Source organism: Aethalodelphis obliquidens, unplaced genomic scaffold, assembly GCF_003676395.1.
Source record: "Aethalodelphis obliquidens isolate GAN/ISIS:26980383/991018 unplaced genomic scaffold, ASM367639v1 scaffold80, whole genome shotgun sequence".
In the NCBI taxonomy this organism is placed as follows: domain Eukaryota; kingdom Metazoa; phylum Chordata; class Mammalia; order Artiodactyla; family Delphinidae; genus Aethalodelphis; species Aethalodelphis obliquidens.
Genome location: NW_020838024.1, coordinates 2,228,789 through 2,372,967, shown reverse-complemented (window position 1 = coordinate 2,372,967; position 144,179 = coordinate 2,228,789). Strand labels below are relative to the sequence as shown.

General features: G+C 40.6%; 1 protein-coding gene across 4 annotated transcripts; it reads left to right on the top strand.

Moving 5' to 3' along the window:
- Positions 1-68,766: 68,766 nt before the first annotated feature.
- On the top strand, positions 68,767-143,848 carry SLC1A3 (solute carrier family 1 member 3). 4 transcript variants are annotated; one of them, XM_027092626.1, is made up of 10 exons: positions 68,767-68,894; positions 70,498-70,769; positions 89,363-89,500; positions 126,359-126,563; positions 129,899-129,941; positions 132,723-133,015; positions 135,495-135,728; positions 136,280-136,474; positions 139,552-139,686; positions 141,514-143,848. In XM_027092626.1, exons 2-10 carry the CDS (start codon positions 70,589-70,591, stop codon positions 141,716-141,718), a joined length of 1,629 nt encoding a protein of 542 aa, XP_026948427.1. In that variant the 5' UTR covers positions 68,767-68,894; positions 70,498-70,588; the 3' UTR covers positions 141,719-143,848. The 4 variants fall into 4 exon arrangements, with proteins under 4 accessions (XP_026948427.1, XP_026948429.1, XP_026948430.1 ...); XM_027092628.1 differs by lacking the exons at positions 126,359-126,563; positions 132,723-133,015 and having other exon boundaries at positions 68,791-68,894; XM_027092627.1 differs by lacking the exons at positions 68,767-68,894; positions 70,498-70,769; positions 89,363-89,500 and adding an exon at positions 89,844-89,947.
- Positions 143,849-144,179: the final 331 nt, after the last annotated feature.

Genomic DNA, 144,179 nt, shown 5'->3' with positions numbered 1-144,179 from the left:
ATAGCAAGACGTCACTTATCCAGTGTCATGGAGGTTCTATCAGTCAACGTTCTTAGTTGTACATCACAGAAGCCACTCTAGCTTGTTTGAGCTGAAGAGGAATATCTTTCTTTAAGGATATCACTGTGGGAGGGATTTTTCACCTGTGACCTTGTGATCAGGGACAGTATCCAAATCAAACCACTACACTTTTGCTGCTGCTACCTGGGTAAACTAAGTCAGAGGAACATCAGCTAACCTTTTCTTTAATTTAAAATTTCCATTTTATTAAGCTGTAACTGACATATAACATTAAGTTTAAGGGTTCAACATAATTTGATATATGTGTCTATAGTGAAATGATTATCACAATAATCTCAGTTAATTCATCATCTCACATAGTTACAGTTTTTTTTCTTATTATAAAAAGATTTAAGATCTACTCTCTTAACCACATTCAAATAAACAATATAGTATTGTTAACTATAGTCATCATGCTGTATCTTACCTTCTCAGAATTAATTAATTTTATTACTGGAAGTCTGTACATTTTGACCACCTTCACCCAGTACTTATTGAAAATAGAGGACTGTCTCCCATAGGCCAACATGACCTCAACTCTCAGGAACCTGCCTGGGGAGGCAGGAAGCTAGTCCAGGGCAAGGAAGGCAGATTATGGGACAGAAATATAAAACAGTGTCCTAGGCTTGGAACACTTTGTGGAAAGTATCAAATGCATAGGGAGCCAATAGCGAGATAAAAGGCTAGCAACTGAGCTGCAACAATCCCAAGAAAACTCTAGAAGACAAATTTGAGACAAGTATAGAGAGTCAAGGAGACATGCACAAGTGCTATATAAATGCAGAAACAAGATGCCAACACATACTATTTTTGCCACTTGCTAGTGGCCAAGTGTTTCCTATTGTTTTCTTCTTTTCTGAAGGTTATTTCTTAGAAAAATGTCAGACACTATCACCATAAAGGAGAGGGGGAATGGAGATATTTAGAAGCAGAGCTTCTGTATGGTATTGAAGCTAAGTTGGTATCAATTCAAAGTAGACTGTTATAAATTTAAGCTATTAAATGTAATCACCATGGTAATCATAAAGAAAATATCTAGAAAGAGATACACAAAAAGAAATGAGAAGGAATCGAAGCAGTTCACTACAAAAAAAATCAACTTAACATAAAAGTAGGCAGCAATGGAGGAAATGAAAGACAAAAAAAAAGGTGTAAAACACATAGAAAATAAATAGTAAGATGGCAGAAGTAAATCCTTCCTTATCAGTAATTACATTACTGTAAATGGATTAAACTCTCTAATCAAAAGGCAGAGATTGGGGGCTTCCCTGCTGGGAATTAAATTAATTAATTTTTTTAAAAGGCAGAGATTGGAAGAATGGACAGAATAACATGAAAACCATATGCTGTCTACAAGAGACTCATTTTCAATGGAAAGGCACAAAAAGTTTGAAAAAGAAAGGATGAAAACAGATATTTCATGCAAACAGTACCCAAAGGAGAGCTGGGGAGGCTACTCTAACATCAGACATAGTAGACTTTAAGTCAAAACTCTTGCAAGAGACAAAGACAGACATTATATACTGATGAAAGAGTCAATCCATCAAGAAGTTATAATAAGGGAATTCCCTGGTTGTCCAGTGGTTAGGACTCTGGCATTTTCAACACCAGGGTCAGGGTTCAATCCCTGGTCAGGAAACTAAGATCCCACAAACCGCATGGCATGGCCAAAAAGAAAAAAAGTTATAATAATTATATACATCAAACAACAGAACCAAAAAATATATGAAGCAAACACTGACAGAATCAGAGGAAGAAATAGACAGTTCTACAATAATAGTTGGAGACTTCAATACATGACTTTCAATAATAGAACATCTAGACAGAAGATCACCAAGGAAATAGAGGACTTGAACAACTCTACAAACCAACTAGACATAAATATCTTTGTAACACTCTACCCAACAACAGGAGAATATAAATTTTTCTCAAGTGCTCACGGAACATTCTTAAGGACAGACAATGACTGGGTCACAAAAAAAGACTCAGAACATTTTTTAAAAGATTGGAATACTTTAAAATTAAAGTATCCTCTCCCACCACAATGGAATGAAGCTAGAAACCAATAGTAGAAGAAAAACTGGAAAATTCAAAAATACGTGGAAATTAAGTGATGCACTCTTAAACAACAAATGTGTCAAAAAAGAAATCACAAAGAAAATTTTGAAATACCTTAAGATGAATGAAAACAAAAACATAACATACTAAAACTTACAGAATGCAGTGAAAACAGTACTCAGAGGGAAATTTATACCTATAAATACCTACATTAAAAAATAAGAAAAATCTCAAATCAATAACTTAAATTTGCACCTTGAGGGCTAGCAGGGAGAAAAAGGAACAAAAGAGCATATTAAACCCAAAACTAATCAAGGAAGGAAATAATAAAGACTACAGTAGAAATAAGTGAAATGGATAACAGGGAAAACAATAGAGAAAATCAGTGAAAGCAAAAGTTGCTTCTTTGAAAAGATCCACAAAATTGACAAACTGTTAGCTAGACTGATCAATAAAAAAGAGAGAAGACTCATGCCCTTCCTTTCAGAGCCAACAGAAGTGTGGATTAAAAATAATACCAAAGAATCAAAGTGTAGTTTAGAGGGAAACCACAAACTTGTCTCAGATAAGAGATGTGTTAGTTTGGGTTTTCCCCCAAAGTAGACCTTTTAGTGAGATAAGCACTTTTATGCAAGTGGCTTATATAGAAAGTGATTCTAGGAAGCACAAGTACGGAAATGAGGAATTGAGAAGAAGGAAGTAAGAAAGGCCAATAAAGGAGGAGCAGTGGTATTGATCAGGTTACTGCTATGGGCAACTGAGGCTCAGTATTCTGGGACCTCTGAGAAATCGTGTGGAATGCACCTCAGAATTGTCCCACTGGAGAACAGAGATACTAGGGCATTGAGGGTATCAACTCCCCCACACAGTGGTAGGTAAACTCAGGAAGGCCAAAGGGATATAGGGGATGCTATCAGCAGCATCTGCTACCATCACCCTAAGTGGTTCCCAGATCTGCTCATGCCCCACTCTGATTCCATGCTTTTAATGATGCTTAAAGGTGAAAGTTGAAGTCTTTAGCTAAAAGGACTAATGGAGGGAAGCAGAAGTCCCTTTGGCTTCAGCTAAACTCAAGTAACTGATTTTATTTTCTCCTTCCCTTCTCATTCCTTCTGGTTTTGTCTCACACTCAGCCAGAACTTTTGCTACCTAGGTTGCTCTCCTGTGAGGCCATCTCTGAGGTGTCTGAATCCCTGGTTGCCTTGACATCGTCAGTTCTTAGCTGCAGAAATTGCCTTTCTATCAGGTGCAGAATTATCAGAGGCTCCCCAGTGGATCCACTGAGTTCCAAACTATGCCCATTGTTGTAAGAAAAGTGTTAGATTCTCATATTATCAGGGTTTATTACCTCCACAAGTATATGAACTTTTTCTAGCCTGATAGTCTATTGACATGAGATTCCAGAAATGGTCCAGCAACAGTCATAACTTTAGGTGCAATGGAACCCTAATTGTATCCCTTAGTAGAAATGTCCCCCCAGGGACCAGGATCTTTAATTCTAAAGATCCTAAAGTTTTAGGAATAGAAAACAAAAATTCCCTAATTGCAACAGTGAGGGGGAGGGGGAGAAGAGTCAGCTCAACTTCTACACATTGGTTCCACCCCTGTGTTTTCACTAACAAAGACAAAGCACTGTATTATAGTCTATTGGAGACACAGCACTATGTAAAATACCTTTACCTTTAAATGTGTTATTCTCCAAGCAAGAACTTTATCTGTATCTTTAAGATGGCATTCCAACTTCTTATCATGCTAGCAGCTTCCAAGTGATGCAATATTTGTCAGGAACAATGGATTCTATGGTCATTGCCCATCGTTACACCTCCTTATGGTAAAGTAAATACCTGGGTCCCTTGATCCAAGGCAACATAAAGCAGGATCTTATAACAGCAAATCGGAAATTCTACCTTCAGTTAGTGGTGCTGGCCAAGACTTTGTGGCAGAGATGGCAAACTCCTACTTGGAATACTTACCAATATCAGCAAGGAAGAATTAATTTTCTTCCAGCATAGAAGGGGTCCAATGTAATCAACTTGCCACCAGATAACTGGTTAGTCTTCTTGAATGATTATATCAAACCAAGTGCTCAACACCGTTTTCTGTGCCAACACGTTGGACATTGAGTAATGGCAATGACTAGATCAGCCTTGGTGAGAAACAGCTCATTTTGTTGGACTCCATAGAGAGTCTCCATGCTTGACACCATTGCTACACTGTTCATGGACCCATTGTGCAAGCACAATGAAGGCTGAGCACAGAAACAAGCTGATCTCTAATGGCTGAGTTATCATGTTCACCTGCCCAGTATATTCTCTGTAGTTGATACTCTCTAATGAGCATTTAGTCACTGACTCTCATCCCCTGTCAGTTAAGGGTTTCCCCCAGGAGCATAATTCCACTCATACTTCTGGAGTGTGCTTGCACACAACCAAGTAAACTCCCATAATACCAAAGAAGGGCTTCAGGCAGTAAAGAGGAGAAATGCAGGTGCTTGAGAAGTTGTCAGCATGCCAGGAACTGTCTGCAGCTTCAGGTATACTCAGGTGAGTAAAGGTAATAGGGGCCAGGGTATTAAAAGCATCTGCTGTAAGTGGCAAATGTGTCAAGGCTCATGATATATTACAGAAAATAAAAGTTTGGATAAAAGATTCCCAAGCATAAGCAAGATTAAAAGAAATTAAATAGAAAGTATACATAGTTTTGAGGAAAAGAAGATATAGGAATATAGCATGCAAAAAATATGAAGGACTCGGAGTGGAATAGAACTCAAGAAACAGAAGCAAATTCTCTTAGAATGTATACTATAAAAGAACTTTAATAAGAATATTACTTCAATAACTTAAGAGTGCAAAAGCGAGGTGATATAACAACATGGCAATGGAAAAGGAGATGGAGAATGAAAAAAAATATTAAGAATACAAAAAACCCTCACCATTTATACTGATAAATAATCTAGGTCCAACAAGGAATAAAAAAGATATGGTCAAATTTTAAATTAATGGTATGGAGGGACATCTTGAAATAAAAGGAGTAAATACATAAGAAAAATAAAAGAAATGAAATGAATGAAGCCAATATAATAGACATAGGGGACAAAGACAGTTCAACCTAAATATATTTATTTCCTTGAAGAAAAAAATGATATTCAGAGATATATAATCAGATAAAATTCCCCTGAAATAAAGAAGGATCAGAGTCTGTAAACTTGAAGGAGCATAGTACATACCAGGTAAAATTGATACAACATAACATTGTGACATAGTTTGGTTAAACTATTAAACTTCAAGAATAAAGGTATTTATATATGTACTATATTTCATATCAAAATATGTAAGTTTAAAAATAAATAAAGGGGGCTTCCCTGGTGGTGCAGTGGTTGAGAGTCCACCTGCCGATGCAGGGGACACGGGTTCGTGCCCTGGTCTGGGAAGATCCCACATGCCGTGGAGCGGCTAGGCCCGTGAGCCATGGCCCCTGAGCCTGCACATCCGGAGACTGTGCTCTGCAATGGGAGAGGCCACAACAGTGAGAGGCCCGTGTACTGCAAAAAAATAAATAAATAAAAATAAATAAAGGAAGGAAGACATCCAGACAGGAAAGAAAGTTATAAATAAGGGCAAAAATTGAAGATGATCTCAGACTTGTCCACAGAAAATTTAATTCTGGAAGACATTGGAATAATATGCAACAACATGTGAAGAAATGAAATGGTCCAAAGATAGACAAGTTGTTAAATATAAAAACCACAGGTAGAAAATTAAAAACATGAAAAATCTCAGGCTCCTGTAAGTCACATTTTCAAAGAAACTATTGATACTTGATGGTGAAATCCAGTCATGAAAGCAAGGAATCAAAACAAAGAGTTAGCGAATTTGAAATGGCATAATCAATGTGAAAGAATTAGTGATGAGCCCCAAATCTATTTAAAGCAGCTCTAAGCAACCAGATAAATACATTTTGTCTCAGAGTAAAATAGAAATATTGGTTGAATAATTAAACAAAAATCAGTAAGGATATAATGAGCTGAAAACAATACAAACCCACTTGACCTAACTAATATCTATAGAACACTATATCCAACAATTGCTGAATACATACTCTTTTCAGTGCATGTGGAATGTTTATGAAGAAACACCGTACACTAGGCCATAAAATAAATCTCAATAAAATGAACTGTACTAAAATCATACAGAATAATATCTGTGACTATAATAGAAATGATTAGAAACCAATAAAGGAAGATATTATATCTGAAAAATACCCAAATGTTTGGAATTAACATTATATTTCTAAGTCCATGGGTAAAACAATAAATCACAATAGAAATTAGAAAATATTTTTAACTGAATGAAAATGAAAAAACATCAAAAAAAATTTTTTTGTAATAGTCTCATTTTTTAGTTGAGCTTTAAGTTCTCTTTATATATTAAGAAAGATAACTCTACATCTGTCACTTTATCACACATTCTGTCACTCACCTTTTAAATATATATATATATTTAAATATATATGTATATATTTGAAATTAAAATATACTTTCTCCCTACATAGATTGTTTTAATTTCAAACCTTTCCTCTATGATTTGTGCTTTGGGGCCTTCCTCACCTCAAGATTATATATTTTTACTTATATTTCTCTTTATATTTTATTAATGTTCTCTTTTACTGTTAAGACTTTAATCCTGAAGGAATATATTTTATTGTAAGGTATGGACTAGTAGTCTAACTTTTTTTTTCAAATGCTTATCTAGTCCTTTTTTATCATATATTAAGTTCAAATATATATACTTGGGTCCATTTCTATTATGTTTCCATTTATCTGTTTTGTCTATTTCTGGACCAGTTCCATACAGTTTTATTTATTATAGTATTATATCTTAATTTTCTGATACAACAGAGCCTTTTTATTCCCTTCCTTTTCATCATTTTCTTCAATTTTCACCTATGTTAATTGTTCCATGTGAACTTTAGAAGCATTTTGCCTAATTCAAAGAGAAATCCTATTGGCATTTCGATTAAATATGTTAGTGCTATAGATATTTGGGGGAAGTTGACAACTTTACTATATTAAGCCTTCTATCCACTAACATGACCTGGTTTTGTATTTATTCAAATCTTCCTTTAGTTCCCTCAACACAGTTTTTAGTTTTCTTCATATAGGACCTATACATTTTATTTCTAAGTATTTTGTATTTGGACTTTTTCCCAGTGGTATGATTTACTTTTTATTAAAGTAAAGTTGATTTGCAATATTATATTAGTTTCAGGTATACAGCATAGCTATTCAGTATTTTTGCAGATTATAGTCCCTTATAAGTTATTACAAGATAATCGCTATAACTCCCTGTAGTATATAATATATCCTTGTTGCTTATCTATTTTACATATAGAATTTGTATCTGTTAATCCCATACCCCTAATTTGTCCCTCTCCCCTTTCTCTCTCGCCTTTGGTAACCACAAGTTTGTTTTTTATATCTGTGAGTCTGTTCCTCTTTTGCATATACATTCATTTGTATTATTTTTTAGATTCCACATATAAGTGATATCATACAGTATTTGTCTTTCTCTGTCTGACTTATTTTACTAAGCATAATATTCTCTAGGTCCATCCATGTTGCTGCAAATGGCAGAATTTCATTCTTTTTTATGGCTGAGTAATATTCTATTGTGTTTATACCACATCTTCTTTATCCATTTGTCTGTTGATGGGCATTTGGGTTGCTTCCGTGTCTTGGCTGTTGTAAATAGGGCTATGAACATTAGGGTGTATGTATATTTTCAAATTAGTGTTTTGTATCATTTACTTTTTATTCCATTTTATTTTCTAACAGAAGTTTCACTTTTGCATTTTACTGTCTAGTCAATCTGCAAATTAAATGAGCTTATGGAGTGAGATGAACTAATTCTTTTTTTCCCCAATACAGTAAGCAGTTTTTTTCCAGTAGTAGCTTCCATGGAATACTTAGTCATAAAAAAAATGAATACAAATACACATACACTATGGTTCTAATTATGTAAAACATGCATTCCAGTTGACAAAGATTAGAAAACAATATGGAAAAATTGTTTTTCTTTATAACCTTTTCACCGTCAATATAAGCTGAGTGTTGAAGAGTTCATCTCTCCTTTTTCATTCATTTCACCTTTTCCTTTAAGTTGTTTACCAATCATAGTTTGAGTGTAACCATTTCTTGTTATTTCACATTACATATTTAGTGCTTAGCATATGTTCCCTTCAGGTGTTAATTAAGTGGCATCTCACACAGTAGACAACCTGGTGCCTGCTTAGAATTAGCACAGAGGAGGAGACACCCAATATTTGTCCCTCAAATATTAAATTCTGGAATTGGGACTTTTTTTTTATGGCCTGAGTCATATAATGTTTTTCTCCTTACCTAGAAATCTGAATCAAATATTGTTCAGTGTGGTATGAACATAAAAATGTGTTCAGAAGAATCACATGTTCTGTTGACAAAAACCTTCCCCTCCATTGCCTTAAGAAAACATCCTTGGCTTCTCCCCAGTTGCGTGTCTCTATTTTTCTCTCCTGTGAAATCTATTCTATTCCTTCATTAGGTGTGTAAAAATCAGAATTGTGCTTTTTAGCATCACTGTACCTTCAGCATCACTTCTTGTCATTGCTTTCTTCTCTCGACTTTTCCTTTATCTGTTTTTTGTTTGTTTGTTTTTGATTGGGGGAAATTTCCAATACAGATGTGCATAAAGGCTCTATGAGTTAGAATTAGTAGAAGATTCTCCTCCTGCTCAGAAGGAAACTATGGAGATGGAGGCATATCTTGTGAAGCAGAAACAGAAAAGGATATGATTATTACTATGCATGTCAAAGATAAGTGGTGGATATTCTAAAGGATTAAAAGAAACAATTGACATACCAAGACATGCTAATACCTCCGTGGCCCAGCGTTATTTGGAAACAAACCAGTTCACACCGTAAACTTTCCAGATAACTGAAAATTCTCACTGCCAACCCAATGGTTACATTTCAGTATAATAGAGGGGTGAACTCAGTGCTTGTGAGCTTGTAGGTGACTTGCCCCTGAATTCAGTAGCCTTATGCTCCTACACTTCACTAAAGTTAAGCCTGCCTTTTGTCACACTTTACGTTGTTTCTCTTTTTTCTATCCGAGTCACCTTTCTCCAGCAGCAGCCCACCTCTGTGTCTCCAATTTACTTGTACTGGACTGTAGCATAGAAACCAGATGACCATGCTTGTTGAATTGTGCCCCAAATAAAAACCTAGAGAAATTCTGGGTCATGTTACTTAATTGTCCACCTGCTATGGCTTTAAGAGGTCTGATGCCTCTTAAAAACCATTCTTGCTTGGTAGGGCTACAGTGGAAAAGCACATCATTCATTCATTCATTCAACAAATTATCATGTGCCTCCAGGCTCCGTTTAGCATTCCAGACACTGGACATACAGTCGTGAATAGAGTAGACACCAATTCCTTTGCATGCATAGAGATTAAAATCTAGCTGAGTAAAGGGATATTGTGAAGAAAGCTTCAAAAATACCATGAGAGCAGGAAGCAGGGGAATTAATCTATATAGATGACTCAGAATTCGAATTGCAAAAAGAAAAAAAACCCTACATTTCAAAAGGACAACTTTGCAGCCAAGAAACCATAATAGTTCTATTAGAGGCATGAGTCAGAGGCCCTTCAGGGAATGAGTTGTTTCAGGCAGCGGGGGCCTGTTCTGGAAGCAGGTCCGGTCCTGCGCACAGCCTCACTTCCTGGGGATGCAACAAAAGACCTGCCCCCAGTCCCTTCACACTGCTCCCATCCATCCATCGGCTCAGCTGCTCTTCAAGCTGAATCTGCCCCAGCCCTTGTGCTCCAGGAGAAGGATGTGAATTCAGCAGTGGAGGGGACTGAATTTGCATCCACTTCTGGCTGCACCGGGCAACAGAAATGTGCCATGACACGTGGCTTCTCCTCCAAGGGGTTTCGGGAGTCTGCCAGGGAGCCTCGCTCACAAGAATGAATAAAATAAAGGAATACAGAGGTGCTCCAACAGTTTCGAATTTGAAAAGACAGCTAAGAAAGAGAAGTGTGAACATTTCTGTGAGATGAGTATTATGGTCACTGGTAGAAACATCAAGTTCTCAATTTAGTTTAGGAAAATTTGAATGAGTATTTCTATTCTTTCCTTACACTTCCAGCTCTTGTGCCAGCAAAGTGAAAAGCCCTACTCTCCCCACCCCTGCACCTCCCCAAACCTCCCACTTTGTGTTTGTTTGTGAAAAGAATATGAGCTGTTGGCTGTCTCTACCAGCTCTTGACAATAAGCAGGACAATGGGCTAAATTATTTAAAAATAAAAAAACATTTTTTTGGAAAAACACTTGACAAGCTAATGGTGGTTTCTGACATGTTCCAAAATGAGAAGCATGAAAAAGAATGGCCTCTCTGCTTCCCTATTCAAGCAGGAACTCAAGATATCAAGTCCCAAACCAGGGCCCCTGGAGCAGTAAGATGAGGTCACAGCTGACCACATGAGTGGACTTTATCCAAGAAAACTCTTTGAAGGTATCCCTTTTGGTGACTGAACAGATTGTCCCCTGAGATTGAAGCAAACACAGATTAAAAAATACTCGGGTAAAACCACTGCACATGGCACAGGGATGATAAAATACCTGCGGATTTCAGCTACTGACTGCATGCAGGCTTCAGACAATTTTTCCTTAACTCATTCCTATGCTTACCCTAAACTCCAGAACCTTCAGTCATGAAGAAGAGGTTGATGGGTTTCAAATGAATTTGCTTGGCATGAAAACGATACAAAGGCTCCACTTCATAAGAACCCAGGAGTTGAGAATACTTATATAATGAGAGGCTCCAAGCTTCCCATTCATCAAAATAATCTTCCTAAAACGTCACTTTCCCTATCCAGTGCTCAGAAGCTTGCAGTGTCCTTCCACATGGGATATAAATGCTTTATAAAGAGCCTTGCTGACATGAGCCTTGTCCTGAACGTAAGTGCTCTGTTCATTGGAAGCCAGTTGTCACAATTTCCCACCAACATGTGTCTCATTAATTTCCATACCTGCGCCTGAGCACAGACTATCTTCTCTGCCAGGTGGACCTGCTCATCCTGACTACACCTCAAGGTGAATTGAGTCCTGTCTTTTTCATGCAGCCCTCTCTCTCACAGTTGACAAACACTTGACTTCTACCCAATTTTTCATGAATATCTTTACTGCAAAGAGCTGGGACCCTCCAAGCCACAAGAAACACCAAGGTCACAGTGCCTGTGACCTAACAACCTGTAGAAAATGAGTTGCCTGAAAACTTGTCCAGACTCCTAGGTAAGGAGGAAGGGAGGGGGTTCAGTTGTATTCAATCTTCTCACTCCTCCTACGATCTGTGGACATAGAGATCATTGAAGAGCCATGGGCTGCTCAGGGGTCAGAAACCCAGGTGATTCTACCACTGAAAGAGGTGGTCTGAGTTCCCCGTCTCACCCATCCTCCCAGGCATGCCTTTGAAAAGTTTCCATAGAGACGGTGATAAGATGTCCACCTTTCCACCTGCATCTCCTTCCTTGAGGGGGTCTAGTCTTGGTAGTATGTTTTACACCAACTTATATCCACTCCATACACATCTATACTTCCAAGCTTTCGCCTTTGTTCTTCCCAGCACTTGGAACATCCTTGCCCTCCTTTCCTACCTGGTAAATATCTCCCCAGCCTTTTCAAGTTTCAGCTCAAATTAACTCCTTTCTTCTCCTTCTCTTTGCTGAACTCTTAGACAATATTAGCTACTCTCTTCCCTATTCCCAAAGTATATTATTCTTCACTTTATTTTAGAACTTAATGGTTGTATATAGTCTCTTGTTTATACATATGTCACTCCCAGCCCTGGGGGGAGAAGGACTCTCTTATTTAATCTTTATATCCCCAGTTCCTAACCTTGTGCCAACGACATACTAGAAGTTCTGTTAATACGTGGGATTGAATGTGAATAGCCTAGAGGTTCTTGAAACGGACCCAGGTGCACACCGTCCCACACAGGTAGAAGTCAAGCCCGGGGCAATATTCTGCTACTCCTGACGCTTGCTAGGGAACCCCTTCAACTCTCCCACATCAACTTCCTATCCCAGCTTCTTCTTCTTATCTCAGCTCTGACACTTTCTTCTGGTTATGCTTACTCTGCAGGCCCCATTGCAGGCCCACTTTCTCTAGCTTTATTTTTTTTTTGGAACTCTCTCTGCACAAGCCTAAGTACTTGCCTGGTACCTCTAAGCCTCAGTTTCCTCATCTGATAAAACCTACTTGTATCAGGGTTGTATATAAAAATATGAGATATGTATGTAAAAAATGTTTTGCACTGAAATGTCAAACAATAATGCAAATAAAATAAACTTTAATTGCATATTTCAAGGTAAAATGTATTTCTAATCAAAAATAGTGATGATACAAAAATAACTCAGCATATAAATGCAAATGAGTCAGAAATATATCTATGAGTGGCCAAATATCAAGAAAGAAGAAAATTATAACAGTGGGAATATGATTGAAAAAATATACTGGACTGAAAATTACTGAATATTACCAGTTGTAAAAAGAAAAAAAAACAAAAATCTTTCTTCTTATTCCATGCTTACACATGTAATATTATCTCCCCATAGACCCCTCAAATCCAATATGTTCAAAACTAAACTCAGAATCTCTTACCCACTCCCCCCAACTAACTTGCTTCTCTTCTTATACTCCTTCTTTTGACCAGTGATACTACTATCCATCACCCCTAAAACCCCAATCCCTATTTCATCTGCCCATCCTATTCCAAGCCAACCCAAGTCCTGTGGAGTCTAAGTCCTGAAATGTCTCTTGCCTCTGTCTCCTCTTATGCAAATTCATTGCCCCCACTTCCAGGCCCTTACAATTTCTCACCCTTTCTGCTTCCATTGTGTCCCATTAGATCTTCTATCTACAGTTTATTTTCCATAACACTACTAGAGAGAGCTTTCAAAGACATAGACCTTAACACGCCACTTAAAAATATTCTATGGTTCCCCATAATTCAGATTAAAAACTGAATTCCTTAATATGTCATTCAATTATTTCATGATTTAGGCCCTGTTTATCTTTCAGCTCATGCTTCTGTACTTCTTTACATATCTTCTTCTCTTTTTAAAAAAAAATATATATATATATTTTTTAATTTCTTTATTTTTGGCTGCACCAGGTCTTAGTTGCAACATGTGGGATCTTCTTTTTTTTTTTTTTTTAGTTGCATCATGCAGACTTCTTAGTTGTGGCATTCATGCGGGATCTAGTTCTCTGACCAGGGATCGAAACCGGGCCCCCTGCATTTGAAGCATGGAGTCTTACCCACTGGACCACCAGGGAAATCCCTATATATCTTCTAATATAGAAAACTTTCTCTGGGAATTCCCTAGCAGTCCAGTGGTTAGGACTCTGCCTTCTCACTGCCAAGGGCCCGGGTTCAATCCCTGGTCAGGGAACTAGATCCCACAAGCTGCACCTCGGGCCAGAAATAAAAGAAAGAAAACTTTCTAAGATCTTCTCAAGATGACCTTTCTCCCATACGCACCATAACACTGTGTGCTCACCTTAATTTGAGCATCCGTCTCAAACATGATCACCTCTAATTAGGTATCTTCCCTGCCAGACTTTGCTCTTCGCTTGTCACGTAAAATTTTCACATAAAGACATTAAGTGGCATTCTTCCATTGCCTCCTCACCCAGGCAGGCAGTGCATGAGTAAAGTGTTAGGAAATAGAAAAGAAGAACAATAGGAATGAAGGAAAAAAGACAAGGTTAGTCCTGACATTGGACAGAGAAAAGTCCAGGGCCTTGTAGCCTCTGATGGTGGGTGAAGAAAGAAAAATACTTAACCCAGCATAAGCTTGACCATATGACCCCAGCAAGGATCACAGAATTTAACCCTTGATATGAATCATAGTAAAAGAATACATACAGGGCTTCCCTGGTGGCACAGTGGTCAAGAATCTGCCTGCCAATGCAGGGGACATGGGTTAGAGCCCTGGTCCAGGAAGATCCCACATGCCGCAGAGCAACTACGCCTGTGCTCCACAACTACTGAGCCTGCGCTCTAGAGCCTGTGAGCCACAACTACTGAGCCCACGTGCCACAACTACTGAAGCCCGTGTGCCTAGAGCCCGTGCTCTGCAACAAGAGAAACCACGACGATGAGAAGCCCGTGCACTGCAACGAAGAATAGCCCCCGCTCGCCGCAACTAGAGCAAGCCCACGCACAGCAACGAAGACCAAACACAGCCAAAAATAAAAACAAATAAATTAAAAAAAAAAAGAATACATACAGCAAGTCTCCCTAACAGGACCTCTGGAAAAGGCAACTGACTACTAGACAAGCTTTTGCTTGATGGATATGGACTAATCCCAAACAACAAATGTTTCATTATGAATTATGTCTTGACCACTTGCCAACAGGTGATTGCATTTAAAGAGCTATTGAGGGTGGGTTTTTTAAAGAGTTCTTAAAATGTGCTCATCATTGAAATCTCCAAGGGCAGATAAAGACTTCAAAATCAACACACTGGCCCCAACAGAATAAAAACAGATCACAAAAACAATAACTTCTGGTAAATTTAACCAGTTAAATTTGGTTCTCTGTGTTCCTCTCTCCCCGCAAACATCCTCATCATTGGTCTCATCATCTAACCAAGCTCAAGTTGATACCATAAAAAATAAGACATTCTAAAATTCTACCTTCTTTAGGAAGAAGACTTATACAAATGAAATGAGGATTTTATCCACTTCATAAATGTGTTCTCGAACAAATTTTCTGCCCTAAAACACCAATACTTATAGAGAACATAACACGGACATAACATAGAGAACATAACATAGTTCTAGTGCTATTGTTCTCTGCAGCCTGCAGTTTTAAATATGTCTCTTAGCTATTCTTGTGATTGATATGCCCCTCTTTACCAACATGCAATATAAAATAAGATATCTCTTAAAAATATTCAAATAAAGTAACTATGCATCTTACTCCTCTATTGTGAAAAAGTATTGCCTCTCTCTTCAGGGTTGTCTCACCTCCAATGTCAAGGGAAAAAAACCCAAGGAGTCTTAGCCCAAGGGGTCAGTCCTGTTTTTACCATCCTCATGATGGAAGAAAACTGGAAACTATGACGAGTCCATCCACTGATGGATGTCAGGATTTGCAGCAGTTGCTGCTGAGGGAGTATCTATGAAAAGCGGTGGTTTGATAGTGCAATACAATTCTTCCTCATTGCTGTGAGAACCGTGGTGTCTCATGATATCTGTGCTGGCCACCAATCCCTTGAAGAAGGGGACCTGAATACCAATCCATGGCTATGCCACTGGTCTGGCAGGTGTTTCTCAAGGTAGAGTATGGAAAAATAGAAAGACATGTTAAGATCAGCAATACTCACTACACAACACGACTAGTTACCTGGCTTGTTCTAAATAGACATGGCTGTTGTTCAGAGGTATGTCCACAGTGCCAGGGAGGTTGCATCAGGGGGAACCTGCCGCCTTGGCCACGTGCTATGCTGCATGCCAGCCCTTTTCTTGTCCTTGGTTCCCTCCCTCATACTGAATGTCCCTAACCACCAGCTGACCCTCAGTCTAAGCTGTCTCAATTCATCAGAGATGGTCTATTAACATTATCCATAAAACAGAGGGTATTTGAGTCCTAGATCTTTGCAAATTGCTTACTACTGCAACCCACACACATCTTACCTGAGGGGGTGTTAGTCAGAGTCCTGACAGCAAAGGGGTGGCACACACATCATTTGAGGATAGTCAACAAAGTTGTGTGGGCAGGAAAATGCAATATCATGCTAATAACAAAGGCCTGGAGGACAAGGGAACAGAGTAGATACCAGAACCGAAAGAAGGTAACCGTAATGAGATGGCTACCTGACTGGATCTGTGGCCTTTAGTAGAGGGACAGAAACACAACCAATCTCCAGTGACCCATTAAGAAAGGGCTACAGGATTAAACACATCAACCTGACTATTCTGCCCTTCCATCTCCTTCTGGTTGTCTCCATTGGTCAGATGCAACAGGAAGCCAGAAGGCAAGAGATACATGTCAGCCTCCTGAGGACAGAGCAGAGCAGAAAGGGTGAAAAATAAAACTGGAAGTGAGGCAGGGGAGAAATCCCGCCCAGAGAGCTGGGGGAGGTTTTGTGTATCAGTACTCTGCGTAGTACATTTCGTGGACTGGTGCCAGTCTGTAAGATGTTTGTGGCTGAACTGCCATGAGATAAGTACAAAAATGGAGGGCATGCCTTTAGAAACCTTGATAGCACAATTTGAGGCTGCCACAACGCTCAAATACCCAACCACACACCCCACTCATTAAATAGCAAATAGAGCCACTCAGGGGCTGTTGACTCAGGAGGTGAACTACACGTGGCTTGTGCTACATTCTAGTGATGCACAAATAGGCTCGTGTTAACACATGGAATATTTTAAGGTAAGTTTGTCAGCTGTAACCCAATTTTTTTTTTTCTTCTTTTTTTTTGGCTGTGCCGTGTGGCTTGCAGGATCTTAATTCCCCAACCAGGGATTGAACCCAGGGCCACAGCAGTGAAAGCACCAAGTCCTAACTACTGGACTGCCAGGGAACTCCCCCAAATATTTACTAAAATTTTTTAAATTTATTTATTTTTACAACTTTCTATTCTACTGTTTTGCAGTTATATGTATATTTATATCTATGACATATTTTTCCTTTTTTAGGTAAATTTGGGAATAATATTTGTATTACTGTTTCCATATCTGATATTGACAAAGTAGCTTGTATTTTCTGCAGATAATGCTGCAAAAAATAGTTTAAAATAGCCGTTTGAAGGCTCTGGAAATCAATCAAAAGCAGTAGAAACTGGACAGTCTTTGAAAGAGAACTAAGTTGGATAAAATTTGTGTTTATATAGCTTTTTTTTTTTTTAACATCTTTATTGGGGTATAATTGCTTTACAATGGTGTGTTAGTGTCTGCTTTATAACAAAGTGAATCAGTTATACATATACATATGTTCCCATATGTCTTCCCTCTTGCGTCTCCCTCCCTCCCACCCTCCCTATCCCACCCCTCCAGGCTGTCACAAAGCACCGAGCCAATATCCCTGTGCCTTGTGGCTGCTTCCCACTAGCTATTATATAGCTTTTTTGCCTGAGGGTATTTCCTAGTCCACACAGACAGAAGTTAGCTAGAACTTAAGCAGAAAGTCCCAGTCTTATTGGTTTGAAGAATCACAGTATGGAGTTTGAAGTAAGGGTCAATGAATTTGGAAATAGGTCCATAGGAAGTATCCAATATAAAAAGAAAAAAAAGGGGAATTCCCTGGCGGCCCAGTGGTTAGGACTTGCTGCTTTCACTGTCGGGGCCCAGGTTCAATCCCTGGTCAGGGAACTAAGATCCCACAAGCCACACAGCATGGTCAAAAAAAAAAAGAGAGAGAGAGAGAGAGAAAGACTGAAAAAAGATGAACAAAACCTCAGAAATGTATAAGACAATGTCAACAAGACCAACATACTTACAATTAGATCCCAGAAGAAGGGAATATAAAGAACAGGAAGAAAAATGACTTAGAAATAATGGCCAAAGGTTACCAAATTTTATGGAAAACAGCACACAGATCCCAAAAGCTCAGCAAACTCCCAGCAGGATGAACACAAAGAAAAATACACTTAGGCACATCATAATCAAACAGCTGAAAATCAAAGATAAAATAAATCTTAAAAGCATTAAGAAAAAAGAGATCTATTACTAAAAAGAGAAAAATTATATGAATGATGGTAGACTACTCATCAGAAACAATGGAGGTAATAATATCAATTTTACACAAGTTCTACCAAAAAACTATATACTCTAAATGGACTAACTTGAACCTGTGAACTTGAGAAACCATCTGGACTTATTCCTTCTCTAACTATTATTTAGGCTAGGCTGCTGAAATAAAGAGAATGAACAATAATTGAGTAGTTTTAAGAAGACAAAAGTGTATTTCTCTCATCTGATAGTCTGAAAGGAACAGTCCAGGTCAAAAGGCTGCTTTCCTCCATATGGTCATTCAGAAACCCAGGATACTTCCTTCATGTTCCTCCACCATTCCTTAGTGCCTGGTCTTGAGCCTGGGAGGGAGACGAGATGGCAGAGTAGGAGGACCTTGAACTCACCTCCTCTCACGAGCACACCAAAATCACAACTAACTGCTGAACAACAATGGGTTAAAAAAAGACTGGAATCTACCAAAAAAAGATATTCTACATCCAAAGACATAAAGAAGAAACCGTAGTGTCTGGTCTTTATCATATGATTAAAGTCAGGTCACTGTCACATTAAGATTGCATCTGGCTAACAGGCAGAAGAAACTGTAGTGGGACATACCCTAGACTAGGTCAAGAAGTGGCACACATCACTTCCATTCACATATTTTTAGAGAAAATTTAGTCACGTGACCATACTTAACTTGGAAATAGAACTAGTTGTGGGGTTGGGGGGGTTAGGGGAGTGGAGAATGGAATCTGCCTCAATATCAAGGCAGCAAAATCATGCTAAAATAACTAAAAAGAAAGATAAATGAGAACTAAAGATGTGTATCTATCTAACTTGGATTTTTTAAATTGTTGGTGTCTTTTTCTCACTGAATAAAAGTAGGTATAATATAAAAATATATACCAATAGCTAATTCACATAAAGATTCTCAGAATTCTCTAAAAACAGTATAAATCATATTCAAATTCTTTAGGGGAAAATGTGTAATAAAGTGTAAATCATCAAAAAAAAAAAAAAACCAAACTATATACTCATCCAGCCACTGCAATAAGCCAAGTAAGTGAAATAAAAGGCAAAAAGATTTGAAAAGAAGAAAAAAAAACTAAAACTGTCTTCAGTCACAGACATCATAAATGTTAAGTTGGAAATCCTTAAGAATCTAACAAAACTATAATAGAACTAATAAGTGATTTCATCAAAATCATAGGATTAAAAAAAAACAACTTTAAAAATATCTATAATGTAGCATTTCCACACACTAGCAGCAAACAATTGAAAATGAAGTGTAAAAGCAATTCAATTTACAACTGCATCCAAAAACATAAAATATTTAGAAACACATTTAGCAAAAACATGCAAGACCTCTATACTCAAAACTACAAAATATGCTGAGATAAAAATTAAAGACCTAAATAAGTGGAAGAATATGTCATGTTCATGAACTGGAAAAATTAATATTGTTAAAAATGTTAATTCTCCACAAATGGATCTATAGATTCACAATAATCTGAGTTATAATTCCTACAGGTATTTTTATGGACTCTGATAATTCTAAATGTATATGGAAAATGAAAAAGGAACTAGTATAACCAAAACAATCTTTTCTTTTTTCCTGTTTTGTTTTTGTTTGGCCACACCTTGTGGGATCTTAGTTCCCCAGCCAAGAATTGAACCCAGGCCCTCAGAAGTGAAAGGGCTGAATCTTAATCACTGGACCACCAGGGAATTCTCCCAAAACAATCTTTAAAAAGATGATAAAGTTGGAGGACCTACACTACCTCATATCAAGACTTACTGTAAAGCTACAATAATCAAGACAGTGGGATAATAGCATAAAGCTAGAGAAATATCAATGGAAAAAATAGAGTCCATAAATGTACTTACAAATTAATATTCAGCATGGGCACCAAACAATAAAATGAGAACAAATGGAATGTCTTTTCAACATATGGTACTGAAACAACTATATGTATGAGGGAGAAATGACCCTTGACTCCTATCTCACCATTCACAAAAATTAATTTGTTACAGATCATAGACCTAGCAATAAACCCTAAAACTGCAAAACTTCTAGAAGGATCTACAAGAATATCTTCATGACCTGTGTATGAAGTTCTAAGACAGGTAAATTCCAAGGTAAAACTGGAAATTCCCTGGCAGTCCAGTGGTTAGGACTCCATGCTTTCACTGCGGTGGGCAAGGGTTCAATCCTGAAAGCTGCATGGCTCAGGCAAATCAATCAATAGATAAATTAAATAAAACTAAGATGGTTTTTAAAAATCAGAAAGAAAAAATCAACCTTTGAGTATGCATGCTGCAGGAGGGACTTAAAGGGGCAAGAAGGAATTCACTGGAATAATAGAAATGCTCTTTATCTTGATAAGGGTATGATACACTGGTATATCCATTTGAAAAATCCCATCTCATTGTACACTTAAGATTCTATACTTCACTGTATGTAATTTTTACCTTGTAAAACTGTTAATATATATTAAACTCTAGTAAATTTGCTTTTCATAGTGGTATGGCTGAGCAATTCTGAAGTTATTTTTTGTGTAGGCTAAGCATGGGCAAGTGAGTAATTACATATTGTAGATATGGTGAGGGAGAAGACTAGAATGTATCTGTGGGATTGGATTGAACTGGAAGTATCAGCATAAATTCATGGTTCTGTATACATACATACAGAGAGAGAGAGACATTTGTATATGTCCATGTTTGTGTGTGTGTGTGTGTGTGTGTGTGTGTGTGTGTGTGTGTGTGTGTTAGCACTACCACTGAGAAGGCCTCTAAGCAATGACACACATGTATTATAACATTCAGCACACCTCATTCTCAGATCTTGGTTTATAAATACTATTCTTTACTAAAAAGCCAGGGCTGCTTGGAGAAAAGGCTGATTCCAGGCTTGGAGCAGTAAGAGCACAAGATGCTCCTATAATACCTTGTGCTGAAAAAGAAATACATAAAGAATAAGAGATCATATCAAAAGAACACGGAGCCAGCTTGAAGGAGTTCCCATTGGTCATATCTAGGACAATTGATAAAATCAACTGATGTTAAATATAGTGGGTAAAAATTACATGATGTCCAAGTAATTCTCACAAAATGTATCTCCACATTTCAAGGGAGAGAGCTGGTGGACACCACTTCATCCAACTGATCTATGTCAACATCATTAACATTGGGGCAAATTGACACCGTGTGCCTCCAGATGTGATGCACTGAGAAAGACATATCACTTTATCCCTGCCAAAAATGCATGGCCTAAAATTAATCACACCCAGATTGAGAAGCATTCTACAAAACAACTGGCTTGTTCTCTTAAGAAATGTCAAGGTTAAGTAAGACAAAGTAAAACTGAAGAACTCTTTCAGTTTAAAGGATGCCAAAAAAACCTGACAACTACTGCTACAATGATAACTGGATTGGATCCTGGACCAGAAAAAAGTAGCTATGAGAGATATTATTGATCCAAGAGATGAAATTTGAATGTGAACTGTGGGTTAGATAATAGTGCTATAGTAATGTTAATTTTCCTAAATTCAATATCCTTATTTTCAGAAAATTCACATGAAGTGATTTAGTAAAAAAGGGACATGATGTCTTGAACTTACACTGAAATGGTTCAGAAAAAAAGATTTTATAAACAGGTTGATATGAGAGAGAGTAAGAGAGAAGGGAAAATGCTAAAGTAAATGGAGCAAGGGACTTCCCTGGTGGTCCAGTGGGTAAGAGTCCACACTCCCAATGCAGGGGGCCTGGGTTCAAACCCCGGTTGGGGGAACTAGATCCCACATGCATGCCTCAACTAAGAAGTCCACATGCCACAACTAAAGATCCTGCATGCCACAAAGAAGACCCCGCGTGCCACAACTAAGACCCGTGCAACCAAAATGAATAAATAAATAAAATAAAGTAATTGGAGCAAAATGGAAACTGGTGAAGGAATACTGGAGACCCTTGTAATAGGCTTGCAACTTTCCTATAAGTTTGAAATTGCATCAAAATAAAAACTTAAGACAAGAGCTTAAAATTACATAATATTTTGAAACATTGATTAAGTGACCAACAAAACTGTGTTATATTATTGGAGAATTTATACATTACTTCACTAAAAATTAATTTCAAAAATAAAATTCTTTCTTAAAATGTTAAAATAATGTATCTGAGTATATTAAGACAAAACTTTTCAAGTCCTTATAATAATCATCTAAACATTAAAAATAATAAAGGTGAAATAATTACCCTTGGTACATATTTATGTATTTAATCAATTTCTTAGCTTTATCTGTCTATAATACCATGTCACGGGTGTTTTTGTAAAGAATTTTAAAATAAGGATTTATTATTTTTACTTTTCTTATAAAATTGCCTGCAGCATTCTTCATAGTTGAATTTTATGGTTAATAAATTTGAAATTCATGACAGCTTCATTGATCTCTTTGTAGTATTTTTAAAAATATTTATTTATTTGGCTTCATCAGGTCTTAGTTGCGGCGCGTGGGCTCTTCGTTGTGGCACGTGGGCTTCTCTCTAGTTGTGGTGCTCGGGCTCTAGAGTGCACTGGCTCAGTAGTTGTGACACGCAGGCTTAGGTGTCCCGTGGCATGTGGGATCTTAGTTCCTTGACCAGGGATCGAGCCTGCGTCCCCTACAATGGAAGGCAGGTTCTCAACCACTGGACCACCAGAGAAATCCCTGACTGTAGTATTTTTATTAAAGAAACTACACTCTCTACTGGTGCTGAGCACTCCACAGGCAGCTCTGAGCAAAGTCTGCCAAACAGAGCTTATTTTCAAATTTTAATTTTTAAATTGAAATCTGTAAATATTTCAACCCAAATATTTCACGGGTATTTTTTTTTTTAATCCCAGAGTACTTTCTTCAGCAAATATATTTTACAAAATAAATTCCTTTTAAAGGGTGTTCTTGGGCTTTCCTGATGGCGCAGTGGTTGGGGGTCCGCCTGCCGAGGCAGGGGACGTGGGTTCGTGCCCCGGTACGGGAGGATCCCGCATGCCGCGGAGTGGCTAGGCCTGTGAGCCATGGCCGCTGAGCCTGCGCGTCCGGAGCCTGCGCTCCGCGGCGGGAGAGGCCACAGTGGTGAGAGGCCCGCGTACCGCAAAAAAAAAAAAAAAAGGTGTTCTTTTTATAATTCTTCTAAATACTTAATCTAATTTAGATTATGAAAATCACATGTCTTCTTAATTTCAATGCATTCCAGAATAGAATAAAAACTTATCAAACTGAAAATAAAATCTTTTCAAAAGATTTTTTTCCACATGTTGAGCTATTCCACTGTTTGAGCACTTATTAACTAATTTGTTCACTTCTTTCCTTGCTTTTGTAAGGATAAGTATTAATATCTCCCTGTTTACAAACTTTGTTTTCAATCATTGCAGTTTACTATAAACTTTAAAAGCTAAAAGTGTGGTTGTTCCCTTTATTGAATAATTTGATTAAATATTTCCAGATGATTTTGAACAAAACGCAATCAAAATTTGGAGGATTTCTTCCCCATGGTTGACATTTAAGTTGATTTTCCAAGCAATTCTTCAAAAAGCTCAAACATTTATAAGATTCAAATGATGATGCATGACAAAGAGAAAGTACATACTGTCATGTTGCAGTTTTTGTTTGCTTTTCAAGGTCAGCTTCATCACACATACACACACAAAAAAATTGTAATTCAGTTACTCTGTGTTCAAATTTAACCACTGTCAGCTTCTATTTCAATTACTAAAATATTGAAATTTGTTTAGATGCAATTAGGAGTTGTGTGCGCACCAAAATCAATTCCAAGTACATTTCTGCTCCATAGAGAACATGAGTAGAGCACAGTTTTTACCATGGTGCTATGCTCTGCTAAAATTTATATTCATAATATCACCACAGCAACAGATAATTTCATCTTCAATGTTGGATTTTTAACTGAATTTATTACAATACTCACAATGATATCAAGTGTTTCGCCTTCAACAGATGAACCTCTGGAAGTTTTACTTTGATTTCATGAATTGTCAGATGGAAAAAGAATTGAATCATTAACCAGAATTAGCTGATTTCCTGTTTGAAATATCTGATGATCCTGACGTAAAACTGGAATTATTTAACTGTTCACCAAATTCTTATTGCTAATGGAGCCAACACTCTAACATTGCTTTGTAAGTGCACAAGAAATCTTGAAACTGATTGAAATTAATTTAGAAGAACAGATATCTGATCTAAATGAAAAGTCACACTTCAAAGAGTGATGTGTAAACATACCTTTCCACAGCTGCACATGTTTAATTGTTTGCTTTGGGCATAATCCAGTTAAAATAACATCTAACATTGAAGTAGGTGCTCTGCTTCTTCAGCAGATGTGTGTCTTTGCTTTTTATACGTTTAGGGATATCACTAAAACCCCTGATGTCAATGAACATTTTATGCAAATTTTGGCTTGGTTTTGTGGTGGTGTTGTTTTTGTTTTTTAGCTTGTTATGCTGAAAGTACAAATTGCAAAATTTTTAAATAGAAATGCCAAGTAACAACTGACAAAAACCATCACAGCTAAAGAGTTCATACTATTTTCTGTATATCTACCTGTGTCTGGACTGTTCAGCCTTTAAATCCAGCGCATAATTCGTATACACCTAACCTGCAATTTCCTGTGTTTCCCACTGATGGACAATCTCATGGCTTTGTGAGCCTCCCTGGCTATGGCGCATATCTGGGCACAACTGGCTGGTAGACCAAAGAGCCGTCAGAGGCATCCACTTGTCAAAGAAAAAAAGGAGTTAGCTCAAGTGTGGATGCACTCCTTTTCAACAACTAACGCTCTACATACAATTCTTTTTTTTTTTAAAGGTAAACTATTTTTAAAAATTTATTTCATTGAAATATAGTTGATTTACAGTGTTGTATTAATTTCTACTGTACAGCAAAGTGATTCAGTTATGCATATATATACATTCTTTCTCATATTCTTTTCCATTATGGTTTATCATGAGATATTGAATATAGTTCTCTGGGCTATACAGTAGAATGTTTATCCATTCTATATATAACAGTTAGCATCTGTTAATCCCCAACTCCCAATCCATCCCTCCTCTACTTCCCCTCCCCTCTGGCAACCACAAGTCTGTTCTCTATGCTTGTGAGTCTGTTACTGTTTTGTAGATAAGTTCATCTGGGTCATTTTTTTAAATATTTATTTATTTATTTGGCTGAGTTGGGTCTTAGTTGTGACACGCAGGATCTTCGTTGTAGTGCGTGGGCTTAGTTGCCTGCAGCATGTGGGATCTTAGTTCCCTGACCAGGGATCGAACTCGTGTCCCCTGCATTGCAAGGGAGGCACCAGGGAAGTCCCTCATGGCATGTTTTAGATTCCACATGTAAGTGATATCATATGGTATTTGTCTTTCTCTGTCTGGCTTACTTCACTTAGTATGATAATTTCTAGGTCTATCCATGTTGCTACAAATGGCATTATTTCATTATTTTTTATGGCTGAGTAGTATGCCATTGTATATACATGCTATTCTTGAAAAGGAGGGGTTAATTATATTGCATCCAGAAAGGGTTGGGAAAAGAGATATGACTTATCTATCCTTAGTCCTCTTTCAGATTTAACCATATGTTAAAGTAAAAACTCTGTTCACTGCACATGCGTCCTTCACATGACTGTGGCAGAAGCTAAAAGCACAAGGTAGAGGGCTACTATTAGTTTTCTATGCTGCTAACAGATTTTCCTCATCCATAAAATGGGAATAATAATAAGACTACTTACGAAGTTGTTGTAAGGAGTAAAAGAGTTAATATGTATAAATATGCCTGGGTCAAAGGAACTGTTTTATCAGAGTTAGGTATTATTGGGACTTGCCTGGTGGTCCAATGGCTAAGACTCCACGCTGCCAATGCAGGGCGTCTGGGTTCGATCCCTGGTCAAGGAACTAGATCCCGCATGCTGCAACTAAGAGCCCACATGCCGCAACTAACAGCCTGCATGCCGCAACTAAAGATCCTGCATGCTGTAAGGAAGATCCCACATGCTGCAACTAAGACCCGGCACAGCCAAATAAATAAATAAATAAATAAATAAATAAATATATATATATATATATATATATATAAAGAATTTAAAAAGAATTAGGTATTATTATTATAATTATTACTGCTTTCTAGAAAAAAAAATTATGATTCTTCATTGTTGAGATTTTTAGAAACCAATATATTTTCCAGACCCTTCACTGTCATGAATGCTCTCTTAGTGTTCTATTTACTAATTCCTATATGGTTGTATTTCGGCAGATATTACTTCTGTTGCTGCAACCACAGCAATTAGCTTTCATTGGCAGCCATGTTACAATTTGTTGGCTCATATGAAACTCAAATTAAAAAAAAAAAAGTAAACCTAAGTGTATTCCACATAAACTGTTAGTAAGCCATAGTTTCTCCAATTCAGACTCAAATAGCTAGTTTTATGAAGGTACATTCAGAAATTTCCATCTCTCCCCATTTTATTTAGTCATGTTTAGTTTCAGTCCATAGCTCTCTTTCCTTTGAGATCTTTCTGATTATCCAAATTATTAGCTTTGAATTACCTGTCATTAAGAATAAGTTTGGATTCAAATAGTCCTAGGTTTAAATACAAGCTCTACAGTTTATTAACTGTGTGGACTTGGGCAATTTCAATCTATGTCTCACTTTTCTAACCTGTTAAATGGGATAACAAATATTTTGTAACACAGGATTCTTGGGATGATGGAATGACATAATAACGGGTATATCTCTCAATACCTTATTATAGAAATAAAACATTGTTATAAATATATTTATTAAAACAGCATACATTACATATTTTAATTATTTATCATGATAATAAAAATTATTACATAAAACTATTCACCAAGATAACATGAAATATTTATTATTTATTATAATGATTAATAAAATATTATTATGGAAAATGTTCCCCAGGATGAGAATGATCCTGTGATAGTCCAACAGAGACTTCCTTCCAAGTAGGTACATGACAGCTTAACAGCTACAAATTGACCTATTAACCAACTTTAAAACCCTACCGGTAAGAAATGAGATTACTACTTTGTTAAAACAGTCAGCACAAATTTGGGTTGACTTCTTATGCTCAGTTGTTTCTTTTCTGATGCACTATTTTTTCGTGCCTTGCTCCCATTTTATTCTTCAGTTCTTTGTGTATGTCTAAATCAGTGTGTCCACCGGGGAAAGTAAGTTCCTGGGCAGAAAACATATACTCAATCCAGCACCAAAAATAAGCATAGAGCATAGCATCATGGACACTTGAGGGCTCAGGAAGCATTTGATATTTTGATCTTTCTGACAGCAGTTAACATTTAGAGAATATCTTCTAAACACAGATATTTAATTACAACAACAATGAAAGCCAACACTGCAGAGCTCTTACCAGGTGCCAGGCAGTCTTCTCAGTGCTTCCCATGTATAAACCGATCTAAGAACAATCCTACAGTTGATACTACTATTATCCCATTTTACAAATGAGGAAACTGAGTCCCAGTGGCAGAGCCAGGTTACAAAACCAGAGAGTGTGGCGTTAGAGTCCACATTTTGAACCTGTAGCTATGCTGCCTCTCTGCCACCTACCCCAGTGACCTAACCAGGCATCCACACTACCCTGGAGGGAGCGGACTGGCACGGAAATCTGCTGCCGTGGAGAGCATGCACAGGAAGAACACTCCAAGATGACACGCCCCAAGATGCTGCAAATTTGTTTCTCTTCCTTTTAAAAAGGCCGCCTATTTCAGCTCCACACACAGAGTGGGCCTTCCCCATGCCGGGGGTGGCGCGGGGGGGGGGGGGGATAATATTCATTGCGCTGTTTTGTTTGCAGTATCCCCCTCCAGTCCTGGAGCCTCGCGAAGGTACCCGAGGCTATAATCCCGCCTTTTTCCGCTCTGAGCCCACTTTCTCTCCCTTCTGCGTTTTTTTTCAATGCACACTATACCCCTACACCCTCCTCTCTCCTCTCTGTCTGCGTGGACTCGGGGAGGCAGGGAGGAGGGCTGGCAGGGCGGGTCCCGCTGGACCTGGAGCATCCTGTTTGAAGGCGAAACAAAGCGCAGCGCTTCTCGGGGCACTTCTCCCTCCTGCCCAGGCCGGACACTCAACCCAGCTGTCCGTTCACCAGTGACCGGGCAACCCCTGCTTGGGTCATCTTCCCTCTGCCCTACTTTTCTTAAAGGCCTTTCATCACAGCTTTTCCCTTTGGAATAGAACAAGGAGGGGCAGAGGTGGAGCAGTGATGGCCGCTCCTTGTCCTGTCTCCGTGGTGCTAGGTGGCCGGCCCTTCCTGAGCAGCCACCCATCCCCACCCCTGCCCTGACCCAGCGACCCTTCCCTGCTGGCACTTGGGCCAGTCAGACTGAGGTGTGGTCAGCTGCCCTGCCCTCCCCGCCCCCGGCTCCCCGTCCCCTTTGCTCCATTTCCGTTTCCTCTGAGTGCTTTCGCCACCACCACCGCTGCATCAGGCCCAGTTCCAGCAACTGCTGCTGCGCGATGCCCTCTGCCAGAGAGCCACAGCTGCCTGGTGAATGCCAGAACCTTCTTGAAAAAGCCTACTGGAGACGTCCACTCTTTCAGATCCCAGCTCACATCCTCCTTCTTCCTGAACTATGGTAATGCTCTGGCATGTGCCGAATGCCTCCATACTCAGTACTTCATCTATATTGCTTCAGGGAGAAGCACCTTCACACCTTTAGGGTGTGTAAACTGGAGGAAGGGAGAAAGGGCCATACTCCAGCTCTGCATGCATTTATCTCCAAGTGTTCCTGGGGCTGTTTACTGATACGCACAGCTATCAGGCAGCCCATCCTAGACTCTGGAGCTGAACCTGCCCCTTCCAGCTCCAAACTCAGAGTTCTTTCCACCAAGCCAGAAAAAACACTTTCTCCAGATCTCTCAGGAGTTAAATCCCTCCCTTCCCAGCTCTCCCATAGAAGACTGCAGAAATCACTCCCACCTCCTACAGCCTCAGTTACTTCTAGGCTGCCCTTCCCCATCCGTGTCTGGGAGGATGAGGTCAACGTCTTGTTCACCCTTATGGACAGCACCTTCTCTCCCATCTTGGAAGTTCTCAGCAATATTTGCTTTATGGAGATATTTTAAGACAGACAAGGGTCTCGTGGAGAGAGAGATTTCATTAATCCTCAGGATCAGGGGGTTGAGGAGAGCTAGCCTTTCTTCCTAGGTGACGTGCTTCTAATCTGACCCGCTCACCCAGCACCATAAAAATTTAACGGGTATCTCCTTCTCCTGTCTTCCCATGGGATTTAGTAATAGCCTCTATTATGGCACTTATCAGAGTGTATCAATATAATTTTTTCCTTGTTCTGCTTATCCACTAGACTGGGAGTTCTCAAGGACAGGGGACCATGTAATTCACCTCTGTGATAAATGACTGGTAGGTGCTGTAAAAATGCTTCTTGAATGAATGAATGAATTGGAGATTTCATGAACTAGAGTCTCCACTTGAAATAGGAAGGGGGGTAGGTTGATACTGGATATGAACTTGTCAGAGTTTTTGGTCTGTAGAATGCAAGCTTTGATGCAAAACCCAACTCCTCATTTTACCTAAGGAGAAGTCCAGGGAAATTGAGCAACTTGCCCAAACTCACAGTCAGCCATTTAGCTGGAATTAGACCTCAGGTCTTCCCAGTTCAGTGAGTCCCAACCCTTTGAGAATCTGAAACAAAAGGAGGGAAGACAGAAATCTCCCAAAGTGTCATCCTTTCTCCTTCGGCCCAGGCTCCCTTAGAAGCTGCTGTGCTTTCTCAAAGGACTTGTATCAGAGGCGGTCACAAGAGGTTATGAAGCATGTGAGATGGATGAGGAAAACTCTCCCTCCACTCATGTTCTCCTTTCCCCCAATGATTCCTTCCCCTTCCAGGAGTTTACCTTCTTATGGAAGGTGGACGAAGTTATATATTCAGGCACTTTTCATTACGAATTATTTATAACAGCAAAAATTTTACCCAATATAAATGTCCAAAATAGGGGAATAGTTAAATAAATTATGATACAGATATACAATGCCAGCATATGCACTCATTGAAAAATCATACGTTGATGATGCATAACTTGAAAAATATTCATATTACCAACAGTTAATGAGTGCTTACCACATGCCAGGCACTAGCTAAGAGTTTTTCATATATTATCTTATTTAGTCCTGGCAGCAATCTGGTGAAGGAGGTACTGTTATTGATCTCCATTTTACAGATGAAGATACTGAGGTTTATAGAGGTTAAGTGACTCACCCAAGCTAACACAACAAGTAAAAGCAGAGCTAGAAATTTCAGAAAAATGTTTTCCTTATAACGTTAGGTTTTAAAAAGCAGATGCACAACTTCATGGATTATTCCAACTACCTAACCTTTTTCTTAAAGGGAAATACCAGCTAGGGTAGTTGTCCACAGCCAGTGGAAGTAGGCATAGCTTTTATTTCCTAAGGATGCTCGATATTTTTCAAGCGTTCCACAATGAATAACAATTTCTCTTATTTGTTTGTTTAGTTTATTTATTTAAAGATGCAATAAAAGCTCTCGTAGGGCTTCCCTGGTGGCACAGTGGTTAAGAATCCACCTGCCAATGCAAGGGACACGGGTTCAAGCCCTGGTCCGGGAAGATCCCACAGGCCGTGGAGCAACTAAGCTCATGGGCCACAACTACTGAAGCCTGCGCCTAAAGCCTGTGCTCTGCAACAAGAGAAGCCACCGTGATGAAAAGCCCACGCACCACAACGAAGTGTAGCCCCGATCACCGCAACTAGAGAGAGCCCGCGTGCAGCATCGAAGACCCAATGCAGCCAAAAAATAAAATAAATAAATTTATTTAAGAAAAAAAAAGCTCTTGTAAAAGTATTGCTCCCAGGGAAATGGCAGCTACATCACCAGAATTTCCAAAGGAGGAAAAGAGAGGATACCTCAGAAAAAGCTCATGGGCAAATGAGAGGCTGAGTCATCCGGCTGCCTGCACCCCATTCCCAATTCCTCCAAGCCTCCTCCCCAAGATCTAGCTCAGGTCCTGCTTTCACCCATAAGAACTGTCCCAACTCAGGACCTGGAGCAGGGAGACAGGAGCCGCTTGCCTCGTAGTACCAACTACCCAAACTCCTACCTTGGCCATCGCCCAAAAACTTTCCCTCAGAAGGGAAGTCCCCTGCTCTGAGCTGTATTTTCCATTAGAAAGTAAAAACCCACCTCAGACTTCTTAACTCAGTGAAATCATCCAGTCCCTGTGCTCAGCATTTCACATGATAGCACAAGGGATATTATGGAGGAGGCCAGGAAGGTCAGAGGTGGACCCCAGAGTCCCTTGCCCATCTCCTTCTCTGGGTCAGCTCTGCCCAGTTTTCCAAGAATGATCTGGAGTTTGGGGAATGGCATAAAAAGGGCCGATTTGAAAGGTACCTCTCTCTGACTTCCCCCAGTTTGCAGCTTGGACAGCCACACGGTTCTTTCTGAAGCACTAGAATTATGCTGCTCGCTTTCTTTCAGAACATGCACTTCTGATGTCCACCCCTTGCAGGAACATGCTTGTGCACACACTCACAGACACACGGAGGTGCACTGGCAGAGCCACAGCCACAATCACTGGCGCATATCCCCAGGGCAGGGCACCCCAGAGATATTCATAAAATCCTGTACATGGAGGAAGGCAGGCAGATAGGCAAGCTTCTGAGAAGCATTGGTCCAAGTTGGCAGCTGGCGCTCCAGCCATCAAGTGCACATTCCAGCCTGACATCAGAAGGAAGCAGGGCAAAGCTATAGGGTCACCTTCTCCTTCCTTTTAAAAATTTCAAAAAGTGTCCTACAGCCCTTCCATTTAGATTTCTTTAAACGAAACTTTATCACATAGCCAAACCAAGCCATAGGAAAGGGTGGAAACAGTCTATGTTCTAAGTGTCCAGTTCCCACTTAAAAATTATAGCTCCATTAATAAGAAGGGGAGAATAGATATTGGAAGGCAATCTGTAATCTGCCACCTAATTGTATTCAACTGAGGACTAAGAAAATTTTGGCCTCCTATTTTAAAAGCCCCTAATCCAAAACTTACCTCTCCTCCCACTCCCCGACCCCTACTCCTACCTTCAAAGCACCTACTGTGCATTTATCCATCAACTTTGGCACAATTTAGGAGAAGATAAAATTACCTTAAATACATTAAAGCTTAACACCATCTGGCTTCTTGTCAAATTTTACTTTTTAACATATTTTGTTGCCACTGTGTAGCCTTTCTTATCCTTTCATGAGAGTGTTTGATATTATACTACATGTTACAGCCAAAACAAAAACAAAAACCCCATAATTATCAATCACCGCAACTAGAAAATAAGGCCTATGCAACAGGACTGTGTTTGTGACAGGGAATGTTGTTTCCCACTCCCATCTATGACTTCAAATGCATAGCTGTGGACCACTGACTTGATAGCTCCTCTAAATCACTCTGCAGTCATCAGAAAACCTGAGTGTACTCCATTCCTCAGGGTATGCGGTGCTAGTGTACGCGTGCTACTTGTGTATAAATGTGCCTAAGCCTACATGGTGCCCAGGTGGCCTCTGCTTCTGTGTATACTCAGGACTTGGTATGTGGTGTTCCCACTGGACCTGGTATTCTGGACCTGCCTAATTCTAAGTGTATTATTACATAGGTTTGTGTCTGCACACTTAACATTCCTCCACATCATGTGCCCACTTACATAGTATTTCTACCTAAAGAATATTCAGTTCTTGTTTCCTACTTAGGTTAAGATGACCTCAGACAATCTGAATTGCAGCATTATTTACAATAGCCAGGACATGGAAACAACCTAAATGTCCATTGACAGATGAATGGATAAAGAAGATGTGGCATATATATATATATATATATATATAATGAAATATTACTCAGCCATAAAAAGAAATGAAATTGGGTCATTTGTAGGGATGTGGGTGGACACAGAATCTGTCCTACAGAGTGAAGTAAGGCAGAAAGAGAAAAACAAATATTGTATATTAACGCATATATGTGGAATGTAGAAAAATGGTACAGATGAACCTATTTGCAGGGCAGGAATAGAAAGGCAGACGTAGAGAAGAGACATGTGGACACAGCGGGGAAGGGAGGGTGGGATGAACTGGGAGATTAGGTTTGACATAAATACACTACCAAGTGTAAAACAGATAGCTAGTGAGAACCTGCTGTGTAGCACAGGGAGCTCAGCCCAGTGCTCTGTCATGGCCTAGTTGGGTGGGATGGGGGGAGGGGAGGGAGGTCCAAGAGGGAGGGGATGTGTGTATGCGTATGGCTGATTCATTTCAACGTGCGACAGAAACTAACACAACATGGTAAAGCAATTATACTCCAATAAAAAGAATAATAATAATCTGAAAAATAAAGAATGAATTATAAAAGAAGAAATGCAGCAGTTCTAAGATGATTCCAGAGTTATACACTTATACCTAGGTGACATTTTTTATTTCCAATCTAACAAATTTTTCAGTCTATGACAATATTATATGCCACCATGAAGGGAAGAAGTTCTGTGCTATCATTGAATATCTAAGGCTCTTTATTTTCTCTGAGATCATTTAATCACCTAGAAACCTCAGAGTTATCTTCAACTGCTCTTTCCTATGCACATTTTACAACCTTGTTCAGGCTTTGTGTTCTACTTGGATTATTGCAGAATAAAATGTCTAAAATGTCCAAAATGTCTCTCTGCTCCAGTTTCATTCTCTTCCAATCCAACCCCCAGTAACACCACACAAGTCTGAATATGCCTTTGTCTTTATCAAATAACTTCCCATAGGATTTCTAGTTGACATAATAGAAGAAGCACAGGCCTAATTCTACTCCATCACATCAAAAGGAAATAATAGATAAATACTATTTAAAATATTTTTTAATGTGGTCATTCTACCACTGACAATGACAGATTAAGTAGTACCAGACCAATGCTCAGGCCTCAAATAACCAAGAAAAGAAAACAATATGTGTGAAACAATTATTTTTAGATGCTGGACAACCAGCACCAGAGAACTGTAACCCCTGAGAGAAGAGAAATAAATGAAATGATTCCTATTATGACCCCGTATTTCTCTCTGAAGATATTTGCCAGACTCCAGACCACAGAAGTGGAAAGTAAAGTAAGTACAGCACAGTTGTCTCACTGAGTGCAAGAGACATTAGTTGAAGTTTAAGTGAGCTGAGGTGAGTGAAATTTGCAGGGCAGAGAGGAGGGAAGCTATGCAGGGATGTAGCTTTAGGAATCTGCATAGATATCTCCTTGAGTCTTTGACTGGATATCAGTCCGTGAAGGCATAGGGTAATACAAAACGAGTCCAATCAAAGAAAAAGAGAAACTCCACCAAATACTCTGGATATTTTTTTTCACTGAAGACACCCATAGCATTAAGGCCAAACTAACCCTAGAGTAAAATCTACTCCAGACTTACTTTAATAAAGCTTAAAAACAAGCCTCAAAATGATGAAGATAATTTGCCAGTAAATTAATTACATGACAGAACAAATCTATCCACTCTTCCATTAAAGGAAGATGAAAAGATACAGCCAGGATGAAATAGACCAACATTTTTTCAAGTTTAAAGGGTTAAAAAAAAAATTCAACCTAGAATTCTATATTAAAAAAAAAAAACTTTCAAAAGTGAAGTTGAAATAAAGACATTTTCAGGCAAACAGAAGCTGAGAAAATTCATTGCCATTGTTGAAGAAGTGCTTCAGGCTAAAAGGCAATAGTTTCTGATGGGAATTTAAACCTCTGGAGATAAATATAAAAGATATTTATTTCTCATTTTTAAAGTCTTTTAAGTAATAATTGACTTTAAAAACAAACCAAAAAAAACATGCTGTGAGATTTATAACATATGAAGAAGGAAAGTCTATCACAATAATAGAACAAAGAAAGAGAGGGGGGAAAAGAAGTATATTGCTATAAAGTTTAAAATTCTATGGGAAGTAGCATAAAACCAACTTTTTACCTAACTCTCTTACACTTACACTTTCTTATTCCATCAAATCCTAAAGAACCCAATCTTTGTCCTCATGACTTTCAGTTCCTACTCTTCAATGCTACTAGAATCATTCCCTTGCCTTCCAACTCAGCAGGACCCTGCGGCCACAACATAGAATCATAGATGCTACAGTGCTAAAGGTCAGCCATTATCCATTGCACCCTCACTTTATAGATAAAGAAAGAGAATTCAGACCTCCAGCTCCTTTCCCTTTAATGATGCTCTTACCATGATCCTTTGCTTCTTTGACCAGTGCTCTGCTTGTCTTGCTAATTCCCGTGCTGTGCAAACGCCTCCCTTTAATTTCTCCAACTTCATCTTTTTTTTTTTTTTTTTTTTTTTGCGGTACACGGGCCTCTCACTGTTGTCCACCTTCATCTTTTTACACTCACTGCTGCAGTTAATTGCTTAAGAAATCATTAATTGTATCAAGAGCTTCTATTGCCATTTTCTGCATCTAATTTCAGCCAGGCTTTCAGTACTGGTCCACATTCTTTTCGTCCATCTCTATTTAGTTCCCTAGTAGAATTTATAATTTCAATTTTAGAAACTTACCTTCTTCCTTTTTTTTTTGTTTTTTTTTGGCCACGTCACGCAGCTTGTGGGATCTTAGTTCACTGACCAGAATCGAACCCGGGCCCTGGGCAGTGAGAGTGCAGAGTCCTAACCACTGGACCGCCAGGGAATTCCCCTCAGATGCTTACCATTTAGTTTTCCTATGTCTGCATTTGTCTTCTTTCTTCCTGCGGTGGACACTGTAAGGTTTTGTGTTTCCCAACATTTGAATCACCCATACACCTTCCTATATTTGGGGAATTTCCCATTGTGGGAGGCAGATTTCTAAAATAGCCTCCAAGATTGCTAGCCCCGGTGTACCTGCACCTTCTCCCTGTTATTCAGACACTACTGCTGTGAACTCCCAGTTATTCAAACATGATTTTCAGACGTAATCAAGTTCCCAGATCAACTGGCCTTAAAATACAGAGATTAGCCAAATGAGTCTGACCTAATCACAGTAGCCCTTTAAATCTGGGTCTGGTGGTCAGGGACAGAGAGAGTCAGAGAGATGTGAAGCATAAGAGAGGGATTCAATGAGGGAGAAACTCTCTGTTGCTGGCTTTGAAGATGGAGGGGCCACTTGACAAGAAATGTAGGCAGCCTCTAGCCTCTGACAGTGACCCCTGGACAGCCAGCAAGGAAACCACATTACATAGCCAGCATTATAACCACAAGGAACTGCACATTCTACAACCACATGAGTTTGGAAGAGGACCCCGAGCTCTAACTGAGAATGCAGTCTGACCAACACCTTGATTTGAGTCTTGTAAGACCCTGAGCAGAGATCCCAAGATTTCTGACCTACAGAACAATGAGCAAATGAGCTAAGAGTGTTGTTTTAAGCCACTAAGTATGTGGTAATTTGTTCCAAAGCAGAAAGAAACTACTACACCCTCCTTTTACCTCTGGGTAAAAGCAGAAATCAATCCCTTGCAGGATGAAGACATATGGTTTAGGATTACCTCTATTAAAAATAAGACAACAGGCCCAAAATGGAGTCACTTATGCTAAGCCCCATGTAACCAGACTAAGACTTAATTTTAATTATAGTCTCGGCTATCCCAGAAATGGAATCTTAAACCAGTCAATCAAGAATCATGATCTGCATTAGTTAGACAACCTGCCTGATAGACACCTGCCATCTCCTAAAGGAAACTTTGCAATAACCAACCTGCTTTTTTTCTTTATACAACTTCCTTCTTCCTGCTCCCTTCTGCCTATAAAGTCTTTCATTTTGTACAACTCCTTGGAGCTCCTTTCTACCTGCTAGATTGCATGCTGCCTGATTCAAATCAATTTTTGTTCAAATAATCTCTTAAAATTTTTAATATGCCTCAGTTTATCTTTTAACCACTCTGGTATCAGAAGAGGGAATCAAAGGAGATCCCCCCCCATGAAGAGCCCCCCCAGGAGCAAAGAGCAACCAGACATAGGTACCCATGGAACCCCTTGACCTTGCTGCTTTCTTGCAGCCCCTGGAGGTTGTAGGCAAGTCCCTCTCGGGTCCTACCTCCCCAGCTTCTGAATTATGAGTTTTCAGACTTTATTTAAGCTTTCTTTTTTTTATTGTCTGAGCCCAAAAAGTGACAGGAGTTCAACACAGAAACCTGTCTGGGTTGGACTAAGACTGACTTAGTAATGGGACTGCGTTTAGGTTCAAACTGGGGTCCAACTTAGAAACTGGACTGGGTCCAGTGTGAGGTCTCAGGTGAGTAAAATTTTGTTTTAAAGTTGAACAAGCAGGTTAAACTTACCAAAGATAATCTTGAATTACAGTGGCCAAAGTGGAGAACTTTTAATCTAGATAAGCTTAGCCATTCATGAGGTGTCCCTAGAGAGAAAGGGGTCTCAGCCAAGCACTGACCACAAAGGGTAGAAGGAAAATGATTTTTCCTCCTCTATAGTTTCTGGTGACCAGGATGAGACCCACTGGGACAGCCCACCTGCTCCAGAACGTGCAGAGGGGGTGAACTAGCAGAAGTCTTCAAAGGGGGAGAATTCTTACCCAAGTCATCTCTCCCCTCTCCCAGATCTCTATCTGTGGTGCCACGTCGAGAGAAAAGGTAAAATTTCACGTTTTAGGCCATCCTAAAAGGCTGCCCCTTCCTCTTAGATTGGCAGGCCAAAAAAAAAAAAAAAAAGAAAAGTAAGAATTAGATCTTTAAATTGTGACTGGTGAATTTGCTTTCAGGTACCCATTGGTTGTTAATGCTTTCCCAGAGACATTTATTGACTTCCTATTTGTATCATTTTGTGTCCTGAGAACTTGACTTGAAAACCTCAGGTTAGGGGTCTCAAAAATATGGCTGGACAGAAATGTGGGTTGCAATTCATTTGGGGTTTTATGAACTGTTGCCAACTCTCAGGGGAATTATCTGAGTCTCTTTTTTGATTATCTGGGAGTGGCTCTGTAAACAAGCAGGACCCCATGGGGTCTTCCTGGGACAGGCCTTCCCCCATATCCTATGCTTTAGCTCCTCTGAAGTACTTAGATAATAGTATATGATACACATTTCCTGACTTGTTTTGCAGATGTGAAACTCCCCGCTCCCCAACAAATGGAAAATGCTAACTACTTGATGACGATGAGCACATGGCCCCAGGCCTCCTGGAGCCTAAGGGCTAATAGTGTTAAACCCTGTGACACCACCCTGCTACCTCACTATCAGCCAATCAGAGAACTGTGCACAAGCTGATCACATACCCTGCGACACCCTGTCCCTCACCTGGCTTTTAAAAGTGCTTTGCCAAAACCCTCTAGGGAGTTCGGGGCTTTTAGCATGAGCCACCCATCTCCTTGCATGGCCTTGCAATAAACCTTTCTCTATTCCAAACTCCAACGTTTCAGTTTGTTTGGCCTCACTGTGTGTCAGGCACATTGTGTTAACAATTTTGGCGAGCCAGACAGGAGTCCATGCCAGTGGCAGGTCAAGCCCAGCCTGGGGCAGCCTGAGCTCCCAGCAGCTCCCAGCAGCTGCCGGAGCCCATTTCGCTCTGGGGATCTCAGAGGGACTGTCCCCATCAGGCACCGGCCATCCATGGCATGAGGCTGTTTGGAGCCAAGAAACACCTGGAGCTGTGGTCCACATTTGGTGTTATTGGGTGAGTTGCTCCAGCTTACACAGCCTGGGAATTCCCTCCACTCCATATGGGCTGCTTCCCTTGTGGGAAGTGAGCCACTCTCTTTGCTTGAGGGTACGTCGCTCCAGTGTGTACAACTGGGAATAATTACCCCCCTCAATTTGGGCTTTCCCTCTAAGGGAAATCTTGTTTGATTGGGGTACCCTGCTGGAGAGGGGAATTGTTGCTGGACTTCACCTGATTTGGGAACAGGTTCATTTTGAGAGCCAGGCCAATTTGTTTGGAGGCCTCCATTTGGGAGTAGAAGTGGAATTTTAGACTACACCTCCTCTGATTTTCTGTCTGTGTGACCATAGCTTAGTTGTTGTTTGTGTTTTTGTGTGTATCATTTTGGGGTGAGCCACTCGTGGTCCATTCTTTTTTGGGAGCCAGGACACTCTGGAGCCTCCATCTGTGAATGGAGGTGGAATTTCTGGGCTACGCCTCATCTGATTATTTGCTTTGGGAATTGTATGTGTGTTAGTATTTGCATTGGCCAATTGAGACATCTTTGGTGAATAATGGGACTCATGTGTGACAATAACAGGGTATCCTTCCCTATTGCACTGGTTTTGCCTGTGGCAGAGCATTGTTTGGGATTTGTTTCCTTTTTGGGACTAGGGAACCATGACCCTGAGGGACCAATTTGAATTGCTGTTTGCTTGATATTTGATAATATCTGCTGTGAATAATTAAGTATGTATGATCAGAGTTCTGTTCCATCTTACTTGGTACTTTTGCAAAACTAAGAGGTCTTTAGCTATGCTTCCTAAATGAAAGGAAATGCCTCAATACTTCCTGAGATCTGGAGGGCAAAGGCCCTAATGGCTCGGCTGTTATGTCAAAATGGGTCTTTTGCAATTGCTTTTATATTGGGAGTGTATGTGTATGTATGTGAATGAGTGTCTCAGTAACCTAAGTCCAAATCCCTTTTTCTCTTCCTGGTTTTGCTGAAAAAGGGACCTACGAATGTGAGCAGATGATATGTATTATTTATTGTATTTATTTATTACTGTCATTTGTTTGTTTAAACTGCAGTGGATATTTGGGAACTGGAAAAAAGGAAGTTCCCTGAAAATAGCCTAAGATGGCTGGGTTTTGTATAAGTAGTTAGAGGAGGAATTCACATTTCTCTTCCTGTGCCTTTGAGATGTAAATGATCTATCTGGCCTCTCTGCAGCTTATCTAATCAATCTGTGTTGCTTAGAACTGAAGAAAAAAAAGGATGCAGAAATACCATTTTTAAAAAAACCTCAAAACTTCTGGGAACGCTCCCTCAGCCAAACTTTAATTCATAAGCTTCATAAGGGATATCAAGAACAAATAGTAAAGACTTAGTTATCTGAGCAAACAATTTTAATATATTCCAACTGTTCTTTGTAAGCTAGTAAGTTTATATTGTAATACCTGATTCATAACTGAGTTGTTGTTTTTTTTAAGTGCAGCTATGAGATCTCTAGTACTGTTTGTTTATATGTCTGTGTACACATTATACATATGAGATATCTCTACCTCTGGAAAGTATTATCAAAATTAAATTTATAGGGACCTCCCTGGTGGTCCAGGGGTTAAGAATCCACCTTCCAATGCAGGGGATGTGGGTTGTAAGATCTAACTAAGATGCCACATGCCACAGGGCAACTAAGCCTGTGCGCCACAACTAGAGACCCCATGTGCCAAAACTAGAGAGAAGCCCACTCACTGCAATGAAAGATCCCACATGCCACAACTAAGAACTGCTGAAGCCAAAGATAAATAAACAAATATTTTTAAAAATTGAATTTATAAAGACCTCTATTTAATTGACTTTAAGCACGAACTAATTAAATATAAAAGAAGCTAGAGGGCTTCCCTGGTGGTGCAGTGGTTGAGAGTCCGCCTGCCGATGTAGGGGATACGGGTTCGTGCCCCGGTCTGGGAAGATCCCACATGCTGCGGAGCGGCTGGGCCCGTGAACCATGGCCGCTGGGCCTGCGCGTCCGGAGCCTGTGCTCCGTGACGGGAGAGGCCACAACAGTGAGAGGCCCGCGTACCGCAAAAACAAAAACAAAAAAAAAAGAAGCTAGACAAAATGAGTTTCAAGGGACTTCCCTGGTGGTCTGTTGGCTAAGACTCCACACTCCCAATACAGGGGGTTCGATCCCTGGTCAGGGAACTAGATCCCACATACTGCAGCTAAAGACCCCACGTGCCACAACCAAGACCCAGAGCAGCCAAATAAATAAATAAATAATCTTTTAAAAATGAGTTTTAAGTTCATGTGAAAGGGGAAATACTCTATTAATACCTGGTATTAAGGTTAGTTTGTTTGTTGATCTAATTAACATAGATCTGTCTTTAGAGTCGTCAACGTTAAGTATAATACTTTCACTGCACCTAGGTTTAATAGAAGTTAAATGAAATCTTGTTTCAAGATTCATTCAAATCTTGTTATATCTGTTGAAAATTTGTCAGCAAGAAAAATAACTTGGTATGATGAAGTTTTTATGAGTGAATTAAATGCAAATGAGATAAGAGCTTTTAGGTAAACTCTATAGGAATAATTACATTCTGAAAAATATCTAAAATAGTCTCTCCAGATTTTGGTAACTTACTTACCTCTTGATTTTCACTAGAAATTAAGGGTTGGGGATTCTAATTTAAATATGTAATGAAAGCTACTAAAAATAATAAAACTTTTCACTATACAGTAGGAAAGTGGGATATACATTTTGAGTAAAAAAGGAGTTTTATGCATGGTCAGGCTGAGATTAGATTAAACTTAATTGGGTAAATGAATTTTGTTATTAAAAGTAGACAGGTGCAGGACTAGATTTGGTTCCTCTCTGCTAAGAGAACAAGTTTACTTAGAATGCTGCTTTTGAGGACAGATTGTGTGAACTTCCTTGCCTTTCATTGATCTGTATTTGTTTTTAAATATTCACAGTGACCTATGTATGATTCTATATGACCAAATGTTTAAAAAAAATTTTTTTTGATAGTTTTGATGAACTTCCTATCAAATTCTAATTAAAGTTCTTTTGACTTCAGCTAGCTTTGAGATGCTTCAGAGGGCTCCTGAGGCACCTCAGAATAATATATTAATATTAATTAATAATAATAGTATATATATATTAAACTGACTAGAATTAGTTGGTATGCTAAATTACACAGAAGGCATTGTCAAGTGAGTGATTATACGTTATGAATAAATGTTATTAATATAGACATTCTAGAAATTATGCAAAATTTCTGAAATTTGTATACATCCTGGTATAATGTTATAATTTTGGTTGTTATTGTAAAATGTTGTATGTCACAACAACTTGGATAAGCTTCTTTGCCAAGAAGAATTGTAATCAGATCTTTAACCTTGCCTTTTTAAGACCTTTATCATTCATAGACAGCGAAGCTGATGCTTTGCAAAATTGCCACATCTTCAAGAAGAGTCATAGAAAGGATGTTTTGATGAAAACAGGTTTCTGATAATTTTTAAATCATACTGCTAAACTAGGTAAGATATTTTAAAAGTCTAATGGAAACTCTGATTCCATAAAACTGTTAGTAAAAAGGATTAAGTATATAGGACTGTGTAAACTGGTGAATATGGTTATAATTTTTTGGTTTTGCCTGAAATATTACTGGCTTTTAATCTGTGTTTCTCCAAATGTAAGGAAGTCTTTCCCCCTAAGTATAGTTATGACACAGTCAGAAAGTTAAATTTAATAGATAAGTATGGGAACTGGAACCAAAAGCCTAAGTCCAATTACAAGTTAGATACCAACAGGGCTAAGGAGTTTCATCAGATTTGAATAATTATAGATAAAGAAAGGAAGAGAATTATTCTATTTACTAAAGATTCTAAAGAATATTCCATGCCTAAGGCTGATCAATTCCATTCCACAATCACCCTTCATCACCCCTGTACAGCAGGAAGTAGCCAAGAGTGGTTGTTGCCCCTTTCCCCACAAGACTGTGGAATGGGCATTGACCATTAGGAATTGTAGTAGGGAAGAACAAATCTGACTCCATATTACATCTGTTTCTTTTACTTTAACCTTTGTATTCTATTGCTTTTCTACAAGTTAATCACTAAAGGGGTGTTGCCTATAGCTTAAAGTATATGTAATGGCCCATCTCAGGAACCCTGCCCTGATGCTCTAATGTTAAACTAAAATACCTTTGTTCAGCTCACAGGGAACATCCTGACCCAGCCCACCTGTGAATGGTTGCAGGAAAGAAGAAATTAACACATCCCCTCCTGAGTCTGGCCAAAACTAGGAGATATTTGCAACAACTTATAACCTATATTGTCTTCTTTTGTTGTTGTTTCTTGCATTAACAAATGTGTGACTGAGCCTCTGATAAAATGATAATATGTAGCTCCATATGAGATCAATGATTGTAATAATGTAATTCTAGATATGGGAAGAAGCAACAAGAGGGAATCTTTTCCTGGACAATAAGAGACTAATAAGATAGGTGGTCCAGAGATTTTTGTGCTGTTAATAAGGCCTAGTCCAGTGATAGCACATTGATTGGCCTATCAATGAGATCTTCATCAGACCTGGGAATGAGTATTCCTAGCACAAAATGGTCATGAAATGCCCCCCAAAACCATGGTCAAATGTATGACCATGAAGGGGCCCTGCTGGCTGAAAATTGGCATTTGCCATCTACCTCTCCCCTGCAGCTGCTGACCTTCAACACCCTCTGAAAGGAGTTCAGGATGGAGATCAGGAATGAGGCACTCTGTGCTCTGGGAAAAACTGGCAGAACAGTCTTCATATAGTTAGATATTTTCAGAAGATTTTAAGAGCCCAAATTCTTGCATCTTCTCATATCTAGAAAAGCATTAAAATCACTAATGGTGACATCTGCTTTGGCCGTTGAGGAGAGAAATGCATTTGGAAGTAAAAATGGAGTAGCTGTGTCAGACTCAGACACCACCAGCCATTCTCAAATCAGTGTCTGCCAGAATGTGGGTACCTCTGTCAAGTTTATGATTAACCTCCTTTCTGAACCTTTATTCCTTTTCTTGTTCAAAATTTGTTCTCCTCGAGATTGAGGAGTATCAAAGAAGAGGGGGGAAGTGTAACCCAGCAGGACCCCATGGGGCCTTCCTAGGACAGGCTTCCCCCATATCTTCTGCTTTAGCTCCTCTGAAGTACCTAGATAATAGCATTTGATGCACATTTCCTGAGTTGTTTTGCAGATGTGAACCCCCACCCCCGACAAATGGAACTACTTGACGACCATGAGCACATGGCCCCAGGCCTCCTGGAGCCTAAGGGCTGATAATGTTAACTCCTGTGATACCGCCCTGCTACCTCACCATCAGCCAATCAGAGAACTGTGCACAAGCTGATCACACACCCTGTGACCCCCTGTCCTTCACCTGGTTTTAAAAGTGCTTTGCCGAAACCCTTTGGGGAGTTCAGGGCTTTTAGGGCATGAGCCACCTGTCTCCTTGCATGACCTTGCAATAAACCTTTCTCTGTTCCAAACTCTGATGTTTCAGTTTGTTTGGCCTCACTGTGTGTCGGGCACACGAACTTTCGTTAACAGCTCTAGATCTTGGAAATGTAGTATCTTTTGCACCCTCTTCAGTAACTCCTCTGTGTTCATGGAGTCATTTAATACAGCCAGGAATATTTGCTCTTTTTACCAGGTGAAACCTGACAAGATATTTGAAAGGATGTTTTTCTTTCTCTCTCACTTTCTTTTTTTTTGTTTTTTTTTTTTAATGATCTCTATGTTCAGAAGCTGGCCATGTTGGAAGCTGATATTGAGCGCCTGGTAGGAACTTTTTTTGAGGCTTTCTCCCCTAAGGTAAAATCAAACTATGTACTCTGAGGGAAAGAAAAACTTTCTGAAGCCTTTGTGGAAGGATTTACTAAAACATTCCAAAAACACTAAATCTAGACACAGCTCTAAATTTGGAACATAGGAGTCTTTTGTTTTTCATCTTAGTTGAAGATCTTCTCCTTGATACAAAGAAGCAAACTGAAGATGACTAGTTGAATGGGTGGGGCAGCCTCCATATCATTCAGGTTGCAACCCAGTTCTTTAAGGAATTAAAAACAGCAGCACTTATCCTACAAATTGAGTCTTTATAAGAACAGAAGTGTGACTCTAGAAACAATTCAAAGCCCATCTATCCTTTTGATCAATCCCCAAACCTTCCCTATTCATCTTAAAAGACTTGCAGATATTGTAAAAAAATTGAACTTAGGAAACAAAAGTCCTTCCTCGTGGAACTTGCATTCTTTCTCTGTGTCTTTTGATATGTAAGTATTCTACTGGTCTTCTCCAGGAACCAGGGTAATTCTTATCAGAAGGAGAAGAAAAGAGGAAAGGGTATTTTGCAAAGTAGGCCAATAAAAAACTAAAAATTTCTTTCACAGAAATTAGTAAAAAACAGGTAATCTTAACTTATTCCATCTGTCAGAAACACAGTTTAGATCTAATTGTTCTTTTTTAAACTAGTGAGTTTTGTACTATCATACCCATCTCATGCTTAAAATTTCAAAACAACAGCTATAAGATCTCTGAGTCTGTATGTTTATGTATGTCTATGTATGTATTTATAGATGTGTGAAATTTTTCTACCAGAGGAAGGTATTGCCAAAATTAATTTGTAAAGAGCTCTATTTAATAAGCTTAAAGACAAGCAAGCATTTATATAAATCAAGTATACTCTCAGAAGTGTAGAAATTAATTCAAACGTTTTTCAAGTTCATGTGATCTAGGATAATCTTCAGTAAATAAAAGCAAGTTTAAGTTTGTTGGTTTAATTAAAATAGGCATGTCTTTAGAGTTATCAGTATTAAGTATAATACTTTTATTCTACCTAATCAAATGCAAGTTCTTGTGCCTGATGCACAGTGAGGCCAAACAAACCGAAATGTCAGAGTTTGGAGCAGAGAAAGGTTTATTGTAGGGCCAAGCAAGGAGAATGGGTGGCTCGTTCTCAAAAACCCCAAGCTCCTCCATGGTTCTGGGGGAGAAGTTTTTACAGGTGAAATTTGGGGCAAAGGCTGCAGAGTGTGTGACATTCTTCTAATTAGTTGGTGGTGTGGTAACAGGATGGTGCTCCAGGAATTTTGGGCTTAGCCTGAAGTTACCATCCTCAACCTGGGTGGGGTACCTTAGTTCTAGAAGAACTCAAAGGTATTGTTATGCATATCTCTTGAGGAGGAACCTGGACTTTGCCCATCACTATAATTCTATTAATTTTTGTTCATTTGGCTCAGCATCTTGCGGGATTTTAGTTCCCCGACCTGGGATTGAACTCAGACCCTTGATAGTGAAAGCGCAGAGTCCTAACCACTGGACCGCCAAGGAATTTCCTGCAGTATTTTTTCTTGACTGCTCCTCCTTTGTTTCTGCATTCCCTTACTTCCCTGATTAACAACTGTTGAATCTGCTCTTTGGTATTCAGGAAGGTCTAGGAGGCAAAGCCTTTTTCCTACAAATGAGAAATGGGGGACATGGAAAGGATTTGTGCCTGAGAGGGCCCCACAGGGTCCTGCTCCATTTCATAAGCCTACTTGAAAATAGTTTCCAAAATCTTTTGGTAACTTGAAACCTTAAAGTTACAGTGAGATAAATTAAATGATGGGTATTCATTGACTATCTAGATCATTTCCAAAAAAGATAAAATACTGAAACATTAACTGCTGAACACAGATTTACCCATGTCACCAAACTGAGACTATTATAGTCTCAGCTCTCCCAGAAGTGGAATCTTAAACCAGTCAACCAGGAATCACCTGATGCAGCACCAGTTGGGTAATCTGGCTCATAGACTCCTGTCATCCCCTAAAGGAAAGTAACTTTGCAATAACCAACCTGCTTTTTGCTTCACATAATTTTTTCCTACTGCCTTTTGCCTTAAAAGTCTTTTGTTTTGTACAGCTAATTGAAGTTCCTTTCTATCTGCTAGATTGGATGCTGCCTGATTTGAATCAATTTTTGCTCAAATAAATTCTAAAATTTTTAAATACGCTTCATTTTATTTTTAGCACCTCTCAGATCCATTTGTTCCATACTCAAAAGCCAGTGGCCCAATAAAAAGGGATTGTGATGTTCTCACTCTCCCAGTTGTATTAGTGGCAGCTGCTAAAAAATGAAGTTCCCCGTGTAGAAGTGATGGCCACACAGGTGACTAGCTAGTAATAAAACAGTAAGAGCCAACATTCCCTCATCCTTAGCCGGGATCATCTGTGGTACTGAAACATTCATTTTTCTCTTCATTTACTTGTTCAACAAACTTTCATTGACCACCCAATATGTGACTTTTTCCCTAAGCATGAACAATATAATGGTTTAAAAAAAGACAGTTCAGGTGCCTGTCCTCACAGAGTGTGATGGTCTAAAACATGTCTACAAATTCAACAGTCTTCCCATCAAGCCCTTAACATGAGCTGGTCTTAGAAATTCACTTCTAATGAATTGGTTGCAGTGGAAATGCTACTGTGTGACTCCGTCATTAGCAGAAATACTGTTCAGCTTCTCCTTAACTTTCTCTAGGATGTGTGTCCTTGGAACCCAGTGACCATGCTGTGAAGGACCCAGGCCACGTGGAGAGGTTACACTCACGTGGAGGTGTTCTGGCCAATAGTCCCAGCTGAAGTCTCAGTGGATAGCCACCGTCAGCCAACAGACATGTGAGTTTTTGAGATGATTCCAACTCCAGCCCTTGTCTGGCTATAATGGAGTGAGAGATCCTGAGTGATAAGCACCTAGCTGAGCCCAGTCATCCTTCGGAACCATGAAGGACAATAAGTTTGTGATGCCACAAAGTTTGTGATGGTTTGTTATGCACCTACAAATGAGTTTATAGTCATATGCGTTAATGCCTAGAGCAGACATCAAACAATTATCCAAAAACATAAATTCAACTATAAGGGTACCACAAAGTTTTCTCCTTTCCTGGCTCACAAAACACTACCCCATCCTAGCTGTTATCTCCCCTCTTCCCAGCTTCCCTGTCCTTGTTAATGGCATCATCATCCTGACAAAAACCGAGCATGAAAAATTTGAGTCATTCTTGACCCAGTTTCCTCATACCCATGCTCAATCAGTTATGATATCCTGTTGATTCTATTTCCAAATGTGCCTCCCATCTGGTTCCATCTGACCAATCCCACCACCACCTTGGCCCAGTTCAGGCCCTCAAAATCTCATTGCTGGTTTATTGAAATGACTTCCCCAATTGGTCATTCACCTCCTTGCCTATTCACCCCTGTCAGATATATGTTCTTAAACTACATCCCCTATCTTCCCCTCCCCAGCTAAAAAAAAAGCTGTGCTATCTCTTCACTGCCTGAAAAGTACAGTCCAAATGTCTCAGGCCCTTCATGGTCTGCTGCTAACATTTGCTCTGGCTTCGCTTCCCACAAGATGCTGCTATTACATGCTACACTCCAGATAATCCGAACTTCTCAAAATGCTCTGATCATGCTCCCTCTTAGATGTCTCCGAGCTCTCTCTCCCTCCATTGAAAATGTGTTTCTTTTTCTTACCCCATGTGTCTTGTGATCTCCTGAGGCTCCCACAGCATGATTGTCATTGGTCCCATGGCTAGGTAACAGTGATAGTTGTGGCTGAGGTTGTTCGTGGCCAACCATTTCGCACAGCAGAAGCTATGAGTCTTGGCTGCGCAACGCTGCCAGATGGATGCTACAATTCCCGCCTTTCTAATGTAGCTTGACACAGTCATATGACTAAGTTCTGGCACATGGGATGTAACCAGAAACAGAATGTGCCACTTCTAGGTTATTCCCTCAAAAGGAATAAGCATGTCCCCCCAACACCCACCTTGCTTTTTTCCTTTCTTGCTGGTGAGGATGTGATAAGGGCTGGAGCAACCATCTTGGCCTTAGAGATGAAACTACAGTTTGAAAATGGCAGAGATATTCTAGACCTCTTAGCTATGAACAGAGAAAATCAGTTTCTATTATGCTGTGCTACTGGATTTGGGGGGTCTCCTTGTTACAATAGCTTAGTCCATATCCTATCTACTATGATCGCTGAGAGTTTATCATGCAGCAGACACTGTGCATCACATCATTTAATCCTCACAATGATATCATGAGGAAAATAGTATTAGAGATGAGGAAACTGAAGCTCTGAAAGGGTTTGCAATGTGCCTAAGGCCACACGGCTAGTAGGTAATGGAGTTAGAACTGAAACCTAGACCAGTTGCTTTCAGAAACTATACCTTTAATCACTACTTATCCCTTTGCTCTGATTCACAGCCTTAAAGGCATAGATAGACCTTACCAAGGTTTGCCAGGTGTCCCCATGAATATTTAGAAAAAAATGTTTCATATGTAGTAGACACTCGATAAATGTTTGTTGAATGAATGATCAATTGGTTTTAGGAAAACAGGCTTTTTTGGAAGTTCCTAACTACAATCGTATGATACAGTTAACTGTTTCTGGTGAGCCAGCAGCCCTGCATCCATATTTTATACAGAACACTCTCCCAGTTGCTTAATACCAGACAATTTTCTCTCTGAAGAATACCGTATAGTGGACATCCCTAGTGGTGCAGTGGTTAAGAATCTGCCTGCCAATGCAGGGGACACGGGTTCGAGCCCTGCTCCAGGAAGATCCCACATGCCACGGAGCAACTAAACCTGTGCGCCACAACTACTGAGCCTGAGCTCTAGACCCCGAGAGCCACAACTACTGAGGCTGAGTGCCACAACTACCGAAGCCTGCACGCCTAGAGCCCATGCTCTGCAACAAGAGAAGCCACCGCAATGAGAAGCCCACACACTGCAAGGAAGAGTAGCCCTCTCTCGCCGCAACTAGAGAAAGCCTGTGCACAGCAATGAAGACCCAGTGCAGCAAAAATTAATTAATTAATTAAATTTTTTAAAAATACCATATAGTGCCACACTTTGGGTCCATGTCCTTATCTATCCTACACACAATCAACAGAGAGCCTCTGTGAGTGTAGCACGCAATTGGGGAAAGCATGCAGCCAGTTGTAGTCATCTGTATTTATTTACACAGCTGTTCTTCCCCTTGTTCAAGCAGAAGACTCTGGCCCAGAAATCAGAGATAGAAATAAAATTAGGGGGCTTTTTGAAGACTGCTGTGCAGTATCCTGGATCCCGGGGTCTCAGCAGGGATGTGGGGTTCAGGGATGTTCAAAGTCTTCCTTTGTGCTGTGTTAAGGGTACTAGTACAAAGTGAATAGTGCTGAGAGCTTGGGGCTGTGGAAGAGGTTATTATAAAGTACTGACATCCTGCTGTAAGGGCTGAATATGTTCCCTTCTTCAAGGCTCTTATCTGGAGCCCTGCGATAGAAAAGGAATACAAGAGCACGCCTGAGCTGTTCTAAGGTTGCTTTCAGCCCTCCCCTGGGAAAACTTTAAGCAATAAACACAAATCAAGAGGAAACTGAAGAATGATTTTCTGAAATGGGTCTTCAAACAGCCAGGCTTTATTTTTTCAAGTGGGGGGACTAAAAGAAGAAATTAAAGCCAACTTTCTTTCTAATTAAGTTCCATGGACCTCCCAAAATACAGCACAGATGCCATGATGAACATTAACAACATGCTCTTCAGTGGAGTGTGCTTGAACTCAGTAGCACTAAGACAGAGAATGATGTTTAGAACTAAAAAAAATACAAACCAAAAACCCACCAGACACAGAGAGAAACACCATAAAAACGTTGTAATCATGACTTGCATTAGCTCTTTAGCAGGTTATGCAATAAAGCTGAATTCTTTTTCATCAGTACATTCTTCTCTTTGGATTCCAATAATGATGTACATTTAAGATTATTCTTGGGGCTTCCCTGGTGGCGCAGTGGTTGAGAGTCCGCCTGCCGATGCAGGGGACGCGGGTTCGTGCCCCGGTCTGGGAGGATCCCACATGCCGCGGAGCGGCTGGGCCCGTGAGCCATGGCCGCTGGGCCTGCGCGTCCGGAGCCTGGGCTCCACAACGGGAGAGGCCACACAGTGGGAGGCCCGCGTACCGCAAAAAAAAAAAAAAAAAAAAAGATTATTCTTTCTCTTCCTATGGGGACCTACCATATTAACCTATCTATTTAAAAGTACGCATTACTTTGTTTCAGAACATAGGTTTGGGTATACTGTCCCTGCCCTGGAATTCCACAGAGTCACGTGTCTCAGGGGTGGGGTGCAGGCATTGGAGGGCTAAGAGGGATCTACCACCCAGAGGAATATGTAGATTAGGAAGACCTAAGTGATCATTGAAAAGGCATGCTTGATCCACCATGTTTGATCAGTTTTAGTGCAGCCAGATCCCAGGGGATAGGAGTAGAATGGATGTAAGGTAGGTGATTCTAGCTTCAACTTCAGAAAATCAGAGATGATTTGAGGGTATTTCTCCTTCAGTTTTAGGGTCCACAGCAATAATCCCATAGATAGCATCAAGGATATGAAAAACACACCTTGTAGAGGGAACTGGGCATGGAAGTTGACATTATTTTGGGGTTAATTAATTTGAGATAAGAGTCAGACAGAAAGAAGCTATGTGGTAAATGCCAAGAAAGATAGATGATGCTGTCCTGAAACCGAAAAAAATTGAACTCAATGTCAGAGTTCCAAATGGAAGCAGTTCAAGGTTGAATTGAGGATTATTTGACTGTGAGACTGTATTAAGTATTATTTGTAAACTATGAAGAAAAAATAATGGAGAAATTTATCTTTATGACTTCTCTCATGTTACATTGGGCTGAGAGAAGATACCAATGATTAATGTAAGGGATTGTTGAGGGGATCTGTTGAAGGCCACGAAAGCTTTGCGTAAGGAGTTAACTGAAGTAGAAGATGGAGGTTTCTGTGTCTCTTCTCAACATTTCTGTGTACTATGTATCTCACCGAAAAAAGTGGAATAATAATTTACTCCACCCAACATCAAATTGTTAGAAGGGAAAAGCCCAGTTTTCTTTCCTGCAGAGGATTTTTAAGGCCTCTTTTACACTTCTCACTCGCTCCTCCTTCTCCTTCTCTAGCAAATTTGGGAAGAATAAAGTAGACTTTCTTGGCTTTATTCCTTCCTTTTTCTTGGAAGTGAGTGGGCCACAAGGATGATGGTTTCAAGAGCCTCATCTGGACAGCTCCCACCTCAAGAGGCCATCCCCAGACCAAAGTTGCCTGTGGCTCAGAAACATATCTGCCTAGTCCTGAGATTCTGTTCACAAGGCCATTTGGAAGTATACTTAGCTATCCAACTCAGCCGTGTCTCTAATAATGGTTATATTTGATTTCCCACATGCTTAATTCTTTACCTTTTTTCTCACTTTGCTCGTAACCTGGACAGAGAAAAAAAATGCTATATATTGGGCTCCCTGGGAAATCTGAACAAAATAATGAGAGATTGCAATGTATAAGCTGATTCTAAAGTACATGTGGAAAAATAAGTAAGCAAGAATAGCTAAGACGGGCTTCCCTGGTAGCACAGTGGTTAAGAATCTGCCTGCCAATGCAGGGGACACAGGTTCAAGTCCAGATCTAGGAAAATCCCACATGCCACAGAGCAACTAAGCCCGCGTGCCACAACTACTGAAGCCTGTGCACCTAGAGCCCGTGCTCCGCAACAAGAGAAGCCACCACAATGAGAAGCCCGCGCACCACAACGAAAAGTAACTCCCTCTCACTGCAACCAGAGAAAAGCCCAGGTGCAGCAATGAAGACCCAATGCAGCCAAAAATAAATAAATAAAATAAATAAATTTATTTTTAAAAAAAGAAGAATAGCTAAGACAATTGTGAAAAGCAAAACTAATGAAAGAACATCTTTACAGTATAATGCTACAATAATTAAAACTGTGGTATTGGCACACTGAGTATGCAGACAGATCAATGGATCAGAGTAGAAAGGCAAGACATAGACATAAATATATGTGGAAATATAGTAGTTATAGAGATGATATTTAATATCAATAGAGAAAAGAAAAAGTATTTAATAAATTGTGTTGGAGCTGTCATCTGGGAAAAAATTGAGTCCTTACTTTATGGCAAGATAATTCCAGATAGATTAAATATTTAAATTCAAAAAATGAAATAATATAAATTAAAGAAAAAAATCACTGGAGTCTTTTTATAATCCTAAGTACCATACAACTTCCCAGAAACCACAATAGGAAAGATTGATCATTTCAATTACATAAAAATCAAAATTTATGTATAGCAAAACCCATCAAATATCAAAATAAATGACAAACTGGTCAAAATATTAGAAATTTAAATCACAGAAAAAAAGGCCAACATTTCCTAATATATACAATCTATACGGCAAGAAAAGGCTAACAACTCAATAGATAAACAGGCAAAGGATATGAAACAGAAATGGTTCTTAGAAATATGACAAGACACCCAGTAACATTCTTCAGAAGAAACATGTAAATAACTCTACAATGACTTGTCATTTTTTGCCTATTAAATAGACAAAAAAGGGCTTCCCTGGTGGCGCAGTGATTGAGCGTCCGCCTGCCGATGCACGGGACACAGGTTCGTGCCCCGGTCCGGGAAGATCCCACATGCCGTGGAGCGGCTGGGCCCGTGAGCCATGGCCGCTGAGCCTGCGCGTCCGGAGCCTGTGCTCCGCAGTGGGAGAGGCCACAACAGTGAGAGGCCCATGTACCGCAAAAAACAAAACAAAACAAAACAAAAAAACACCTGCATAGAACAATGTATGGAGGAACCAGCCCTGTCAATACATTATCGTTGGGAGTATAAATTGATTCATCCTCTACCAAGAATAATTTGATCATATCGGTTACAAATGTACGCACCCTTTGACCCAGAAATTCCTCTTCTAGAATTGTATTCTATCAATATATTTGCGTATGTGCAAAATGACCTACATAAGGTATTTATTAGAGCACTGTTTATAATATCAAAAGATTGAAAATTAAATATCCGTTAAACTGGTTAAATAAACTATGATAAATCTCGTTAGAAAGTAAGCTCTATGAGGGAAAAGATTTGTGTTTGTTTTGTTCACTGATATGTCATAGCTTAGAAAAGTACTTCAGGGCTTCCCTGATGGCACAGTGGTTAAGAATCCACCTGCCGATTCAGGGGACACGGATTCGATCCCTGGTCTGAGACGATACCACATGCCGCGGAGCAACTGAGCCTGTGTGCCACAACTGCGGAGCCTGTGCTCTGGAGCCCGTGAGCCACAACAACTGAGCCTACGTGCCACAACTACTGAAGCCCACGTGCCTAGAGTCCGTGCTCTGCAACAAGAGAAGCCACCGCAATGAGAAACCCGCGCACTGCAACAAAGAGTAGATCCCACTCGCCGCAACTAGAGAAAGCTGGTGCGCAGCAATGAAGACCCAACACGGCCAAAAATAAAATAAATAAATTTATTTAAAAAAAAGAAAAGTACTTCACACATAGTATGTTTTCAATACATATTTGGTGAGCATATCAATACAATAAAATTGTAAGTTGAAGTAAAAGAAAATGAAGAATATTTTTAAATACAGATATGGAATAATGTCCAAAATATATTGATAAGGAAAAACAATGCATATTATATATTATTGTGTGTGTGTACACGTATTTGCTTATATATGCATAAATGTTTCTATTTTTGAAGAGTCGATCTTTTCCTCATTTATCATATTTTTAGTACTTTTACTGAGGTATAATTGATATAAAATAATAAATATACACATAAGTAAATATCTCTGTAAGGATACAAAAGAAACTAATGACACTGATTGCCCTCCAGAGAGGGCAATGAACAACTGGGCCTGGAATTGGATATGAGTAATAAAAAAACTTTTTACAACCTAACACCTTGTGTCTCTCAATAAAGCTGCTAAAATATATATAGTAAATGAAGAAAAGGTTGACTATTCAATAAATGGTGTTGGAATATTTGGCTACCATTTTAGGAGAACAAATTAAAAAGTTAGATTCTTACATCACAGAAGACATAAAAAGAAATTCCAATTAGATTAAAGTCCTAGATGAAAGACAAAATAAAAGCCCTATTAAAATGCTGGAAGAAAACATTGAAGAGTACAGTACTTTTATAACTTTAGAGTGGGTAATGTCTTTTCAAGAAATACTCAAAACCAGAAGCCGTGAAGAAAAATGTAACAATAGCAGACTTCACTGCCTAAAATTTCAAACTTCAGATGAGAAAAGACACCATAAGTAATGATAATGTCATTGACCAAAGCCTCAAGATATCCAGTAGAATATCATTACAGTGTCTTTAGGAGTGGTATGGTGCCAAGAAGTGGGAAGTACATGGCAAGAATTCAAGACACAAGTTGAGAGACAGCAGGGGTTCTCCACCTTTCTGCACCATTGTCCCCTTTGGCTATCTAATTAAGTCCCTTCTCACAATAAGATAAAAAACATGTAAGTATAAAGCAAAAGATTACAAAGGGAAACAATTATCTTGAAATACAGTTATATATATATATGCTTCTTTACCAACACAATAAAAAAAATAGTGTCAGGTCGAATATCTACTGCAATTTTGAAGTATTGTTGAGATATCTGAAACAACTGTAAGGCAATATAATAACATCTATCCTTTCTATTGGTGACAAAGTCCAGATACTGCTAATATTAATATGGCTTGTTGCCTACACTCATAAGTGAAGGAATTGCTGAATTTCAATGAAAAGTTAATGAAAATAAAGTTGTAATATTTTTCACATCCAAGTTCACAGATGCCTGGGTTCTATCTGTAGAAGACCCTTTGGACAACTGCTCCAACCCCAGGTTCAGAATTCCACAGAAAGATCTTGACACAACCTCAAAAAATAAAGAAATGCAAAGTCCAGTCAAGGGATGTGGCTCCCCTGTGGTTGCTTAAAGACTCCAACCTCATCCCCTGGGAGTTGACTTATGTGACCACCCCACTCTCTACCCTTCAAATTCATGACAGTGAGACTTAAAGAGCATCTCACAGCATGGCAGTCAGGAGTTGAGAAGCCATGCCCTGCTGTCTGCTGCTTCACATATCACACCCAACCAAAATCTCTGGTCAATATGCCACACTGATTAGCTGGGAATGTACAGCTAGAAACATAATTTCAGAATATTCCTTTGGGAAAGCAACCCCCTCTCCGATCCTTTGGATAACATAATTATTTTCTAAGCAGGCAAGTATGTATAATCCTGGGGAGATTTAGAATTAAATACAGAGGCCATGTAATTAACACCTAAGGTATTTTATGCTTGCATTAAATTTCATAAGAGTCTCTGACTCTGATATTTTAAGTACCTGTAATGTTTAAAATAATGTGGCATATTAGACAACACTTCTGCTTTTTCCTTGCTTACCACGTGGTCTCCCTTCCAATTCCTCCACAGTTTTTCCATGTCTAGGAATTGGAGAGCCCCCGGCCCACTCCTTGATGATCAATTCTTGCTTATATATCTCTAGCTACACTAACACCCTGTGGAGATGAAATCCGTGTTGTTAATATTAAACTGTGCCCTAGCTTTAAACACTGTCTAGAGGCTGATAACACCGAATCTAATCTCCAACCAGACCTCTCCCCTGAATTCCTTCTCTTATGTCTAACAGCCTGTTCAACATCTCCACTTGATTATCTTTTAATTTCCTGCCCTGCCCACTTCCCACACAAGTCTGTTCCCACTCTTCCCCAAATCAGTAAATTACAACCACAGTCTTCCAGTTTCTCAGGCCAAAAACCTTGGTGTCATCCTTTTTGAGCCAATACATGCTTATAAAAAATTTGGCTAACAAAATGAGGCAGAATAATAGAGATTCCATTAGATATAATTTCAGCCTCTGTAACAGTGTTTGAGCATGTAGGATATTAAGCAAAGTAAACTGGACTATTTAATTTTTAGTTATTCCTTTCCATTTCAGTTATGAATCAGGTTCTGCTCTGTCTCTATGCACACTTGTGCACTCCCTTGGCATGCCCTTGCAGCTGGAGTTTTTGTGCGGCAAGTCCCAAATATTCCGTCTTTCCGTCTCTCTTGAATGCCCTTGCCACCTGGCCATCTCCACTTGGAGATGTGAAAGGATCCAAAAGCTCTTCATTCACCTACACCTAACCTGAACCTTAGGCTTTCAACCCCATTTCAGTTAAACTCTACTTACCTAGTTCCTCAAGCCTAAAACTTTAGTTCCATCCTTCACTACTCTTTCTTTCACACCCTTTGTCCAAATAGCATCAAATCTTGACAGTTCTTCTTTCAAAAGTCATCCTCTCATAGGACTACTGCTCATCACCTCTCTGGTTGGTCACCTTAATCCAAGCCACCATCATCTCTCCCTGGGGCTTTTCCAGTAGCCTCCTAACTAGTCTCTCGCTCCTACTAACCATTCTCCATGCAGCAGCCAGAGTTCACTTTTTTAGTTTTGTTTGTTTGTTTTTTGGCCATGCTGAGGCAAGAGATAGATGGGCCCTCAGGGCAAATGGTTTGAGTTCGCTCTCTGTGGACCGATAACTCCGAGATGGGAATAGCAGGACAATTGAGAGAGGAGGCTGGGTCCTGTCCAGATAGAAGAGACCACATATTCCTCATTCTCGAAGGCAGGAGACATCCCCGAATACACATGCACAGAAAGCCTCCTCGGAGGTCAAAAGGAGAGTGATGCTAACTAACGCTCACTACCCATAGGCCTCTTCGGTAGAATCCATCTTGACTAAGAAGTGCACGCACACGCATGGGAAAATCCTGAGATACACCAAATACGGACTTTAAACCAGGTAAATCAAAATGATTGGCCCAAGGAAACCTGGAAGAAATGCCTCATAAAAGTGATTCAAACTGCCACGAGGGTATGACTCTCTCTATGAGCCCACCCATGTGTCTATCCACACGTACTGTACTTCTTTTTTTCCTAATAAATACTTGTTTCACTACTTTCTGTCTTTGTGGGAACTCTTTTTCTACAAAGCCGTAGGGCCAGGGTCTTGTCACTGACCACTGATCTAGTGGATAGGATTCGGTGCTCTCACCCCCGAGACCCGACCTCAATCGCTGACCGGGAACTGAAACCCTGCTTCAAGCCTCTGCAGGCCAAGGCCACTGGAAATCAACGCCACACGGCATGCAGGACCCAACCAGGGATCGAACCCGTGCCCCCTACAGTGGAAGTGCAGAGTCTTAACCACTGGACCTCCAGGGAAGTCTTAGAGTTCACTTTTTACCCCTCTGCACTAAGCTAAGCCCTACAGTGGCTTCCTATCCCAGTCAGTGAGATCCAGAGCCCTTTCCTGAAGCCATGCGCATTTCTTTGTTTAGGGTCTGTCTCCCCCACTAGAATATAAGCTCCAGGAGAGTCTAGACCTCCTCTCCTTTCTTCACCACTCTACCCACAGTGCCTTAAACAGTGTCGCGCACTGAGTTGCGACTCAGAAATTTGTTGCATGAAGTGTAAACAGACTTGGAGTGGGAGTTTGGGGTTAGCAGATGCAAACTAATACATAAAGAATGGATAAACAACAAGGTCCTATGGTACAGCCCAGAGAACTTTATTCAATGTCCTGTGGCAAATCATAATGGAAAAGAATATAAAAAAAGAATGTGTACATATGTATAACTGAATCACCTTGCTGTACAGCAGAAATTAACACAACATTGTAAATCAACTATACTTCAACTTTTTAAAAAAAGGGTAAAAATACACTGCTGACTGTGGAGCAAAGGTTGTGGGTGTGAAGAAGTGTAGAAGGGAAACACATTTTACTTTATAATTTTTACTCTTTTGTAAAGAAAAATATTTTGAAGACCTAAAGCCTCAAAAATTTCAGGGGGGGATAATTTATGTAAACATGTTAACAAATATAATCTCTCCATAGGCACTGAAGGGGCACTAGAATAAAATGGAGAAACCTTCAGGGCCCATGCTGGTAGAGCTGAGGAAGCTGAACATGTCACATCAACCTTAAGAGAAAGGTCAGAGAGGAGCCCTCCTCTAGTCCGCACTGACTTCCTAATGAGAGAATCCCAGCTGCACCATAGCCTCTTCCTCCCCTTCTGAGGATTACTTGTGCCCTTGCCCACTCCCTTTGCTTGTTGTTCTTTTCCTTTTGCTTAACCCTGATCACACCAGTTTTCATTCATACAGTCCAATGTGCATTTTTAAATCTCCAGGCAGCTCTCGGCAACTCAAGACTAGCCTGAAGGATGGACCTTCTTCCGTAAAGCCCCAGGGTCAAATAAAGATTGCAATCTCGTCCAGCAGACCCACGAGAAGAGCTCTAAACAGCCAGCAAGGAAGCAACGAATTCTCTGTGATAAGAAGTTGAGAAGACCAGACATGCCAGGTGGGTGAAAGGAATGCCAGAGGCATACCTCCAGGATTGACATATATATACATATACTGACTGTATTCGGGGGCAGGATTTGCTCGGTCCTGGCTCTGGTACTGAATTTGTAGTAGAAGACTAGTGCAAAGGGTAGTTAACCAGGGGTAAATTTACCCTTTGGCAGGCCTCCTTTCCCTAATTCCACCCCACACATTTTAACCTGGAGACAAACCCTGGGCTGAAATTAGATTAGGACTACGTTTTAATCACCAAACTCTTCCATAACAATAGGCCTCACCTGGTGGCTCCAGTTTCCTGGAAGAATTTGGAAGCTGGACCGGTAGTTCTGAGTCACATTGGATTTTGTGGGGAAAAAAATGTAAGCAGAGGAAGGCTACCTTGCCAAGGATGTGAGGAGCGGTTCTGTCTTAAAAATTACATTTGAAAAACTTAACAGACATCTAAAGAGGGATCCCCATAGATTATCTAATAAAATTATTCCCTCTCTTCTACATGCTGCTGAAAGCTGCCTTTTCTAGTCTTCTCTGTCTGCCTCATAAGTGTTAGCAATTATTATCCTTTGTGGGTCTACTGCCTCCGAGACATACCTTCCCATAATGGAATTGAAGAAAACGAGGATTTTGACCCGAGTGTGGATTTGGGGTGGGGCTGAGGCAGGGGTGTGGATGAGAAGTCATTTCGTTTCTGCTGATAAAGATCCTGGAATATGAGAGAACGTGGGCCACCAGGGGATCACTCCTGTGGCGTCTTTGTTCCATTTGGATACCCTGCTCCTTTTGGTTCATGAAGATTGGGTGGTTCTCCGAAAGTTTTAGGGGCTGATTTTGTGGTGGTAGCTGTGATTGCTGATTTGGCCAGATTCTAGAGAGAAGACTTGAGCATTTTACACACTGTATTAATACAAAGCTATCTTTGATTCTGAAAGTCGCACCCAAAGACTTTTCTTCAACCCAAGAGATGCTTGTCAAGAAAGCAAAGGTGGGGGAGGGATAAATTCAGAGTTTAGGATGAACAGATATACACTACCATATATAAAACATATAAACTACAAGGATTTACTGTATAGCACAGGGAACTATAGTCAATATCTTGTAATAAGCTACAATGGAAAAGAATCCAAAAAATGAATACACACACACACGCGCACGCACACACACACACACACACACACACGTATGTGTAGCCAAATCACTGCCGTGCACCTGAAACCAACACAATGTTGTAAATCAGCTATACCTCCATTAAAAAGAAAAGAAAGCAAGGTATCCAAGCTGTTTCTACCTTCTTACTCTCTACTTGTCTAAAACACGGTGTGCTCAACCTCGTCGGTCTTTTCTTAATAGCCGCTCTTGAGTCCGTGCTGTGTCTGTGCTCCTGGGTTCTTCCACCTGGAAGACTCTCCCTAGCTATTCCTAAGTGTGCAAAAAACTTCACCCGCAGAGCTCCTTCTGAAATGCTGCTTTTTCCGTGCAACCCTCCCTTTTCCCTGCAAACTGTCTAGAGAGTTTTATTTTTCAATTTCATCAGGTCTTATTTGGTCATCTATCTCACTGTGCATCTGTTTTCCCTACAGCGCTGGAAGATCCTTGAGGACCGCAACCGTTTTGCCCTTCTCTGGGTATCCCACCTTCCTTCCAGTGCCTTCAAACCTAGTGGGAATTGGTGCAATTCGGAGGACAGTGTTTTCCTTGGGAGTGTTCGTTCGCAGAGCAGAACTGTGTGGCACTCAAGTGCCTGAGCTTTGAAAGCAAGCAGCCTGCGGTGGAATCTCAGTCCAGCCACTTAACCAGCTTGTGACCTTGGCTGGTTGCTAATCCTCTCAGAACCTCAATTCCTTCGCCGGTAAAGTGGGAATGATGAAATTTAGTAACAATAGGTTTGCTGTGACAAGTAAAGGAGGCAAATGTAAAGCACTTGGCACAGTGCCTGGCACATAGAAAAGATTTAATAAATGGTAGTTGTTTTATTATTATTACTATGACCATTGGCATTAAACCTCTAGCAGAGACCAAAATATTCTCACCACATGCTAATCTATTTAAATAAATTGGGAGAGAATGGACTGGAGAGGGGGTCTTGCCAGCTCTACTAAGTCCAAGAACGCCTCTATAAAGAGTAATCACTTTATAATGGTGCTGTCTTTCCAACAGAAAGACAATGAGAGTCACATATGTGATTTTAAGTTTTCTATTGGCCACGTTAAAAGAAGCAAAAAAGAAACAGGTGAAACTGTCTTTAACATAGTTTTAATATATTTTACTTAACCCAATATCTAAAATATTATCATTACAAGCGTGTAAACAATATGAATAATTATTAATGGGATACTTAACATTTTTTTGGATCAAGTTTTCAAAGTCCAATATATACTTCACACTTACAGCGCATCTCAATTTGCAGTAGCCACATTCAAGCACTCCAATACATGCGGCCAATGGCTACCATATTGGACAACAATAGCTTTATAACACTGGAGCTGAAAATATCTGTCTCATAAGTGAATCACGTCTTACCAGGCTTTCACTGTATGTTTGTCTGAAAATGATCAGGGCTGGGAGTGTGAACACCGGGTTCTGGTGCTGACTTCGACATTCACTTAGTTGACTTTGGGCAAACCATTAATTTGGCTTTGTTGCATTTCCTGCATTTATCCTAGAGCTTAACTAGGTCACAAGGACATAAAAACTATGACCCATTGCTCAGTCCAGTCCGTCTCATCATCACCCATCATCCCCTCCGCCCACCTCAGGCTTGGACGTGAGACCTGAAAAACATACTCCCATACATCTTACCTGTGGTTGAATTTACTAAAACAAACCATGCCTCTATAAGATTTATTCACTGAAACATCACTAGCACCGTGGGGTCCTTAGAGTTTACTTTAAACCTTTTGTCTTTTCCTCTGAGATTATTCCAGATTATGAGAACGTTATTCTCAGAATCTGAGTACTTCGAGTTACCCGATCCAGTCATTTCCATATCTTGCCCTGGGAACCCATTCAGGGTCCAGATGCTGGTGGTGGGGAGAAGGGAGGGGACACCAGAGGAAGTATAAATCTAGTGGCTCTGGGCATCCCACCCGGACATTAGGCTTATCCCTGATGTGCCGTATTACCATTTGTTTCATCATGAGATTTTATTTGAACAAAGGGTTTATCGAACGACAAAAATAATACAATTTTGAAATGAGTTTGATGTCCTTTATTCAGTGAAAACAACCCATGGACTGGGGAAGCACAGTCCCTCACAGGCAGTGGAGCAACCGTCCCGAGGGATTTGGGGCCAGAGTGACTTTGTAGAGCGTTAGAAGAGGCCGCGCTGAAAGGGGGCATGATTGGCTAGAGGTCCTTATAAGGCTGACAGGTCCTATTTTCTAGGTAAGGTAAGCTAGCTAAAGCAGAGTGGGAGGACTGGAGTTAGTGTGTTAGGTTTCCTTGACAGGCTGTCTGAGGTTTCGATTCGTGACATCGGCCCATACACGAATTAACTTTATCAGGTTAAAAAAAGTTTGAAACTTAGTTCTTGCCTCACCTTTTGTTTGGAGTCGGGGGAGTCTCGCAATATTTACCCAAGCTTCCACCACCAGACCCCAGCCTCAGTGTACTTTTCTCCAAGGCTATATTATCTCCCCTCGTTTCATCTGTTGATATTAAGAGATTTTGGTACTGGACTCATGCAACTCTGATAGAAACACCCATTTACAACTGAGGTCTAGCGACAGGAGTGAACTTGTTACCCCAAGTGAATTTTATTTCTTCAGGTGTGATCCTGTGTGAGGAGGCAGCAGGGTGAGGGAGGACGCTTGGCTTTGCCACTTCTGTGACCCAGAGGTGAGCTGCCTCACGAGGCCAGAGCCATTCCTCTGCCCAGCCAAGGAAAATGGATCGGTAGCATTCCGGAGGTTTCTTCCTTGGTCTTTCAATTTAGAATCAAGCTATAGATGTGGCATTAGCAGAAGATGGACTTTGATTCCAGGGGACGGAACAAATCTTGAATGTACATTTTAAAGCATAAAATAACTTTATTCTGACCTTACCCCAAATTACTCTCACAGCATCCGATGACCAAAAATTATTTCAGCCTCTAAGATTGATTTGTGTGCAAGACCCAGACAGTTTGCACCATTCACCCTGTTTTCTCAACTCAAAGCTGCATTTTCTCTTGCTTAAAAAATTTGCATATTTTCTCAGTGCCTGTTTCTGACTCACAATAAACAATGCCCAGAGCTCCTGCCAAAAAAATGTCCAAATGCGAAATAGTTGCTATAATAGTCGTTTTTGTGATGGCAACTTTGAGCTGTGCGCTTTTAAATTATAATTACTTTTTTTCCTTACAAAAGAGGTGTATCTGTCTTGATTGCTGTAATTATGATTCTATACCAGCAAACACTTATAAAAGATTCATGTCATCGCTGTGCTTCATAAAACCCATGCCCTTCAGTAAGCTTCCTCTGGTGACTGTTTATATGTTTGTGTTTAATTTGTGGCAGAGGAATCTAATGAGAAGCCATTAATCACTGAGTGCATATAAAAATTTGTGACACTAACGAAATATATCGAAGTGGATGGGGCAAGCCTATTATTGGCATGACATGATTTAGAATCATAGACGGTTGAAAGAGAAAGCGACTTGAGCAAAATAAGGTAGCCTAACCTCATTTTACAGACGACATTCAAATTTGGGAGAGGAGGAACTTGTGGTTTAGTGATTGAAAACACGATGGGGGCAGGAATGGGGGGACCTAAGTTCTAAACCTGGACCTAGTACTAAGGAATCCTGGCACAAGCTGACATGACTTCCTCATTCGTCCTTGTTCTGGGACTTCCCTGGTGGTCCAGTCGTTGAGACTCCATGCTTCCACTGCAGTGGGGCGCAGGTTCAATCCCTGGTCGGGGAAATAAGATCCCACATGCCGCGCAGCCAAAAAAACAAAACAAAACACATCTTTGTTCTCAAGGATGATGGGTGGAATCCATGGATTGATGAGGGGGACCCCTGAGGGAGAGAAGAGGGGGACACTGAGATAGCTTCTGACCGCCACCTCCCACCCGTTCCATTAGAGCAGCTCCACTTGGATCTCTTTTATATTGTAATGATTGAAAAAGGAATCCATTAGTTTTTCTCCCCTTTTTTAAGTTTGATGTTTACTGATGTCCTTTCTCCAAGTTTTAGGATTGGAGATGGACTGATACAATTTCTCATATTTGTGGCTGTGATGTGTCCATTTATTCATGCAGCAACTCTTACTTAACCAAGCAACCTTCTCTACTGGTGACTGGGTATGCAGTAGTTATAAAGATAGGCTCTGCTCTCAAAGGGCCCACAGTCTAGAAAGAGAGAGTTACAGAACAGGGTGGTAATCACTCTGGAAATTTAAACCCAGGAAGTCTTGGGAGCACATAGGAAGGGCAATCAACCCTGTCAGGGATTGGAGGAGGAGAGGGAACAGGAGAAGTTTAAGGTTGACTTTCCAGAAGAAATAACAGATGGTAGGCCTTCCCTTTAATATTCTTTACTCTTTTTTCTCTTTGTCTTCATAAAAGCTACTGGAGACCCTTTTGGAAAAAGATGAGAAACCAAATTTCCGTGAACTGTTAGGAACTCTTGTCACTCACTGACTGTAATGTTGGGCAAATTGCTCAATCCCTTGGAACTCCATGGCAACATCTGGATATACAGGGCTAGTGATAATAGCATGTTCCTCAAAGCACTGTCACAAAGATCAAATTAGATAGTGTGTGTAAAAGTATTTATGAAAATATAAATTCCTATAAAAATGTCGACCATCATTGTTGCTCACACTGTGCCAAAACCTTTCATTCCCACTAACCTACCCGATCTTTCCCAGCTACACTAAGATTCTGGTCCTGCGGAGGTTTGGCTCGTTTTGAAGAACTGGGAAAAGAGCCATTTCACAACATGAGTCATAATTAATAGCAATAACACTTGTGAAATATTCATTAAAAAGCAGACCCTCTTTAGTTTTAGTATGAAGAAAATGTGTTACATTGCTTTAAACCGCCATTATGTCCAACTCTTAGCTAACTTGGGATAAAACGGTTGGTATAATTTCTCACCACTTGCAGATCTATTGAGGGGGGTCCTGTTATTCTTCTTACCTATTATGTTGGAGTTCCCTAGGCCTCTACCCTTACTCAGACCACTTCTTAAACCCATTCAGAGGTCACAACATTAGAATGTGCTAGAGGAACACACTGGGAACTAAAACAAGTGAAGTGGGTGGGTCAGGTGACCTGGAGAGGAAGCACCTCTAGTGGAGGTGGTCTCAACTCAATGCCAGCCTATCCCTTGGGGCTCAATACCATGAGGTTGTCTGTACTCTTCAATAGAATCTTTTTTTTTTTTTTTAATGTGAGCGTGAACTACCCCCGTTTGTAAATGCTCCTCTGCCCCTTTGGCTTCCTAACTGAAGTCTTGTTCTCTCAAAGGGTTTGCCTCAACCTAAAACTAAAATCACTCCAGTGCTTAAATCCTGTGGCTCCCTCTTGCCTAGGAGTAGAGTTCAAGGTTTTTTCATTTGCTGTTTTGGGTCCTCTGTACGTACAAGGCTGAGCCAGGAACAGGTCCTCCAAGGATCTCTGAGTCCTCATAGGGAGACCTGGTAAATAGGCTCCAGCACAGAGTTCCCATAACTTTCTGTGGGGCTCCCCTACTGCCCACTGTGCAATAACTACAGATGTGTCTGTGGACCCCTAGAGAAAAGGGGTTGGTATTTGGAGCTCAGGACTTGCTCAAGGTTTGTTGAACGAGTGAGTAGGATAAAGGTTAATTATAGTTCACCTCTATAGTTGGGTTTTTCAGGCTTCACATAGGTTTAAGATAAACCCAAATCATTAAAAACCTAACCAGAATTCACCATCAATTTTTTGTTGTTTTGCTTTTTACATTCAAACCTAAGAAGGAAAAAATTTAAGACAAAATGAAAGACCAACTACCACAAGTACTACGTCTACTCCTGCTACCTCTAGTGCTTCCCCTGGGGTTAAATCAAGTCCCCTTCATTGTCTTAACATTCTACAATTTCCAAATTGTAGAAGGAAAATTGACGTTCCTTATGGTGATTCTAAAATGTAAACTATTTGAACAAGGAAGGAAAAAATCTCCCATGAAATTACAAATAAAAGTGGAAAATATTCAATAAAGGTTAAAAGGATTTCTAATCATATTCTTCCTCAAATTCCAGAATTCCCTTATCTTGACTGCTGAAATGTGATTGTTCTGTACTATGTTACGACACTTACTTGTTAATCATGATCCCTCATACTTGAAACTAATGGAGTTCAAGGATAGGTTGGATTTGGTTGTTTCCTGTTATGGTGACATTCCCCAACCCCCCAAATGAATTTACCTACAGCATACTTTATAATAACATGTTCAAAGAAAATTCTTGGAAAATTTTTTAAAAGGAGCAGCTTTTGCCACATCTTTTCTTTTTTTTTTTAAACTCTGAAATACCAAAATTAATGTGATTTCCTAGCTCTGTGTCTCCTACCCAGAGTAGCTTTAAATGAAATACATATAGAGACATATAGAGACATGTTCATAATTTCTTGCTGTTTCACTTATTTAGTATTTCTAAGAAGGAAAAAATGTTTGAATGCTCAAGGGTCTTATTTATAAAATAGAGGAAAAGGAAGAAATATGTGTTGAGTAAACCCAAGTTGTCCTGAGGGCATTATTGCTATAGCTTTCCAAAAGAGAAAGTGGTACTTAAAAGAAGTAGTTCCCAATATGTCCCCCAGACTAAAACCTTGTAATTCAGATGAACTCTGAACTGAAACTCTTTGCATCTCATTTTCTCATTGGGTTTTTATTACAGCCAACAAAACTTTCAGTGGTGAATTATTTCCCTTCTCCAGGGTTCACCAGACTCCCATAATGTCTGTGCAAACTAAAATAATGAAGTGGTTTTTAACCAAGCTTTGGGGATTAGAAAAAAGGAAAAAAGAAGGGGCACTAGGGCCTTCTCATCTCTATGCTAAACAAAGTGTGGTTTTTCTAGTGCTTTTTCTTGCCTATAAAAAAAACAGAATTAAAAACGAAAATGCCACCTGACTTGAAACTCCATTGAAAATCATATAAAGATTTCTCTTTTAAGTTCTCTTGAAATACAGGTCACTTCCACAAGAAATGTGAACAAATTAGTCTTAAACCCATGGCTCAGAGAGGACTTAGTGTAGTAAATAAATGCTTTAAAATGTAGTCATGGCATTGAGAAATGACATGTGCTCCATGTACCTAGGCCAGAAGCACGAACATAAAAATAAGTGATTTTGTTTTAACACAGAAGGTTGCAAAGTGTTTTGTTTAATACTCTTATATTATGTCATTCATTCATAGGAGTTGAATTTAATGTTTACTCTGTATCAGGTATAAGACCCATTCTTGCCCTCAAAGAACTTACAATTTAGTTGAGAAGCCAAAATTTAACAGGATTTTTTAAAAGAAAGGAACAGTAGGAGACAGTGGAACTATGTGTTAAACTATGTGATATGGATGCTAAGTGACCTAGGAGATAAGAAGAAGAGAAAGATTGCTGAGGGGTGGGACTGGCAGAGGTAGATATTCTCAATAATCTCTTAAAATGATGCAAGTTTAAAACTTGTTATAATTGCTGCTAATTTATAATTTTAGCATTTACATGATTCACCGTTGCTTTCCAACCAGGAGCTGTTCAAAAGAGTATATACATGCAACAGTTGAAGCTTGGCAGGAGACATACCTTTAGAATCTCCCTGGATTTGCTAATAAGGGAAAAAGACATACTTTCTTGCTGGAAAACAGACACAAGAATTAAGCAGATTTTGCATGGGGAATATGAGATTTAATAAACAGGAATACAGAACTCTGTAATTTTGGGTATGAGTTTTGTTTCTGTTGAACATTTTTCTTCATACTAAACAAGTTCTAAGTTTTGGAGTTGAGTCAGGCTCAAAAAAATTTTTTTTTAATTTTTAAAAATCGACTTCACAATCTATTTCCTCCTTAAGAAAGGTGGACTACAAGTGCAAGTTATATTCTCAAGGCAATGAGAATTTTCTAGTTCCTAAAAATGATGGGGCAGGAGGGGGTGTGGGGGACATTTAGCCTCCTTTAAAATTGAGGCATCTGTCTGCACAGCAACTTATCTTTTGAAATTAACAAACTTCAAGTGTGCATTTATACCCTTGGTCTTAAAATGCTTTTCACTTGAGTAGTTTAGCAAAGATCCTGGCATCTTTGTGCTTCTTACCTTTTTGAATCTTTGCAACACAGACGGTGAGCTAAATTAGATTTGCTATAATAGAGTTTAAACTGCTAAAATAGAGGCATGTTTCAGCTTGTGTTTTGAGTAAGTTTAGGCAAGGTTAGAGAATTATAGTAAGTTTTTTTTTCCTCTATACTTGATTGCGTTCCGGGTCTTCCCAAGAAATGTCAGTTATTTCCCCAATTCTAAAAAGAGGGACTCTTTCATAACAGTTGTACAACCAGGCAAAAGAGCACACTCTCGTGTTTCCTTAAGGGGAGGAAACCTGCCATTATGTGAGATAATTAACTTTAGCCTCAGAAAAGTCTTCTTTGAAACGTTCTAATCAAGACTTCAAGCTTTCTGAGTGTTGTGTGCGCTTTATTCTTCAATTCTTCCTGGTCCCGGTTTTGCATTTCTAATGAAACTGAACTGACAAAGCTGGAAAAGTGGTCTAAGGAGCAAAACAAAGCCAGCAAGCATGCTTCTGGTGCGCCAAGATTAATCAATATTCCAGAAACCTCGGCTTTCCCCCCTCCTTCCCTGTGGTGTTTTCATTTTTCCCCACTCCCCCTTTCCCGGGCACAGACTCCGCCCCTTTTCTTAAGTTGCCCCGATAGTAATTTGCAGTTTCAGAGCACATGCACGCCTTGCTCGCTGCGTTTTGTTGCTCCGCTGTACCTGCTGGGAATTCACCTTGTCATTGCCTGGGGTATCTTCCACCCGTTACAAAATCAGAAAAGGTAAGTCTGACGTCCTGTATTCCTGCTGGGCTACATTTCTCGTTCCATTTCTCTGCCAGTGTATTTTGTTTCCCGAGCAGAGGAGTAGCGAGAGTAAAAGCTAGCCATTTTGGTAGATAAAGTCCATGTTAGTAATTTAATGCATTGAGCGTGTGGTGTCTATTTACGCCGTGTCCTCTCTTAATCTGGAGTTGAGTCATTCAGGGTGGATGGGGGGCAGATTGTGGTTCGAGCTCTAGAAAAGAATCAAGGCTGAGCTGGTCTGTTTTAAAGTGACTGGTAAAGGGAATCAGAGATTAGTAGGAGAGAAAAAAATTTGGTCTCTCGCGTCTCCTCTTCTTCACTTCTCCCTAAACTTTTAATCTGCTGTGAAGTCTTGAGCGAGCTGTACGTCTTATTATCACTGACCCCAGCCTGCAATTTTATTTAAAAGTCAAAACTGTTAAGACTAGTCTTTTTTTCCGCACCTGGATTTGCCAAAAGCTTCCAAGGAGTCTCTTGCTTTCTAGCTACCTCCTACACGGACGCACACACTGGCTTTTCGCGTTGCCAGATACACACGTCCACAGGCACGACTTGATTTTTTACTTGGATTTATCATGGGAAAGGTTACGGATTAGAAATCTTGTAGAACAGCAGGAGGAATCCCTTGATCTTTCAAAACAGCTGATTTCCACCAAGGAGAGATTTACTTAGATATATTTGAATAACCTAGGAGCACTTTAAAGAAACTAGAAACCACACGCTGTAACGTTTGGAATGAAAATTGAATTAATCTCCTCATCTAGTCTAGAAATCCTAAATTTTAAAATACTGAGAAGTGGGTGATAGTTTCCTCAGAAGACGCCAGCATGTTTGCCACAAAGACAAATGCTACTTTGTACTTCTACTTGGGACCAAAATGAAGATGAATTATAATTTCAGATAATTTATAAACGTGCCCAGTGCACTTAGCTTATTTTATGAAAAAAAAAAAAGTTACCACGTGAAAGGGTCAAATGTATTTCCCAGGGCCTGTGGGTACTTGTGTTCTTTTCATAAGCATATTTACTAGTTGATATTATCATGGTTTTTTTCTTAATGCATAAAGTAGTTACTTTATTATATATAACAGCAACCTCTGACTGTGAAATCTCAGTATCTTAATTCATTTCATTGACCTGGTTATGCCTTTGCCATGTATACAACATGAGCCATTAAGTATAATTACTGAGCGTTTCCTGTGCGTTTAATTCAATTGGACATTTATTGAGGGCGAACATTGTGCAAAGTACTTGGCTAGGTTCTGGGGGATCGGGTGGGGGTAACGGTGCTCAGTCACACCCAGCTCCGATGAGCCCTTTTATAGCTTCACTGGAGAGGGAAGGGCAAATGTTTAAAAATGTAACACAAGTACCTGCTCCTATATTCTGGATTTATGCACATGTCTCACACGTGGTCCAGGAAATATGCACATTCTAGCCTTGAGATCTGGCATTGCCACTCTCCAGCCCTTGATTCCTACTGAGATTATGCAGTTTGCCAACAGCTTCCCCTGGTGTAGGGCAGCCCTGATTTCTCACCCCTGGAGGCTGTAATTCTTGTCTCTTTCTCTCTCGTCTAGTTGTGTTCTTGAACACCAAAGAGGACTGGCTTTCTGGGACTGATTCCGTGACACTGAAGTTCAAAGAAGAGACACTCTGCGGAAGTAAAACATGACTAAAAGCAATGGAGAAGAGGCCAGGATGGGAGGCAGGATGGAGAGATTCCAGCAAGGGGTCCGTAAACGCACACTCTTGGCCAAGAAGAAAGTGCAGAACATCACAAAGGAAGATGTTAAAAGTTACCTGTTTCGGAATGCTTTTGTGCTGCTTACTGTCACTGCAGTCATTGTGGGTAAGTCATTTGATAACAAGCAAAAAAAAAAACAAAACACAACTAGATCTTGTTTCTCGGGGGCATCTGACTGCCTGGGAATATTATCAGATGAACTGATTGTAGGTATTCAAAAGGATAGCCCAGGCTTTCCTCTGAATTTGAAGATTCTTTTTTTCCTTTAAATGACAGTCTGTTGGCACATTTGGAGCAACATGTGGTAAAACACGTGGGAATCTGAAAGAATCTCATTAGGCATTATGCAAATCAATCGATTGTGTGAAGAAGGGAAATAAATCAAATGTTTCTCCATCTCATGTAAGGATAAAAGAGGATAATTTAATCTTAAGACCTGAGCAGTTAAGTAACAATAGAAACAAGCAAGTGCTCTAGATTTGGCCAAGATGTGATCATTATGCAATGTCACTTTCACTTAAAACTAATGTACACCATTGGTATACCCAGAATGAGACACAGGTCCCTAATAGTAATTATATTCTAACTGGCGCTGACTTGCAGCTGAATATCAACACAGACATAGAGGCCGAATCTTTTCTGTTTGTACACTGTCTCGTCCAGTGACTGGGAAAGGTAAATTAGGGGAAATGTAAACACAGATCCCTCATGCATTGCCTCTAAGTGTCTGCCATAAATAGCTAAACCTTTTTTGAAACATTTCAGTCTCTTACTAATTTAGCATTGTTGACAGCAATCTGTACAAATAAAACATTATTGTTTTGTTTGATTTATTGGTATCTGAAATTATCGTTCATTATAATTAGCAATTATATCTGCTACTTGTAGGTAGCATTAATCTTCCTTTAAAATATAGCGGAAAAATCTACTCAGAATTTTTGAACCAATATAGAAATCCTTAGGCTGGTAAACAGATAAGCCAATGTCATGCTGTAAAAAATGCTATAACTTAAATTTCTACTAATCTGCCACCAAAAGAAGGCTTTAATCTCTACCTTGGAGTTTGCCAAGATCACCATCAAATATAAGAGGTAATGACAATAAAAACCAAGAAAATTCTGTAGCATGTAAATGTAATTATAACTTTATCTCCAAAAATAGGATTCTTAGATTGCAGACAAATAGGAATATAGCAGAAGAGTAGTTTGTCACAAGACTTTAGATATATTCCATTTCAACATCTTTGGCTCCTTTTAGTAATTGTTGGTGATTAATGACTCTTCAATTAATTCCAGAGATGTTCAAAAAGAAAGTTTCCTGATTGACTCAGAGAAGTAATGGCTTCCTTTAGGTCTCCAGGTTTGAATATCTTCCCGGAAGAAGTATTTCAGTGCTGTATCATTGTCTTGGAAGTTGATGTAAAATACGGTATTCTCATCTCGGTTTTTTTTCTTTGAATTACAGTCGTTGTCAAGCCAAGTAATAGCTGTGTAATAATAATTGTGAGCGATTAGACAGCACTATTCCAGCTACTTCCTAGGTGTTTGGCTTATATTAGCTCATTTAATCCTTAAACAAGCTTATGAAGGCAGTGGGTAGGTATGATTACTCTGATCCTCATTTCATAGTTAAGGAGACTGAGCACGGAAAGATCAAGCAACTTGCCCAAAGTCACGAAGCTAGTAAATGCTAGAGGTGAAAGTCAAACTCAGGCTGTCTAGTGCCAGAGGCCATTCTCTTAACCACTCTGCCATCCCAGCTCAGTGCTCTCCTGACTAGCTGACATCTTGTGAGAGTTGCCAGGAAGAAAAATGCTGCCATGTCTTGGTAGAGGCCAATTACCAAGCAATGCTACATGCATTCACATAGCTTTGTCATTTTGCTACATGATTTACTCAGTTAAACTCAGCAGAAAACGTGTAATTCTCCTACAAATGATTAAGCTGCATTCCTCTTTCATTTAATAAATACCCATTTATTTTGCAACCCTATATGTATAATAATAGGGCTCAGTGATACTGGAGTATGTTTGGAAAAGATGCAGAAACATTGATTCAAAATGGTGTTCTAAACACAAGAGTTCCATTTCTGGGACAGAAATGTTTCAGGTGAAGAACACAGAAATGGAAAGTGATAAAACCTGAACATGGAAATCAGATCAATGGGGAAGGAAGTTCTTAAGTGATTACAAAGAAATAACATCTCTGATAGAAGGAAGATAGTGGCAGGATTTAAGAGTCCATTTTCTCTACGAGTTCTGGGATCATTTCCTAGCCCAAAGAGGACTTTCCCTAAGATTTGTGAGAATTGTGATGAGTTGGCTGAGCTGGGGTAGATAACTTGGCAGGATGCCCTCAGGGTTGGCTTTACTAATGGAAACTGAGGAGGTAGAAGTAACAAGAAGAAGGCACTAACAAAGAAACAAATAAAGAGGTCTCATTGACAGTCAGACCACTGAGTCTACACCAAAGACTTGGAATCGCAACTTAGTAGCAAACAGATTTAGGAGAGAAGGAAGAAGCCTTCAGCTACTATCTCTTGGTGCTTCTTCCACTGAGGGCCCAGTGAAAACAAAGGCTCATTTAGCTTGCCACTGGGTACCATGTCTACATCAACCCTAAAAGAAATAATAGGAAAAGGACATGTCTGGGACATCAACTCTCAAATTTATTTGCTGCAGCACAAGGAAAAACTGGAAAGATGCTAGGAAGGAAGAAGAAAAGAGTTATTTTCTCCAAAGATGAAATGACAAGAAAGAACTATCTCTATTACTTGATTTTCTTTTTTAATTTTTATTTATTTATTTTAAAATTTATTTATTTATTTAGGCTGCATCGGGTCTTAGTTGTGGCATGCATGATCTTCGTTGTGGTGCATGGGCTTCTTTTTAGTTGTGGCGTGTGGGCTCTAGAGCACGCAGGCTTAGTTGCCCTGCGGCCTGTGGGATCTTAGTTCCCCGACCAGGGATCAAACCCACGTCCCCTGCACTGAAAGGTGAAATCTTAACCACTGGACCGCCAAGGAAGTCCCAATTACTTCGTTTTCAAATTCTTAGGTTTTGATCACTTTTAGTAAAAAAGACTGGGAAAATCTATGTAGTGGGGTGAATTTTTTGTTCAGTCTGTTTTCTTTCATCTTTTTGAAATAAAATAAATGTGCATTTCGTGTGTGGAAATAGAAGCTAGAAATACAGAGGAGGAGTAGAGACATGTTGAATCCATATATTCAAAAAAAGTAGGGAATCGTAGATATTTCACTACCAATCTCTCTACAAACACAGGCGTAGAACCACATGTGCAATGTGATGTCATTTCTATGCAATGACATTTCTAATGTCATTTCTAAGCCATGTCAAAGTCTGAAAGTGTCAGGCTGCAAAGCCCATGTAACGGGAGCAGGCTAGCAACTTGAAAGAAGGCAGTGGCAAGTGCTAAGTCCCTTTAAGATAGTTCATCATTAAAGCATTTGATGAAGTGTCTTCCAGGGCTATAGCAGACAAGCTGTCTGACAAAAAACACACTGAGAAGAGTGGTCACTGTCTTTCTTCCTCCGGGAAGCACTTGCTACTTCATACTGTGGTCAGTTGTGTCAGAGGGACCTCAGACATCTCCCTGAAAGAAAGAAAAATCCTTTGTCATGTTCAAGTCGCAGAATGTCACTCATCTATTATCTGCTAAATAAATACATTTTTTAAAAAAGATTCAATGCTATTCAGCAATTTAACAAATATTGGATGTTGTGTATCTGGCTCTATGCTATACAATGTGGCATCTCTGCCCTCAGGTGGTTTAGTAGGAGAGATGGATGAAAAATGAGATGACAAAGGAATATATGGGGTTCAGAGGTAGTAATAGAGAAATTCGTAACATTTTTTGAAATGAGATTATATTGTATATACAGTTCTATATCGTATATGGTGTCTTTCTGTGTTGGTACTTTAGACGTTCTACTTTGTTATTAACAACCACATGTGGAACCATAGATGTGCCACGTGGTAATATTTTTAAAGTGTGGCTTTTGAGGAAGGATAGATCTGGATTCATATGCCGGCCGTACTTAATCACCGTATGATCCTAAAGAAGGTGTTTACCTGTTCTGAAGTCTCAGTTTCCTCATCTATCGTTACATGTATAATATATATTGTGGACACTTACGTGGTGCCAAGCAGTGTTGTAAGTGTGGTTAGTACGTTAGCTTTATTTAATCCTCACAACAAGCCAGGGAGGGAGGTATTTTTATTCTCATTTTATAGATGAGGAAACCGAAGCTCAGATACTTATCCCACAGTTGATGCGTTTTGACCAGGATTCAAATCCACCATTTTGGCTCCAAGTTCATACTCTTACCCACCACAGCGTTCTGGGTGCTTGGTCCCTCCTCTCAGGAAATGTCCATTCTTGTTATATTACACCAATTAGCTAAGGATGTGCACTGACACATCAACAGGAGGGGTGGAAAGGAGAGATTGAATTGAGAATTCAGAACAAGGGTCACTCCTGAGTCCTGGTGGCTGATTGCATGTGAGTTGACAGAGAAAGTGGATTGCAGGTCAATGGTCTGATTTCTGGCTTGGGTGACCGAGTGGCTTTGGTACCATCAGTCATGGTGGAACACAGGAAGAAGACGGGGGAAGTAATAATGTCAGTTTCGGACATGTTGAGTTTGAGATGTGGGCTGCCACGGCAGTGGAGATACAGTGCAAGAGGCTCACCATAAATAAAGATTTGGAAGGTAGCCTTACCATCTCCAGACTGAATGAAGACAGGTTCTGTCTTTGAGGGTAAACGAATAACGATCAATGCATCGGGTTATCCTACTGCATAAGCTACTCTGTAAGTGAGTCTATTCTGAGAGCAGTATTAACTCTGGGGCCCTTCTTTATAACTAGAAGGAATAATCTCCCAGAAATGCTGTAGTGGTATCCTGAGCCTTGGACATGTAATACAATATCCAGCCGAGTCATTTAGTTCAGCCAAACAGGTTCATTAATGCGGTGAACTATCAGCTGCTGCCTGGACCCAACTAGCCAACTGCTTGAGTTAGTGGCCCCCATGCTGACACCTTTCAGCTTACTAAGAGAAGGGCATCTCCACCCAGGTTGAACAACAAGAATCCAAAGAATGGTGAACAGATTTCTGGGTTCAGATTTCCAGTTTCTTCAACACTTCCTGGAAAAGAGAAGGAGCTTCCAGAAGCTCGGGGCAGCCCCTCCCCTGGTGTTACCAGAGCCCAGCTAGTCACTGTCACTCACAGAGACTCCCTGGGCAGAGGGCTGGGCTGGAGGGTGAGCTAGGAAGCAGTGGATTCATAATGCCCTGCTCTGGAGAAGTGACATAGGGATAGAAAAATTGTTGGGGACAGCAATAGCAACTAGCCGACTTGCATTAGATCCCAGCCCTCCCTCCCACCATCTCCAAAAGCACTCCAGAGAGCTGCCTCCTGTCCTGGGGATAGAGTCCAGGACTGAATAGGGGAGTAGATCAGAGCCACGGATTCTGGAGTCAGAAGCTTAGGTTTATGTCCCATTTCTGGAACTGATCCTCTGTTTCTTCATGTGTAAAATGGAATCATGACAACACCTCTGTGCCAAGATTCTATCCCAGTTCTGCCACTTACGACCACGTAACCTTAAATAATGTCCTTAAATGCTTGGCGGGCAAAGTGTCCGAAGAAACCGTCAGCCCTTCGTCTTTGGCTTCCATCTGTGCTAGGGCGTCAAGTGAAAATACACGCGGGTTTGAGGATGCTGCTCGGCCAGAGGACTGAGAGCCAAGGGTGAGGGAGGACCGGGTGTGGGAAGGGGAGAAGACGGTCACCTGCTTTAGGTCTGGAAGTGTCTTCTATTTCCTTGGCTAGAGGAGGGAGCCAAGAGAGTCGTAGGAAGAGACTTAATAGTTGTAAATGGCTTTGAGAGGCAGAGATGAAAGCCTCAGTGTAAGTGACACCGTCATTATCTGTCCCTTACCTACCTGGCCTCTTGAGCCAAGCAGAAAGTAATCCCCAGGCAGCTGTTATCACAACACAGACTGCTCAATGGAGGGAGTGATGTCTCAGGAAAATGGGAAGTTGCTGAGAAAATGGTTTCAATAAATGTTGTAACATACTCAATAGTGCATTTTTGTTCGTACCACTCAGGACCCATCAGAGTTCACCACCTCCCTGGTTTCTCCTTTTCTCCAGCATTTTGGTGTCTAATGTTCATTAATTGTTGCCCCCATCAGAATGGAGCCAAGCAAGATGAGGGGTTCTAGAAACTTGGAGAAAATGTTGCTGGTTTCTAACAGAGTTGGCAAAGGTTATTTTGAAGTAGGGGGTAGAAGGCTTAATGTTGTTCTAAGATTGTCTCTGGATTTTATTTTGCTCTATTTTCTTCCTGTTAATTCAGATAATGAGAAAACTGAGCAGGCAATTTCAAATTTGTTTCTTTTTCAAGTAGGTAATCAAATAAGTATGTGTGTTCAGGACAATTACCTGCAATAATAATATCTTCCATTGTGGCTGTGTTACAGTTTACTGAGTGCTTTCCCATTGCCCTCTATAGCAATGTAAGTCCATGGCCAGTTCATCCCCCCTTCTGATTAGTATCTGTGAATGTCTGGAACACAGCTGAGAAAGCGCTGAGAGTCTAAAGGTCCTGCTTACAGACACAGCTCTGCCATCAGCTCCCTTTATGATTTAAGACAAATCTCTAGACCTCATATTTCCTCACCAGCAAAATACATTTGGACTAATGTCTGCCTCCAACTCCAAAATTCCATCATTTAAAGTCTAAGTTGTCTTCCTCTAAAGCTGAAAATACGGAATAAGATACATGAGGGTTTTCTTTTCAGCCCATGATGCTGTACCATTGCAAGGACCTTTTTCCTGAACTCATGATCTCTCAACTCATTCTAGCCAGTCTCTCAAATCTATGAAGCAGCTGCCTTCTCTTGCTTTGAGTTCTTGACTGTCAAGTTCTTGCCTCTGGGTGTGGTGGCCAATGTTTCCTAAGCAATGTTTGAGGACACAACTGAGGCACATCTCTGCAGAGTCACTCCTGCCCTTCCATCTTCTGTATAAATCAGGGGGTGAAAATTGCAGGCCTTTGTTTTTGCTATAGAGTAAACAAGGTTGTCAAGAGCCTACGCTATTTGGAAGAGGCAACTGGAATTTAAGCACCGTCTTTTCCAATCTTTACATTCCAGGTGTTGAGTTCTTGATATTTATGGAACGCTGGGGTACCATCATTCACCAAGTATTTGGTCTGACAGCTAGGTGAGCTGTATCATTGCTGTGAGATGTGGAAACACACAGAGCACTTCAGGGCACACACTTTAGCCATTGTGCTCACCGAGGATAAAAATTATGAGTTTTATGTCAAGCTTCAGTGCTATCAAAATGGCCCAGAGCTTATTCCCTAGACCAAGAATATTCCCATCACTAGACCCAATCAAAAATGCACTCAAGGGCTTCCCTGGTGGCGCAGTGGTTAAGAATCCACCTGCCAATTCAGGGGACACGGGTTCGAGCCCTGGTCTGGGAAGATCCCACATGCCACGGAGCAACTAAGCCCATGAGCCACAACTACTGAGCCTGCGCTCTAGAGCCGGTGAACCACAACTACTGAGCTCATGTCCCACAACTACTGAAGCCCACGTGCCTAGAGCCCGTGCTCTGCAACAAGAGAAGCCACCACAATGAGAAGCCCGCGCAGCTCAACAAAGAGTAGCCCCCGCTCGCCGCAACTAGAGAAAAGCCGATGCACAGCAACGAAGACCCAACGCAGCCAAAAAAAAAGAAAAAAATGCACTCAAGTGGTTTTGAAACCAAAAAGAGAAGACTAAAACCCCCAAGGCTAGATAAAGGAAGATATACCCTGGCTGAATTAAGTCAATATCGGGGAAAGGCACTCCTTTTTTCCCTCTGCGTATCTTATCAAAGAGTTGAAAGTAAATTTAGGAGCAGCGAGTTGAAAGGTACACTTAAGTTTTGAATTTCAAGACTGAGTCCCTGTCTCCTGAGAGGACAACTTCATTCTTCTTGTCCCCAAAGAGATTTCTCCAGTTCTCCAGCAATGATTCCAGGTCACAAACTGCTGTTGCTTCTCAGAGAGAAAACAGTGGGCTATTAGTGAGAGCCTTTCTATTCAAAATCTTGTAAGATGAAGCTCATTTGTCCCTAATGAGAGTAGAGATGGACAATTACTGCCCTTCTCACCCTGAAAAGATGGCCTCTTCTTTTAGACACATTGCATCACTGGAAATTCCATTTTTAAAGCAAGAAAGGCAAAACCCCAGAGATCATGTGCTTGCTGCTCTCTTCAGTGTGTTGATGAATGTGAAGGTAAAGGCATCAAGAAGGAAATTACGAGTCTTTGAAGAGACTGCCTATGACCCAAGTTGTTTTCTTTTCTTTTTTCTTATTTATTTACTTTTGTCTTAGATTTGCTTTTTTAAGGCAAATGAAGTAGACTTGAGCATAAAGCTGCGACTCAATAAACTTGCCAGGGCTTTGTAAGTTCTGGCATCAGGATGCTTTCCACAGCATGACAGATGAGGAAAGAGCATACCTTTGCTGAGTGGTTTACAGTGTGAGTTTTCGGCTCTGGTATACTTGTAACTCTGGCTGATTGGGTGAAGCAGCACGTGAGCCTGTAACGACTGAGTTCAAAGTTTTTTCAGATTCACTTCCTTGTCTCCAGAAAAAAAGCCTTTTGGTCAGAAAGTGATCCACTCAACTATAAATCTGAGCACGCTAGTGTCCCCCCTCTCCATGACCCAAATTAAGGAAACTCATTGCTAAAGCAAATTAAAGCAGATTGAGGACCAAGCCACCCAGACCCAGAGTGAGTTTTTAGAAAGATTCAGGCATTTAGCAGAAAAGATGTAAAATAAAACTCAGTCAGGTTTTGTTTTTAATTGTGGGCCATTTTTGTGTGTGTATTTATTTTGTTATTTTACTTATGAAATAAATAAATCTACGTTGCCCCAAATCAAAAAGAACAAAAATGAAATGAAATGAAAGTGTCACACCCACCCAGATCCCCCAGGGGTCCAATTTGTTTTGTTATCTGTTTCTTCTGTGACTTTAGAGTTATTTTATCAGCATAAAAATAAATTCATATTTATTTATTTTTGCCTTTTACAAATTGTACCATAATATATATAGCTCGCTTCATACTTTGCTTTTTTCACTTTACAGTATCCCTTGGATGTCATCCCTTACTAGCACATAAAGAACCACCTCATTCTCTCGAGGCTGCATTGTATGGGTGAACCATACTCTATTTAAGCAATTCCCCATTGATGGGACACTTAGGTTGTTTCCAACACTTTGGTATCATTTTTCAAATGGTATAATGAATAATCTGGGATAAAAGTTATTTCACCCTGGTAAAGGATATCTGTGGGATACATCCCGAAAAGTGCAATTGCTGAGACTAAGGGTATACCCATTTGTGATTTTGTATAGCTAATTTATACCCCATAGGGGTTGGAGTCATCTACTCTTCCAAATTGTGGGATTTAAAAGAGTTTGCCCCAACGGGGCTGCTGCCACAGGTAGAGATGAGTGGACTTTGAAGTTTGTGTGGGCTGGCAAGCATATGACAGACAAGCAAAGGCACAGGGAGAACTTGGAAAATTTTAAATATATTTCATTTCCAGTTTCTACTCACAACTGTATATATTACCCAGAAAGGAAGGCAACAGATTCTGGTGATTTCAGTTACTATTTCTAAAATAGATTTTTTTTTAATGACAATGGATTGGACATTTAAAGACCCGTAGGATTATTTATAAATTATATTACCATTTCACATAGTCTATGTTAGTGCAGCTTTAAGAAGAAAGCACCAGGCTTCTCAGAACTCCAAGGTTCTTCCGGTTCAGTTGTCTCTCAGTGTTGCACGCCATGCAGATTTGAGTCTGCATCTGTACCATGCCTGGTCATCAGTCACCCACGGCTGGTTATCTGGGCACCACTGGTGGAACGAGGCTGGAACAGGTATTTCCCACCTCCAGCAACAGGAAATACCAAAGGACAAAAGAATGAGCCAAGCCAGGGCCTCTGAAGGATGTGGGAACAGAGGAGTGGGGGAGGGTTGAAAGGTTGACTCAAACACAGAGTAGCTTCTCACCAGGAAATGCCTGGAAGTTTGAGCTGAAACAAAAAGCCAGGGACCAGCAGACCTCTTGGGCAGGTAAATTCTCCATTTTGCCCTTGGCTTCTTTATAAAAATGAGTCAATGGAACTTTACATCCAGCAGCTTCATCAGACTGGCATGAGACAGGCTTTTAACTTCTCCAAATTGGGCCACGATCTAGCCAAGTTCTGAAATAGAAACTTTTATTTGATCTCAAATAATTATTGAGTACCTGCCATAATAACCGTAATGGCCAAATTGATAAAGCATTTTATGACTTACTACAAGCTTTCGTAGGCATTATCAAGGACTTTAGAATTCATTAGAAGAAACCAGATGAATGCATATAAAACAGCTAAGATAATGCTCAGAATATGGAGCAGAGAATATTAAAGTTCAAGAAGATCATAGATACTGCTTTTCTGATCTATTTCTCCCATTATTCAGATTAAGAAGCGGGCAGGGAGGGCAAAGAGATTATGTGACTTGAAGATATTAGCTGTGGAAATAGGCAGATCTAAGTCTGAAACCCCATTTTGCCACCATCAGTTACTGGCCGTGTAATCCTGGACAGATGGCTTATTTTTTCTAGGGCTCAGTCTCTCCATCTATAAGATGGTGATATTAAGTCCTGTAGGTCTGCTATGAAGATTCAGTCATTTAAGTGAAGTATCTACTAGCGTAATTTACTGGCAGCATCAGGCCCAGAACCCTCATCTCTGACTCCCAGACTATGATCTTTATACAGCATCACACCTGCTGTCTTTCATACCCCCAAAAACCTGTCTAGTGAGAGAATTAGGAATCGAGAGCTATCTCTCCTAGTTTGTGAATCTAGAAACCTGAGCATATGAGAAATCATAGTTCAGGCAAAAACCAGTTTCCCACATCATGAGAGAAATCAGAGTTTGGAGTGCAGTAGGGAATCGGATTCACGGTGCAACTAAGCAGTTCCTCTGCTCGGGAAACTGTTCGACAGCAGCTGGGGGCCAGGTCTAGAGACTGTGCAGGTCAGACAAAGCCCTTATCGTCCTGTGCAGCTCACTTGGTGTGGTGGAAACGGTGACCTTGCTTTTAACCAATAGAATATGGCGAAGGCAATGGATGCCACTCCTGTGATTTTATTCCATCATACATTAGGTTGTTGTGAACTTGAGGCAAAGTAGTGCTAGTTTTTTGTTTGTGTGTTTGGTTTTTTACTACAAATGAAAAGACCCTAGCTGGGAAAGAATAGTATTTTGTCACATAAAACCAGTGGTGTGCTATCAACAAAAATATTTGATACTATTATATCTTTGAGCCATCTTGCATTCAGGCAGACAGCATGGTCTCCTTTCTGGCTGAAGATCTGCAGGCCAAGCTTTTTCCCAGTAGGAGTTTGAATGGGCTTTGACTGCTTTGCAATGTAAATGCTAGAAGAGCTAGTTAGCTCACCTTGGGTGGTGGGCCTTTGGTAGTTTTCTTACAGCTGGCCTCAGAATATGAGATCTTCCTCTCAAGATCAATGCCAATATCACTTTTAGATTCTCTTTTGACATCTGAGCTCTTTGGGGGCCATCGTCTCTTTTCCTGGAGAATTTTGCATTGTGAATAATAATTCTAGAAGGCTTTGGTCTGCCAATCTGTTCATGACAGAGTTTGGAGATAGGACGGGAACGTTAGTAAAACTTTACTATTTCAAACGCCAACATCCACCAAAAGTTAAGTGGGTGATTTGGTCTAAAGATTACTTCAGATTGTGCTTCATTCTTTTACTCTTAAATATTTTCTGGCTTCTTAATATTTTCAATAATTTTTTTCAGATTAGATATGAACCAAATTCTTAAAACAGGTCTTTAGCTTTAACTTGTGAATGTCTGGCCTTCAAAAGTGAACCAGCGGGGCTTCCCTGGTGGCGCAGTGGTTGAGAGTCCACCTGCCGATGCAGGGGACGCAGGTTCGTGCCCCGGTCCGGGAAGATCCCACGTGCCGCGGAGCGGCTGGGCCCCTGAGCCATGGCCGCTGAGCCTGTGCGTTCAGAGCCTGTGCTCTGCAACGGGAGAGGCCACAACAGTGAGAGGCCCGCGTACCGCAAAAAAAAAAAAAAAAAAAAAAAACAGTGAACCAGGTATGTGTTCTTTCTGAGGCTCCAGGGTGCACATTGTGTCTTAGTTTAGAAAGTGAAGTGATATTTAATCTTCCAAAGAAGTATTTGTTGTATAGACTCCCCAGGGAGAAACAGTGAACCCCTGAAGGACTCTTTTCTTGAGCTTCCCACATTAGGGGAGAAAAAGTATTTTTTCTCTCTTTTTTTTTTTTTTTTTTTTTTTTTTTTTGCGGTACATGGGCCTCTCACTGCTGTGGCCTCTCCCGTTGCGGAGCACAGGCTCCGGACGCGCAGGCTCAGCGGCCGTGGCTCACGGGTCCAGCCGCTCCGCGGCACGTGGGATCCTCCCGGACCGGGGCACGAACCCGCGTCCCCTGCATCAGCAGGCGGATTCTCAACCACTGCACCACCAGGGAAGCCCCAGAAAAAGTATTTTTAAAAAATGCATCTTTGTTTGTAGCATTCAACAAGGACGGTTAATTTTGATCACCGTAAACATTTTTGTTAAGATATTTCCTAGATTCTAGAAATCTTGTTAAAATACCAAAATAAGAATACTATTAGATTGTTGGCTGAGAACGAGCAATTTTGATATTGCTCGTGACATCTATGTATTACATAATGTCACCAAGATGCCAACTTTGCAAAGTTTGCTTCGGATCTAACAAATCCTGTTAGGAAGTTCTTCTGGTTTTTATGGTTATTTTTGCAGAGTAATCAATAATAAAGGATCTGTTCTTTTGCACTAAAAATCTGGTAGCCATAAAAGTTTTTATTAGTTCTGGGAATATCAATCAATGTGCTTAAATAAGTGCCCACTAATGGAACTCAGCTCTGCAGAGGCAGTGAGTTGCTTTACTGAAGGGAAGCAGGCTTCCCTCCACCCTTCTCCCTCTAACTGGTCGAAAGGGCAGAGTGGAGAGGGCTCTGAGAAGTCTATGTATCAGGCTGTGAGAACTTGTTTTCAGGGAAGACTCTTTTCGTTGCTGGGCTCTGTAATCAGAAACCTGAATTGCTTACCCAGAAAAGCCATCTTTGCATATGCAGAGCATTTCCTCTTAACTTGATGCTGAGAGCTGGCTGACCTCAGCACACTGGCTTCACCTCTAACACTGCCTGTCCCAGCAGAAAGCTGAAGAAAAAAATGGCTTTTGTTTAGTCATTTAACAAATGAACTGAAAAAACGCTAGATGTGGACTTCATTAAGTAAAATCAACAAAATCTTTCCTCAACTTAAGCTCTATATTTAGTTAACCTAATTCAAAAGAGAATGAAAATGTAGATAAAATGTTGTGTCCTAACTTAGGCTCTTTAAATTCGCACCATGTCTACTGAAAGGCCATGAGTACAGCATAGTGGGTGAGGGTCTGGGCCCTGGAGCTGGGTATGAAGCCCACCTCAGCCACTCAGCTGACCTTGAGAAGAGCTTGACCTCTCTCTACGCTGACTATGGCTCCGACCTATACAGGTTTGTGGTTTTGGCAGTTTACCTACTTTGTCAGTGACTGGTTCTCCATCTGTGAGATACGGGTAGTACCAGTCCTGGCTTCCATGGCATCTGTGCTTGTGAGAACTTGGCATCTTGCATGTGCTGAAGACTGTTCGCTGTTGTCATTAAGCATGAGAACCTGAAGCATGTTTTCATTTACTGTCTTTCCCACCTGTGTTACTGATGGTTTCCAAGGATTAAAATGTGTGCACTGGAGGGAAAAGGCAGGCTACTTTAATTAGTAAATTCTATATACATTTAGTTAAATCATTCCATGAAAAGGGACTTGGTGTAACCGTTTTAAACAGTGACTTGATACTAATAACCATATCGTGGGATCCTCAAAAAGTAAGTGGACCTGTGGAAGGTTCCGAAGGTGCCTCTGGGACATCTCTAGCAGATCCAAGGTTAGTACTCAAGTGCTTCTACAATTTGGGGGGTTAGAGATGCTGAAGACCCAGAGGCCAGGTGCATTTGAGGACTGTCTTCAACAAGCTAGTGGAAAGAGCACTGGCTTTTGTTTGGAAGCCCCCGGGTCAACCACTTACTAGCTCTGTAACCTTGAGCAAGTTAACTAACTCCTGAGTATCAGCATATTCATCTTTAAAATAGATATGATAATACCTACCTCATAAAGTTGGGATGAGGATCACGCCACCATCAGCACATAGTAAGAGCTCAATAAAAATTGCCCTTCCCCACATAATCTTTCCTAAGCGTAGAAATGGCTCACTTGATAAACCCAGAGACAGTAAATAAACCAAAGCACGGTCAGGGACAAAAGGATTCAAAGTGTATTTGCAATGTGCTATCACTCTAAACAACTCGTCTCTTCAAAGCACTTGACTTAAAACTATCCCTTATAAATAAATGATGTCATCTTTCTGCAGTTCCTACTATAAAAAAGAGCTTTTAGAAAATGTGGTTTCTGTATTGGAGACGGTAAAGAAACAGAGACATTCTAGGGTAGATGCCAGGACTACACTTCCAAGCAAGACCATCTTGACTGGAAGGAGACAGATGAAAAATTTCACCACCTCTTGAGACTTTGCCTCCTTGACTGTCTTTCTGTTGCTCTGTATCATTAGTAGAGCAGCTATCTTACCAATTTTTTCTGAATTATAATTTAAATGGGTATTTCTGGACTAGGCAGGATCCTACCCACCCTTGAAAATATTGTTGTACATGAGTAAATACATTTCTAAAACTGTATTTAGAAAGGGTCTTGTAAAACCAAGCTTGTTCTTAAATTGTTATTCGAAGGATATCTAAAATTCCTACTAGCTTGGTATGGTCAAATTCCAGAAGACCAAAATGAGTTTCGTGGGCTTACTGTGCATGTTTTTTGTTACAATTGAATGACAAACGTTTTAATGCATGTAAATAAAAGTCACAAAACATAACCAATGCCAGTGAAAATACATTTGATTGGAAGTAAACTTTATAATATTTATTTTATTCCTTGCATACTTATTATAAGATAAAGCACAGATTTTAGTAACTTGACCTTTATATGAACAAGTAGGAAAGAACCAGATATAACCAGAGCTTTTTATAATTCCTATGTGCTGTTAATACTGTTGTATTGAATAATGTACACTGAAAATTGAAATTAAATACCTTACCCCAAACAGAGTTCCAGGGAGATTAAAGATTTAAGATTTTAAAACCAAGCAAACTATCAAAAAAGGAAAAGTGTATTGAAGATTTCTCAAACTCGGGAGGGTGAGGGAAATTAAAGTTTATTACTCTTGAAGAAATCACTTAATAAAAAAGATGTGTAGACATTATTTGTAGAACACCTGTATATTTTAAGTAATAATATATGACAAGCAAATTAGAAAAAAACTACAGCAAATATTATTTTAAACATAGGCAAAGGGTAATTATCTCTATTATATAAAGAATCTATACCAAATATACATACACATACATAAACTCTTAAACTATCAGGATTTAGTAAATGACTGGTGAAAATACAATTAGGAGGAATGGTCATCAGATATTAAGTAAATTCAAAAGAAAACTAATATACAGACTATTTACTCATTCAAAAATTCTGCTTCTTTTAACAAGTTTTTATGATAATATTCCATTCCTAGAGGTATGGGAAATAAAGTCTTCTCATTCACTAATGGGGTATTAAACTGCTGGGCCAATCCATTGGGAAAGCAATTTGATAACATGAATTGAGGTAGTCATATGCTTTATTTTTTTTTCTTCCAGTTTTATTGAGGTGTAATTGACATACAGCACTGTATAAGTTTAAGATGTACAGCATGGGAATTCCCTGGCAGCCCGGTGGTTAGGACTCTGAGCTTTCACTGCTGAGGGCCCGGGTTCAATCCCTGGTCTGGGAACAAAGATCCCGCAAGTCTTGCAGCTCGGCTAAAACAACAACAACAACAACACACACACACACACACACACACACACACACACACACACACACACAAAGATGTACTGCATAATGATTTGACTTGCATACATCATGAAATGATTATCACAAAAAGTTTAGTGAAAGTCCATCGACCAGTGATTGAACCCATGCCCCCTGCAGTGGAAACACGGAGTCCTAACCACTGGACCACCAGGGAATTCCCAACAGCTTTCATATACAACGTACAGCAGTGTTAATTCGTCATGTTGTCCATTACATCCCTAGTACTTATTTGTTTTATAACTGGAAGTTTATACCTTTTGACTGCCTTATCCAATTCCTTTCCCCACACACACCCCCTCTTGTAACCACAATTCTGATCTCCATGAGTTTGTTTGTTTTTGAAGTATAATTGACCTACAACACTATGTTAGTTCCTGGTGTACAACATAGTGATTCCATGTCTCTGTACATTTCCAAATGATCTTCATGATAAGTCTAGTTACCATTTGTCATTCTACAAAGATATTACATAATTATTGACTATATTCCCCACACTGTACGTTTCATACCCATGACTCATTTATTCTGTAACTGCAAGTTTATACCTCTTAATCTCCCTCACCTATTTCTCTCCTCCCAACAGCTGGTAACCAGATTCTTTAATGCACTGGTTCCCTTTCCCTGAACTACACTAAACAAAATATCTCTAGGTAAAAACCAGCCTTCATATATTCAGAATGGTGTTTTTCATAAAAGTAAAAACTGCGAAACAAGCAAGTGTCCAACAACAAAAATGGTAGTAAGTAAATTTTGATACAATCACTGGATCTGCTATCATGAGGCTTAAAAGTGATGTTTATGGTGACTATATATGGAAAAGTATAGTCTGCGTGATCTCTGTGTATTTAACTCTGTAAGAGAACATTCCGGAAAGAAGCTCAGGGAAGCACTAACAGTAGTTGTCTTTGCTCTACTGAAAAGACAGGAAGTATGAAAAGTAGTCAAGAATGTGAGATCTGGGTCCAAACTGCCTGGGTTTCAATCCCAGCTCTGCCACTTGAATGGACGGTTATTTGACTTTGATATGGAAGAGCTGTTGAAATTGGGCATGTTTTAACTTCACTATTATTAGATTTCTCCATCAGTAAATTGGTGGTAAATTAGTACCTATGTCCTGGGAGTTTTGTGAGGATTAAATATATTGATACTAATACAGGTAAAGCACTAACAACAATGCCTGGCAGATAGAGAGAGCTCAGTCAGTATTAACTATTTGCTATTTAAATGGTAGAACCAATAAAGGCAGGCTTTTGCTTCCTCTTTTCTACATTTTCCAAATCAACTTTTCTCTCCCGAACATATTACTGTTACATTGGGAAAAAGCAATAAATATTTTTCTGAAGGTCTTGAAAACAGGGTCAGCTGGATTTTCTAGTCATGTAGATTCAACTCGTAATTGGGATATCACGGTATGTGATCAAAGAATGGATACTTCATGTTGCGGGAATCCAAGAATTGAAATTGGAGTTGCAATAACAATTGAAATGAACTTTGTGTCTCATTTCATAAGAAGTTAGGATGGTTCAGTTTCCTTAAAGGACTGCTTGCTTCCTTTGGAAAAACTTGTGTCTACACAGTATTCTCTCTCCTCCCCCAACCTCTAGCCTCTAGACTACGCAGTACTTCTCTATAACTCACATGGTTTAGTAAAATTTTTGAAAATATTTACAATAATGGAATAAGAAAATTTGGGGGGGGCAAAGAAAGTTTATTAGGGAAAGGGGAGAAGGAGTAAATTATTCAGTACATCTGTTAATTTCTGAACATTTCCAAAGGTACCAAGCATAATTTGATTTACCTATAATCATTTAAATATTTTTTGAAGTTCCAGGAGCAGAATCAAATTAAGGGGAAAATTGCTTTCTCTTTCCCTTATTATCCCCTAAGTTTTCAGGGAAAACTTTTGGAAAAAGTGTCTGCTAATTTTGTAGTCTTCTTTTGCCAGCAACTAGCAAGTCTGTACAATATAGTTGCCAAGGCAATATCGGGACCATGTAGACAGAAGGTGTGGTGTATAGACAGGGAGATGATGAAAATGGATTAACAGTGTGAACAAGAGGAGGTTTTTTTTAATTGTAAAAAATAAAATTACACTACCCTTTATAAGTGGTTATGCCAGCCGTTCTAACATCTGTTGTTACAAAAGAACTTCATTATAATAAGCCTTTTTTTTTTTTCCTATATTGCCTTGTGTGTGGATACGTGATTTGTTTCCTAGATATGCCCCCTTTATGACTGTGTCCTGGGCCATGTCAAAACTGGTTCCCCTGCATGCAAGTTAGACAAAGAAATTTTTCATTTGCTAAGACCAGGAACATTTTTTCTCTAAGTTCTACTCGAAGCCCTGAATTCAGCCAGACCCTTCCAGACTATGATTGAAAAGACAGGCACACCCCTTGCTCCAAAGTGGCACAAATATTTGCTGCTTAAATAAATCGAGTCTCCTTAGACAGGAGTGATAGTCGGCCAAATGCTTGCTTATTTTTCTACGATTGTTACAGTTTCGAAAAAGACTCAACTTTTCTTCTTTGTTTTGTTTTTGTTTTTTCTCCTGCAGGTACAATCCTTGGATTTACCCTCCGACCATACAAAATGAGCTACCGGGAAGTCAAATACTTCTCCTTTCCCGGGGAACTTCTGATGAGGATGTTACAGATGCTGGTGTTACCACTAATCATCTCCAGTCTCGTCACAGGTACCCTATGCAGTTTTGTTCTGTTTTTTTCATGTGTGCTTATTGCAAAAGATCGCTTAGAAAAACAAACGCTTTAGGTTTCTGCTGGATGCATGCTCTGTTCTAGAAAATAAAAGTCCCTTCAAAATGATGGAAAGGAGGCTTTAGTAATGCATGAATGATTATAACTCTCGTATTTTACCAATCACAAGAGGAAACGGATTTGAACCGCCACGTAATCTGGTCTGCCTCACTACAAAAGAGGCGCACTGCTAAACACTACACAACCAGCCTTCTCTGCCCACAGCGATGTAGTTGACAACAGCGTACAACAGGTCTGTTTTCTCACCCTCTTATCCCACCCAGATAACATCTGGTTGGACAGCCTATTAGCTATTGATGCAAGAATGCTTGTTCTCAGAGCCACCACGACTTGAGCGGGAGCCTTCTTGGAAGCCTCATCAAGAGGTAATGCCCACAACACACTCACCAACTCTGCTGCCACCAACACTGTATCTTTTCCTGGTGAACCCGCATGATTTCGTTCCCTTCTCCATTGTCCCCCACCCCCGTTGCCTTTTACGCTGGTGGGAGAATGGGGAGGGGGTGGGAGATTTTCCCCATCCAGATATTTTGTCAGTTGACACTTGGATTTTCAAGGCACGGAAGCTTTGCAGGATAGGATTCTTATTTTCTATGAACGCGAAATAACGATTTACGCCTGCATGGGAAATGGTTGAAGAGTCACTGGTACCTGTGATTGGAGAATACAAACAGAACCAAGAAGTTTTAGAAAACTCTTCTCTTTCCCCACAGCACATCTCTGACTTGGAGAAGGAATGTCCATAGACACTGCCCCAGCAGGATGGTTTCTGAGTTTGTAGCTAAAACCCAGAACTCAGGTATTACTGGCCCTGTTTTCTCTTCTGTCTTTGGCTTACTGCCGACCCTTAGGCAGATCGTTCTGTGGCTCTGAGCATCTCTCCCCCCCGCCCAGGGAGTTCTCAAGGATATTTATAATCGCCTTTCAAGATCTCTGTGTAATAAGAACAACATAGGACAACTCAAAAGTCTTGGGGCAAGATTCTGACTGCTCTATGCCTTGGAGGGCTGGCCATTACTTGGACAGAAACTATGTCAGTTTGTTTTTTTTTCAGCGCCTTGCAGATCTCTGCTGGCTTCTACTTGTTCAGGTCTTCAAACAAGTGATTGCATGTACATAAAGCTTCCATTGGAGGATGAGGTGCCCATAAAACAATCAAGTAGACAGAATGATTTGGGGCACTTGTTTTTGAAACTGGCCTGGCCCATTGCTGACCAGAGGTAATCACAGCGGCCACGATTCTTATCAGAGAAGCTAAATTCATGCTGACGTGAGGGCACATCCTCATTATCTATGTGCTGCCATTTTCCTGGGAAACAAGTTCTTGCAGAAGCACTTAGAGGACAGAACTCACATCCACTATTTTGTTTAATGGTACAGGGAGTCCCTTCCCACCACCCCTACTGGCTGGAGTCTGAATTGAGTACCTGCAGTTTTTCTGGATGCAAACTGTGGGGTTTTGGGTTCCTTTATACTGTCTCTTCAAGGGTGAGAACAGTGTTTAGAGGTTTCTGCTTTCTGGCAATTGTGCTGAAAGTCCCACTGTGCTACAGTGGGTTTTATAAGAGGAAAGCCCTCGTTTGGTACAACTAGAGGAAATATTAGCTCCCTTTAGTAGCAATCCGAGTTAACAGTTATTTGAAGTGGAATTTCCTGGTATTTTCTAATACTTAATACATCAACTTTGTTGAAGGAATAAGAGCTTTCGTTGAGTAATTTTTCTGGGAAAAAAGATAACCCACTATGATGCAATCCCTCTGCATGGTTAAAAAGAAATTGTGCGTAAACCTTGGAGAAATTATCAACATTTATAATATTGGCGTTAAAGAGAAAGGAATTATAAGCTGCAAACAACCAGTATAAAATGAACTTTTAAAATGTAACCTAATTGCAAGTTGGGAATGCTGCCACTAGGGACCATTAAAAGAGTGTCAGCTCTTTTCCAGGACTGTTAAGAGAAGTGGCTTAATTTAGCTCGCCAAAGATCTTTTTAAGGTGTTGGTCTCAAAGGAATAATTTCCAAGCTACATGGTCATTTAGATATTCATGATCAACTGGAATGAGTGATAGATTCCATAAGAATTTCTTTCATGGTTTTAAGTACAGGGATTCTAAACCAAAGCAGGGTGTGACTCAGTGTGAATGAGGAGGCGGGGGGACTTTTGCAAAGTACACACACCCCAGGGGATCCCTGTGTGTGTTGGGAAGCATTATTGGAGAATGTGGTGGGAGACAACAAAGTCAGGGTCCACTATTTTAGAATGGAAAAGCAAACTCAGATGCGTCCAGTGGCCAAGCGGGAGACGTATATACAGGAAGCTGCCCTTTCAGGCTACTTTCTGTTTTCCTACTTAGTAGAGTCATGGATACAGAGAAATATTTCTCTTTGACAGGAGAGGTAACAGAGATGAGTGTGATGATAAATGGAAAGTGACCCGCTGCAGAATAGCGTAGACAAAGGGAGGCAAGATTGTGACCTGAAAACTATCAGCTCCAGCCAATTGTTGCCATGTGTCAGCAAGGGCCAGATCTTCCAATTTTTCAAAAGAATCCAGAAATCCAAAAATTGATAAGAACCTAGATTTTCAAACATTGACATAATTAACATCTGCAGGCTCAGTCCATCCCTTGGGCTACCAATATTGGAACTCAGGTTTCAGCGTCAGTGCTATTAATTATAAGAAATGCACTGATAGATTTGCGCTCCCATCAGGCTATCTCTGGGTTTCATATGTTGCCTCATTCCACTGTTGGCAGTTCCATATCGAAGCTTAACTCAACATGGAATCAGCTACTGAACACCACATTTATTGTCTACTAAACAAATAACTGTTGGAAAACTTCTCCTCCACCTTCTGGGTATTACCACGTTGTGTCCTAGCCACGTTGGCCTTTTCTGCGCCCGACAGGAACACGAGAACTCAGCACTCTTAAGTTCAAAAGTCCCAGGGTCTGTGCAGACAGAAGCTGAAATGCATGAAACCCTTATTGCATTATTTCCATTTGGCATTTTGTTTTAGAAGGTTCTGTACATTTAATCACATTTAAACTCTGAGACATCGAAGTTACGTTTTCATAGTTGGAACATCCCTGTTTGTGAATTGTGGCACTAGACCCCCTGTAAGCCATGTTCTCCTTTTTCTGAATTTGAAATTTTCAATCCTTCCAAACATCCTTGGTGTGTATTAGCATTCCAGAAGCTGCCAGAGAGAAGCTGGAGAAAGCCTAATGGCTAGATTTGCACTCAAGTACCTATTTTTTTGAACAAGAAGAATACTTGTATGCCAACATACCGCACAATAAAATAGGGGATTGGCACCAATTTCTATTGATTTGGTCAAGATAAGAAGCCAGACTAGATATTTCATGCCAGAATTATGAGTTGGCTCGGCTGACTTAACCCTGATGAAATTCACTAGATAATAAGTAAACTCCATTTCAGGTTGCTCTGTGTAGACGTAACCATCACCTCCTCCTTACTTTGGAATTTTTTCAGAAAACTAGTGCTTTCTTCTTTTCTCATTCTAAGTGTGCCTTCCTTCTCAATCACTTACCTCGAAAGGAATCTTCCGTGTCTCCAGTTTTCTGGAAGGGGGATGCATCCCTTTGGACAAACATCTTCCAAATCTATAGACCAATGAACTCAATGGAATGTGGGACTTAACTGTAGTTGAAGCCAACAAGCTACACTCAGCAAAAGGCTCTCTTACCTGAGAAAATAAAAGTACAGACAATAAATGGCGTACCTCAAAGTATGGCCCTTAGTGTCAGAGAAATGACAGTTACAATAAAAATAATCTAAAATTTTGTCATTTCCTTTAACACAAGAGGGCAAAAAATGAGCTAGGCAATTCTTAGTATTTGGACATGTGAAAGGTTTGTGAAGGCCTTGCAAAAATGAAAGCCAAAATCACGCAAGAAAAATTTAATATTTTAAACTATTCATTGTCATGACTCAGGGATATAGCTGAGGCCTTTGTGAAATACCCCAGGCATCTATGTACAAGAAAAGGGACTGTAGATTTCTTTCCTTTCTTCCCCCACACATACATTTCATTGAAGGAGGGAAAAAAAATATCCGTCTCGGGTAGGGAGGAGTTTCTTTGGGCCTCCTTTTCATTCTCTGTAAAACGAAGGTGTTAATGGTACCTATGTCGTGGGTCTGTTGTTCTGAGGATTTATGCCTGGCACACAGTATGTGCTCAATTAATGGTAGTTATTGGCAGTCAGAGTAGCAGCAGTGAGAGCTGTCCTGGTCCACATTGTATAAGTGAAAATTCTAGAAGAAGAGGGCTTCAGTTCTGGGGCATGTAACTAAGCCTCCAGATTCCTCACGTCTCGTATGTCTGTGATCCTTACAGCTATCAGTTTCCTATTAAAGGTAAATTAAAGAAACCATGAGTAATGGAGTAACAGCACGGGAAAATTCCTTCCTCTCTACTGGAAGGGATTGGGTTTTGCCCTGCAGTGAGGGATGGGATGACCTTATCACAGCTGCATAATTCTAAATATTATCATTGGTTATACAACTGCCCGGCCTTTCCTGAGAAACTTAGTCCCAGTGTGTGGCACCCTGGAATCCACAGGGCAGCAAATTCCACGTGCTGCTTACATGCCGAAAGCGGAGCCTTCCGGGCTAATCAAAACGTTGACAAACTGAGTCTGTCTCAACACTCGAACACACTTCATGGCAGCCTGGAAACCAGGTACCGAGAAAGCAGCTTCAGCCCAGCTCATTTGAAGCCAACCATTGGCCCCGCTTTGTTTTCTATCTCCATCTGTTTACAAACGTGGGAAGGGAGGCTAAATAACATCCCTCTAGAGGGAGAGGTTGTCAGATCTAATGGGAAGACCCATCTGAGGGCTAAAGAGATCACCTGGCTTTTTTGCATCCTATAGAAAGGAAATCTGGGAAATTAAATGCTTTTAATTTATTTTTAGTGGATTTGGGTTTTGGTAAAGCGTAGACAAATTTATTTAAGTCTAGCTGTCCCAGAAAATGTCTACCATTCTGTCGCAGACAATTTCATTCACTAAGCACTTGTTGAGCTTTTTTACGTACCAGCCACTTTTCTAGGACCTGAGGGTCCCAAATGAGGAAGACAAGACCCCTGACCTCAAGGAGTTCAGAGTCTGGTTGGGAGACAGACTCATGATTGCAGCGTCACGGGAACAGTGACCCAGGGAAGAAGAGCCCAGTGGAGGACAAAGTAGGGACTGAGTATCAGGCCATCCCTCTTCCTGAGTCTCCAGTTTTCAGCCTCCCCAGTCAGCAGCTTGTTGTTGCTTTCCTCACACCTGGCTCACCGTTAAACACGGTAAGAGCCAGAGGGGGGTGCCCCATGACGTTCCCAGCAAAAGTAACCCCGGGGAACATAGCCTCACAGATGGGAAGTCAGAGGGAAGAGGCACCTAACAGGGTTTCAGCCACAGAAACTTTCCCTTTCAGAGCAGAGCCACTCAGCTTTCAGGAGGAGAGACAGGAGACTGAGGCTGTCCAAACTGGAAGGCAGAGAGAGGCGACGCTATGCATCCCGACGCCCAGGACAGGAGTCCCCTCTCCAGCACCCCGGAAGGTGGCCATCAGCTGCCTCCTGGAAGTTTCATGCTTAGGTGGTCCGAACTTGAGTTGCACTTGTCTCCTGCGAGGTCCACCTAGTGGTGCTAATTGTGCCCCATGGAGCACAGTTCTTCAGCCAGTTTCAAGAGGGCATCTGAGCACAGCCTAGAATTTCTCTCCCAGTTCTTCTCATGTGCCCAGTCCTTCTAGGCCCCTTACCAACTGGGTTGCCCTCTCCTGAATCCCATTGTTTTCCCAGAATTGAACCCAGAGCTCCAGGTGTCACGTGACTGGGTAGGGAGAGTCACCAGGAACCAATCCTCTGCTAATACCAGCTGGGGTTGGGTCAGCTGCAACAAACCACTGGCTCAGAGGGGTTCAGCCTGTGGTAACCTAACCCCTCAGAATTGAACGTTTATGGAAAAACTTTTGTGGTAAAAATGGAACAGTTCTTGAATTGAAAGATCAGAAGCCCCAGGCTCAAGGCTTTGTGTGAGATTTGACTTTCCAGAAGGCTTGGGGTTCTATGAGCTGGGATTTTTTTTTTTTTTTTTTTTTTTTTTTTTGGCCACACGGCTTGTGGGATCTTAGTTACCCAACCAGGGATTGAACCCAGGCCCTCAGCAGTGAAAGCACGGAGTCTTAACCACTGGACTGCCAGGGAATTCCTGGGAATTTTTATCTGTGAATTTCAGCAGTTTCAATGTAGCCTGTGGTTTTGATGGGTTCTGGTTTGTAAGACATTTTTGAAAGTTTCTTTAATAAAATTAACAAGAAAGAAAAATCTAAAACTTCTTTTAAAATTAAATTATTCTCTAAGAAAAATAAGATTTTTTTCCCCTATGTTACCAATTTGGTGATTTCTTTCAAACTACTGTGGAACTACAGGTCTGTGGGCCGTGTTGGAAAGAGATGCTTTTCTTCTGCTGATGTGATAATGGTTTTCAGTAGAGCAATGATGGATTCTGATGAATTCTGACTGGAGATTTGTGCTTAAGGTCCCTCACAGACACCCAGTCTATTGACTTCTATTTGAATGGACTTCTGCTAGGAGAACTGCTCACCTTGGGAATGACTAGGAACCTGCATTCCATTACAAAAGACTTCTGTGTGTCCCATAAAGCCAAGTAAAAAGACGCTGGAGTTTCTACCAGCAGAAAGAGACAGACATAGAGATAGAGAGAAAGAGAGAAGGTTCTGTAGCCAGACAAGGCTTTCTGTGGCAATGCCATGGGTTGTATGTCTGCAGGGGACAGTACGCCATCTTCCCTCTGTTCCGTGTTTAGTGAGTGTTTCATGATAAGCAGAAAGAAGGCTTTGGGGTGACAGTATTCTCTGCTGAAGGATTGATCTGCTGGAATGATCCAGCTGATTCTGAGTCTGGGTAGAATCTAGGTTCTCAAGCCTTATGTTTGTGCAGATTTATTTCTCTAGGCAAGATAATCTTCTTTTTAGCTTCTTCATGGAGATCTTTGTAATAACCCCAGATCCCCAGGCTGGAGGCCAGCGCACTACCCGTAATTGCACTTGTTTTGCTAACCCAGCAACATCTACATTATCAGTTAGTACTGCTTTCAAATGTCCATTTCCTGCACTCCCTCGTATGGGGAAATAGGTTTTGCTGTCTTTCTATTTAATTTTTTAAACAATTACTTGAGTTTCCATCTGAGTTTTCCTCAGAGGGAAGAAACTTCCCCTAAATTACCAAGGGGGTTTCCTCTCATAGGGCACTGGATGAAGGGAGGCCAGTGTCTGAGCTCTGTGGTGCTGGGGACAAGTAAACAAGTCAGAAGAAGCTCCTGGCTAATCATTTAGAAAGAATTCTGTAAGAGCATGATGGCAAGATGATTGTAGGCCTCCTAGATCCAACCTGTTGAGATGATATTTATATTACCAGGACCTGTCAGTGCTGTTGCGGGGGGGGAATAAACACACACACACAATCTTGTGTCATCTATAATACCCCCGGACCCTCTCCCCCACCTATACTCCTTCCCACCACTGGATTATTTTGAAGCAAATACGAGATACTTCATTATGTTTCTAAAAGCAAAGAACACATAAGACAGGAATAATATTTTAAGATGATTTTAACTTGTTTCATGTTTCTCTAATGTTCTACACACACACACCCCCCACACACACACCAAGAGTTGTCAGTCACTTAAAGAAAGTTTTGCCAACCAAGCTCTTTACTTGCTTTCCGTTTGTGGTATAAACTTCTCTACCAGTGCTTTACATTAATTACCAATGCTTCCAGAGAGCACGATGCGTCTCTATCTAGTAGGAGATAATGCAATAAAATGTTGATGCTATGACATTTGGGAACACAGTTTTTCATTATAGCACAATATGAATATGGGTATGTGCACACATAGCTTTGCATGTTTGTTTTTTCCAAAGTTCTTCTGACTCTGAAAAGTACTACAGTCTGACTGTTGCCTCTACTCTTTTGAATTTGCAACTTTTCCAGAATTTCTTTCTGTACTTTAAGGTTTCTCAACTACATCATGTCTCCTTAACCTGTAATTTGAATGCACTGTTCTCAAAGGAGTTTGTGCTAAGAGCTGAAGTTTCATTTTTTTAAAATGAACTTTCCTAAAGAATATTGCAAAATTTTCCTAAATTGATACATACCATAAAATCCTTAATATCAGCATACCCTACCTACACAGTAAGTATTTATTTTTTTAAAAAAGATGGAAACATTAGTAGCTTCTATACTGGAATCTTGCTGTAGTTTTAAATTTTAGAATATAATTTGGCAGTCTTATCTTGGGACCTGTGCTTAATGACATATCTGAAAGCATTCCTTTGGCATGCTTAGGCTTAGAGCCAGACATTAATGTAGTAGTTCTTAAACATATTTAAGAATAATAAACTGGAAATTCATAACAATAACACTCACGGGTACATTCAAAACGTTTACATATTAAATGATGTAGGAACACATTTACTGTGAGAGAATATGACTCTTAGTCAGTATGAGAACAAAACTATAAGCATATTTCCATGAATAGTATAAGCTATTAAATCTAAGCATGATTGACAATTTCAAAATTTCTAATATCACTTAGGCATTATATTTCATAATTTTTAGCCCCTTTTTTGCCAGTATTCACATGAGTAGAGGCAAGAAACACTTATGAAAAATTTATAGGGAAAAATCTTAGAATTGAAAGAATTCAATCTATTGACTTTATTCATTTTTTTTTCCCTCTGAACTGGACACGTGGCCTCATTATTTGATTTTAGCAGAAAACAGATATTCTATGGAAAGATGGCTAATGTCAGTATATAATTTCCCATTAAATAAATACCTGAACACTAACTTAACACCTACCAAGTAAGGTCAAGGGCCTGAAAAGTGCTGTATAAATCACATAAGCATATTTGGATATATAGCAGTGTGTATCAGACTTTCAACTGCTAGAGACATCCTTGTTGTCAGACTTTGCCCTCTACCACTAACTTCCCCTTGTTCCTTGTTCCTTGGAATGATAGAAATCTATTTTACAATAGAAAGAGAGGGGCTTTTATTTATATGGAGTCCCTAAAATGATTTCTTGGTATTGGTAGACTTAGATTTATCTTATTTTCAAGATGGTTTTTATTTTTTTAACAGTTTTTTTGAAATATAATTCACGTGCATACAGTTTACCCATATTAAGTGTATAATTCAATGGCTTTTAGTGTATTCACGGAGTTGTGCATCTGTCATCACAATACATTTTAGAACATTATTACTAACCCCCCCAAAACCCCACACTTCCTAGCCATCACCCCCAAATTACCCCATTCCTCTAACCCTAGGCAAACATCAGTCTTCTTCATTTCTTTATAGATCTGTCTATCCTGGACGTTTCATATAAATGGAATCATACATGTTCCTTTGTTACTGGTCTCTTTCAAGGTTCATGTTTTCAAGGTCCATCCCTGTTGTGGCATGTGTTACTATTTCATTCTCTTTTATGGCCAAATATTATTTCATTGTTTGGCCATCCCATATTTTATTTATCCATTCATCTGTTGGTGGACTTGGGGGATTTCTTACATTGCAGGCAGGGCGCTCTTATGAATAATGCTGCTGTGGACTTTCATTGGCCTATGTTTTCATTTCTCTTGGGTATATACCTTGGAGTGGAATTTCTGGGTCATACGGTAACTCTGCTTAACCTTTTGAAGAACTGCCAGACTGTTTTGTAATTGCACTTGTAATTGTAATTTACATCCCCACCGGCAGCATATAAGGGTTCTAATTTTTCCACGTTCTCGCCAACACTTATCATGTCTTTTTTTTTTTTTCTTTGCTTTTACCTGTAAAAGATGTATGTTTTAGCTAAAATTTTCGAAGTCATAAGATATGTAGTCTGGGTATTATAACTGTGCATTTTATGTTTCAAAAAAGATAAAATTCAAATGTTACATCTTTGGTTATACTAAAATAATTGTTGAAATCCTTTGAAATGTATGTAGACTCATCAATTATAACTTTTTGTTATGTTAGAATATAATGTGTTACTTTCTTTAGCTATAGTGAATAAAAATCAGCTTAATTAAAAAAATAAGACAGGTGACACAACAATGTGAATATACTTAACACCACTGAACTATACCCTTAAAAATGGTTAAGTTGGTAAATTTTATGTTATATGATATTTAACACAATTAGACATTTTCAAATATAAGGTAGACGTAATATTTTAATGCCAGTTCTTCTGAAAGGGGCATTCTAAATGCTTGTTTGCTTATTAATCTAACCTACCACAGCTAGAGTTTTTACACGTAGCTTTCAAAGGACATCATACACTGCTTAAATCAGATAGCTTTCTCCCTGTGCCGGGAATTCACTTTTGGAAATGTATAGTATAGATGCTTGAGGTATCCAGAATGTTAAGTCTTGAGGGCAGTAATCAGATAATCTCTCCAAATCGAGACATTCCTCAGAGGCCCCTGTGGTTTCCCTAAAGAGGTAGTTGGGGGTCAGGGTAGGGGTGTGGGAAGAGACAGACAGAAGCAAGAGGACCTCTGGATTACATACTCGAGTTTCCTCCAAGGAATGTGGATGCTAAGACTGGAGTGCTGGTGCAAATCTCACCGGTATGAAGTGGCCTTTATGAGCTACCTCAGTGGCCTGGTACATCTTAATTTACAGAATGTCCCCCGTTGCTGAAAGTTCTGTTCAGATCTTTTATAATACTACTGAATTATACATTCATTATAATTCTCTGCATTATGAGCTATAATTCCAGGTCAGTTATTTTCAACTCAGAAGGAAAGGGTTTGCTTCCTTAGGTGTCTGCACTTGGGTAATTCCAGAAGAGCCCCTAAAGTCCCATTCTTTTAGGACCCTCCACTTTTTAAAGCACTCGTAAGACCTCCAATCCAAATCTTGGACTGTGTCTTTGTAGAATGGCTTCTACTGCCTTTTGACCATCAGTAAGCCAAAGTGAAGCTTGCCAACTGACCATCCTCAGTAATTTGGGGGTTGTTTCATTCAGCTTCCATCCCATTTTTTGAATTGCCAGCTGTGGGTTGTACCTCCGCTTGGTGAGTTAGTTTATGGTGGTACTGATTATTGCTCATTTGTGTGCCTGAAGAGGACTATAGCCCAAGCAACCTCTTGCATTGATGGTGAGATCCTCTTACAAATGTATAAGTAATGTACAGGCTAATTATAAATCATTCATTTGTGTTTATTAAAGAAAATCCCAAAGACCCTTTGGTGTAAGCAAAATGTAAGCCACTGACCACTCTTTAAAGAAACCAAGCTATATCGCTAAGGGAAAACTAAAGGTGGGTGGGTCTTTTGAAGCTGACGTCACGGAGGGCAGCATTGGTGCTGCTGCCAGAGACAGGATGGATTATTGGTCGGACCAGGGGAAGTCTGGAATTTTAAAGAACACTGATAGAGTATTACAAGCACTATCCTTGATAACAAGGGCTGGCTTTTTTTCACTGACAGTTGGTTTCCTCTGTTTATGCTGCTGTTTCAGATTATCCTTTCTGTGTTGAAATCCACACAAGGGGCATGAGCTTAAAACCCTCAAAAAATAAACAAAATATCCCAAGCTTTTTGTAAGTCTAAATATTAGACATTGTTCAGTCATGTCTGCCCCCTCCATCGTTGGACAAACCACAGTGGTATGTGGGTCGGCTTTATCCTCCAGCCCTGTGATCTGCTGTCAGTGGCTCTGGGCCAGTGTCCTCTCCAAGTGCAAGCTGCATGAAGGCAGACAGCGTGTCTCCGTTCTGATTAAGCTTTGCAGCCAAGCTCCCCCAAAGGCGCCACATTGGCACGGTGCTGTGCAACTGTGTGTACACGTTGACAATGACAATTTAACCTCCCGGCTGGGAAATGGGATTTGGATATTAGTAGGAAAACAATTTGTGGTCTCATATTTGTGGTCTCTTAAAGGAGAAAATTCTAAGTGGTTCCTAAGTCTTGGAAAACTTTCTATTTCAGTATTTCAAGAGTCCTCCCAAATAACGCTCAAAGGGGTGTTTTTGAAAAAAAAAAAAAGATTTCTTGAAGCTTTGCAAGTACAAAAGTTCCTGCCTCGGTGGAGTACAAATAGTGCTATATGAGGGAAGCAGAGGCGTGGGCAGGAATTTAAAAGTATGTTACATCCACCCGTGTTTATTGTGCTACAGTATTGGGATGTAAGGGTCAGAGGTAGAATTGGTCCCTTGGGATGTTTCTTGTTGAAATCCATGGCCCTGGTGTTGCTAGCCAAAATGCATCTATTCTAATAAAACATAGGTTCCATATGACACCATAGCATGATAAAATACATATTTGTGAGAGTTGCAATGGAATTAGACTCTGCTCACCTCATACACACAGGTGGTGCAGAGAAAGTTGCATGATTCTGCATAACTAAGTTTTAGGTTTTCATTAATTACCCTATTGGAAATATGTAGTTCTTCTTTTGTAGTTTCAAGTAAGAATCTAATTTGACCATTTTCCGCTTAAAATACTTTATGAGTCCTGTGGTACTCAACTAACACTCACTGTTAACCAATTTCCACACTCAGCCACATGCCGCTCATAATGCAACTTATCACAAGGACTTGAATGAAATCATTTAATTATTTTCAATATACAAAAGGCAAAATTAGCTGCCATGAATTTCTCTGAAGCAAAGCATACTCATCCTTCCAAATAAGTGTTCATTTTTGACATTCAATCAAGATACACTCAAATTCAAATATATCTTTCATTAAGTAGAGTATTTCCTTTGGCATTCAAAATGATTCCAAACTTTGCTCAGAGAAGAGAAAGAGAAAGAGAGAGAGAGAGCAGATGTATTAAGGAAATTCAATTAATTTTACTTGACACATTCCTGCCAATCTACTCATTGATTTACTTACACCAAAGAGTACGTATAAAAATTAAGACAGAATCTGTGATTCTTTCATGGAAAGAGATTTTTGTCAACACTAGAAAAAGTCAGATTTTGGTGAAATTCTGACTGCAAGGCTGTTTCCTTAAATAGCCAGACTCTGATCATCCATTTTAGTTTATTTTTACAACTGAAATCATTTTTTGAGACAAGGTAGCCATTCCAACAATTATTATTCTTTTTTTTTTTTTTTTTTTTTTTTGGTACGCGGGCCTCTCACTGTTGGGGCCTCTCCCGTTGCGGAGCACAGGCTCCGGACACGCAGGCTCAGCGGCCATGGCTCACGGGCCCAGCCGCTCCACGGCATGTGGGATCCTCCCGGACCGGGGCACGAACCCGTGTCCCCTGCATCGGCAGGCGGACTCTCAAGCACTGCGCCACCAGGAAGGGCCCCAAAAACAATTATTATTCTTTAAAAGAGATCAGTTTCTTTTATCGAAATTTATCAGAGTAACTTCATGGGTTTTTTATGCCTTGTTTTTAATTTATCCCAACCCTTATGTGGAGAAGGCTAAAATGGGCTCTGGGTGCTGTGAGTTTGTAGTGAGCATTCTCTGCATTTCTATGTGATCACTTAGAATTTTCTTTTAATTAAAGCAGTAATCAGTATTAAACTTACCATTTGGCACATTTTTTTTCCTTTTTTTTTTTTGAGGACCAACCACATAAGTGTGCAAGAAATTGTATTTTATTCTGCCAAATACCCTTCCATTATTAATTTTTTTAAATGATTGAACTGTCTGAACGTCAAAAGGAAATTTTTAAGGTTCGTATGTTCGATTATTTTATCTACAGCCAGGACTGTGCCACTCTGAGCAACAAACTTAGGTTTCAAAATTTTAACTTGGGAACTTCTCAAGGAAATTTGAGATTTGTGTCAATAAACCTTTTCTTACTGATGACTAATATAAGTTGGAACACAGTTCTTAAGTTAAATCTACCGTTTTTGCCCCCATAGTTCATCAGCTCTTTGGACAACCTCCAAATGCAGTCTGTACCACGCTTCATGCTGTCTCCTCTGAGTAGTTGGAGAGTTTGGCTCTTACAACCTTCAGTTGCCCTTGGAAGGTATTTATGGCTTTGATGGGCTTTGTTCACAGTGACAGTGTTCCTGTAGATAAAACCCCTTGGCTTTCTTGTGACACTGAGCTACTGATCCCGACTTCCCACATGTACAGTCAAAATCCACTTTCAAAAAGTGCAGCCTCACCAGGAGAAAGGCTTGGAAAGGACTTCTTAAGCATGAGCAGACCCCCTGTGTGACTAGTCTTTAGAGATAGTGAATCACTCTGTTTTTCTTTCTAGCCACAGACATTGTGAAAAGACTCAGTGGAGAAAAGAGCAGGATTTGATCTCTCTTGACTCTAACTGCATTCATGACCTATGGTTCAAGAGTTGCTAAGATTTCAATAAAAGAAAATAATATGAGAACAAAAACTGTTTTAAGAAAACACCACAGATACACTTTTCTGTGCTACATATCAGTATAATGAGCAGTTCTAATAGTACAGTACAGTTATTATATTCCTTATGTATGTTGAATTATGAAAGGCACAGTCCATCCTAGCTGAATAAATTTATCTGATTGCCTCAGGGGTAAAAGGTTCTCTGAGGATTTCGTTTTCTCTATAATGAAGAATGGACAGTTGGTTTAAATTCTTATTTTTAGGCTTCCCAAAATAAAAACACAGTCCTAACTTCTGTTGGTTGACAGGACCACGAGAGAAAAGTGGCATAAAGAACAAGGCTCTGGCCTTTCTGCAGCTTATTTGTCTGTTAAAAAGAAAGGTAGGGCTTCCCTGGTGGCGCAGTGGTTGAGAGTCTGCCTGCCGATGCAGGGGACATGGGTTTGTGCCCCGGTCTGGGAAGATCCCACATGCCGCGGAGCAGCTGGGCCCGTGAGCCATGGCCGCTGAGCCTGCGCGTCCAGAGCCTGTGCTCCGCAATGGGAGAGGCCACAACAGTGAGAGGTCCGTGTGCCACAAAAAAAAAAAAAAAAAAAGAAAAGAAAAAAAAAAGAAAGGTATTCCTATCTCTTTCAGGAACTTCATTCCAACAGATTTTTTTCTAGAACAATTCCTGACTGTGTTGAAAGATCAAGGTAGACTTCACTTTGAGAAAATACCCAAAAGGGAAGTCCAGATCAACGGTTCTCAAAATTTTTCCAGCCCCAACTTACTTGAGAGAGAAAAATCACTCTTCCTAGTGATTAATAGTAACTAATTTAATCTCTTGTTTTTGTTTTTATTGGTATGAGGAGAAGCAGGAGGAGCCTTGTAAGTGTTGTTTAAAAGGGCTCTAGGGCTTCCCTGGTGGCGCAGTGGTTGAGAGTCCACCTGCCGATGCAGGGGACGCGGGTTCATGCCCCGGTCCAGGAAGATCCCACATGCCGCAGAGCGGCTGGGCCCGTGAGCCATGGCCGCTGAGCCTGTGCGTCCAGAGCCTGTGCTCTGCAACGGGAGAGGCCACAAGAGTGAGAGGCCCACGTACCGCAAAAAAAAAGGGGCTCTAAACTCATTTTTCCCCACTCCCCAACCCTTGAGGGAGATGTGCCTTCTCTATTGAGAATAAGTGTTTTCCAAAACTAATAAATCATAAAATGACTCACCATGGATTATTTTAGTATATTTAAAATCTGACTCAAGCTTTTAGGAACATTGATTTCACTTTCAGTTCACTTTCAGGATTAAATTGCTAGGCAGATGTGAAAGTAGAGTTTGGGAATGTCAGTCTACCTTACTGCTTTTATCTGGAATATCCAACTCTTAGTGTAGAAGCAGGTGGGGAAAGTAAATTCACTGTTGGGGAAACTTGTCCACTGTTTCTACCCTGACCTCTAGCTCTGGGATGAAAGTGAAAATCATCTTTCCTGGATACAGGCTAGGGACTTTCTATAGTCTGAGGGAAAGTGTGGTTTCCGTAGGAGTCATTTATGTCTAAAAAGAGAAAAATTATTTTCCCTAAATATAACCGTAATGTCCATTATCATTTGTTTAAAAATTAACAGTGACCTCTTAATATCATCCAATCGGTTTCAAAACTCCCCATTTCTTTTCTCCCTCTCTTTTTACAGTGTGTCAGTTTGAATCAAGCCACATTCATAAATTGAATTTGTTCTGCATATCCCTTAAATCTTGTAATCTATAGATTCTTTCTCTGTCTCTCTGTCTCTGTCTCTATTTCTCTGTCTCTGTCTCTCTCTTTCCCATCCTTTCCTTTTGCAGTTTATTGAAGAGACCAGATTGTTTGTCACGTAAAATTAGTTTTCCACGTTCTGGATTTTGCTGATTACATCTCCCTAGTGTTGCGTAACATCTTCCTCTGTCCCTCAGACCATGGTTTTTTGGTCAAGAGAGTCACAGATAGATACAAGCAGTGGAAGTCTGTATTGGAAAGAGGCCTTGAAGAGCCTTAGGATCCACAGCTTTCAGGAGCTGGTAAAACAGCTGGCCAAAGGCTCCTGAGTTACGCCAGCTTTGACAATGTGATTGCTACTCCTTTAGATTCAAAAATTCTTCTTTTGTTTCAAGATGGGAGAGAGCTATTGGATGTGTTCCCAGATGTATGCAAACTAGAATTACCTGCAAAATAAACTTAAAGACACAGTAAAGCCTTCATCATTCTGAGCCTGCTTCCCCGCCTGAAAAGGACCCACTGGTCCCTTTCAAGTCACTAAGATTTTACAGAGCTGGTTCATTATTATGAAGACGGTGAGTGCACGTAGAATAAATGTATTCCTGGTGAAAGGACATAAACGTGGAGGAGAATTCAGCTATTTTATATTTAGAAACAGTAGGAAACGATTGAAACTTTGTTGTTGTTTTTCAATCAAAGGAAATGTAGAAAGGAGGGGCTAAATCAGAAACTTCGACCCTTCTCCCACTCCTCCCCACCCCCAGGCTTGTTGATTCTACCTCCTTAACTCTGACTTCTGACTGTGGCCACCCCTCCACCAAGTCCAGACCACACCGTCTCAAACCCAATCTGCAGCCGCAACACCATCGCTAGTCTCCCCGCCTTCCCCCCACTCCCCATGGGGACCTGCCGTTTTCTGACCTGCTTTTTTACATGAAGACTGTATGATCTTGCTAAAATTCCCCACTTTGCTTTCGAAATAAAGGTCAGAACTCTGAGCATGGCTCCTGCTTGTCTCTTTCCATCTCATTTCTCACCGTCTTCCCCCCCATGTCTGCCTTGACTCTTTACCTGAAACCCCTCCTTTCCCTTCAGTTCTTACTTTAATGTCACTCCCTCCAGGAACCCTTTCCTACCTGTGCTGTGTCACCAGGTGGCCCCATTGTCATTTTCCACCTCCTCCAGCCAACTGTAAGTTTCAGGAAAGTGAGGGACCATTTTGTTTGGCACTCCATCCCTGGGGGCTGGCAACAATCATTTTTTGAGATCCCAGAGAGTCTTCAGTTATTTTAGAAAAAGTCATGAAAGTCTCCTTTCGGATGCAAAAAAGTGTTATACCCTGCATACCGTTTTTCAGAGAGGTTAATACGGGAGGGAAGAAGCATCAAAGTTCCAAGGTGACCCAGCTCCTCCTGAAACTATTCCACTGTGTCCTTGAGTAGCATCAGACCAGAACAGCCAACATTTGGACTCCTGACTTAGAGAAATATTGCACCCTACTGCCAATTTATGCAGTTGGCGTTTTTTTTTTTTTTTTTTTTTAACAGGCAAAGAGAGCTTTAACATGCTTTTTCTGGAAAGATTCACTGATTCAATCCTTCAGTTAATATTTGGTGGAGTGCCTTCTAGAGCCGTGGCATGCAATTCTGCCCTAGGACATGAGAGTGTGTGCCGTTTAAAACAGTGAGCATTACATGGGAGTTTCTGATTGCCAGCTAGTTTGCTTCCCTGATAGGCATTTCCGGATGTGAGGAAAGATTTATTTTGGCATCCCCAGCTCCAACTGGTATGCGCGCACATCTACAGACAAACACGCGCGCACACACACACACATACACACACGCTCCATACTTTCTCCCTCAGTGCTTAAGATCATCTGTCTTCAACATTTGGAAATTGAATTTACACTACAGCAGAATAGCTGGCTCTCAGTAATTTTCAAGGGGAGAAAGGGCATCTTTCCTTCCCCAGGATCTAAGTACAACAGCTTAAAAATAGAACAATGTGTTTTGGGTGTTTTTCTTTTCATCCTTTGCATCAATAGCAGGTGTACAGTTACAGACACAAAGAGCTAGATTCACGTCTTCTGCGTGCCTGTGGAGGATTCCCAGAGTTATCCAGGGAGCAAGACCTGGCCTAAAATGTTTAGTAAAATGAAAGTAACCCAATACAGCTGTGTGTTACTAACGCTGCCGTATCACATGACTTTATTATTCTCCTCCCATAGTGACTCTAGGAGGTAAATGCCCAGTGGAAGAAAATTTCACCAAGAACAATTTTTAGGTACCAGTAAACCATATAAAGTTAAAAACTTGAAAAGTCCGATTAGAACAACTGACTCGGCTACTGTAGAATTGCAGGCTTTGAAATGGTTAGGGAGAGGGTGCTGAAAATTGAAATGCTTCCACTGGAGAGCATAGCTACAGCTTCACAAACCAAATGTGAGATTAATTTGCTAGTTTGCTTTTTAATGCATTTTCTAAGACGTACTTCCTAAGTTGTTTTATGATGTCTTTGGGGCATTGACCTCACATGTGCTCTGTGACTGAACTCCTCGTCCATTTTGCAGCAGGTCCGTGGTCAGTAATGGCATTCCTTAATGAATAAGTTCACACATAAGTTTACAGCGTGGAAGCGGCATCCCCCGCTAGCACACTTCTCGGCAGCTACATGCAATTCTTTCACTTCCTCCCTGAGGAAATGGTTTATAATAGATTTGAACAGATGCTAGGTGTTTGGCAGCATGGGGAGGGGTACTAGTTTTCAAATTTTGGGTTATTTCATGTCTCCCAATTAGAATTTCAACAGCCTGTATGCCTTCGATGTGCTCCAGCGTTCACAGAAATACCTAACCTGACTCCGCACTTAGCCCTCGTGAGCTCTCTTAACCTATTTTATTAGTTCTGACGACATCACTGCTATATCCTTGGCTGTCAGAGTCCAATCTGGTAAACATGCACAGGCAGATCTGATTTGGCACTAAAATTGCTCCTTCTTTCTAAATGTGCTTTTCCAGTTGTCCTGACAGCAAAGGCAAGCATTGCCAGGACCCCATCTTACAGGTTATCACAGTTCCCCAGCTCCCCTTCCACAGTGCTCCTCTTTTCTTCTGCCAGAACATGTTTCCCCCAGCACTGCTCTGCCTGCCAGCCTGTGAGCATTAAGACCAGCCCTGGGTTGGAGCTCTGTCTGTAGCTCTGCGCCTGGCATACAATAAGTGCTCAATAAATTTCTTTCAAATGAGCCAAGGATGGTTCGCCAAGGAAAAAGCAGAATGTTCCTGTTTCCTTCTTAATCAGCTTCAATGTCAGAATCTTTCTCGGAAGCGGTTCCTATGCCCCTCCAGGAGCGTAAAGAAAACTTTGTGCAGACAGAAAACCCTCAGTGCATTGGATAAGCCAGTGGAAATGTTCTCATGCTTCCAAACACTCGGTGGAGGATTAAGGAGCACGTTTGTGTATCCTGTGTGCTGATTCCCAGTGAATGGTTATTCTGTTCCCCTTCTTTACGCGTTTATCTCCCTACTTGAAATATTTTACATCTCTACTCATCTGGAAGTTATCCCACAAGCCCTCATGAGGCATTTTCACGTGCTGCGGCCTCAGCGAGGCTGTCGATACACTTCTCAGGGAGCACGGGCTCTACTACTTCCTTTATTTTCCCTGTCAAACCTCGTCTGACTCTGTGCTTTCACTGGATACTCGGCAAATAGGTCCTGACAGCATCTACCATATGTTTTTACGCTTCATTCCCTTCCGTGTCCTCACTGCTTTTGTGCTCTGAGTCATGCACCTTGGCTACTGTCTAGGTGAGGTTGTTAGTTCATTCAGTATTGAGCTCCTCCCGTCAGCTGTGTTAGGTGCTGAAGAAGGAAGTCACAGAGCTGTTAAACAGGGACTCCGGGCTCTGGATGTCCTTGCTCTGTGGAGAGATGAGATGTTTAATTCTGAAAACTTGAAGAGGGGCCAACTGAGCGGTGCAGAGTATAGGATCAAAGGAGAGGAGGCTCCCTCCGGCTGCATGTATCCGTGGTAATCCCTGTTTGCTTCTTAAGAACACAAACTTTGGAACTCTCAGACTAGTTTTCATACCAGACTAGTTTTTCAGCACTGTTTAGCTATGGGGGAAGTCTTTGCTTTGGCATTCAAGGCTTACCAATGGAGTGGAAATAACGGTAGTGATAGTAATAGAAATATTTGTTGTCCATGCCACGTGGGGGGACCCTGAGGTGAGCTCAGCTGAGATCGTGGCTGTGAGGGTACTCTGTGTGAATTGCAGGCACGGGACTGATGTTAGTGATTACAGCCACTTTTGGATTCTGCTTTGATACTGTAAACATCAAGTTCAAATGCCCTTTGGCTTCCTTGCGGAGAGTATTCGGTGAAAGGCCCTTCCTTGCTTGTGCATCTCGCGTCTGACCAGAGAGGATCATTTCCCCAGCCTTGGCGCGGGCCTCATCAGTGACCCATGCCTGGGCTGTCACTAATTGGAAGCCAGTTTCAGAAATCATGTTGTGTGTTACTCCACCTCCTTTCAGCTGATTTGCTACTTCCTAAGACATGCTCGCTGCAGCTTGTCAATATTTCCGAGCAAGGAAACTGCTCGTAGATGACCCTGAGTAAACCATTAAAGTCCCTTTACTTTCTACGTTAGAATAAAAAACCCATTCGCCAAAAAAGCTCATGACCTTCCAGGACTGGGAAAACTTTATTTGTTGTAAACTTAACCGGTTTGGTGTGCTAACACAAAGCTTTAAACTACTTTGCAAAGTTCGTGGTGGAGCTTTTGTTCTGTCCTAGCCTCACCGCTAACTAGTGGTGTCACTTTGTACATTACTGAGCCTCTTGGTTTCTTGGACTCACTTTCCTTAGCCATGACCTAGCCCCAGTTTTAAGCATTTAATTTTGGCTTTTTGATAACAGATTTGGTTTCCAAGGGTGTTTGCAGATTCTCCCATGGGACTGTGTTCTCTACAATCAAGTTTCCATAGCATTGAGATGTGTGCAAATTAGAGACAGTGCTACATGGTTTACTTAGTCTGGGACAGAGCCTGGCACATGGTAATTCCTCAAAAATTGGCTAAATAATGTGTGATTTACATCTGAAGATGAAAACATATGAGAACACTGGTATTGCCATTCAGATCATGTTTACCCTCTTCTACCTTAAAATGGTGAAGTGATGATCTTGACTGAAGATTTATTCTTTGATTGGTCAGTGACTTTTAAAATTTCACCTGCATATTAATTGCTAGCAGTTACTGAGTATAAAAGACATGCTGGGCATTGAACACACATACTTGTTATTCCTTCTGCAAGATCATTATTATTATCCCCATTTTCAGATGAGGAAACTTCCCAAGGTGTCCCTGGCAGCAAGTGGCCAAACCTGTGTTCAAACTCAGATCTATTTGTCACAAAAGCCCCCTCTCTGTAGTGTCATGCGGTGTGGCCGCTAGATTTGTACTGGATTGATTTATAATGCTCAAGGGCATTTGTTGCCTTAATTTTACTGCCTATGATAAAGTCTTTTCTCCACATGAGCTAAATATTCTTCACAATTTTCCCATACTTGTACACTTAAGTTTTTATGTCACGTGTGGTTGATCATTTGATTATTTGGTGAGAATATGACTTGTCTACCCAACGAAAGAACTCCTTGAGAATAGGAACTACTGTTTGGACATTTGCATCTCAGCCCTAGTTACAGTGACGAGTTATAGTAGATATTACATAAATAACTCATTGATTTGTGAATTGAGTACAGTGGCTTAGTTATTCCTACCTGCTGAATTTGCAGACTTTGTCACTCATCGTTCGTTCAACAAAATATCTATTGGATCCCTACTGTGATAGCCACTGGACATAGAGCAATAAATACAGACCATTAGGTATGTTCAGAACTGAGGTCTACAACCTGGAAAACCACAAGCTGATATGTTACTGGTGGAAGGAGTAAAAGTAAAGATGAATTAAAGGCATACACTTAAAAAATGGACTTTTTAGTGATCAGTGTAACGCATTCAGAATTGTTTGCCAATGAGTTATCCAGTGAACTTTCCTGAAGCCTAAAATAATTATTATGTTATTTCTTTCTCATATGAATAACTTACGTTTTTTGTTTTGTTTGTAAATTTTATTTATTTTTGGCTGCGTTGGGTCTTCGTTGCTACACTCGGGCTTTCTCTCTAGTTGCGGCAAGTGGGCGCTACTCTTCGTTGCAGTGCACGGGTTTCTCATTGTGGTGGCTTCTTTTGTTGCAGAGCACGGGCTCTAGGTGCATGGGCTTCAGTAGTTGCAGCACTCGGGATCAGCAGTTTCGGCATGTGGGCTCAGTAGTTGTGGCACGTGGGCTCAGTTGCTCTGCAGCATGTGGGATCCTCCTGGACCAGGGCTCGAACCCATGTCCCCTGCACTGGCATGCAGACTCTTAACCACTACACCACCAGGGAAGTCCTGAAAAACTTATGTTTGTATTAATCCTTGACATATTTACGTATCTACCCAATGACATTACATTCCCATTTAATAGAGAAAAATATTTATCAGTGTATAATTTTCTAGATTGATACTACTGGTTCTTTTAGGAAAAGAGAGTTATTTCCTAAAGTTACAAAGTCAGGCTTACTGTATTCTCACAAAACATCTTGTGACAGTTCCCTATACTACAAGGAATCTCTTTATGTTTTAAAAATACTCCCTTCCTATAATAACATTTGGCTGTGGAATTCCTGATACAATTTATTTTGGTTATTCTGAAATTTTAAAGTCTTCTATAATACCTCTGACAATAAAATAGAACCTAATGAAACGGTGGTCTGGACTTGAAACTGACTGAACATTTATATCTAAAGAGTGTTTGAGGCTCCACGGCAACCTGGAAAGATACCTGGTAAAGTACCCTAGTGTACTTATAAAAAAAACACTGTCCTGTTCCTTTTTTTTTTTTATCAACAACTTAAAGACCCAGAAGGCACCTACACTGTGTTTTGAGATGATATAAGCCCCCAAAGAATGGCTTCAACCGCATATGCCTCTGAGCACGAGTCAAAATGACTTCAATGGGCTGCAGTGCTGCATGGAAACCAACAAAATGAAGTTGAGCAGAGGATAAATGCACATTTCTGCTTTTAGATTCAAAAGATTCAATCACAGGATGGGGAGCGACTGAGCTTGGCAGCCGTTAATGTGACTAAAAGCTTAATGTGAACCAACAGTAGGATGTGGTAGCTAAAAATGAATGAACATAGTCGTGTGCTTCCTCGGTAGAATTAGGAAAATAGTTCACTGTACTCTGCAGTGGTCACAACGCCTTGGGAGTATTTGTTTCGTGCCAAGCACATTCGGGAGCACCTTTGACAAAGCCGGGTATCTACTAAGAGGGTGTTGAATCCCATCCAAGACACATTTATTGGACAGCTATTTGGGGCAGGTGATGTGCTAACCGCTGTGCAGAATAAAGATGTGAAGAGACATTACCAGTCTCTAGCCTCAAGGAGTTGAAAATATTAATGGAGAGTCCAACAGGTACAGACATGACTGTAAAACAAAGCCGGCTCTGAAGCCGAGAAGCACAAAAAGAGTGCTCTGGGAATTCAGGAGCTGGACCGGCGGGAGGATTTCCACAGGAAATGAGGACAAGAGCAGAAGAAGCCTTAAAAGCAAAGATGCAGAGACAGGAAAACTCAAGTCGTGTCTAGGGAATACTGAGTAGTCTAGGTTGCCCAGAAGAATACGGTAGAATCGGCCCTCGGAGGAAATGAAGCTGAGAAAAGAAGGTTTGGATCAGAGCATGAGGGCCCCGATCGGTAGTCAGTGGGAAGGATTACAGGTTGATGAACCTCTGAAAACAGTGATACATGAGGATCAGTTGGAGAAATGATGTGTATTTAGTCTGGAGAAAAGAAGACCGAGGTCTCTCTGATAAATGTGGACCAGACTTGTTCTGTGTTCCTCCAGAAGCAAAAATGTATCTCAGGGGCAATATAAAGAACCAGATTTCAGTTCTTTTTAAGCACCGGTTTTTAAAAATCAAAGCTGCCCCACAATGAAGAGTTAGCCTAGGAGGTGGTGAGTGCCATCGTGGATGGGGTCAGAGAAGGTTTGATAACTGCCACTCCAAAGGGTATGGGGTGGAGGGGATACTGCAGCTTCACCAAGAGACCTGGGAGTTCCAGGAATTACCCAAAGGCCTTTGCAATGTGCAGTTACCCATGGTTGAGGTTTCTTTTTTCTCTTTGATTTAGGATATCTGTTAGTATATCAACTTCTGAATAAAGCTGGCATGTTATGACTCTCCAGTTCAACAAGGTATCGGACTAATTCTAGTGCAGGCTGCCCACTGCTTTGACAGTAGCCAGTCATCATCACTGCTTTACTTTTCAGCATGTGCACCAAGACTTTTTTACTATGATGTAAGGCATCCTTTCAAATACGAATTTAACAGATTTTTGTCAGAATTCCCCATTAGACGAACCAAATGCAAGTCAACAATTGATACAAGTCCAGTGTAGAGAAGACTTTATTTTACAAAGAATCTCCAGGGCAGTTCTGGGGGTAGAAAGATTTGAGTTGAAATGCCAACAACAGCCGCTTACTTGCTGTGTGATCAGAGCACGTGGTGTCACCTCCCCGTTTCCTAATCTGTAAATGGTTATTGACCATTGTTAAGTCCCAACCACACAAGTCATGTGAGAGGATTAAATCAGATAAAGCACTTAGCATGTGCCTAGAAATATAAGGTCTAATTTTACCTACTGAGATCTCACATTTTACAGTAGTGTTCCAAGGAGTCTTTCAGACCTAAAATATTTTTTAAAAACAAACAAAAAAAAATGACCATCATCATGGCTAAGATATGTGCCAGATGTTGTTCTAAGGCATCACATGCTGAATTTATTTAATTCTCAGAACAATCTTATGAAGTAAATCCTATTATTATCCCTCATTTACTGAGACACAGAGAGGTTGCATATCTTGACCAGTCACAAGCTAATAAGTAAGGAAGCCAGGATTCAAATCAAGCAAACCTTTCAGTTTATTACAATCATCTCCTTCCAGGATATGCCAAAAATTTCCCTATTTTCCTCCCAATTCCATCTCAAATCATTCTGCTGGATAATTTTATGCATTTCATTTGTTCAGGGCTGTCTCACAATAATATATTTTTAAGTCTTACTTCTTACTAAATACATGAGGGCCTTAATGATCATGTCTTTGGCCAGAGCATTGAGAAGGTCCTTAATGAAATGTGAGTGAACACGTAAGTGAGAAATTTTTAACTATGAAAGCAATTAGTATAGCCACTTTCAAAAGAAGTAAGTTACCCTTAATATAACTTCACTTCCTTACTGCCACTTTCCATTATTTGTGATGGGGCAGTCATAGTCATTTGAATTAGTCATTTGAAATCAATGTTTTGTACCTGCTTTTCTTTACCTTATTTATAAATCTTTTATCCCGTATTCCTTGTTAAAGACAATGTCCCCAGTTCATATTCTCTCTCTCTCTCCCTCCCCCTCTCTCTTTGCCATTCTGTGTTACCAAATTTTACTCCAATGTGCCCATCCACTAGTTGTGTTTTTTTCCAAACACTGGTGACTGTATGGTTACCCACCCTCTCCCTAAATCCCAAGTTAAAGAATAATATTACCAATCCAACGCATGCACCGTCAGTCTCAAAATCAACCAAATGTCATTTCCACATCTTTTCTTTGACATCCTCCAGCTCCTTGAAGTCTACTCAAGATAAGCGAAATTCGATATAAGGGGCTGCCTGTAGTTTTCTTCGGAGAATTTTTTGGAATTCCTAAATACCCCATGGAAAAAAACATCAAAATATGAAACTGATGCTGCAAAACTAACTTCTTTGTGTAGAAGGAAAAAAGCTGTAAAGTGTTGCACCACTTCTAGCGGAATATATCAGGAATAATTCAATTCCATTGTCGCCCTTGGCCCTGGGGGCAAAAATGCAGCTTTTCCTGTTCCAAGGAGGGAATGTTCTCTGACTTATGTAAGGCAGAGATGAGAGAAGCCAACCAATTCTAGAGTTCACGGTCTTTTTCACTCTGCGAAGTGATACTGCTTTATTGTTAGGGTCAGGTAGTTGGGGGCATAATCTCCCACTCCCTGGGTGCAACTATTCCTTTATAGATTAGATAAGAACAATTGATGAACTTTTAAGTGCTGAGCAAACTAATCAGAACTGAAAGGAGGTGTGTTGGCCGTACCAAGAAATATGCTGACTGAGATAAAATCACCTTCTGAACTGTTTCCCCATCCCATACGCCTCTGCTTTAAGTCTCCCTTTCCTTCTGCTCTTTTCTCTCTCCCCTTTCTTATCTGTCATTCCTCAACTCTCTTATCTCCACTAGCATCCTCTTCTCCTCAACCCCAACTCTATCCCCAAAGACTTAATTCTGTACACTCTCTTAACTGGTCGAAACATGGACTTGAATTTTTTTTTTTCACTCACACACACTGTATTTTATTTTTACAAGAGATAAATAAACTGACACCAAGCATTGTAAATGGATGACCACAACAAAAGCAACGATGATTGCAACTACCAAGCACAAAACACACTCATACTATGTGGACTTGAATTTTTTTAAATTTATTCTTTTATGTAGTATATAAGATTCTGTATTCTGGATTTAATTCAGAAAATAGCTGAGGTGAACATGTTTTACTCTCAACTATTTCTTTCTTTTTTTTTTTTTTAAGAAATATACCTTTTAAAAATATCTTAATTTCAGTTTCAGGCAACAGAACTTAACCTCAGTTCATTGCAGAGTTTTCAGGTTGGGTTATGGTTCCAGAATCTTTTGATGGCAAGGAATTGGAGGGGTGGGGTGGACCTTGGGTCTCATAGTTTGTACGACACTTTTGGTCCCAGGAATCTCTGCTGCTTCCCAGCCTCCTCAAGGCCTGGAGTCACACTCCTGCTTCAACTGTTCTGGGAATCTGGGCCAGATGGATTTGGGTTTTAATGTCCATATGTCGCTTTCAGTTTCTATGAGGCTTTCAATTCCTTTTTTTCCTGCAAGGGACAGGCCTTCCATGGGAAGAATAGAGCACCCCTTGAGTCTGACATGTTCTGCAGTCAACTCATGATGCCCTTTGATTAACTTGGGACAAGTCTGGCCCAGTGGTAGAACTCAGTCCCATTCAGCATCCTGCCAGCTAGAAATGTGCTTTTTTTTTTTTTAACATCTTTATTGGAGTATAATTGCATTATGATGGTGTGTTAGTTTTTGCTGTATAACAAAGTAAATCAGATATGCATACATGTATCCCCATATCCCCTCCCTCTTGTGTCTCCCTCCCACCCTCCCTATCGCACCCCTCTAGGGTTGATCTCCCTGTGCTATGCGGCTGCTTCCCACTAGCTATTTTAGAAAACGTGCTGTTTTGATCACCACCTTCTTAAGAAAGTTGCATGAGGCCCAGAACATAAAGGTCCTTTCCGTGGCAAGTTAGACAACCCCAAGTAAAGAGGGCTGTTACGGAAATCGCAAACAACTCATCCGGTGGTTGGTTGTAAATCGTGATTCTTTTGCAAAGGCAGAGGGGGCTGGAGCTCTGGCCCTCAAAGAACTTCCTCTCATTAAACCAGAGCAATTTGCTGCTCTCTGCGTGCTCTTTCTGTTGTGAGTGAAGTCACCTACTTTCCCCATTCACATCAGTGCTCCTGGCGGGGGCTGGTTGAAGGTCCACTGCCTGTGGGTATGACTTTCCACATCACAGGGGTCTCTTTTCAAAGCCAGGCTTCACAGGTATAACCAAGAGTCGTCTGATCGGCCCTTGCCCTAACCACCCAACCCACGCTTTTTCTTTTAGCTGCTATTTTCTGTGGTCCTGGGTTTCTAAGTCTTGGCGAGAAGACAGTCATTCCTTTGTGCTCAGCTGCTGCACAATGAGGTAACCAAAGAAAGGGTCTCGGTCTGAGGCTGTCAGCTGTTACTAATCACTACTCCCCAGCTCATCGTGGGTCCCACTCGCCTCTCCCTCTTGCTCTGCTTAGCGCACATAAAGAAGATGAACGACTCCCTGCTTCCTCTTCAAAAAAAGCATATTGTGTGGCACATTCCAATACCGTGAGCGAAGGATGGGCTAGTGTGTGGGGTGAACGGTCACCTCTCCGTGGGGCTCGCGCCAGCAGCGATGGGCTGTGAGACGTGAAACTCAGAGCTGGCCCTTCTGAGAGTTTCCTGAGACCTTGCTGAGAGAGAGAGGGGGTCAATGCGGTAGGTTCCCGCGTTACTGGAACCATTCATGGTAGGGCTGTGTCAGGCTGTGATGAGGCTATTGGATGGTTAAGGCCAGTGTAGAGAAGAGCAAAGCTTGACCACTCAGAGGGCTTCACCAGCTGGTACCCCGGAGAAGCAGTCCCCCTCCCTGCCCACCCCCCGCCAAAGGTTAAGGGGAAGGACCCAGAAGCTCTTGGACATGAGAGGTAGCAGCCGTTGAAGCTGGGCCTCTGCTTCCCCTCACTGCTTCCTTCTGTGAAAGTTCATTTTCAAGGATGTCTATGGCCAGGGAAAAGGGATCGTTTGCTCAGTCCTACCAGACTGAGAATAAAAGGTGATTTATGATAGGACTTTTTCTGCCAATGATACTAGTGTCTGCTCTGCTAGCTTTTCTATTTAACACTCTTTTGAAAGAGGAAGTTTCCCTTTTACCTTTCCACACTGCATTCTACTAATGTACACTAGAGCTCAAAAAAAGACTCATTGACAAGTTGTAAGGGTCAAGTTAAAAAATCAACTTGCCTGACAAACGCCATCACAAGTGGTAAATTTGTAAGGAAGCTTCCTTGTCGTTCTCATGCAGTATAACTTCATAAAACTAAGTGGTGTTATAGGTGAATGAAATGCCAAGTTCTGTGAGACTGTGAACAGCCATAACGGGAAGTAAAAGTTGGCCAGGGTGAAAACCCATGTGAGAATACTTGTGATTTAATTGACTGTGAATTCCACAAAATCATTCTCAGCTCTTTGTGGAGATGGTTTAACTCTCTTCACTAAGAATCACTGATTAAAAGAATCACGAATTAAAGTAAAAGAATTTTCTTTGCTCAATATTCCACGAAACAAACCTTTTCTAAAACTTTTTCCCTTGTTACAATGTCTGTAGAATTTCTGTTCAAATGAGTTGACCAGATTCCAGAAATCAGCACCGTCCTGTCCTAGGTCCCCGCTAGCGAGATGGAATGAGGTCTTGGGTATGGTGGGTGGGCAGCCCGAGGGCATCAGAAGCAAGGTGAGAGGAAAGGAAGCCCATAGCTTGTGGCTCCTTGTTAAAGCCTCTACTATTAACTGAAAGGGGGTAGATACCAGTGTTTGCAAACCTTTTTTTCTTTTTTTTTTTTTTTACCAGAACCCACAAATGTATTTTACACTGTGACCTGGCTACACACGGACATACACACACAGAGCTGAAAAAAGTTTCACAAAACAATACCTTTACCCCATGTATGCACTCTATTGTTTTCTATCCTCTTTCATTAATGGATAAAAATACTAGCCGTGACCCACTTAAGCACGTGTTAAACCCCACCCCCTCTTCCATTCCCTTCTCTGCATGGAGCTGTGCCAGCCTCCCGGCCCTCCTGCCCTGCTCTGATGACCTCCCAGCTCTGGAGATAAAGCTCCAGGTGATACCGGGTCGCTCCCCACAAGGTCTGTCTCTCCTTCTTCAAGATAGAAGGAACCTCACTATTTTGGATTAATTGGCGAGAAGAGCAATGAAAATTGGTGAGTCCGCATTGCAGAGCGCTTTAAACAAGAGCAACTTTAGTGCTCGCCATTTGAACAGGAGCCTAATCTAAATGCTTTTTTAAAAAGTGTGTGGCCTCCTTCGGGCATAACAGCCGCAGTGGTGGTAAGAATGACTATTCAACAAACATTTACTGGGCGCCTTCCTGTGCAGACACTGTTTGGGGCAAGGAGGCTACATCAATGAATGAGACATATGGTTCTGCTCTCTTGGCACTAAAATTCTAGTAGAGGGAGTCATATAATAATCATAACTAACATTTATCAAGGACCTATTTTGTACAGATTCTTTACGTAAGTTTTCCCTACACTTGCAATGTGGGTATTATTATCTTCTTGTCTAGGTGAAATGGAGGCTCAGACAGGTCAAATAACACTTAGAGAGTAGCTTATTATTTATCTGATTAGTTAATAATAATAACAGCTAACGTTTCTTGAATGCTTACTATGTGCCAAGCACTATGCTAAGTGCTTTCTGTACAGAAGTCCCTTTAATGTCATGAAAACCCTGTGAGAGAGCTTTCCTTATTCCCATTCTACAGATGAGGAAACTGAGGCTTACAGAGGTCACGTGCTACCAGAGCTAGAAGTGGAATCCAGGTATTCTAACTTCAGGGCCGGAACTCTTAATCACTGCACCACCATTTTTTAAGAAGAATGTGCTTCTATGGGGCTTCCCTGGTGGCACAGTGGTTGAGAATCTGCCTGCTAATTCAGGGCACACGGGTTCGAGCCCTGGTCTGGGAAGATCCCACATGCCGTGGAGCAACTAGGCCCATGAGCCACAACTACTGAGCCTGCGCGTCTGGAGCCTGTGCTCCGCAACAAGAGAGGCCGCGATAGTGAGAGGCCCGCACACCGCGATGAAGAGTGGCCCTCGCTTGCCACAACTAGAGAAAGCCCTCACACAGAAACGAAGACTCAACACAGCCAAAAATAAATAAATTAATTAAGTAATTAAAGAGCCAGATTTAAAAAAAAAAAAGAAGAAGAAGAATGTGCTTCTAAAAATGCCTGAGGTTGGCCTCAAGTAGTTTGAAATATTGTCTCTTCGATGAAATTCTGAGGTTATAACCAGCGTATTCATTGTGATGCAAAATTATGATAGTTTTTTTTTTAAGAATTCTTTCTTTTTTGTGTTTTTTTTAAATTTATTTATTTAATTTATTTTATTTTTTGGGCGCATTGGGTTTTTGTTGCTGCACACGGGCTTTCTCTAGTTGCGGCGAGCAGGGGCTACCCTTCGTTGCGGTGAGCAGGCTTCTCATGGCGGTGGCTTCTCTTGTTGCGGAGCACGGGCTCTAGGCACATGGGCTTCAATAGTTGCAGCACACGGGCTCGGTAGTTGTGGCTCATGGGCTCTACAGCACAGGCTCAGTAGTTGTGGTGCACAGGCTTAGTTGCTCCGCGGCATGTGGGATCTTCCTGGACCAGGGCTCAAACTCGTGTCCCCTGCATTGGTAGGAGGATTCTTAACCACTGCACCACCAGGGAAGCCCCTTATGATACTGTTTCTAACCTAACTTTTAAAGATTTGCCTTCTGTTCCAGAACCCCTAGAATCATAGAACTTTTTTTTTTCCAATCTAGTCTATAAAGAAGCCAGAGACAATATTTCAGTGAAAAAAACCTTCGCATAGTTTTAGACAGAGATTTAAAGTCATTTGTTTCACACTCACTCCCTCCCCCTCACCGCCTTTCCTCGGAGCTTTGTGGCTCTCCTGTTCACTGTCCATTGCTGAGGGTTCCAGTGTGCCCTTGCTCCAGAAATGGGCAGCTGCTTTAGGACACAAGAGCTCATTCTTCAGTCTGTAAATATGAAGTATATTGTATTTCTAGAGCTTAACTTTCTTATTTAAAAAAATCATTACCTTTTATTCAAATGAATACGGTACATACTAGAGCTCATCCTTGATTTCCTTGTAAGTTTGCCCATCTTGAAATTCTAGGAGGATTGAGAACAGGCGGCTTTCATTAGATGAGTGTTTGAGAAGCCCATGGTGGAGAAGGAGTATATGTAAAATAAAATAACAACTGAGACAGAACAATATTCTTGAATCAGCTGTTGCCATCCCCCCTTTTCCGTCCTCTCTGGGCTGATCCAGTGGCCCTGGAAGAACAATGAAACACCACGAGGACGAGTAAAAAGACAATTCATAACAGACCGCTTCTTCTTTAGATTTCACATTTCAAACCAGAAATAGGAGTTATTGGGGGAATAGACTGAGACACATTAATGTATAAGACAGATTTTTAGCTGATGGGAGAATAAAATCCATGCAAATAATAGAGCCTTGGGAACTTGACATTATTGATGTTACCCTTTCATACTTGACTGAATACATATTTCATTTATCTGAGAAGTCATACCAATATTATACCAGAAGAAATCTAATTTACAATAGACTTCGAGAGTTCTATACACATATTTAGGAAACACTCCCTCCTCACCCCACCCCAACAACGTGAACTTGGTGCACATCTGTTGTGCTGAACTGATTGCCTAAATAATCAGGTAAATGCATATTGACCCATTTGTATCAAGAAACTCTCTTCTCTTCCTTTCCTCTCTCTTCAGAGTGACTGCTGCCTAAAATACCCAGGTATTTTGAAGAAAAGTCTAAATCTTTTACATTGTAGAAAATGTCTTGTTCAATCTTTCTTAGATGCCATACTCATTGGTAAACATATAATAGGTTTTCAGGAATGAATGATGGATTAGTTTCTTGATGACCAGTTATTGACAGGTTGATTTTTAGAAAAGAAAGTAAGACCATGTGCCCACAGTCAGCAAATATCCATGACCCTCCACCGTCCATTAGAACATGCTCTGGGCTGTTTTTCTAGGAATAGAGAGGAATTTGAACTGATTGATCAGCTCTCTGGCTAGTCCTTCCAGTGACCAGTGTTACTTCCCCTCAGGGTGGGGAAGGTCAGAGTTTTTCCACAGTTACCTCCCTTTGTCAAATTTTCTTCCAGTCAGGTGGCTTATTTCAATATTGAACTCAAAAGCAAGAAAGTTAGCATGGATAACAAGCAAGTGAAATGTGGGTGACTCCTAGCTTGTCCATCAGAATTGAGGTATAGTGGAAAGGGTACTCCCTTGAGATTGTGGGTACGAATCCTACCACTGCTGTTTACTAGCTGTGCAACACTGGGCAAGTTACTTAACATCTCTGGCCTCGTCTCTTTACCTTTCAAATGGTGTCAACAATATCTACAACATACAGTTATCATGAAATTAGATGAATATGTGCCATTGATCAGAGGGCGAATTTGGTGAGTTAGTGAACCAGCACAAAAGTTAACTGAATATTTACAAAACATATAAACTTACAAACATGTCATTGTAATTGGAAGAACTCTCACAGAATTTGTAGCAATAGACAATACAGTATTTCTCTGAGTTTCAAGAGGATCTCAATTCTGATGACAGATTGTTTTCATAATAAAGATGTCAGGATGTCTTGAATGGAGCTGGTTTAGCTAAGCCCAGATCAAATGAAGCAAAAGGGACCAGTCAAGATCATTATCTTTACTACTTGCTCTGGAATGTGTTTCTCAAATACGTATTTAGATGAACACATAGTTGTCATAACATACTCCCGCAAGTACCTACATACCCAAGGGACCTCTTTCCCCCTCACCACAGTGCCCTTTTCTTATATATATATATATATATATATTTTTTTTTTTTTTTTTCTTTCGGTACACGGGCCTCTCACTGTTGCGGCCTCTCCCGTTGCGGAGCACAGCCTCCAGACTCACAGGCTCAGCGGCCATGGCTCACGGGCCCAGCCGTTCCGCGGCATGTGGGATCTTCCCAGACCGGGGCACAAACCCGTGTCCCCTGCATCGGCAGGCGGACTCTCAACCACTGCGCCACCAGGGAAGCCCCTCTTCCATGTATTTTAAAGTGACAAGGCTCAATGCAAACTTTTCCCTTCTCAAACATTTAGGGCACTTCCTACCAGAGTTCCCTTTTCTACAAAGTGATTTAGTACTTTACCCTTGTGCCCAGACGCGTGTCATCTCTAGCGTAGAGCTTTGTCTGGAATTTCAGGAGGCGGGAGAAAGAAGATGGTCACAGAGTCTGGGTAAGAGACAGGAAGAATGACAGCTTGCTTATGTGGAGTTTCACCTTCCAGAGCTCTTCCTCCATTTTCTTGACTCCACCAGCATCAAGGCTATTCTCTTTCAGGCCCGGTGTTGTGACAGATTGTCCACATCCATCCTGCTGTTGCCCTGATGACAGTGTGTGGCTTTGCTTCTAGTGGTCCCTTTAGTTTTACAAGCCTGCCTCAGAGAAAAGGGGAGTGGTTAGAATTGGAAGGAGGAGAGGGGATGCTGGGGTACCCTGAGCAGAAGTGGGCAGGCAGCCCCGCTGTGGGACACCAGACCCCTTTTAGGGGAAGGACCTACGTGGAGAATCGGTTAATGAAGATACTCCCACGCATTCCCTCTTCCGCTGAAACGATCGGAGCTGCTGCTTTATCCTCTTTCAGAGGAACAAGGTCAATATGCAGAGGTTGGTGAGGCCTCTCATTTGACTGTTGATTCTCCTGGGCTCATTGCTAAAAAATGCCTCAATGTTTGTCTTCATCTATTTCAGAATTAGAGCATATGGAGAAAATACTTTCTTAGCGGTTTTCATTTTTTTTAAACTTTATTTCTTTAAAAAAAAATACCTATAAACTTTGTTTCCTGGAGCTGATGGCCCTGTAGCTGTGGATTCTGGTATAATTTTCCCCATCCCTCACCCATGGTGGGAGGGAGGGAGATTTAAGCCTCCTCCTTTGTCTGCCACGTTGGTTTCCAGTGCTCTGCCTTGACCACTTAGCGCTCTCTCTGAATAGCTATAGGTCGGGAATAGTGGGCAGGAGCAGCTGAGAAGAGTTGGCGAGAGAACGGAACAGCACCACAGAATAGAAGGCGAGAGGGAAAGAAAGCATCTCGGAGGAAGAAAATACTGCCGCCTGGTACCCCTAGCAGAGATATCCGGCCTTTTGTGCCCACACCACTCGCCCACCGAAGAATTGCAGGCTTCAGTGGTGACAAGCTCAGGCAATGGTGGGAAAGAGAGTGGGCCCCTTCTGGGAGAAATGATTTCAAGCACAGGAAAGCCAAGATGTTTTGAGATATGATGGAGACCTGAGAATGAACCTGGGGGGATGGGACCACTTGGACTGAGAACAGATTAGCCCATTTTTAATGATGGTGAAGTGTTGGAGTGGAGCCTCCCCCATAAGTGGGTATTAATCCTGGGTTTCAAGAAACCCAGGGCAAGGATAAAAGAAGCTAAGTTCATGCGTTAAAGTCAAAATTGGCCTCCTTGTTTGTGGGACTGTAGTTCGTTTTCTCAGGGGGAGAAAGCACGTTAAATTCAGTTACACAAGATCTGGGTTCAAGTTCCCCCTTCACTTTACTTGGTGTTAACTAAGACCTTAGAAAGTTACTTATTTGTTTTTTAATCTGCCTTATAAATTGTTACAAATGAGAACGTAGCAGGTACTAAGTGCTTATTATGAAAATTATGAATAATATGATTCAAATACACATGAAATTATAAGTTGAAGGTCATGGCTTCAGTTCCCATAGAGCTCATTACCATTGTATCAAGATTTGGGGGCAAACCCAGCGAGGTATCTGGCAATCATGGACACTATTTTTTTCAATACTTTACCTTACTCTAAATATCAATACATTGGTATGAACAGGGTCACTACCTACATGTTGAACCACTACTAGAATCTGATACTGATCATTGAAATACAATATAAACTTTTAATACGTTTAGAGAATCATGATTTTAAATAGTAAGGAAAATAGTTTGATTAACTATAATTGGATGATGCTATAATTGGATTTTAGTGTTTTAGCGGATTTGGGGAGGAGGAAGAAGGAAGAGAAGTGAGGAAATGGTTAATGAAACAGAAGAGCCCATATTATTATTAAGATGACTTAATCTCTTGAGAGTTTTGGGTCATTTCCAATTTTTTTCCATCCCAAGAGGTATGGAGATGTGTTCCATTGGCTAGAGCAGTTAGGGAAACCTTCAAAGTCATACCTCCTCTCTCACAGGGGATAATGCCTTGCCTGAGGTAGATTTTGAAGATGTCCTAAAAATGAGGGAAAGAATGTTTCACATGAGATAAGATACTCCAGGCCTATGGGACAAGGTGGAGGAAGACAGAGTGCAAAAATGAGAAGAACCCCACCAACATGATTCTTTTTAAAAAATTGTGATGAGATGAGATAAAATGAAACAACAGGGAAGCTATTCGAGAACTTTGGCCTACTTTAAATGTAAATTGAAGATAAATCAGTAGGTGATTAGAATAGCTGAAATTTTACGTAAATATATCCCAAAAGAAAGACTCCCAAGTACATACATAAAATAATAATTCTTATAAAAGAACTTAATGACAGTTAATCTGTGTGAGTCTGCACAGTGCTCAGAACTTGAGATATGCTTAGATTATTCTGCCAGAAATCTTTTAAGGTATCTCTTCACACACACACACACACACACACACACACACACACACTACTCACTAATTAACACTCACATCTTCCCCAACTAGTAGCAACCTAGGAAAGAATTTGATTGCCCCTTCAAACCATCAGAGAGCCACATGATATCAATTCTTGGGGCAGAAAATAGGTGATCACGTGTTTGCTGACACAGCTGATGCCTAGCCATTCCATGGCTTTTTCCCTTCACCTTTCGTTGACGGCCTGATTAAATTTGGTGCCAAGTTCTCATAACATGTATAAAATCCCATTGCTGGGTGGGAGAGGGTAGGGGAGTGGTGAAGGAAATGCTCTTCCCGTGACCTTCCACTGGAAAATTCCCTGAACTGATTTGCTGAAAATCTCCTTCTGTTTGCCTTCCCCAGGAATGGCGGCCCTAGATAGTAAGGCGTCAGGGAAGATGGGGATGCGAGCTGTAGTCTATTACATGACTACGACCATCATTGCCGTGGTGATTGGCATAATCATTGTCATCATCATCCATCCTGGGAAGGGCACAAAGGAAAACATGCACAGAGAAGGCAAAATTGTACAAGTGACAGCTGCAGACGCCTTCCTGGACTTGATCAGGTACGTCCTTGCAAGCCCATCCTTTTGGGTATATTTTGACCACCCAACTCCTCTTATTGGGGGAGCTGATCAAACCCTAGAAGAGGTATCTGACTCAACCAGTTCTGCTGGGCTTGAAATGAAGGTCACATCTTTACCTCTTTCTAACAGAAATTGAAGTAAGTGTCCGTTTTCTGATCTCATGTGAAAGAGGTGAGAAGAGCAAGGAGAAGATAAGGATTTAAGAGCCCTGCTTTTAGGATTCGGAATCTGAGCACTCAGTCATCCTCTCAACTGTGCAGCTCACCTTGCAATATTACTAGTTCTTTTGTGTGTGTGACTTTTTTACTGAAGTATATTGCTGTACAATTACATATGTTACGGGTGTACAATATAGTGATTCACAGCTTTTACAGGTTATCTTCCATTTATAGTTATTATAACATATTGGCTTTCTTCCCTGCATTGTACCATATATCCTTGTGGCTTATTTTATACCTAATAGTTTGTACCTCTTACTCCCCTACCCCTATATTAGCCCCTCCTTCCCTCTCCCCACTGGTAACCACTAGTTTGTTCTCTATATCTGTGAATCTGCTTCTTTTTTTGTTATAATCACTAATTGGTTGTATTTTTTAGATTCCACATATAAGTGATAATCATATAGTATTTGTCTCTCTCTGTCTGATTTATCTCACTTAACATAATGCCTTTCAATAATTCTTGACCTACTTTTCTCAAGTCTTCCTCTCTAAGGCTACTTTTCTTTCAAGTATAACCTGTTCATTGGACTCTTCTAATGTGGAACTTGTGATCTGTATCATCATCCATTGTACACGACAATTTATTTCCAGAAGGGACTTTAGAGATCATCTGATCATACCTGTCCCAAGGTTTTCCTTTTGTACTATTTGTGAAGAAAGGATTTGGCAGATCAATAATAAAAGACTAAAGGATGGCTTCTTTAGCATTGTTTTATACACAAACAGTACACTGATCACGAATTAGCTTATCTAATACTTGAAACAGACTTGAGGATAGAATATGTTGGACACAGACTGAGAAGTAAGCCCAAGTTTGAGCCTGGCACCTCCCTGCCTGCTCTCTCTCCACACTTGCCTTTGCATCGGTCAGTTGCTCGTAGGAAGCGTATTGCGAGCCCAGAAGGATCACTGAACAGGGTTTGCAAAGGTGTGGGCAGGGTAAAGGGAAGCTACAAGTGATGATGAGACACTAGAGGACTAACAGCAATAGGAAGCTGTTTTGTTACCACCTGTGGCTCTGAGGAAAGGAAGGGAGCCATTACTGGAAGTCAGGACGGGCTGTGTCCTGAGGGAAAGGACCCTCAGGATAGGGGCTACAGCTCTAATTTGGAGGGAGGAAGCTGTTGCCCAACCTGCCAGAGAGAGAGCCGGAAGAATATATACATCCACTTCTCTCCTCCCACTGCCCTGTGATCTGTCAGCGCCTCACACTGGACAAACCCAACAGGAAGCCAGAAGGTGAGGGGTCAGCCTCCCAGGCACAGAGCAGGATGGAGAGTGGATGGAGAAAGGCAAATGGAAGATATCTCAGCACGGACCTCTCAGTGCCCCACCTGCTTAGCATTCCTCCAGCAAGTAGCCCACCCAGGCTGTCCTCCCCAAACCTAGCCCTTTCCTCCCTTCTCTACAACGTACTTGCAGACTGGCTTACCAATCCTAGATACCTACTCTAAAGGATTCCCCACCGACTATCTGAGAGAACCTCCTCCTAGGGACTTGAGTTCACGTGCCATCTCAAGGAATGGGTCTGTGGCTGCTAGATTCAAGAGTGATTTGGGCAACAAAGGGTCTCTTCAGCAGCACCTATCATGAGTGACTTTGTATCATCTGTATGTAAGCACAAGGCAGCCCCACGGTACCTCCCTGAAAGCCCTTTTCAGGGAGTTAATCGCAATTATCCGAAGGTAACAAGTCAGTCTGTATTATTTCATACCAAGCTGGCACCCAATGATAATGACTTTATTTAATTCGTACAATTAATTAAGGCTTTTCACCATTTTTTTTTCAGGAACTTTACCCTCAGGGAGTTTGGATTAGGGGTATTTTATTATATTTTCTTTCTGTATAATTTCTACTCCTTATTTAAAGAATTGGGATCTTGTCATTCTCTGTCTGGTGTGTTTCTGCCCCTCCTTGCCCCAGTGACAAGTGTAAGACTAACCTGTCCCCACCCAGACACCTGGTTCGAGCATTTATCTTGGAATCTCCTAAACTCACTTTTCTCTCAGGGTTTGTAGAAACAGACCCATAGAGCATAGATGGGAAGGACAAAGAAACAGGATGGTCTAGGCCAGGGATCCCCAACTTTTTGGCACCAGGGACCAGTTTCGTGGAAGACAATTTTTCCACGGACGGGGGCTGGGGAGTGGGGATGGTCAGGCGGTAATGCGAGCGATGCCGAGCGGCAGGTGAAGCTTTGCTGGCTGGCCCACTGCTCACCACCTGCTCCACAGCCCGGCGGCTGGGGACCCCTGGTCTAGGCAGTAGGAGGAAACCAGAGTTTATAACCCTAAAATCTGATTGATGACACACACCTGCTGGAATCTCAGACTCTCCAGCTGCCTGGGTCATGTCTCCTTCTCCCGCAGTCTTTAGTCTTGGAGCCCTAGTGATAGTTTACTCCAATCTCCTCTTTAACAGATGAGTCAGCTGAGACCTACATGGGTGCCATGACTTAGCCAAGGTCATACAGCTGGCTAGAGATTCCCCAGCGAGAGTGTTGCCCCTTACTTCTTCCCCACCATGAACACAAACACTGCACTGAGGCAGTAACAAACCCTGCCACATGGGCCTCAAGTTCAAATTTTGTGGGCCCTCTCCCTGTTGGTCACCAAAGAGCCTCAGAAGCTCTAGCAATTCAGAGTCAATATCTCATCCCCCAGAGGGCCTTTGGGAGGACTCTGTGGAGAACAGTCTAACCGTGACGTTTGATTCGGAGCACTTGGTCCTTAAACACATGGCGTGATACCAAAATGGCCATTATTGAATAATACCTCAGTTAACCAGAATGCTTATGATAAAGGCATTTCCATTCTCGCTTGGGTTTTTCCTAGGAGCAGGGTTTGATGTTGGAATGAAAAATCCCATTGTCTGACAAGAGGACAGATGAGTTGAATTCGGGACTTCCTTGAACTACATGGGCCACACTGAGGGATGACCTATGTCCCATTGCATAAGATCCACCAAAATCTTTCTCTTTTTCCATTTGCTGCTTATTTCAGTGCCATCTTTACCTTAGACACAATGAAAAAGTATTTAAGGAACTAATTTATTATTTGGGAATTTTTCAAGTGACCATTATTTTCTTTGCAGGAATATGTTCCCTCCAAATCTGGTGGAAGCTTGCTTTAAACAGGTAAACACAGCTACTAATTCACCTTTAAAATTCCTCTTTGGTGTACCAAACAGAGTAGGGTTCTCTTTTTAATTTAATTTAATTTTTTCCCATTTCTCTGTAGTAAGAAACACTTCTCTTGCCAAGTGGATGGAAAGCACTAGAGTTTTCTGGGGAATTAGGAGAGGAGGGGGGTGGTCTTCCCTGTACTGAAGGCTTAATTAGTTGCCAGACACTGTATGTCTTGCATACAAATGACTCATTAAGTCTCTGTTAATTATTAAGAAGGCTAATCAGGAGACTCTCTCTCCTCTCCCCCATAGCCCATAAACAAAAGCTCACCAAGCAAGCAAACTCCAGTATAAGATATATTTACAGCTTGCTTTAAAGATTAGGGAGATTATTCAAGTTTCTGGGTTTGATTTTAAAAATCAATGGGTTGTTTTTTTAAAAGTCTACTAAGGGCCTTAGAGATTCTAAAGGAGGAACCACATCAGGAAGCACTGCCACCATCATGTATTGAATGTCCCCTCTTTTCCAAGCACTAATGTTATATTTACTCTTCACATAAATATGACGGGTATCATTGTCTTCATTTCATTGATGAGACAACTTATCTATGATAATTCAGAGAGGTTATGTAGTAGGTGTGAGATTTCACAGGTAGTAAATGGCAGACCTGAATTCAAATTCATTGTGTGGATTTCAAATTCCATCCTCTTTCTGCTTCTGCATTCTGTTCTGCTTCCTGGGAAGGGGTATCCAGGCTGATGAGACACCTAGCAGGAGGCCATAGTGAAATCCAGTTCCCTTTAGCCCCAAATCCAAGCAACTCTTGGCTCTCTGTGTTGAAGACACAAATACATTTTACTATTAGGGGATAAAATTAGTAAAGTTCATTCTAACGTCACCTGAACAAAAAAGCTTTGTTGCCCAAGATGTTAAAAGGGAAACAACTAGACATTCTAGTTGTTAAATAATAGCTCCCGAACATTTCTCCAGATGGTGTCACTTCACCCTTGTTGTAATTCCCTAACCCTTGTGCTTGGGATCTGTAAAACAAACAAAATCAAACTCCGAACTCGTGGAGGACCAGGTTTTACACTCTTTGCTTTTTTCCCTTTTTAAAATTTGTATTGACCATTTTTAATAGGTAATGCATGTGCGCACTGCAAAATTCAAACAGAATTCCTTCTTTATTTAAATAAAACAAAAAAAGCCTGCAAGGGCAAAATCTAACTCTCTTTATTCAAAACAACTATAATCATAAATAATAAACCCCTTTCAACCCAGCCAGCCAACCCCAGCACCACGGAGCTGACTATTCCAGTTAGTCAGCTGGCACTAGGTGACATCAAAAATGCTGATTTCTAGCAACGCTGGGAAAAGTGCTGACTCAGGAAGATTTATTGTATTTGGTTTGGGATTGCATTTACAGGATTTTGAAAGGGAAGCAAATGTATCATCCCAGATCTATTTGTCTTAGATCAGAATGCAAATGAGGTTGCAATTTCTGTGTAGGCTGCAAACTGTGTCTAAGGGGAAAGAGTTGGAGGTGTAGGAAAGGCTAATTGGGATTGAAAATTCACCCTAGACAATCCATAAAATGCATAAGCACCCCAGCAGAATAGAGATTTGAGAGCTGACTGACAAAAAGGTGTCAGTTTCTTTGTTAAAATTACGGGCAGTGCCACTGATTGTTTAGGGAATATGTCTACAGTATTGACAGCTGGCCATGTCCTTGTTTGGGAATAGTGCTTTCCCACTGGACAAAAAAGTCTCCCATTTACTCTTTGTAGAGAAATGGCCCAGCCCTTCGTGTACAGCTGTGCTTTCTTCACCTAGACTGTAGATCCAGTCAACATCCGTAGATTATTACTCTCTCTGGTGCTTTATCTCCATCAATGTGAAGGCCAGAAATTCTGCTCTCGTTAAAAATCATAGAGAGATGGGCTTAATTGTTTCAAATAGCCACAGTAATACACTCAGCCCTTTCTGTCTGGGGCCTCTATGCAGAAGCTATAGGGAAAAGACCATCTCTTGAATAAGAGGAGACTCTTCTATAGACTTGAGAACGGGGTTGTCATCCTCAACTATTATTCACCCAACTATTCTTAAGAACTAATACTATCAGGAATACTTTGAAGAATGTTGTTTTGGGGATGTTAAATTGTTTAATATTCACCAAAGTCTCCAACTAAGTCTAGTCCCTGAAGGGCTTTGTTATTGAGCGCCACTAGCCAACATTAGCATAGTGCTTTAAAGTTTACCAGATGTTCTCATATATTCTGTTTAATTTGATCATTACAACAACACTGTGAGGTAGAACCAGCACAGTTATCCCTGTTTCACAGCTGTGGAATATGAGCAAGGGGATGTTAGGTGATTTGTCCATGATCCCCTAACATGAACCCATAGAGGGTAAAGGGGTTATTGTGAATATTTGAATTTATAGTCATTTTATTAGGGTTTCAGAAAAAAGCAGAAGCACTTGTATCTGTTTACTCCATCTTCAACCTCTTTCCTATTATGGTGTGTTGTGTATTTGAGTGTGTGTGTGTGTTTGTCTGTGCTGAGGAAGTAGTAGAGGTTTGTCACAGATTAGATAGATAATAAGTAAATAGATAGAAGATAAATAGATAGATAGATAGATAGACAGACAGACAGGGTAGATAGATACTTTGTGTAACGCTTTTCTCTGAATTTGGGGTAATGTATATCATTATAGAAAATCCGAGCAAAAAGTACAAAAGAAGAAAGCAAAAATTACCTTTAATCCCTGTTGTGCCTTTTCTTTTTAAGTTTAAAACCAACTATGAGAAGAGAAGCTTTAAAGTGCCCATCCAGTCCAATGAAACACTTGTGGGTGCCGTGATAAATAATGTGTCAGAGGCCATGGAGACTCTGACGAGGATCACAGAGGAGTTAGTCCCAGTGCCAGGGTCTGTGAATGGGGTCAATGCCCTGGGACTAGTTGTCTTCTCCATGTGCTTCGGATTTGTGATTGGAAACATGAAGGAGCAGGGCCAGGCCCTGAGAGAGTTCTTTGATTCTCTTAACGAAGCCATCATGAGATTGGTAGCGGTGATAATGTGGTATGTATTTCCATTTGCTATGTATGCTATCTAGAAGATGCTTATTGCCATCAACTTGTGTTCTGTACTGAGGAAGATGCCACCAGGCAGGATGGCCAATTGCAATGATCTCATTCGGATAAGCACAAGAAAATCAGTAACTTTCTGGGCTGGTAGTGGCCTTGAACATATCTGCAAGCCTGTCTGCATAAGTTTGCTTCCTTGTTTTTGAAAAGTGTCAACTCCCTTACTCCAGCACTGATGGGATACCATTCCTCATCCCTCCATTTGATAACTAATTAGTTATTCATTCTCCTATTGATTGTCTCCTGTATACCAAGCATTTAATGCCAGGTGCCATGGATATAGCAATGAAGAAGACAGACAAGGATGTCCTGGATCTTACATTCTCTTTTTTAAAAATCTTTTCCACTACAGTTTATGACAAGATATCGAATATAGTTCCCTGTGCTATACAGTAGGACCTTGTGTGGATCTTACATTCTTAAACAAACAAACAAATCATCCATGTGCTTTAGTCACAAGTGCTATGGAAAAAAATAATAATAAAACATGAGGTTTTCTTTCACGTAATATGATGTGAGGTGATAAAAAGTGACTGGAGCAGAGGCTTAAAATTTGCCTTGGATGGGACAGAAAGGCCTCTGAGGAGGTGGGTGATCAGCTAGCCATACAAAGTACTGAGAGAAGAGCATTCCCAGGAGAGGGAAAAACCCCTAGACCATCAGAAAAACCGAGCTCTGCTCTCCTCCATTTCAGTCCTAAGAAAGAAGTGTAAATAGCCACTCTGCGTCAAGCCTGAAGGACTCACGGGAAGTATTATGGAAGGCCAAGCCACAATTTATAACACAACTTCCTTCAAAGAAAGTTGAGAGCAGGAGACAAAGGAAAAGACTAAATCCACAGAGGAACATTGACCTTGGAAAGTAAACTCTCCCCAGCAGGGAGAGAACCCTGTGATAGGTTTAAGCCTCCTGTGAGGGTTGCTTTCCCTTTTTCCTTTGTTTTAAATCCAGACTCCCTCTTGGCACCTGAGGCAGGAAAACATCCATTTCTAAGAAAAGCCCTCACCATCATGATTAAAAATATCCTTTGTCTTTATTGCCCCCAAAGCCCAGAGAAATCCATTTTTCAGGAGTTTGTTCAAGAAGGATATGAACTTGGGGGCACAAAGATGATCAGAATGTCGTCTCCCCAGGAGTCCCCATTGAAATGCTGGGGGCCCTCCTTGGAAATCTTGGCAGAGCTGAAAGTGGACATTTATCTTCATATTATTAAAATGCCTCCACCTTTCACCTCTTTTATGAAAGAAGCCTATTCAAGGCTGCTGAATGAACCTCACATGTAGCTTTTCTAGCTGTACGTTTGCCTGCACACTCAGCATTGAGTTATTACATTTCTGAAAACAGGTACTCTTATAATTTCCTGGCCTGTGTTTTTAAAGGACTTTTCAAAGAACCATTGTATTTTTCAATATGAAATAAGTCCTCCACAGTTCCCAGCAGACCCTTCTCCTGAAGGGTGATCAGCTTCTCTGTTTTGGGTAATGTGAGTTGGGTTGTAGTTTACAGCACACATCGGACAAAGAGAGCGGGGCCTTGATTCAATGTGTACAAGACATTTCATGTCTCCGTTGTTCATTCTTTCGAGTCTACAGGCGAAAGATCACAAATGGCAGTAGCAGCCTGTGGGTAATAATTACTTAACTAGAACACCCATAACCTGATTGTGGTAGTACAAACATGCATGTTATTAACTTTGATAGCTCTGAATTTATTTTATGATTGCCTTCTACTTATGGCAAATGGTGCTAGTTTTTCATTTGCATTGTAACATACAATTTCCTCTTAGAGTACATTTATTTAAATAAAAAAAGATTGATACTAAGTAATACTGTACGTAGTGTGTAATATGGGAAAAACTAATAAAAGTTGTCCTTGATTAAGAGAGCTGTCCGCAAATCTAAAACACTGAAATGCCATCGTGTGCATCTTGCTTTAGCTTGGGAGTCAGGCTCCGACGTGGGAAATGCTCCCAGAAGTCCGGATATTGGTTTGGTGGATTCTGACTGTTCAGAGTACTTAGCAGGGGAGCAGGAGACAGCAGGATGGGGGGATGGTGGCATCTGAGGACCCCCAAAGTGACCCAGGTGTGGTGAAATGACAGTTATTTAGGAAAAAAAAGAGGTGAGTAGCAAAACCTCTGAACCTGCCTTTTTTTTCTGGTTTAGGAGAAAAAAAGAATTGTGACCTAGAGAAATTCTGAGTGAGAGGAAAGCCTAATTATGCACTAGTTATATTTAAATTTATATTTTAAAAAAGAAAAGAAAGAAGTTCATAGTTTCTGCAAGTCCTCATAGTATTCTGCGCAGAGAAGTTTGGAAGTCAACCCTCTGACTTTTTCTTATCACTTGGTAATTTCTGTGGAATAGCTTGTTGGAAATCAGACTTCCAACTGTGCGTGTGTTGCTTCTGCATAGGTACGCCCCTCTGGGCATCCTCTTCCTGATTGCAGGGAAAATTGTTGAGATGGAAGACATGGGAGTCATTGGCGGGCAGCTTGCCATGTACACAGTGACAGTCATCGTGGGCTTACTCATCCATGCGGTCATTGTCCTGCCCCTCCTCTACTTCTTGGTAACACGGAAAAACCCCTGGGTTTTCATCGGCGGGTTGCTGCAAGCGCTCATCACGGCTCTGGGAACCTCCTCCAGGTACGCATACATCCGTGGCTTATTTCTATCAGAAAATGTATCTCAAACTTTACTTTGAACCAGAACCTTCAGACTGAGGGGCGGGGGTGTGTTTTTCCAGGTTTTAAATGTCCAGACATAGGAATTGGCTTTTTGACTCCAATGCTAGTCAGACCTAGTTGGGATTCAAAGACTAGCTGGCTATATACCCTTTCAGGGGACAAAATGGAAATCAGCTATCCTTTCCTGCCCGTTCTCATCTTCCTCGTCCAGTTGCCATTTGCCTAAGGGAGAGATGGCCGAGCGTTGGCACAGGCTCTTGTTGGGGGATGGGGAGTAATCACAAGTGATGCCTCACAGAGGACTCCAGAAGCAGGGGAGCTGCCAAATGACCCCGTGAGGGGACCCACTGTCCCTAGCCCTGTTCCCCTATTTATACTAGTGCTGACTTAGTTCCCTTTCACTTAGGATATGGGAAAGGAAGGAACTCTCTGTCCAAAATACCAAAACGGACAGGCACAGTCTGAACTGTCAGGATGGTCAGCTGACATGTCCTGTTTTACTGTGCTCAGCTCTGCCACCCTACCCATCACCTTCAAGTGCCTGGAAGAGAACAATGGCGTGGACAAACGTGTCACCAGATTCGTGCTCCCAGTAGGGGCCACCATTAACATGGATGGGACGGCCCTCTATGAGGCTTTGGCTGCCATTTTCATTGCGCAAGTTAACAACTTCGACCTGAACTTTGGACAGATTATTACAATCAGGTACAAGGAACATTCTATACGACCTTTTCTTAAGAACGACTTTAAATGATGAGCCGGCGATCAGGGCTTGAGTGAAGAAACTGGGAGAGGGGACTCTTCATAGGAACAGTGTTATTTTTGATATTTAGAGATTTTTACTTTTTTAAACTACAGATGTGCATATTTATTAATAATGAATTTCTAATAATACAGAAATGTATAAAGTAAAAAGTGAAACTTGTCTGCCACCATGACTCCTCATCTTTCTGTAGGTGGCCAGGGTTACTGTTTGGTGTACAAAGACCTTTTCCAATGCACAGACATACACACATTTTTTTTTTTTTTTAGTTAATGGAATCATACCATACATACTGCTTGCCACTTGATTGATTTACTCATCCGTATACCATCTATAAACATATCCAGCTCTTCCTTTTTAAAATCTGTAGAATACATAGTATGGATATTTCTCTTTTTAAAAAATGTTAAACTTCAATAAAAGGCATTGAAATTTTAGCTTTTATTATTCATTAGCTTTTATTGAAAAAATTAGAAAATAAAAATACATTTCAAAAACTGGATTAACATTTTCTCTTGGGTTAACTTTTAGGCAGTATATATGACAGAGCACACTGACAAATAGGTTGAGAATTTTCCTTTTGTGGACTATTTTTTTAACTTTTTTTTTTTTTTTTTTCGGTACGTGAGCCTCTCACTGTTGTGGCCTCTCCCGTTGCGGAGCACAGGCTCCGGACGCGCAGGCTCAGCGGCCATGGCTCACGGGCCCAGCCGCTCCGCGGCATGTGGGATCTTCCCAGACCGGGGCACGAATCCGTGTCCCCTGCATCGGCAGGCGGACTCTCAACCACTGCGCCACCAGGGAAGCCCTATTTTTTAACTATTATTTGAGCTGTCTAGTGAAAGGTAATTTTCCTTCTCCTACCTTCCACTAATCTCTTAGTTTCCTTCTCCAGGGGCAACCACTGTTGCTTGCTGGTTTCTTTTGTATCCTTCTGGAGACAGTCCAGGCATATCCATGTGCGCATGTGAATATCGTCCCTTCGTTTTGCTTAATGAAAGTCATCGTGCACAACAGACCAATGAGTATAATGGAGACAAAATCTCACAATCCAGATCAGACCCTGCTCTTTAGTGTGTGTGTGTGTGTGTGTGTGTGTGTGTGTTTTAATTATTATTAACAATTCAATTTGGAAATCAAAATAAATTAGTTTTTTCACAACAGTTTTATTATAAATTGTCTTATACATAGGAAAGTTTAAAGAATATTACAACACACATATTCTACCTAGAACCAACAACTGTTAACGTTTTGCCATTTTTGCTTCTTTCATTGTACATAGTTCAGCATGCATCACCTAAGAATAAAGATAGTTTCCTACATAACCACAATAGTAAGATTCTTAAAAACACTTCTGGAATATCCAGCCTATATTCAAATTTCCCCAGTTGTTTCAAAATATCTTGTATAGCTTTTTCCACAGACTAAGATCAAATCCAGGTTTACGGCTTGTATTTGGTTTTTATGTCACTTTAGTCTTTTTAAATCTCTATCAGTTCCCTCACATTTGTGTGTGTATGTCTATATATGTTTATTTAGAAATAATTTATGTCAGACTCTGTATACATATTTTGTACTATTGGGAAATGATAATAGTTGTAGGATGCATTGGGATAAAAATGATGGGGCTGATCATGGCCAGAGGTGACGGACCTGGAGGTTCTGGGAGCCCCAGGCCCAGTCTAGCTAAACTGGGGCTGGGAGCTCAATATCTCAGTTCACTATAACCTATTCTCGGGCATACCTTGACATACTGGTTGAAAAGCCCTGCGTTATGAAAAAGTTTCAGTTGCGTGTGTCAGAGTTAAAAATAATAATAACAATTATAGTGACTTCAACAAGATAGAACTGTACTTCTCTCTCATGTGGAGCAGCTCCACTCCACAAAGCCCTCCAGGCTGGTAGGTGTTCTACAGTGTAAGGGACCAAAACTTGTGGTTCTATCATCCCCGGGGTATCACCCTCATCCAGGTGGTCCAGGATGGCTCAACATCACCTCCAAATTTTAGCCAGTGGGAGGAGGAGGAGGAATGACACAACCTACAATTTGCTTGATCACTTTCACCTATGTCTTATTGGCCAGAACTTAGTTTAAGCTCCAAGGGAGGCTGGGAAATATAGTTTCATTGTGGGCGGCCATACACCAGCTAAACATTCTAGTACATTCTATACAAGGGGAACAATCTAAACATTCTAAACATTCTAAACAATCTAAATTCTAAACAATCTAAACATCTAAACATCTAAACATTCTATACAAGGGGAACAATGCAGGGGAACTATGAAGTCTCTTCCACAGGCTTATTACTTTATGAATACCACTTTATAACTAGGTAATACTTTATTATTCAAAAAATATTTTCACATTCTCACGTAAGCCTATCAAATAGATATTTAACAAACTGAGTCCCAGACAGGTTATGTGCCTTACAAATGAGGTTCACACTGCCTCCATAAAAAATATTGCTAGTAAAAAAAAAAATATATATATATATATATATTGCTAGTGCTACAGAACCTTGTTCATAAATCATTTTGCTTTTGAATTAATAAATTTGATTTTTTTCTGACCAAAGTAACCATACTGTAAAGTTCAGTATCTTTACAACCCTCTGCTTGGATAGGGGAATTATTAGAAACAAATTGTTTTTGTAACTGTACAGTATTTTAGACCTTGCAAAATACTTCCAGGTACGTGAAAAAGTATATAGGCACAAGTTTCCTCATTTAGAAACAGCTGTAAGAACAGGACCAACTTCCTAAGGGTTGTTGTGAGAAACAAATGAGGTAATCCATGCTTAACAAATCAGGAGGCACGTAATAGGCATTTGATAAATATCAGTTAATATGATTATTAGCTCAATGGGTTTTACACCATCTCACTTACAGTTTTCTAAAGCACGTCCTCTTATGTTAACTTGGCAAGTCAGACATCGCCCCTATGCATGTTTTACAGGGTCTGCTCTCTATCTCGGGAGATTTAAACAAATGTTTTCTGTTTGGGGACTTCCTCTAACAGTATCACAGCCACGGCTGCCAGTATCGGGGCAGCTGGGATTCCTCAGGCGGGCCTGGTCACCATGGTCATCGTGCTGACATCTGTGGGCCTGCCCACCGACGACATCACGCTCATCATCGCAGTGGACTGGTTCCTGTGAGTACGCTCGGACTGCATTCGGCTTGCTGTCGTGGGGCTCTCCTCTGTCATCCTAGGGCACCAGCAGCCTGGCGCCCCTGCCAAAGGGCTCCATGAAGAGGGGAGGCTTGGCCTGTAATTAAATTGTCCTCCCTGCCTGATCCCTGCCATCATCTGGCCACCAAGCCCCGGGCGCCATGCACACTCTCCCTTATCAGCCTTCGGGGCACATCTGGCTGCTACGCTTCTCGCTCTATAAAACCATTCGGGGATTGGGAAACCCGTTGTCTACAAAGCCAACATAAATCAGCAAAGCCATTTCTGAATTGCACAACACATCCCCATGGCGGCTGGGACCGAACAGCGGGCCTCCCAGGCTGCCTCAGGCTTTCTTCTTGTGCTTCCCATTCCAATGGCATAATATAGTGCAGATGTTCCCATCTGACCCCAACAGCGAGTGGGGCAGCTGTGCAGACAGTGGGAAGAGAGCTGGCGTCATTAAGTGGAATTGATTTTTGGTTCTGAGGAAAGTTTCAAGAAAAGCGCCCTCAGACCCTAACCTCTAGGGCCCACCCCTCTGCCCTTTTTCCCTCACCCTTCCAGCTAACATTCTCTGCCTCTTTTCTTTTCCTTCCATTTACAATTGCTCCCCAGGATGCCCAAGGTGACAGCCTAGAAGGACACAGTAGGTGTTGGAGTCTACATAGACTCCATGAGGTAGATCTAATGGCCACAAAAAGTTCAGTGTTCTCAAGGCACAATAAGTGGGGGGAAGATAATTACTTGAGAGCATGAGTTCCATGGTCACTTGGATCTGGGTTTGTGTCCTGCCCCTGTGTGGCACCGGCCAGATTACCCAGCCACCCTACTTTCCTTCTCTGCAGAATGAAGTCAATAATGTCGTCTACCTCCCGGTGGTGCTGTGAGAATTAAATGCATTGACACATGGAAAGCATTCAGCTCACTGTCTGGCCCACAGCCACTACTTGACTCATGTGAAGACTTTTATAATATAAAGCTGTGGTTCTCAAAGTTTTTAGTCTCACAACCCCTTTACACTTAAAAATTGACGACCCCCAAAGCTTTTATCTGTGTGGGTCATATCTATCAATATTTATCATGTTAGAAAAACTTAGGCATTTTTTAAATGTTAAATTCATTTAAAGGTTACAATAATCCATTCATTACATGTTAACATATATAACATTTTTATGGAAAAATATCATTTTCCAAACCAAAAATTTAGGGAAAAGAATGATACCATTTTACATTTTTGCAAATCTCCTTAATGTCTAGCTTAATACAAGACTAACTGCTTCTGCATTCAATCTGTTGTGTTATCTTTGGTGTTGTGTTGTTTGTTCGAAAAATTCCACTAGACAGACATTCATGAGAAAATGAGAGGGAAAAGGGCAAATAACATCTTAGCATTATTATGAAAATTGTTTTTGCCTCAGGGACCCCCAGGGGTCTCTAGATCACACTTCTGAGACCTTCTGGTAAAAGGAAAGTGAGTGGTAGGAAAGAGAACCAAAGAAAAATTTTAAATAAAAGGAGAAAGGGGAGGGTCATTCCTACTGTTGATACTCTAATTAGTAACTGAAAATTAATACTAATATATATCCTTAGTTATAAGTTATATAAGTTATTAATTATACGGATATATATTAGTAACTACAATTTTGAATGTTATGTGTCTATTATGGAATGATGCAGTGGGTGGCTACACCAAGCAGAATTTTAAGAGATGCCCCCAGTGACTTAGCCAGCTGGTTCAAAACATGAGCTGAAATCCCGTGATGTTCACAGGAGCCTCGCTTTTCCTTCCACCCCTCCCTTCCCCAGGGACCGTCTTCGTACTACCACCAACGTGCTGGGAGACTCCCTGGGAGCCGGCATTGTTGAACACTTGTCACGACATGAACTGAAGAACCGGGACGTCGAAATGGGTAACTCAGTGATTGAAGAGAATGAAATGAAGAAACCATATCAGCTGATTGCCCAGGAAAGCGAAATTGAGAAATCCATTGATAGTGAGACCAAGATGTAGACTAACACAAAGAAATGCTTCCTAGAGCACCAGGTGTTTGAAAACCATTATACAATGTTTCCATCTCATTTCAACTCATTCTCTCCAGTCAGCCCTTTACCTCCCTTTTCCTCCCTGCCCTGATAGGATTGGGAAATATTCATCCAAAAACAAGGGGGGATTTTGCAGTGGCCAAAATGTATAGTTTTCATCCCATGTTTGAAATTTTTAAGTCATTTCATGTTAGTCTTATCTAATAAGGTACTGAGATCAAAAATAGTCTTGATCAGATCTTACAAGTTTATGTGGCACGCAATCCTGTAAATGTGATAGTTCTTACAAATTAAAGAGTCAAAACAAATACTAGGCTAAAAACATGGTTTTAAATCAACTTTCAGAATTTAAGAATCCTTCAGAATACAATTCAGTTTTAGTATCAAGACAAAACAACTTGATCAGCAATGGGTTATCGGTTGGTCATTACAAGGGTTTTTTTTTTTCCTTTCTCTTATGATTTGTGTCCTTATTTTATTAGTAGCAGGACAATACAAATACACACCCAGCACAGCTGTGAGGAGGCGCAGAAAGTGAAATTTCCATGTGGCCATGGGCAAGTTACGTCTCATCTCTAGGCCTCAGTGTTCCCATCTGTAAAATGAGCGAGTTCCTTAGATGCCTTTATGGTCGATTCTCACCCAAAAATCCTGTGGCACCGTAAAAGAGCCTGCCCTCCATTTCCCCAGAGAACATCCTGTAGCAAGTCTCATTCCATGGAGCGTGAGACTTTCAGAATAGACATTTATTGGGAACGAACATTTCTAAGTGGGGGCAGGATGGCTGTGTGGTTTACCAGATCCTGGGTCCAAAATGTCAGTTACACAAGTCACCTGGCTGGAGGCCCTTCCAGGAGTGGAATTGTTCACGAAACTCTGCTTAGTTCTTCCCAACAGGGGAAGTATTCCCTTCTTTCCTACTCTTCACAAACTAAAGGGACTACTTTGGGAAGGATATCTCCCACCACTCCTCAACTGACCATAGACTTTTAGAAAATAAAACGTAAGACTAGCAACTTAGCAAGGGTGCTCACGGTCTTACTATGGAACACTAAAGATCGCCAGGAAAGAACGGAGCATGGCTGACATTATAAAGAGAGGATTTTAAAACACCAAGATTATAAGTCATCTTTAAGGAAGGTTTTTTTTAAAAGGAGAGGTTCTTTTTTTTTTTTTTTTTTTTAACCTGAAACACTTTTTCTTTTCAGTTCAAAAATCATTCCTTAAGGAAGTCTGCAGATCAAAATATAAGGTCACTTCTTATACGTTTTAAAGAAGTCAAATGAATGAGCTCTCTCTCCACTAGAGGTCCATGAACCGGGTGGGTGGTCTCTTATTTGAAAAGGTTTTTGACTATCATCAAAAGTTCTTAGAATGACAGAAACAAGATATCTCTTTGTGTTGGAACTCCATTCACCAAATCATTTAAAACCTTCAGCTGAAGTGGGGTTTGGTTTGGTTTGGTTTGCGTCCCTGAGAGAAACCGTAGAAGATGAATCAGTATGAAGTCATGTCAGTGTGGTTCCAAGACAAAAAAAACACTAGGGGTATTAGTTTCAGGCAAGGCAGCTACCAGGTTTAGAGGAGATTATTTTTTTACCCTCTAAGGAGTATCCAGTCAAAGATGTGAAGTGCGAGCTGTCAGACAATACCAGCTGTGTTTGAGTTTCTGACTGAAAATGGTGAGGAATGGACTTAATTATGCTAACAGATTGAAAATCTAGACATACATCCTCTGATATACAATTAGAGATGTTTTTACATAGATCGCGAGCATTACATACATGTGTACAAAAGTTAACATTAGGCTGTGGTAGAGTAACCATTTAATGTCAAGGCTCTATTTGGGAAATACACTACAAAAGTTAATGTACATGGCTGTCATGACACCAGTAGAGTAAAAATTAATCGTGTCAAATTAACTGTTACACAATGTGATCTTTTTTATACTAACCATCTCTTATGGAAAGCAGGTCCTCTGGGATGACCCTCTTGCCAGCCCATCACAGGCTCTGCATATTACATGCACCCAGTGTGGACTGAGAAGCATTACCTTGTAGATGTATTTTCAATAAAGAAAAAAATTAGTTTTACATTATACTTTTGCATGTTGTTATTGTTCTTCTCCCTGAAGGAAAATAAAATTTTCATTCATGGAAGTATTGCAATGAGTTCAGGACAATGCTGGGAAGGATGCCATGCAGATTTTTTTTTTTTTTTTAAGATTTTACTAGGTAAAATCTTGGAAGGCCCAGCTGGGGAAGCCAACCACAGGAAAATAAATAAGGACACACTCTCCCTGCCCAACTCCTAGAACTGGAAACAGGAGGAGGTGAGGGAAGCACTTTGCTGTAACAGCATGCATTTACTTGTTCACCTCAGATTCAGATTTCTCCAATAAATTGAATCATTTCCATGTTGGGATTAAT

What these genes read in the sequence shown, in the direction of transcription:
- SLC1A3 (XM_027092626.1), top strand. Translation starts at nt 70,589, where the DNA reads ATGACTAAAAGCAATGGAGAAGAGGCCAGGATGGGAGGCAGGATGGAG. An exon ending in TGTCACTGCAGTCATTGTGG is followed by an intron (nt 70,770 to 89,362) that starts GTAAGTCATTTG and finishes TTTCTCCTGCAG; the next exon opens with GTACAATCCTTGGATTTACC. An exon ending in TTGGTAGCGGTGATAATGTG is followed by an intron (nt 133,016 to 135,494) that starts GTATGTATTTCC and finishes GCTTCTGCATAG; the next exon opens with GTACGCCCCTCTGGGCATCC.